The sequence below is a fragment of the Lactuca sativa genome, chromosome 8, assembly GCF_002870075.4.
Source record: "Lactuca sativa cultivar Salinas chromosome 8, Lsat_Salinas_v11, whole genome shotgun sequence".
NCBI classification, from domain to species: Eukaryota; Viridiplantae; Streptophyta; class Magnoliopsida; order Asterales; family Asteraceae; genus Lactuca; species Lactuca sativa.
The window spans coordinates 298864649-299008827 of NC_056630.2; the positions used below are offsets into that span (position 1 = coordinate 298864649).

Here is a 144179-nt window from a genome sequence, read left to right on the forward strand (position 1 = left end):
AGTGCATATATGTGTGATTATATGTTCATTAGGATCGTAGTGTGTGTACAAGTCCTCACTTGACACCTAACAATCATACACCGTCCAGTTCATCCGAACCACCATCTACAGGTGAGTTCATACCCCTAATCAATGTTTAAATGATTTTAAATGCTTTAATGGGGGAAGGGAATAAAAGTAGAAAACAACATGTTATTAAATTATCTATATGTATTTTATAACTGTGTTTTCTTTCAACAGATTTCACATACTACAAAATGTGATGCATGAAATGGTTTTCTATCTTTAAAATACTTTGTTATCAAATGTATTACTTTTGAAATGTTTATCAAAATGACATCAAGTCACTCTTAATTATTGCTAAAAACTCCTAGATATCTTGCAAAACCATTACCTTCACCTTCTTGAACAACCAATTACCTTTCAGTTAATTATCATAGGGATAGTTAGAAGAAACAAATCATCATTCCTATTACAAGGAATCACACAAGAGTCAGTTCATTCATGAGTCTATACCAGTACATTACCTGATACATGAGTACATTTACATATGATTACATGATACATGAGTACGTTTACATATGCTTACATGATACATGAATACGCTTACATGAACACATTACATGAGTACCTTTACGTAGATACATTTACCTGTGAATATGAACAAGAATACTTGTATCTCGAATTGCGAGGATGATTTTTTAGTACCTTCTATGTAAATCTTCCTGCCTATCCCTAGTACCTCGGGATATCTAGACAGGACCTTATCCCTAGTACCTCGGGATATCTAGACGGGACCTTATCCCTAGTACCTTGGGATATATGGACGGGACTAACCATTCCAGAACCGAGCTGTTAGCACCAGTGGGTGATGAACATCTACGGATGTCTAAGGTTATCACTTATATTCGATAGATTGATATCGGAACTAACCATTCCTCCATCCTGCTGTTGCAACAGAGGATGACATGAAAATCTTCGGATGATCATTAGGTTAAAACTTATATTAGGAGTTGGCTATGGGACCAACCCTTCCTCCAACCTGTTGCTGCTACGGAGGACAATTAGACCATCTTCGGAGGCTCATTAGTGTGACGCCCCGGGTTTTCTCAGTACGTTTGGTTATTTTAATTTAATTATCCTTGTAACCTTGGGTTAATCTATTTAACCAATGTCTGATTTCTTATGTTATTGGACTCTTTTGATCATCTTGTAAACTCCTTTTTGAAGTCCATGGGCTATGGGCCTATTTGCAATGTCCATCTAGTTAGTAGTACTTAATGTGTAAATTGAATCATTTGGAACACACACAAGGAAAACACTCTAAACCCTCCCTCTCTCTCAAAAATCGTCCCTCTCTCTCTCTTTGGGATCAAGAGCAGCCAAGGGGCTGTTTGGTACTTAATTCTTGTTCATTTCCAGCCTTGATTCGTATTGGTATGAACCTCCTTATCCTTTCTTACAACTTGATTCATAACCTTGTTCTAGTTTTATGATTTCATCTTCACCTCTTCTCCTTCTTATTTTATTTGTAATTGTATGTTATACATCATCTCAAGATCCTATCTTCACCCCATATATGGTGGATGATGGATCTAGGGGATTACATGTGGCAAAAGATCATGGAAACCCTAAAAGGGAGAATGATGATTTTATGTGCTTATGTTTATTTTCATGTTGATTTGATTATTATTACATCCTTGAGGCTAAATGAAATCCTAATGATCCCTAACCCTTTTTAGTACCACCATTATCATGGGGACTGAATTGGGATGATGAACACATCTTAAAATGTGTTTCAAAAGGAGAAGGATGGATAAGCCAAAAAGGAATCACGGGTGGCTACGATTCTGTTTTCCATCAGATCTGTAGTCATTTTGTAAAAATCATATCTGGAGCACTAGAACTCAAACGGACCCCAAACCAGTTCCAAAAGTTCACAAATTGAGTTGGCTAACTTTCTTAAGAAGGCCAACCTCACTGATAAGGGCTTTATCTATGTGAAAGAATGGAATCTTTGCTGTTAGGTCTGATCCGGGTCTGTTCTGATATGTCATTTTGTTTTCATCATTTCTAAGGCTTGGAAAAGGATCCAGAGTGATTCCTAGTTTCTATATGTTCCTTATATTATAAATTTAAGATCTGGAGAATATGGGGTGTTATTTCCAATTATAAATTGGTTAGAATGGATCCACACTCCAGGTCAGTGGGCAGTCACCAGCTTTTGCTAGTGCTGTGATTGTCCACAATGTGAATTTTCTATCTGGAGTTTGAGAGATACTTTTCATTCAATTCCAACTCTGAGACTTTCACTTGTATGTCCTTTACTTCTCTTAATTTTCTTTTGGACGAATTCTACTCACAAGTTGGGTAGAATTGGCCAACATCACTTGACTGTATTGTTGGAGACAGAAGTGATACACCATTTTGTAAAATTCATATTTAATTCATCTTTTGGAGTTGGAATGAGTTCTTTATAGTTATGGAATCCTGAGCAATCATAGTTTCCTATAAAATTTAGTTAAAGCTATGTTTTTGTTTTATATTTTGGAGTAAATCCGTTTTGAACAGCAGGTCTGTTTTAGAGACCTTACTGTGATTACTCTTTTCTCAACTCATAGCTTCATTACTTCTCGTTTCTAACCTTTAGTCCTTCTTAGGCGAGGTTTTGAAGTTTGCTCAAGCTTGGTAGCATTATTTGATTGTTAGCCATCCTTAATACTCACTCAAGGTGAGTTCTCTCACACCGTTGTATTAATGATTGTGTTTGCTAGTTAGCTCGTGTGTGATTATTTGAATTTATTATAAAAGCATGCTTTATAAGTATTGTTTTAATTCGTACATGTGCACTATATGTAACTAATTATGGATATGGGGACACCACCAAAGGATACGGATTTACCGGTGCGGTGGGTAGGTAAGATCACCAACGTAATACTCTTCGTGAGGTGCGGTGATTAGGGCCAAATGATACGGGATCTTCCCGGTGCGGTTCAAACCTACAAGTCCTTCTCGTAATATAGACATTGATTCGTTCTTTGTCTTTATCATTATAATTGGAAAATGGATTAGGGCTAGTAAATATGAATGTTAGTACAATGTCAGTGTTTGAATTCACTAAGCTTCATGCTTACGTTTTTCCCTTATAACTTTTCAGGTGTTAAGATTAAAGAGGCTAAGGCTTGACATAGAGCATCGGGACATCGCTACTAGTTATTTTGTTGGGACCTTATTATTATTATTACTTCCGCAATTATTTTATATGGTTATTAAGTTGATGGATTATGTGATGACTATTTCAGTTGTTTTAATTTAATTTAAGATGGGTTTTAAAAGTTCAAAATTTTTGCAAAAAAAAAAAAAAAAAAAAAAAAATTTGGGTGTCACAAGTTGGTATCAGAGCCACAGTTTGAGGGAACTAGGCATTCTTGTGGATGTTCTAGACTCAAATTTGAGGCTCTATAATAGTTTATTCTCTTTTTAAAAGATTTTTCAAATTTTCTGAAGACTAGTAGTGAAAGATGTCGCGGTGTGCCAGTCGGCCAGCCAAGTAAGCCTTATTTCTTATGTTAAATGTTTATGTTAAATTGTTGACTATGAATTGGATTCTACTAGTCTTAAAATGCTAGATTACACACTTATTTAATGTTAACATGTGAGAGAGATGTAAAATTAACGGCTAGAGCGAGCTGGAAATTTTGAAACTAGACGCGATTGCGAAATTGGAACTTGTGTGGAAGATAGTAGAAGGGCCCCTACGATTTGAAACATCGGTGCCGGTTTCGGGTCGGGGCAAGGTTGAGAAATTTTCGGCAAGCTGAGTGTTTCGTCTTCCTAGAAATATCTAGGCTGAATTATTTCTAAATATTTTCCTCCTTCTACGGATACCGATGGCTCCGCCTGCTCGCCTTAATCAGCTCCAAATGGAGCAAGTTAGGAATATTGTCGCTGAGGAATTCAATAACGCTTTCAATGAATTAATCCCGGGCGTGACCAATGACATAATTAACCAGGTCAAAGCTCTTCTGGATGAGCGCCTCGCAACTATTCCCGGGGGAGCGTTATCGGCTCCGCCCGTTCGGGATTCGGCATACTACTTCGAGAAGTTCAACAAGTGTAGCCCTCCTCTTTGGAATGGTGAATCCGACCCAGTTGCTGCTAAGCATTGGGTGTCAGATGTTGAGGGCGCCTTCATGACTGTTGGGTGTCCGGACCAGTACAAAGTTGTGATCGCCATGAATCAGCTGCGAAAAAGGGGAAAGACATGGTGGAACACCATCACCGCTCTATTAAATGAGGAAGAAGTGAGGGCCATGTCTTGGGCCCAATTTGTGGAGAGGTTCGAGGCACAATATGTGCCCAAGGTGGAGTAGCAGCGGATGCAGCAAGAGTTCATGGCCTTACAGCAAACTACCGAGTCTGTTAGCGACTTGAACGCCAAGTTCTTGGAGATGCTATCTTTTTGTCCCTCATTTGCTGGGAACGAGGCCTGGTTGGTCAGCCAATACACTACCATTCTACGTACCGAGATTCGAGAATTCGTTAGCATGCAGGAGTTCCCGACTTTATCCGCGATCATGGATGCAGCGAGGAGGAGGGAAATCGAGTTGCAGACCCAGACCAAGAGGAAGGCCAGTGACACCTCCTCCAAGACATCCGGAGATGCCCAGAAAAAGCAAAAGCAGGGTGGTAAGTCAAGGTATGAGTACAGGCCGTCTTCAAGTCAGGGCGAGAAAAATCCGTTGATATGCTACAACTGTAAAAAGCCAGGGCATCATTGGAAGAATTGTAGGGCTCCCCCTGTGAGTGCAGGTCCTCAGATTACTTCTGCTGCTCCCGTCTACTATCACTGCAACGAGACGGGACACAAGAAGCCCGAATGTCCAAAGTTGAAGGCTGGTAAAGGAAGCGGGGGTACAAATCCTGCAATTGCATCGTCTTCTAAGGGACCCACTATGGTGACACGAGGTCGTGCTCACCAGATGACTGCGGATGAGCCGGTGATTACCGCGACAGTGGCAGGTAAATTTCTTTTTTTTTTTCTCTCCTGCCATTATTTAATAAATGGTAATTAGAATTGTTTACATGATTGTATGTGGTAAATCAGGCACTTATTTGCTAGATTCCGAGCCTGCTGTTGTTATGTTTGATAGCGGTGCTACCCATTCTTTTGTATCTCGCACGTTTATTAATCGTCTGGGGTGTAGTATCGGAAAATTAGCACGCCCAATGGTTGTCGAAGTTGCCGACAACCGCACTATTTATGTCACCGATGTCTATCGGGGTTGCACTCTCGAGTTTTCTGGAGTTGAATTCCCTATTGATCTTATCCCTATTGCGATGCGAGAGCTCTGCGTTATCGTAGGCATGGATTGGCTTGATGCGTTTGATGCGGAGATCCACTGTCGTAAGAAGCAAGTTCGTGTTCGAAACCCTAGAGGTGGAGAACTTATTATTCAGGGGGACATTCCCCGCCTGGCTATGGCTTCTTGCTCTTCTGCTATAGCACTAGACGACGTTCCTATCGTTTCCGACTTCAGCGATGTCTTTCCGGAGGAACTCCCTGGCTTGCCACCTGTTCGGCAAGTGGAGTTTCGCATTGATTTGGTGCCAGGTGCGACTCCGGTAGCGAAATCTCCTTACCGCTTGGCACCACCTGAAATGAAAGAGCTCCAAGATCAACTTCAAGATCTAAATGATAAAGGGTTTATACGGCCAAGCTGCTCGCCTTGGGGTGCTCTTATTCTCTTTGTGAAGAAGAATGATGGATCCCAGCGAATGTATATTGATTATAGGGAGCTAAACAAGCGCACGATAAAGAATAGGTACCCGTTGCCACATATTGACGATCTTTTCGATCAGCTTCAGGGAGCATCTTGGTTTTCCAAGATTGATTTACGTTCCGGTTACCATCAGATGCGTGTTCGTGAAGAAGACATTGAGAAAACAGCATTTCATACTCAATATGGGCACTTTGAATTCGTGGTGATGGCTTTTGGGCTCACCAATGCACCCGCAGCGTTCATGGATCTCATGAACCGGGTGTGTAGCCTGATGCTTGACCGTTCGGTCATAGTGTTCATAGATGATATCTTAGTCTATTCTAAGAGCAAAGAGGAGCATCAGCAACACCTTCGGGAGATTCTGGAAACTCTGGCAAGAGAAAGGCTTTATGCTAAATTTTCAAAATGTGAATTTTGGTTGGAAGAAGTTCAGTTCTTGGGGCATGTGGTAAACAAACAAGGTATCAAGGTCGATCAAGCCAAGGTTGATGTGGTTAACCAACGGAAGATTCCGAAAACACCTTCTGAAATTCGCAGTTTCTTGGGTTTAGCCGGTTATTACCGGAGGTTCATTGAAAATTTCTCTAAAATCGCCTTACCACTCACCCGATTGACCAAGAAATCAATGAAATTCGTTTGGGGCCCGGAGCAGCAACTGGCGTTTGATGAGTTAAGGAAGCGATTGTGTGAAGCTCCGATTTTGGCCTTACCTGATGGGGTTGAGGATATGGTGGTTTACTGTGATGCATCGCTTCAAGGTCTTGGTGCCGTGTTAATGCAACGAGATAGGGTGATAGCCTATGCCTCCCGACAGCTGAAACCCCATGAACGAAACTACCCCACTCATGATTTGGAGCTTGGGGCTGTTGTTTTCGCTCTTAAGATTTGGAGACACTATCTCTATGGAGTGAAGTTTATCATATACACTGACCATAAGAGTCTAAAATATTTGTTCGAGCAGCGGGATTTGAATATGAGGCAGATCCGATGGTTAGATGTGGTAAAAGATTATGATTGTGAAATTCACTACCACCCCGGTAAAGCTAATGTGGTAGCTGATGCTCTTAGTCGTAAACAATCTGCCGAACCAATTCGAGCTAAGTGTCTCTGGATCACGATGGTGTCGTCTTTGTTAGATCTAATCCGGGACGCCCAAAAGACGGCAATACTGGAGGAAAACATCAGGCGTGAGAAGATTCGGAAAGAGTTGCCTAAGATGGAACGAGACGGGCGTGGTTTGCTGACTCGCTACGGTAGGATTTGGGTTCCATATACCGGGGGAAATCGGAAAACCCTAATGGATGAGTCTCATAAGTCAAAATTTTCTATCCATCCTCGTGCTACTAAAATGTATCGGGACCTTCATGAGGCTTACTGGTGGCATGGAATGAAGAATGATGTGGCTCGATTTCTGGAAGAATGTATAACCTGTCGAAAGGTCAAGGCGAAACACCAGAAACCGCATGGGAAGTTGCAACCATTGGAGATTCCTGAATGGAAATGGGAGCACCTAACCATGGACTTCATTACAAAACTTCCTAGAACTGCCCGAGGATCAGATACGATATGGGTGATTGTTGATCGTTTGACTAAGAGTGCTCATTTTCTGGCTATAAAGGAGAGCTCATCGGCGGAGAAATTAGCCGATATCTTTGTTCGGGAGATTGTCTCATTACATGGGGTGCCCGTTTCTATCATCTCCGATCGAGACACCCGATTTACCTCTCGGTTCTGGAGGAAGTTTCAAGAGGAATTGGGCACACGATTACATTTTAGTACCGCATTCCATCCGCAGACAGACGGGCAGAGTGAGCGGACGATTCATACCTTGGAGGACATGCTTAGGGCGTGTGCGATTGATTTTGGGGGTAGTTGGGATGACCATCTACATCTAGCTGAGTTTTCTTATAACAACAGCTATCACTCGAGCATTAAAATGCCTCCGTATGAAGCCTTGTACGGGAGGAAGTGCAGGACGCCCGTTTGTTGGGGCGAGGTTGGGCAGAGGGTACTTGGGAGTACTGATATCGTGCTACAGACTACGGAGAAAATCCAAGTGATTCAGGATCATTTGGTCACAGCGAGCAGTCGTCAGAAAAGTTATGCTGACAAAAGACGCTCCAATCTTGAGTTCCAGGTGGGAGATTATGTGTTGCTTAAAGTCACCCCCTGGAAAGGTGTGATTCGATTTCGGAAGCGGGGAAAGCTCGGACCCCGATTCATTGGACCCTACAAGGTCATAGCTCGTGTGGGGAAGGTGGCTTACCGTTTAGAGCTTCCTGACGAGCTTAGTCTAATTCATAATACGTTCCATGTGTCTCAGTTATGAAAATGCGTTGTTGATGAGACCGCTGTGATACCACTGGATGACATACAAATTGACGAGCGTCTCAATTATGTTGGGAAACCAATCGCTATTTTAGAACGAAAGACGAAAGCTCTCCGCAACAAGACTATAAACCTGGTTAAGGTGCAATGGCAACATAAGAAGGGTTCGGAATGGACTTGGGAAGCGGAATGCGAGATGCAGACTCATTATCCGGATCTGTTTCTAGGTGTTGACTTCGAGGACGAAGTCCGTTCTTAGTGGGGGAGAGTTGTAACGCCCCGGGTTTTCTCGGTACGTTTGGTTATTTTAATTTAATTATCCTTGTAACCTTGGGTTAATTTATTTAACCAATGTCTGATTTCTTATGTTATTGGACTCTTTTGATCATCTTGTAAACTCCTTTTTGAAGTCCATGGGCTATGGGCCTATTTGCAATGTCCATCTAGTTAATAGTACTTAATGTGTAAATTGAATCATTTGGAACACACACAAGGAAAACACTCTAAACCCTCCCTCTCTCTCAAAAATCGTCCCTCTCTCTCTCTTTGGGATCAAGAGCAGCCAAGGGGCTGTTTGGTGCTTAATTCTTGTTCATTTCCAGCCTTGATTCGTATTGGTATGAACCTCCTTATCCTTTCTTACAACTTGATTCATAACCTTGTTCTAGTTTTATGATTTCATCTTCACCTCTTCTCCTTCTTATTTTATTTGTAATTGTATGTTATACATCATCTCAAGATCCTATCTTCACCCCATATATGGTGGATGATGGATCTAGGGGATTACATGTGGCAAAAGATCATGGAAACCCTAAAAGGGAGAATGATGATTTTATGTGCTTATGTTTATTTTCATGTTGATTTGATTATTATTACATCCTTGAGGCTAAATGAAATCCTAATGATCCCTAACCCTTTTTAGTACCACCATTATCATGGGGACTGAATTGGGATGATGAACACATCTTAAAATGTGTTTCAAAAGGAGAAGGATGGATAAGCCAAAAAGGAATCACGGGTGGCTACGATTCTGTTTTCCATCAGATCTGTAGTCATTTTGTAAAAATCATATCTGGAGCTCTAGAACTCAAACGGACCCCAAACCAGTTCCAAAAGTTCACAAATTGAGTTGGCTAACTTTCTTAAGAAGGCCAACCTCACTGATAAGGGCTTTATCTATGTGAAAGAATGGAATCTTTGCTGTTAGGTCTGATCCGGGTCTGTTATGATATGTCATTTTGTTTTCATCATTTCTAAGGCTTGGAAAAGGATCCAGAGTGATTCCTAGTTTCTATATGTTCCTTATATTATGAATTTAAGATCTGGAGAATATGGGGTGTTATTTCCAATTATAAATTGGTTAGAATGGATCCACACTCCAGGTCAGTGGGTAGTCACCAGCTTTTGCTAGTGCTGTGATTATCCACAATGTGAATTTTATATCTGGAGTTTGAGAGATGCTTTTCATTCAATTCCAACTATGAGACTTTCACTTGTATGTCCTTTACTTCTCTTAATTTTCTTTTGGACGAATTCTCTAGAGATTATCGATATAGCGATTGATCAAGAGTACAATATCTTTGCAGTAATCGTTCTTGTAATCTTCCAATCCTTTACAGTTGATGTTCTTAATCGAGCTCTTCTAAGGATTTTATTTAATCAATCGTGTCGAATGATTAAATAAAATCCTTAGAAGAGCTCGATTAAGAACATCAAGTGTAAAGGATTGGAAGATTACAAGAACGATTACTGCAAAGATATTGTACTCTTGATCAATCGCTATATCGATAATCTCTAGAATCTTAACCTAATATGCATGCAAGCATTTAACTTATATACAATACATAAAAGGCTCTCGGTTGGACAGGCCCAAACTGGAGAATAAAAGGCTAATCTAATGAGCCCAAAAGACGCAACATCTAATAGAACTTCAGCCCAACAATCTCCCCCTTTGCGTCAATTTGGAGCGAGACCTTCACTTCCTACTTGGGCCGGCGGCTGAAGCTGGTACCTTCTTCTTCACGGTACTAAACAGACACTTATATGGAAAGGATGGTCTGTCTAAACCGGATGTACCAATTGATCATATCATTGAAGTACTTGATATCATCAGCCGAATTGTCTTTACACTGTTTGATGATGAATAAGATGTGCTCCAAGCAAGTTGTAGTGTAAAGATGTTTGTCAGCTAAAGCGAAGAGACATTTCTGTCCTTCGGCTCTAGTGAACATCACAGAGTTTCGCCTCGAATCTATCTTGCCCATTTGCATTTGATTCAGATCACTGGCCGACCCCACAGGCTTGACTTTCGGTTTCTTCTTAAAAACTGTGGCAACCTCCTGATCCATTAGGGCCACCTCCATGATATAGCATGCCAGCATCCTTTTGACATGGTCTAAGATGGGACCATATTCGGCTTCGTTTGTCAGCAGGATATTGTACAAGACTATCCAATCATGAGGGTTCAGATTGGGCAGATCCGCCAGAGAGATCATGTGAGCAGTTCTTGCAGATCCTCGGATAAGCTTGAACTTGACGTTTGTGAATCTCCCCACGGCAAAAGGCTTCATCACCCGAACATTGACAATCTTCTAGGCGCTCCATGTAAGGTATTGAGGGCGAGCGGCCTCCAGGTAGAAGTCAACGAGCTCCCTGTCAAGCTCATCGTTCGGATGCGGGACTTCAAAGATGTTGGAGAAGGCGTGGAAGATGAACGCCTTTCGAGTCATAGGCATATCGAACTGCAAATCGATGGTGTTGTTGCAGTCGAACGATATCACCGGCTCGAGCCATAGTATGCTTGGAGTCTCTATGGCCTCTTTTATCAAACGATCCCTGGTTCAGGCAGGGAAGAGCAACTTTCGGCTCTCAAGGAGATCGTAGGCTTCTTTTTGCTTTCGTTCGGCTTCCTCAGCCTCACGCGCCACACGACTGGCATCACCTTCAGCATTGCGACTGTTCTTTCTTTTTAACATGTCCGCAATAGTCTCCTTGTCTTCATCTTCATCTTCATCTCCATCCTCTGCTATGTGTTTTCCCTTGTTCTTCACACCCGAACCCGAGGCATGACCAGTTGGGGGTGGTTCGGTTGTGTGAGTAGCTTTGGAGGACGGAGGTGGTTTCGATCCTTTCTTCTCATCTCCCCCTTGTTTCGGAATAGACACGAAACTCGGAAGGCCTTCAATTTTGCTTAAGAGGTCCATGGCCGGGGAGAGCTTTTCAGCGAGGGTGCGCCTCACCGAATGATTAAGGATGGGGTCGTGTGCTTCCAGGATGTTAGATAGAGCTGCGTGGACATCCGAAACACACGTCTTTATGACTTCCCTCTCGGATCGAAGAGCTTCCAATTGTTCTTGAGAGTTGGAAAGCTGCGTGCTCTTGACCTTTAGGCAGTTGTTTTACTCGCCAGAACGTCCATCAGAGAGTTCTCTGCCGCAAGATCCTCTTGTAGTTTTGCCAGACGGGCATCGATGGAGGCACGGAGTGCCGAGTTGTCGTCGCTGATATTTTGTCGGAGGGTAGCGAACGAAGTCAACTCCGTCGAGACGAACTTGGCCAATTGCTGAACAATCGGTTCCAGAGTTGTCTTTGTGGCATTTGCGCTTTCTTGCAGAGACTTTAGCAGGGCAGAAGCGTCGGAGAATAGTTTATCGACTTTTTCGGTCGCAGCCACACAGGCTCGGGTGGAGGCGTCTATCGCAGCAGTTGCTGAGTCCACTGAGTCATGCTGAGCCCTGGAGAAGGCGTCAACGATCTTCTGAAGGGCAGCTTCAGATAAGGATGACTGCTGGTTGGAAGAGGAGGCGAGAAGTTGATCAACCTTCTCGTTAAGCTCGCGGAGATGCTACTTTGTCACTGGAGCATCATCCTCCTCATCACTCTGAACTTGAAACGGACTATAGTAGACCGAATCAAAGTTCATGTGATCACCACCAAGGTATTGATCATCGCCATCGGAGGCGTCTTCTGGAGATTGAGGTGGTGGTGAAGCTAGGGGTGTTGTGGGTTTGGTTGGTTCAGGTTGAGTGGGTGGGGGGTTAGTTTCGGGTGGTGGTGTTGTATGGGTTTCGGTTTGTGGAGGTTCGGTTACGGGAGGGGTTTCGGTTACAGGTGGTGTTTCGGTTGATGTGGTGAATATGGGTGGGGGTATAGGGAATGAGGTTGGTGGTATAGTAGGGTTTATGGTGGGAATGGAAATAGGTATTGTGGGTGGAGGGGAAGGAACTGGGGATTGGTGAAGTTCCATCTCCGGGGTTGGGGACCGAGGGGGTGTGTTGCCTCGTTGTGGAGATTCGTCTCCCTGTGAGCCCTCAGAGTCCGAACTCCCACCTTCGGATTCACTTGAAGAGGAGGGTATGAGGAACTTTCGTTTCGGTTGGGTCTTCCTCCTTTTCGGTTGTGGGGATGAAGCAGGTTTCTGTTGTTTACGCTTCTTTGGAGAAGGTCCCTTTGGAGCTTTGGACACTTGCTTTCCCTTGTCACCCTTTTTGCCCCTGGCCACCGGTTTGTCGGCATCATGAATTGATCGCAGCATGTCCGGTGTCAGTTCCCTCGGACCAGTTTGGCGAAACTCCTTGATCGTTCTGATCAATCTGCTATGTGCTGGCACATCAGCATACATCGACTCCGGGATAGAGCCAATGAAGGAGAATTTCGATGCATCGGATACGATGATCTTCTTGGTATGAAAGGTACCAATAGAAGACATCGGTGCACCGTCGGCTGTGGGAACGTTAAACTTGTCCATAGCCCATCTGGTGATCAAGATCCAGAACCGGGCCAGCGATACCTCGGAGTGTCGGGAAGAGGAAGAGAGGCTCTGAATCAGTTGTTGCCAAAGGACAAATCCATAGTCCAGATTGATCTTGTTGTACACCCCATACATAATTGACAGGAAAAGACGACTGGCCCCGTCCGATCCTGAGCTCCTTTCTGACAGTCCCTTGAAGAGAACTGTAAATAACCCATTCCACTAGGGCGGTAGGCAGGACTTCTTGAACCTTGCGACGGAGGTAAGAACTTCCGTGTAGCCCATGTTGTAGAACATGTTGTAGAGCATACCAACCGGAATCGTCTCCGGGTGAACACGCGATGGGTCAGTAGCAAACCCAAGTATGGTGCAGAAGCGGGGACGAGAAATCGACGTCTTGTGTTCCGCCACTTCGAAAAATACCCTGTCGACGGCCTTGTCGTAGTAAGCCGTTGCGTAGACCTGAGATAAGGCCACCATTGGCACCGTTTCAATCCGTGACAGTGCAGGAGCAAGCTGGGAGTATTTGAGACACTCGATGACCGGCGACATATAGGAATCATACGCCAGTGGGTTAAGATCAATCACGAGGCATTGCTGAGGACGGATTGGAAGAATCTGAGAAGTAGCATGGACGGAAGAGGATTCAGCCATTGTTGCAGGTTTGGAGAAGTAGATAACCGGGAGAGAGTTTGGAAGTATTTTTGCTTTGGAAATTATGGGGCAGTAAAGAGGTAAAAGGTGGTGTTGATGGGTTTTTATAGTAGATGATAGGAGAGAGAAAAATCGTTTCAAATCTCTTATGGAAATACGAAACGGGTTTTTTGGAGTGACTGATTGGTGACAGTTGGGATGTGCGATGATCACATAGGAGAGAGAGTGTCAGATTCCTAGGATCACGCCGCCTAGTAAGCGCCGGTTCAGAGAAAGAAATCGTTTCCATTTCCACACGCGCCTGTAACTTCAGAGATATGACGCTTCGACATTGTACACGCGTCCTCAAGTGTCAGAAAAAGCGCGGCCGTTTCAAATTCACGCGCCCTCCTTTTTACCGTCGTTTGAATTTCTATCCTTTTAACTCCCGCCGAGTCAGCAACTTTTTGTCTTATCCCCTTTTAAACGGCTGTTTCCAATTAATGATCCACGTGGCTAATTTTTTACCACAACTTCATTTGTAACCATCCAGTAAATATCCAGCCTGTAAAATAATTAGTAACGGAATTTTTGAAAATCTAGGATTTTCGTGCAAAGAGTGTAAAAGAAAAAGAAATAATGCAACTCTTTTTAGGATAATCTGTGATGTCCATAAGGACACGAAACTGATGATCCCGGGCACGAATCTCCTCCTTCAAGGTCAAGAAAGACCTCAAAGTGTTAATGTGGAATCCCGTTGAATTACGATCAAACATTTATTAAGAAATGTTGAAAGGCTTCTTTTAATAAGGCAAATTAAGGGTGGTTTCGCTTTGATTCAACAGTTCAATTCTTGATATAAGAACGAACGTGAACAAAGTACTTGTGAGACCAGTGTAGTCTGTTGAACAAGTAGGGTTGAGTTGATTTTGTAGTGGCTTGGATTAATATGAAATCTCAGATAAAAATTTAAAACTGGATCCCTTGGGAAGAAATGTCATGGTGTGTGACAATTTCATTGGAACCACGCAAAAAGAAAAGAAATTGAGATTTCATGAAGGTACATTCGTCAATTCATTGGTGAAAACTTGATCAAGTTAATTGGTCACCGTCAATTCGTTGGTGTTGAATTTTGGGTTTCACTCAGCTCGTAGTGACACAAAGCTAAGATCATAAACACAGATGTTGTGTAACCATAAACCTCAGTGGTAGTTTCTGAGAGTCTCAAGGGTTACAGTGATGAAACGAATGTTATGGAGAAGTGTAATGGGGATGGTGAAAGAAGACATAGTACCTCTACTGTGAACAAAAGGACCAAGCAGGAGACTCTGAACTCATGTGAGAAAAGAGTGAGGTAGCTCACGATTAGAATAAATGAGTTAGCCTTATTGGGAAGACAAGGTTTGTGTATACCAGGTCATGAAGGCTATTATTCAAAATCTTATGAGGCTTGGGACACATACAGCAGCATGCTTCTAGGGACACTTAAGTAAGGCATCGAATATATTCCCATAAACAAATGAGCACACAATAAAAACATTTTTGGATTTTTGATATTATTAGAAAAAAAAATTGAAAAACCGAACCCGAACGTTCGTTTGGTTTCGGTTGGAAAAAGTTGAAAAACCGAACCCGAACCTTCGGTTGGTTTCGGTTCAGGAAAATTTTGAAAAACCGAACCTGAACCTTCGGTTGGTTTCGGTTCTTGAAAATTTTGAAAAACCGAACCCGAACCTTCTGGAGGTTTCGGTTTTGGAAATTTTTTAAGAAACCAAGGAGTTTAGATATGCAATATAAAAAAGCTTTTTACATAAAGAAAAACAAATTTTGCACAAGAAATATACAACACATAAAAACTACCTTTGAAGTAATGAACGAGTGAAATGGTTGAACCGAACCCGAACGTTCGGTTGGATTCGCTTCTTACGTTTGAGATTGAGAGGTAGTGTGAGGTACTGACTCTGATTCCATCATTCCTAGCCCTTGCAATATTTTATTGAACGATGCTTCTGGAAGAGCTTTGGTAAAGACGTCAGCCAGTTGATCAGTGGTTCTTACGAAGTGAACTTCGACATTTCCATCTTCCACATGATCTTTGATGAAGTGATACCTCAATGCTATGTGTTTGGTTTTAGAGTGTTGCACTGGGTTATGACAGATCCTAATTGCACTTTCAGAGTCACAATATAGTGGGATCTTCTTCATATTGAGTCCATAGTCTCGAAGTTGACTCTGGATCCAAATCACTTGTGATGTGCAGGATGCAGCGGCAATGTATTCCGCTTCAGCAGTAGACAGCGACACACATGTTTGTTTCTTGGATTGCCAGCTGACCAACTTCCCATCAAGAAATTGACAGCCACCAGTTGTGCTTTTGCGGTCGAGTCCACATCCTCCAAGGTCAGCATCAGAATAGGCTTGAACGAAGAAGCCTGAATTGGATGGATACCATAGACCTAAGGAGGCGGTTCGCTTGAGATAGCGTAGGATGTTCTTCACTGCCAGCATGTGAGGTTCGTGTGGGTTAGCCTGAAATCGAGCACAATAACACACAGAAAACATGATATCAGGCCTGCTAGCAGTTAGATACATCAGTGAGCCTATCATTTGACGATAGAGTGTGATGTCGACAGCCGGTTTATCTAGTGAAGGGGTAAGTTTGGTGCCGAATGCCATTGGGACTTTGACTTTTGAGTATCCCATCATGCCAAACTTTGCTAGGAGAGTCTTCGTGTAAGCTTCCTGATTGATAAAGATGCCTTCGGGTCCCTGTCTTATATTTAAACCAAGGAAAAAATTAATAGGACCCATTGAGCTCATTTCAAACTTAGTCTCCATCAACTTTCTGAATTCAGCTGTTAAGCTGGGATTCGTAGAGCCAAAGATGATGTCACCGACATAAATTTGAACTAACATAAGGTGGTTACCTTCCTTTTTGCGAAAGAAGGTTGGGTCAACCGAACCTTGTTTGAATTTGGACATCTTTAAAAATTTTGTAAGCGTTTCATACCAGGCTCTCGGAGCTTGTTTGAGGCCGTACACAGCTTTATCCAGAATATAGCAATGATTTGGATACTTTTCGTTCACGAACCCAGGAGGTTGCTCCACATACACAGTTTCTTCAAGTTCTCCATTGAGAAATGCACACTTGACGTCCATTTGGAAAACCTCAAAGTTTTTGTGAGCAGCATAGGCCAGAAATATTCTAACCGATTCTAGCCTAGCTACTGGAGCGAACGTCTCTTCGTAATCTATCCCTTCCTCCTGACAGTATCCCTTGACAACCAGACGAGCCTTGTTCCTTATGACATTACCTTCCTTGTCCATTTTGTTTCTAAAGACCCATTTGAGACCAACAACTGAAGCATCCGGAGGAGTTGGAATGAGGCGCCAGACTTTGTTCCTTTCGAACTCGTTCAGTTCGTCTTGCATTGCTTGAACCCAATCAGAGTGATCGAGGGCAGTGTTCACTGTCTTCGGTTCAACTTTCGATACAAATGAGTTAAACATACAAAACTCAACCTTTGAGAATAAGGATGTCTGTTTTGCCTTCAGTTGAGATCGGGTCAGAACCTTTTCAGATACATCACCAACCACTTGAGAGATAGGATGATCTCTGGTCCATTTTGTAAGAGGAGGGTAATTCGGATCGAAGGTTGGATCTAGTTCAGCGTTGATCAACTCTTCTGGCTCAGATTGACTATCAAAATCAAGCATCATATCATCATGCTCCCCCTCAATTGAGGAGTCTTGAGAAACATGAGGTTCAGGGGTTTGTTGCGGTGCTGGACTTTCAGGCATTGAAGCACCTTCGTTTGGAGGGGCACCTTCGGTTGGAGAGGTACCTTCGGTTGGTGAAGGACCTTCGGGTGAAGTGGTAGAGCTTTGCTCCCCCTCGACATGAGAACTTGGCTCCCCCTAGACTGAAGCATTGATGGTTGGAGAGTCATCAGTGGGCGATTCTCCTTCATGCATTCTTCTTGCAGCATCTTCGACAATCTGCTTCATATGATCTATTTTGTTGTCAGCTGCACCTGCTTTGGAGAGAGAAGCTTTTTCCGGTTCGTCAAATAGTTCCAGAAATTTCTCGTACAAATTGGCGATTGAGACTGTGACTTGGCCAGTTTGAGGAAATATTTCCCCGGCAGTGTCATCTATGGCCTGTAGCTTCTTGACGTAGTTATCGTCGAAGGTCACATAGTATGTCTCTTCAATCCTTCTTGAACGTTTGTTTAGGACCCTGTACGCCTTAGATGTGAGTGAGTAACCCAGAAAGATTCCCTCGTCGGCTTTGACATCAAACTTGTTGCGGTGTTCTTTAGAGTTAAAGATGAAACACCTTGAGCCAAACACATGGAAAAATTTCACGTTGGGCTTCCTGTTGTTTAATATCTCATATGGTGTGAGCGTGAATCGCTTGTTGAGATAGGACCTGTTTTGTGTATAACAAGCAGCAGAAATAGCGTCAGCCCAAAAATAAAGAGGTAAGGAAGCGAAACTTAACATAGTTCGGGCAGCTTCACACAGAGATCGGTTTCGTCTTTCGACTATCCCGTTCTGCTGTGGTGTGTAGGGAGCTGAGAAATTATGGCTAATTCCCTTTTCTGCAAGAAACTCTTCAAACTCCCTGTTCTTGAATTCGAGACCATTGTCGCTCCTGATGTTGCGAACGACCTTCTTGAGCTGGACTTCAATTTGCTTGATAAACACTTTCAGCTTTTGAGTCGCTTCAGATTTGAGCTTTAGAAAGAACACCCATGTAAATCGAGAGAAGTCATCAACGATAACAAGAATGTACTTGCTACCAGTGATGCTTTCAATAGATGAAGGACCACACAAATCGATATGAAGCAAATCGAGTGGTTCAACAACTTTTGTGTTAATTACGGATGGGTGACTTTGACGACTCTGCTTTCCCATTTCGCATGCAGCACACAAATGCTCTCTGTCAAACTTGAGCAATGGAAGACCCCTAACATGACCTCCAGTGACAAGTCGGTTGATATCTTTGAAATTGAGATAAGAGAGTCTTCGGTGCCACAACCAGCTTTCGTCGGATTGAGCTTTTGATAGCAGACATATGGCTGGGTTTCCTTTGATGGGTTTCATGTTCAGAGGAAACATTTCACCCTTTCGCTCTGACTTCAGAATCACTTTCTTTGTCTTTTTCTCTATGATTTCAGAACCTTCATCATCGAATGAAACTTTGAGACCTGTACCTCCAACAAGCTGAGATACACTGATGAGGTTGTGTTGAAGTCCTTCCACATAGGCCACCTTCCTTATGGTAAAATCACCATTCGTTATCATCCCATATCCCTTTATGGTGCCGAAAGAGTTATTTCCAAACTTAACGTTGCCACCATTTGCAAGAGATCTGTATTCCCTGAGCTCCTCTTTCCTCCCTATCATGTGACACGAGCAGCCACTGTCGATGTACCATTCTTCGTCAAACTGCTCGTCACTTATAACCTGCAAAAATTAAGCAGATTTAGGAACCCAAAGTTTCTTGGGTCCATGTGAGATTTTCATGGGAACGGGAATAGTAAGAGAGATGTCAACTAGATATGTTCTTTTAATTAGAGTTGTTTCATCTTTCTTTTTAATGGTGTAGACTTTTATTTTGTTAAGATTGGGTTTGTTCGCTTTGAACTCAGGTTTGGATTCATTGACCTTTTGCTTTCCCTTCTGTTCAGCTGAAGAATGAGGTTTTTGAGGGCAAGCGGGATTAGTTTTGAAACTAGATGGAGATGAATGAGTGGAAGTAGAAGAACAAGAAGAATTAGAACGAGAGGATTTGGATTTGGATGGAGATGTCTTCCTTGCTGATGACTCTAGGTGACCCTTTTGCTTTTGATCGTTGGTGGGGTTAACCTTTGAGTCTTGTTCCTTTTGTATTTCGGAGTCGAACCTCTGTGTTCGGTTGGAGTTGTTCTTGGAACCGAACCTTCGGTTTCGGTTGAAATCCTTTTCAGAACCGAACCTTGACTTTCGGTTGGTGTTTTCTTGCGAACCGAACCTTAACTTTCGGTTGGTATCTTCTTGCGAACCGAACCTTGGCTTTCGGTTGTTGTTTTCATACTTTAGATTCTTGTCTTTGTGTGAATAGTATGCATTCTGTGATTGCCAGAATTGTTTCCTTTCAGAAAGGTTTTTTCTGTATCTTAGGTTCCTTTCTATCTTTTTATCCGTCATCTGCTTAGGTTGATGATGAACGTTCGCTTTCGTTTTTGATGTCACCTTGGCTGGTTCCTTTTGAACTTCAGGAGTTTTTCTTTGAGCCGAGGGAGCAGAGGGAATATCTGAAGAAGATTCAGTTTGCCCTGAGGAAGTGGAAGGAGTATCTGATGAAGTTTCGCTTCGAGCTGTAGGTGTTGAAGGAATGTCTCCTTTTGCTAAACGATCATCCTCTTGAGGAATTTCTTTCGTACCACTTGTACTTGGTTCACTGAAATTATCAGGCTTGTTCAAGGGTTCAGGTATGTATCTCCCTTTTCTCATCCAAGAGGTTCTTTCAGATAGTCCGACGGTTTTGTTTCCATTATCAATAGGAGCTTCCCAGAAATACTCATCACAGCCATCAGCATTGTCTTCGTTAACAATAGCTGTGAGTTCAGCTGTTTGATGTTCGGTTACTCCAGTCACCTTGTATACTTGATTTGGAGTGGTCTTGACCTTTTGATACACAACAACTTTTTCTACTAATTTCGGGGACTTTTGTTGGGACAATCTAGCGAATTCCACAGAGTTTTCAGAAATAAGATTTTTGTGGTTTTCAGTTTCGCTTTTAACAAATTCTGAGCAGTCAACCGTATCCTCTACAGAAATTTCACTCATGTTTTCGTCCTCGTTAAGCTCAGATGCATTTTCAACATCGATTTTATTTTCTGAGCTTACTTTGGCGTTTAGAGAGTCAAACTTTTGTACGGTTTCGGTTCTCAGTTTAAGTCTGTCATTTTCATCCAAAAGATTTTTGAGCATGACCTTGTGGTCTTTGGATTAAATGAAGGACTCAATTTTGTCCAGTCCAATTTTATAAGATGGGTTGACATCATCAGACGATATCACGCTCTCACAATTGTAAGCTTCGGCATCGATTTCATCCTCCTTAAATTCTAGGAAGGGCAAAATCATACGATGGATCTTTTGGTCTATCTCACAGTCCAAGTGAAGTTGAGTAATATTGGAATATAAACGTTTAGCTATTAAACAAAAAACATTTCATTGTTTTAACAATTTCAAATTGTCTCTCTGCAAATAAATGTCTTCGTCTTTAACTTTAACTAATTCCGAAACTTTTAACTCAATCCACATACGCCGCTCCTCACTCTTCGACGCCACCCTGCTTAATTGATCAGTCAGGTTAGAATTGGTGACTCGAGTTTGAGTTAAGCTACTATCTAAATGAGAAATTCTTGTGTTAACGTTTTTTAGTTCTTTCTCGTAAGAGGATGGTGGTACTTTAGATGAAATAAAAGCAGATTGTACCTTCTTTATCAGTTCATCGAGTTCATTGAACTGCTGGCTGAGTGGTTTGGCCGTAAAGCACATATCCTCCTGCACCTTCGGTCCATTGCTTCCTCCATCGGTGTTGTATCCCCTCATTTGAGACACTTCAGTCACCATGAAGCATTTTCCACCACTGCTTTCCTCCTTAGCCACATATGCCTTTCCATGAGTAGGCTTCCTCACTTCTTCGTCTTCTGAGTCAGTAGACCAAACTTCAGTGCTACCAAACTCATCGTCATTAACCGAACACTGCACAATAAGAGCATTAATAGAAGGGTTAGCGGTAGACTTTTTCTTTCTCAACTCATCCAATCTCTTCTGCAGCACGGCTTCCTCATCCTTTCCATCGTCCTTTTCAGCCATCTTCTTAAGAACACAGTCCTTAGCATAGTGGTTCTTGCCACCACAGTAGAAGCAGCTTACTCTGGAATCGCCATCTGCCTTCGGTTCCTTCTTGGGCTCCTCAGCCTTCGGTTCATTGTTCGCCTTTTCAGAGCTGTAACTCCCCTGCCAGTTTCGGTTTTTGTTGTTGGGGAATCTCTTCTTTATGAACCTCTTAGGATTGGATACCATCATGGCATAATCCTCAGTTGTGAGGTCATATTCTTCCAAGTTGAGCTCTTCATCCTCCATCATGGCTTTACTTTTGGATAGGAGGGCCAACGAACCAAGACTGGAGACAACATTCTTCTCTTGAACCACAATCTTCTCTTGGGACTTTAGAATACCCACCAGTTTCGCCAAAGAATATGATTTAAACTGTTCATGGGCTTTGACTGTGGAAACAACTGCTCGCCATTCAGATCGCAGTCCGTTCAAGAAAGTAACCTTTTGTTCGATGAGCTTCCTTTCAATGTCGTGTTTGATCATCTTGCTGAGAAGATGATTGAAGCGATCAAACGTCTGGGTCACAGTTTCTTCGGCCCCTTGCCTGAATTCACCAAATTCAGATAGAAGCAAGGTTTGGATGGAATGTTCAAGATCTTCGTCTGTGGAATACAGTTCGCGAAGTCTATCCCACACTTCCTTCGCCGTAGTGCATGAGCTGACCAGCCTGAATGTGTCGGACTGAAGGGCGAATCTGATCAACCTTAGCGCCTTAATATTGCACTGAAATTTATCTTTTCATCTTGTGCAATATTAGTCACGTCCTTAAGCAGATCGTTATACTCTTTTTGCGTCTTAATGATTCTGGATGTAGCAGAATGAGAAAACGGTCCATTGATGATGGCTTCCCATATGAGAAAACCATTGTCCTCCGATCCAATTACATAATCTTCGAAATGATGCGCCCATACTTCATAGTCATGGGTGTATAAGATTGGAATCTTTGTTGTCGAACCGATGCTGTTGGAAATATTAATAGGGTTTGATTGCGTCGCGTCCATTATGATCGTAATAACCTATTCAAAGATCAGACTTGTAATAAAGCAGATTAGGGCAAAACAATAAATACTAAGATACGTCAATTAAGATGACGAATCAATAAATATCGATGATTGCGGAAAACCCTAATGGAAATCTTTTTCACAGAAAAGATGTGTATCGATTACACAGCCTCCTGCTCTGATACCAATTGATGGGATTAAAACAACTTTTAATCTATGAAGATCGATTAGATCTTGAATAAGTATATGAATATGAAACAGCAAGAACACAATATTAAAAACAAAGCAGAACGCAATATTAAGAACAAAACAGCTTGAATCAATCATGTCGAATGATTAAATAAAATCCTTAGAAGAGCTCGATTAAGAACATCAACTGTAAAGGATTGGAAGATTACAAGAACGATTACTGCAAAGATATTGTACTCTTGATCAATCGCTATATCGATAATCTCTAGAATCTTAACCTAATATGCATGCAAGCATTTAACTTATATACAATACATAAAAGGCTCTCGGTTGGACAGGCCCAAACCGGAGAATAAAAGGCTAATCTAACGAGCCCAAAAGACGCAACATCTAATAGAACTTCAGCCCAACAAATTCTACTCACAAGTTGGGTAGAATTGGCCAACATCACTTGACTGTATTGTTGGAGACAGAAGTGATACACCATTTTGTAAAATTCATATTTAATTCATCTTTTGGAGTTAGAATGAGTTCTTTATAGTTATGGAATCCTGAGCAATCATAGTTTCCTATAAAATTTAGTTAAAGCTATGTTTCTGTTTTAGATTTTGGAGTAAATCCGTTTTGAACAGCAGGTCTGTTTTAGAGACCTTGCTGTGATTACTCTTTTCTCAACTCATAGCTTCATTACTTCTCGTTTCTAACCTTTAGTCCTTCTTAGGCGAGGTTTTGAAGTTTGCTCAAGCTTGGTAGCATTATTTGATTGTTAGCCATCCTTAATACTCACTCAAGGTGAGTTCTCTCACACCATTGTATTAATGATTGTGTTTGCTAGTTAGCTCGTGTGTGATTATTTGAATTTATTATAAAAGCATGCTTTATAAGTATTGTTTTAATTCGTACATGTGCACTGTATGTAACTAATTATGGATATGGGGACACCACCAAAGGATACGGATTTACCGGTGCGGTGGGTAGGTAAGATCACCAACGTAATACTCTTCGTGAGGTGCGGTGATTAGGGCCAAATGATACGGGATCTTCCCGGTGTGGTTCAAACCTACAAGTCCTTCTCGTAATATAGACATTGATTCGTTCTTTGTCTTTATCATTATAATTGGAAAATGGATTAGGGCTAGTAAATATGAATGTTAGTACAATGTCAGTGTTTGAATTCACTAAGCTTCATGCTTACGTTTTTCCCTTATAACTTTTCAGGTGTTAAGATTAAAGAGGCTAAGGCTTGACATGGAGCATCGGGACATCGCTACTAGTTATTTTGTTGGGACCTTATTATTATTATTACTTCCGCACTTATTTTATATGGTTATTAAGTTGATGGATTATGTTATGACTATTTCAGTTGTTTTAATTTAATTTAAGATGGGTTTTAAAAGTTCAAAATTTTTGCAAAAAAAAAAAAAAAAAAAAAAATTGGGTGTCACAATTAGGTTATATATGTCGTGTTAGCCCTAGTACCTCGGGATGACATTTACATACGTCATGCTAGCCCTACTACCTCGGGATAACACTTACTTTAGTATATTTTCCTATTTACTTTATTTTGTGATATATTCAGATAAACGATGAGTTAGACTAATTACTGTTCGTAGTAGTCGAAAAGAAGGAAAAACTATCATTTTACTTACAAAACATTCGGGTCTTGGTAGAAGACTGCACTATCATAACAAAACATTCGGGTCTTGGTAGAAGACTACATTATCATAATAAAACATTCGGGTCTTGGTAGAAGACTCCATTATCATAAAAAAAACATTCAGGTCTTGGTAGAAGACTACATTGTCATAACAAAACATTCGGGTCTTGGTAGAAGACTACATCTCAAACTACTAGAAAATAAGGGATTTTCTAGGGCTTTTCATACTTACATCAACATTTTCATTTAAAGGTTTACATGACTTTTAAAACAGCTTTTAGTAAGCAAGACAATGACACTTAAATACTTATGAATTCACCAGATTTAAAGCCGATACTCTCTTTCAAAATAACTTGTATTCTCAGGTCATCAGTAGACAGGTACGGTGGCCAGGTTTTGAGAAGACGGAGCAGACAAGTCTCGTCTTTTATTTTGATCGTATATTTTTGGTGTCTTATTACAATGAAAGAACAAACATGTATTAAAACTTTACTTATAATAAAATGGATGATGTTCTTGCTTGTTTACTATTTTACACTGTTGTGATACTGTACATGACATCCTCCACTCCGGAACGTTTCCGCCATTCTTGGTTTAGCGGTGTGACGGATTGGTATCAGAGCATTGTTTATAGTGAATATAGTATGTCAACCCATAAAAGATATACTAACTATAAATATATCGGGATTAAAACACTCTGTCTAAGATTTATACTCTTAAATAATAAAATATTTAAGTAAGTATGCGTGCCTGCATTCATACTAAAATCAGTGTCACAATGAAAAGAACAAAAGTATTACTATTGTTGAATATCACAATTATGCCTGGGGATATATGGTCAGTCTTGGGAATCGCATAGCCTGATCAACTATGCTGGTCCGAGGAGTGATTAGCATATGCTCAAGAATGGTTGTGATATGGCAACAAGTCTAAAAACTTACCAACACAACCATAAAGAAATACCATAAGGGTATTTGGTCTTACTATAATTATATTAGTCAGTTCGTCTATTTAACTATTTCTTATATCCCTTTTCTCATGTAGATTTTAATGGCTGGATTTCACCATGGCAATCCGTACTTCCCGAACCAAGGAAATGTTGGTTGGCTAGAGGCAGAACCAGAAGATGATCACCCAATCCCTTTGGATGATCACCATGCTGAGGGTTTTTCCGATAGTTCTGACTCGGAGCCTGAAGTCAACAACCTACCCCCAGCTGCTCAAAACCAAAACCTGAACCCCCGTCCTGTGTTTCAAGGACCCACACCTCTGTGGGCCACTAACTTGACTAGATGGAGTCAGGAACAAGGTCAGCCCATTCCCTACAATGGGGATCGAAGTTTCTACAACCTCACTGAAGGAGGTTCTGTTGACACGGTCCTACCCATCATGGTTCACAGAATTTCCAGAAACACGATATTGGGTCAAGCAACTATTGACCGGGTCATGGAGATTGAAGCCAACTCTGGCGTTAACACTGTCCACATTCGCCAACTGGAGTCTTCTCATGAAAGGACTTTGGTCCGCAATGCAAATCTGTAGAGGGAACTTGCTGAAACTCAAGCTGAAGTTAGGGAACTTCGAGCTCAGCAAGTGAGAGCTGACAGGCATATGAGGGACATGGAATGTCTACTGTCGGGATCAAGAACTCATGCTAGCAGTTCTCGTCGCCGATAGAATCTCGATGACTCATCTTTTGGATATAACCTAGTTTATGTAAAACTTTGGTCTAATTTCCTGTCTTTATAAATCTTAGACCTATTAGGACTTGATCTAGTCTTAATTCTGTCAAAATTTTCCATCTTGGTTGATGTAAGGCCTACTCCTAGGCCAATTTTCCCGAACTTATTACATCTGTAATTCTAGTATTATTGACAGATATCTGATCATATGGAAATTATTATCCAAATACTATTATCTTCATTTAGTCATACTATTCCTTCTGTTTTGGGCTATGGGGAGTTAGTCCATGAGACACATTCATTAATCATTTATTCTTATCCATGTCGTCATCTTTTAAACGTATAGTTAGAGATGCCGCCACGCAGAAATACAAGGCGTAACGAAACAACGAAGCACCGATACCACCACCTCCACCACCACCTGAACCTCTTCAACCACCGAATCCTTTTGATGCCAATATGTTCCAGGCAACTTTCACAGCAGCAGTTGCAGCTGCTGTGTCAGCAATCAACGCTCCTGCCCCTAGTGGATCAGGAACAGGTGCACCTCCCTCGAACCACGGCGAAAGCCATGGACACCCTCGGGGATGCACCTACAAGGACGTCATGAACGCCAAACCCCACAGCTTCAATGGAACTGGGGATGTTATGGTGTTGACACAACGGATTGAAAAGATGGAATCCGTCTTTGAAATCTGTGCTTGCCAGGAAGGCAACAAGGTCAAGTTTGTAGCTTGTACCTTCTCTGACAGAGCACTAACATGGTGGAACGCCCATGTTAACTATCTGACTTTGGTGGTGGCGTATTCCATCAGCTAGGAAAAGTTAAAGGACATGCTGATGAAAGAGTATTGTCCTCGAGGTGAAGTACAGAAACTCGAGCAGGAATTCTGGGGTCTTCAAATGGTTGGATCCGACATCACGACCTACACAAACAAGTTCTGTGATCTGGCAAACTTATGTCCTGATATGGTTGCTCTTGAGAGCAAAAAGATAGAGAGATACATCTGGGGACTGTTGCCCCAGATCCAGTCAAGTGTGATCGCTTCCAGGTCTATTACCTCCGATAGCGCCAAGGAACTGGCACAATCTCTCATCGATCACTGGAAACCTCATAACCCAACAATCCCTACACCCATACCAAAAAAGTCCAACCCCGACCACAACAGGAAGGGGTGGAATAAGAGGAAAAGAGGGGCTTCTCAAGGATCCTTCAAGAAACAACAACTTGTGGCGATCAATGCTGCCACAGTGACTCCCATTGTCCCTGCGAACCCCTTACCAGCAAAAACTTATGCTGGAACTCTTCCGAAGTGCAACAAATGCAACTTCCACCACCACGGACCTTGCAAGGAGATGCAGTGCTCTAACTGTAACAGGAAGGGGCATACAGCCCGTTACTGCAAGGCTCCAACAACTCAGGCCGCCCAGGTTCCTAACGCCGGTATGGGCCAAGCTTGCTATAGTTGTGGCGAAGTAGGCCACTACAAGAGGAACTGCCCTAAGGCGGGGATGGCTGGAGGAGTAGGAAGAGTGATGGCCCTAGGCCACGAGGAAGTGGTAGCTGATCCTACGATAGTTACTGGTATGTTTCTCCTCGATAACTCATATGCTTGCATACTATTCGATAGTGGAGCAGAGAAAAGTTTCATAAGTCACAAATTTGCACACCTGCTTAAACAATAACCATGTGCATTAGATAGTTCATTCACGATAGAAATGGCTAACGGGAAAACAGAGAGTACTAATTGCATATATGTAGGTTGTACTTTAACTTTAGATGGCCATACTTTCAAGATAGATCTCATGCCAGTCCCAATTAAATGTTTCGACGTTATCATCGGCATGGATTGGCTAAGTCTTCTTCGCACCGACATCATGTGCTTTCAAAAAGTAGTTCGTCTTAACCTTCCTAACAACGAAACCTTAGTTCTCTATGGAGACAAACCTAGTACGAGCCTTCGCATCATTTCGTGCATTCAAGCCCAGAAGTGCTTGCGGAAGGAGTACCATGCATTCCTCGCACACGTCGTTGATACAAGTCAAGAAACAAAAAATATTCAGGACATCTCAGAAGTACGCAACTTTCCCGACATCTTCCCAGAAGAACTTCCCGGTTTACCACCGCAACGCCAAGTCGAGTTCAGAATCGACTTAGTGCCAGGAGCTACCCCAGTAGCCAAATCTCCTTATCGTCTGCCATCGGCCGAGACGCAGGAACTTTCCAGTCAACTTAATGAACTTCTCAAGAAGGGATTCATTCGACCAAGCTTCTCACCATGGGGAGCACCGGTCTTGATCGTCAAGAAGAAAGATGGATCGTTTCGCATGTGCATCGACTATAGAGAACTCGACAAACTTACCATTAAAAATCGTTACCCTTTGCCCCGCATTGACGATTTATATGATCAACTTCAAGGAGCCAACTACTTCTCGAAGATAGATCTACGATCCAGATATCACCAACTACAAGTATTAGAGGAGGATGTTCCCAAGACAGCCTTTCGAAGTCGTTATGGGAACTACGAGTTTGTGGTGATGCCGTTCGGATTAACAAACGCGCCTGCAGTATTCATGGATCTGATGAATATGGTGTGTCGTCCTTACTTGGACCAGTTCATCATCGTCTTCATTGATGACATACTTATCTACTCTCGAAGTAAGGAGGAACATAGCCAAGATCTCCGTAAAATCTTAGAAACATTGCGGTCGGAGAAGCTCTACGCGAAGTTCTCCAAGTGCGAATTTTGGATTCGGCGAGTCGAATTTTTGGGCCATGTTTTTAGCAAAGAGGGAATACACGTGGACCCTTCCAAAATTAAGGTCATCGAGAACTGGTCAGCACCGAAGACACCTACAGAAATTCGCCAATTTCTAGGTCTAGCTGGCTACTATCGCAGGTTCATTCAGAACTTCTCCCGCATAGCAAAACCTCTTACAACCCTGACCCAGAAGGGCGTAGCCTTTGACTGGGAAGAGAAACAAGAAATAGCGTTCCAAACGCTTAAACGAGCCTTGTGCACCGCACCAATACTGTCCCTCTCCGAAGGGATAGAAGACTTCGTGGTCTATTGCGATGCATCAAATCAAGGGCTCGAATGTGTTCTGATGCAGCGAGGTAAAGTCATAGCCTATGCCTGAAGACAGCTGAAGACACATGAGGTTAACTATACCACCCATGATCTTGAATTAGGAGCAGTCGTATTTGCTCTGAAGATCTGGAGACACTACCTGTATGGTACAAAAAGCACGATCTTTACAGACCATAAGAGTCTACAACACATTTTCGACCAGAAGGAGCTCAACATGAGACAACGACGGTGGGTAGAGCTACTCAGTGATTACGAGTGCGAAATTCGTTATCATCCGGGTAAAGCCAATGTAGTAGCCGACGCCCTGAGTCGGAAAGAATATACTGGTCATAGAGTCAAATCTTTGACTCTAACTATCCATTCACACTTGTCCACGCCAATTAAGGAGGGTCAGCTTGATGCTTTGAAACCTGAAAACATGGCTGGTGAATCCCTTAGAGGGATGGATAAGAACTTAGAAGTCAAGGGTGGCGGAGCCTTATACCTCATGGATCGGATCTGGACACCGAAACACGGTGGCTTCAGAGACTTAGTCATGACGGAAGCTCATATCACTCGTTATTCCGTCCACCCGGGTTCAGATAAGATGTATCTGGATCTTAAAAAGTTATACTTGTGGCCTAACATGAAAGCAGATATTGCTACCTTCGTGAGTAAATTCCTTACTTGCGCAAAGGTCAAGGTCGAATACCAGAAACCCTCCGGTCTCCTACAGCAACCGGAGATACCAGAATGGAAGTGGGAGCGGATCACTATGGACTTCATAACCAAGTTGACCAAGACGAAGGGTGGACTTGATTCCATATGGGTCATCATTGATAGACTGACCAAGTCTGTACACTTCCTACCGATCAAAGAAACAGACAAGATGGAGAAACTTACCAGAACTTTCATTAGGGAGATTTTAAGGTTGCACGGTGTTCCTTTATCTATCATCTCAGACAGAGATAGTAGATTCACTTCGAGGTTCTGGTAGTCATTACAAAGTTCCCTAGGAACTAGGCTGGATATGAGTACAGCCTACCATCCACAGACCGACGGGCAAAGTGAGTGAACTATCCAAACCTTAGAAGATATGTTGTATGCCTGTGTGATTGACTTTGGAAAAGCTTGGGATACTCATTTACCCCTCGTTGAATTTTCCTACGACAACAGTTATCACACGAGCATAAAGGCAGCTCCATTTGAGGCCCTCTATGGCCGAAAGTGCGGATCCCGTTTGTGCTGGGCTGAGGTGGGTGATACCCAGTTAGCTAAGGGACGAGTTCCCGAGAGCACTCTCACGGGTCCGGAGATCATTCGGGAAACGACAGAGAAGATCGTTCAAATTTGTGAACGATTGAAAGCCTCTAGAGACCGACAGAAAAGCTATGCTGACAAGCGAAGGAAACCGTTGGAATTCTAGGTGGGCGACCGAGTCCTACTGAAGGTCTCACCCTGTAAGGGCTTGATACGCTTTGGAAAGCATGGGAAGCTCAATCCAAGATACATAGGGCCTTTCGACATTCTCGCGAGAATCGGCCCTGTAGCTTACAATCTCAATCTACCACACGAACGCAGTAACGTACATCCTACCTTCCACGTCTCGAACTTGAAAAAGTGTCTGTCCGACAAGACTTTTGTTATTCCACTCGACGAGATCGAGATCAACGAGAGCGTCAACTTTGTGGAGGAACCAGTAGAGATCACGGACCGAGAGGTCAAGCAAACAAAGCAGAGCCGTATCCCGATAGTGAAAGTTCGCTGGAACACAAAGCATGGACCTGAATTCACTTGGGAACAAGAGGATCAGATGAAACATAAATACCCTCACCTTTTCGCTTAGTTATTTATAACTTCTTAATTGCTTAAATTCTAATTTCGGGACAAAATTCCTTCTAACGGGGGGATGATGTGACAACCCGAAATTGCCATTCTGTACAAACTATATCACTTCAATAGAAGTTATAGCAGTCACAGTTAATTTTCAGACTTTTTCGTATAAGTTTGAGTAATTCAGGGTTTACACTTTAGGAGATATCAGGAGAGTGGATGCACTAGGGTTTAGTGCAACACTGTTATTCCAACACTCTGATATATTAGAAATCATTTCTGGAATAAAAATATTTTCTGCCAAAAATATCTCAAGACTATAAATAGAATTCTAAACCTAATTCATTCATTATTCGCATTTCCAACTAGAGAAAAGCCATTTTCTCTCTCACGGATCTTCGGGGTTTTATCCCAAATCGTGAGTACCTCTCTCTAGTAGTGTTATATAGCTTAAAATGTGTTCATAACATAGATTACATAGCTAAATCACTAGATTTAGGAGTTTACTCCCCAAGGTGTTCTTGGGCGGTAAACTCCCAAAACAATGCCTAGACCTTCCCTTGCGTTATGCTACTACCTTACACTCATATATATATATATATATATATATATATATATATATATATATATATATATATATATATATATGTGTGTGTGTGTGTGTGTGTGTGTTAGGGACATGAAAACAACCAAGAAACACAAAAACATGGGTGTTCACGGCCCAAGATGATCTTGGACCGTGAACTCCAATAACTTGGATCAAAGGGTGCTTTTAAGGCACCTAAAGACTTAGACAATTACTAGGAATTGTTCCCACTTAAATCAAGGACTGAAACACATCAAAAACCCATCTTTTTGGGAGATTATGGCCCTAATAAGCTCTTGGGCCGTAAACATGAAAGAAGGGCACCAAAGTGTGCCTAATGCATTCATATGCTTTAGGTAAAAGTCTAGAACCTATCCTACATATGCAAGAGACTTGAAAGCAACAAAAACACCATTCCAAGGGAGTTTACGGTCGTAAACTCCAAAGGAAATGGCCTTGGGGCCGTAAACTCCTCTAAGGAGTGTTTCTATGCCTTAAACCCATCCAAGAATTAACCCACAAAGTTGGAATGCTTCTAGGGATCATTTGACACCTCAAAACAAGCAAGGACATTAAGTCTTGGAGTTTACGGCCGTAAACTCAAGAGTTTACGGCCGTAAACTCAAGAGTTTACAACCTTAAACTCCATGTGTGAGGATACATGGAGAGTAAACTCATATATGGGGTCCTTTGGAACCCTAAACCCAAGTACCTTGTCCCACAATAGCTTAGATGCAATCCTTAGGGCTTAAAACACTTATATAAAGTGTTTATTATGTTCTAGGATGTCTTTACATTATCAATTAGTAATTTAAGACTAATTGAGTGCATATATCTGTGATTATATGTTCATTAGGATCGTAGTGTGTGTACAAGTCCTCACTTGACACCTAACAATACTACACCGTCCAGTTCATCCGAACCAGCATCTACAGGTGAGTTCATACCCTAATCAATGTTTAAATGATTTTAAATGCTTTAATGGGGGAAGGGAATAAAAGTAGAAAACAACATGTTATTAAATTATCTATATGTATTTTATAACTGTGTTTTCATTCAACAGATTTCACATACTACAAAATGTGATGCATGAAATGGTTTTCTATCTTTAAAATACTTTGTTATCAAATGTATTACTTTTGAAACGTTTATCAAAATGACATCAAGTCACTCTTAATTATTGCTCAAAACTCCTAGATATCTTGCAAAACCATTACCTTCACCTTCTTAAACAACCAATTACCTTTCAGTTAATTATCATAGGGATAGTTAGAAGAAACAAATCATCATTCCTATTACAAGGAATCACACAAGAGTCAGTTCATTCATGAGTCTATACCAGTACATTACCTGATACATGAGTACATTTACATATGATTACATGATACATGAGTACGTTTACATATGCTTACATGATACATGAATACGCTTACATGAACACATTACATGAGTACCTTTACGTAGATACATTTAGCTGTGAATATAAACATGAATACTTGTATCTCGAATTGCGAGGATGATTTTTTAGTACCTTCTATGTAAATCTTCCTGCCTATCCCTAGTACCTCGGGATATCTAGACAGGACCTTATCCCTAGTACCTCGGGATATCTAGACGGGACCTTATCCCTAGTACCTTGGGATATATGGACGAGACTAACCATTCCAGAACCGAGCTGTTAGCACCAGTGGGTGATGAACATCTACGGATGTCTAAGGTTATCACTTATAATCGATAGATTGATATCGGAACTAACCATTCCTCCATCCTACGGTTGCAACAGAGGATGAGATGAAAATCTACGGATGATCATTAGGTTACAACTTATATTTGGAGTTAGCTACAGGACCAACCCTTCCTCCAACATGTTGCTGCTACGGAGGACAATTGGACCATCTTCGGAGGTTCATTAGGTTATATATGTCGTGTTAGCCCTAGTACCTCGGGATCACATTTACATACGTCATGCTAGCCCTACTACCTCGGGATAACACTTACTTTAGTATATTTTCCTATTTACTTTATTTTGTGATATATTCAGATAAACAATGAGTTAGACTAATTACTGTTCGTAGTAGTTGAAAAGAAGGAAAAACTATCATTTTACTTACAAAACATTCGGGTCTTGGTAGAAGACTGCATTATCATAACAAAACATTCGGGTCTTGGTAGAAGACTACATTGTCATAACATAACATTCGGGTCTTGGTAGAAGACTACATCTCAAACTACTAGAAAATAAAGGATTTTCTAGGGCTTTTCATACTTACATCAACATTTTCATTTAAAGGTTTACATGACTTTTAAAACAGCTTTTAGTAAGCAAGACAATGACACTTAAATACTTATGAATTCACCAGCTTTAAAGCTGATACTCTCTTTCAAAATAACTTGTATTCTCAGGTCATCGGTAGACAGGTACGGTGGCCAAGTTTTGAGAAGACGGAGCAGACAAGTCTCGTCTTTTATATTGATCGTATATTTTTGGTGTCTTATTACAATGAAAGAACACACATGTATTAAAACTTTACTTATAATGAAATTGATGACGTTGTTGCGTGTTTACTATTTTACACTGTTGTGATACTGTATATGACGTCCTCCACCCCGGAATGTTTCCGCCGTTCTTGGTTTTGGGGTGTCACAGAATCTACTACTGGCGATGGTCATCCTTCAGGTGAACTCTCAGTTCAGCCAGTTGATGTTCTACATCAAGTAGGTGTCTTTCGTACACCCTCTGGCGTACTCGGAGTTCTATGACTTCGGCTCATGACTCATCCAGTGCTTGTAGCAGGGTTTGATGGTTTCTCTTAAATCTCTCACGAGCATCTTCTAGACGAATGGTGCGGAGGATATGCATTCTCGCATCGACGACAACTTCAGTGATCTGATGTAGGGCTGTCCTGCCCTGAATCTCATTTCGGGCCACTCTGCGGACCAAGATTGGCAAGGTCCTGTCTGTTGAGCCCCCATTGCTCAGGTCGTAAAAGCATCGGTCACCATTAAATGGCATGGGCTGAACTTGTCCTTGGCTCCATGTTTCCAAGCATTCCACCCACTCAGGCATCGGGCCATGAAAAGTCGGACGAGGGTTAGGAATTGGAACGGGAGCTGACTGGGGTAGGTTCTCAACCTCGGGTTTGGAGTTAGCATCGTCCGAAAGGTCTTCATCATGGTGATCATTCAAAGGGATAGGATGATCATTCTCTGGTTCTTCTTCAAACCATCCAACAATGACCTAATTCGGGAGGTATTGGTTGCCGTGGGGATGGAGTCCAGCCATGTTACTTATGCGAGAATTGGGGTAAGAAAATAATTATTAGACGAACTATCTAGATAATTATTTAGAAAATCTTCATCAGTTACATCGCTATTTTTGAAGTGCATACCAGTTATATGTAATCGAAATAGGATAGGCCTTCGAATAAGTGATCTTAACTCCATATTCACACAGAATAGGGGTGAAGTAAAATTTTCACAGATTCTAAGTCTATAACATCCTAATTACATATATCCTTAGTGTATCCACTTAGCAACTATGAACTTAGTAATGAAGATCCCGTTTTAGTTCTCAAGTATAACGTACTTATAGTAACACCAAATACTCCTATAGTATTTTAAGTTTAATGTTATGTTCTACTTTTCTAATTGTAGTAGAGTTGGTAAGATTTTAGCATTGTTGCAACCACACAACTGCACATGCTAGTCAACCCTCGGATAATATAGGTGATCAGGATATATGTTCCCAATTTTGACCATATGTCTCTAAGCCCATTTGTGTTGCCCAACAATCGTAATTCTTTTGTACTGTCCTAGTGACACTGATTTTAGTATGAATGCAGGCACGTATACTTTATTAAATATTTTATTATTTGAAGTATAAACTCTTGGTCAGAGTATTTTTTATCCCATTGTATTTATAGTTAGTACATCTTTTATGGGTTGATATACTTAATTCACTATAAACAATGCTCTGATACCAATCTGTCCCAACCCAAAACCAAGAACGGCAGAAACGTTCTGGGGCGAAGGACGTCATGTACAGTATCACAACAATGAAAAGTAGTAAACAAGCAACAACATCATCCATTGCATTAATAATATAATTATTATACAAGTGTGTTCTGTCAAATTTTGATAAACACTAAAGCATAAATCAAAATGAAAGATGAGTCTTGAACGAGCTCCATCTTCCCTAAACCTTGCATTGGTACCTGTCTATGATGACCTGAGGATATAAGTAATTTTGAAAGCGAGTATCAGTTTTGAAGCTGGTGAGATCATAAGTATTTTAGTGTCTTAATTTGTATGTAAGAATTTGTGTATATGAATTGTAAGTATTGAAAATGTATATGAACTGTAAGTGTAAAAATGTTTGTAAAACAACTGTAAACGTTTGAAAAACCCTAGAAATCCCTATGATACCTACTATTATATAAAGGGTGTCTTCTACCAAGACATAACTGTTCTCGAAATAGTCTTCTACCAAGACTTAACTGTTCTAAATGTTCTTTTCTTGTAAAAGTGTGTAATTTTCCCAAGTGTAACTATCATTAACAAAAATATAGCTTTTACATTTAATGTTTAAGTGAAATGATCACTAAATATATGAAAAGGGGAAATTAATGTAGTACTGTAGTGTTGTATTATAGGAACTACTGTTGTACTAACTACCTTAAACCAGATTTATATTAAGGTATCATGTGATTAATTGCACCATACTATTGACTTGTAACAACGACATATGTCTAGTCGTAAAAAGAAATGACGTTTGGCACCTGCAGACCTACAGGTCCGGCTGTAGCTAGCAGCAAGGTGTAGGATAGTCAATCCAGTATAGATCTATACGCAAACTCATGCTCTCCCTCCAAGAGACTCAGGCTACAACTCGGGCCATGACATTTAAGGCATGCTCCGATACAGTGGATCACAATTTTGTTAACGTATTAACGTATGTGTGCTCATTTAAGTGTAATCATGTAAAAGTATATGAACGTATGCCTTTGCTACCCAAAGGTTTTGAACTGACTAAAAGGAAACTATTATGTCCATATATGTATACATGATATATAACTAATGTTTAAACGACCTTCAGACGGTACCCGATATCCTATCAGACCACATCCAAATCGAGGAAAAGGAAACAAGGTGGATAGCCTTCCTAAGTCTTTTAAACATTACTTATATAACTATACATATATAGGCATGCTTATAACAGAATCTCTATGTAAACGTAATCATGTAATTGTATAGTAATGTACTGTGTGTACTAGCTGTAATGTATGTTCTCTCTATCTACCAAGTATTGACTCATGAATGAACTGACTCATTGTATGATATTGTGTTCTAGTAATAGTTCTAGTATCTTCCTAAACTACCCATATGGTAGCTTACTAGTAATATAACTTATACGTATGAACATGGATGTATACCCTTGCTACCCAAGGGCATTGGATGAACTGGAAAGACCTTTTATGACTATATATGTACACATGATATATAACTAATATTTAAACGACCTTCGGACGGGTACCCGATATCCTATCAGACCACATCCAAATCGAGGAAAAGGAAACAAGGTGGATAGCCTTCCTAAGTCTTTTAAACATTACTTATATAAATATACATATAGAGGCATGCAATTTATAATATAAAAGCATCAAATAAGTTTTGTAAAATCTTTGAATATAATTATTATCTATGAAAAGATCGACTTGATGTCAATCTATAAAACAGTTTGAAGGCATGGGTTTGATAAAATAATTTAGTATAAAGAAACATTTGTGTGAAACACAATTCTAAATAAGTTTGAGATAAAACATACAGAGTAAAATGTATAGTGTAATAAGGAGTTTTAAACATATAAAGTGTTTATGAAAATCATTTGAAGGAAACTGTTTGGTAAAACGGCTAATGAGTAGTAAATCATTTGAATGCTGCTTATTAATCACATGTGATTGATATAATAAGTAGCATCATTCTACTTGTATCCCCCCCCCCATAAAATATTTAAAAACAGTTTAAAACATTGATTAAGGGGTATGAACTCACCTTTTGTGGGTGATACGGATGAACTGAAGAGTTAGGATGGCTAGGTGTCAAGTGAAGTCTTGAACACACTCTATGATCCTAGTTAACATATAATATCACATATATGTAACAAATTAGACTATAAACAACTAATAAACAAGTTAAGACACCCTAGGACATGCTAAACACCTTTATCAAGTGTTATTAGCCTCTAGGATTGTATCTAAGTTGTTGTGGGACAAGGCTAAAGGGGTTTTAGGGTTCCAAAAGACCTTATGTATGTGTTTACTCTTCATTAAACTCCATACAACGAGTTTATGGTCGTAAACCCTTGTGTTTACAGCCGTGAACTCCTAGACTTAGTGTCATTTTGTGTTTTGAAGTCCTAATTGATTTTGGTGTCCTAAACATGCAATGGTGGCTTCTAGTTTGAGTTCCAAGGCTTTGAGGGACATTGGGACACTTTTGGCCCTTAAAATGGAGTTTACTCTCCAAGTGTTCTTGGGCGGTAAAATCCCAAATCTTGGGGTTTTGGTTCGATTTTGATGTTATAAAACACAATCTAAGCTATATAATATAACTAGATCAAAGTACTCACAATTTGGGATAAAAACCTGAAGACCCGTGAGAGAGAATATATACGCTTTTCTCTATCTGGAAATGTAACTAATGAATTTTTTTTGTTTAGATTTCTATATATAGTCCTGGGATTTTTGGCAGAAAATATTTTTATTCCCGGAATGATCTCTAATATCCTAGAGTATTGGAATAACAATGTTGCACAAAACCCTAGTGCATCCACTCTCCTGATATCTCCTTAAGTGTAAATCCTGAAAAACTGTAAAACTTATACCCGAAGTCTGGAATTTCACTGCAACTGCTATACTTCTATTGTCTTGATATGGTTTGTTCAGAAAGGAAATTTCGGGTTGTCACAATAGGGCCTTAGAATTCGTCCAAGGATAAGGCTTCTAGGATTATCTTATGGTTTTCTTGGTGTGCAAGCAACTAGATAAGGATAAGGACTAAAACCCTAATCTATACCCTATATAAAGACCCCTTAGGCCTTAGGAAATCGGCCACTTGATCCCTAGAAGGCTTAGAGCCGATTTCGTGCCTCTCCCCTCTCTCTTTCTTGCCTCTCCATTTGCTTGTGGTGTTTGTGATCCATTAGAGGTAATACACTTGTGGTACTTGCTTTCAAGACTAAGAGATTGAAGATTTGTGTTGTTATTGCAATATAACAACAAGAGGTATGTAATCACTTCTACTACATAGATTTCGAAATACCTAGGTGTATGCTAGGGTTCTTCTTGTGTTCATAAAGTTGTGTATCTAATAGAGAAGACATAGATCCAAATCTAGAGTTGCATGCACACATAGGATTGTTTGTGTCAAACCCATTAGAACCGGTCTTGCAACCAGTTGTGGACAGTTGTGATGGGTTTTGAGCATTCTAAAACTCCTATGGTGTACATGCAACCCTAGAAACCTTGGATCTATGTTTGACTAAGATACATGCAAATAATTATTTTTCCAAGGTTCTTATCCTATCTAGCATGGCATGGGGAACTTGAATCAAATAAAGCTAGTAGAATTACTTACCTTGTACTTGTAGTTGATAGCTTGGAGTTTTAGAGCCTAGCACCAATAGTGTGGATGCCTCAAATGGAAATCACAAATCATCACAAACTTGGAACTTTGAGAGAATAGTAATCACCTTTCTTGAAATCGGCCCTCTTACTTTACTCACCACAACTAGTGTGATTTCAAGAACCAAAGCCTCCTTTATATAGTGTGGTGGGTTAGGGTTACATCCATGTAAACCCTAATACCCATGTCTTTTCATTTCCATAAGATCCATGGGTTAAAGCTCCATGGAGTATCCATGGACTTTCCATGCAAGCCTAGCCCATTCCAAATAAGCATTAGCCCACACTATATAAATACAAGAGCCCATATTTAATTAGTCATACTTTTGATGTCTAAATTAATTCTACATTAATTATAGATCAATACAAATTAAATAATATGATTTTATATTAATATATTAGAACTTATAATATATTAATAAATCATAACTTATACTATTCTCAAAAGATTATCCATAATTGTTCGGGTGAAGTGCAACCTAAATGGACCATGCCGGGTCGGGTCAAGTACATACCAAATATAGTTATGGACTTAGACACTATATCCAACAAGTTAGTCCTCATGTGACCAACCTGATAGCAATGATAACAAATCCTCATGTCCTGAACCTGGGCCAACTGGCGACAATCCATCGCATAGTGCCCTTCCTTCCCGCACTTGCGACACGTTGCGCCGGACTTACAAACTCCGGTATGACCCTTCTGTTGGATTTTGAGCATTCTAACACTCCTAAGTGTACATGCAACCCTAAATACCTTAGATCTATGTTTTCTCTATTATACATGCAAATATGAACTTTCCAAGGTATTACGCTATCTAGCATACAATACTTGATACTTGGGTAACCAAATGGATAGAATACATACCTTTGTTTGATGTAGCTTGTCTTCATGAAGCTTTAGTGCCTAGTACCCCAATTGTGACACCTCAAATGGTTCACACAACACCAAATGCACATGGAATGACTTGTGAGAAATGGAACAATCCTTGAAATCATCTAGCCCTCATATTCACACATTAGTGTATGATTTCTTGAGCCATGGGATTCTTTTATATGGTGGCTATTAGGGTTACACCATGTAACTCATAACTTTACCCATTCCTTATGCTCCATGGATTTTAACCTCCATGGAGTATCCATAGGTCACCCCATGGACTTAGTCCAACATAAGGAATCTTGGATCACAAGCCCACATATATAAGAATGAATGATTTACACAATCAACCCATATATTTAATTAGTCTCCTTTTGATCACTTAATTAATTCCAAATTAATTTTTGATCAATACTAATTAAATAACCTTAGTAATATATTAGAACTTGTAATATATTAACTAACCTTAAGTGTTATTTCTCTCATTATAGTCTATCCAAATGCATGATTCCATGCAACCCAAATGGACTATGTCGGGTCGGGTCAAGTCTTACCAATTATAGTTATGGACTTAGACATTAATCCAACAGTCTCCCACTTGGATAAGTCTAAAACTATTATTGCGTATGACTTCAAGAACCGAATGGCAATCGCAGCTCTCAAAAGCTTATGTCGAACTCTAACCTTGTGGATGAACTCTGACCTTTGTCAATGACTTGTCTATTAGATAAGGGATCATATATTCCTCCATTCTAGATATCATATGGACTGAGACATGGATTAAAATCATTCTCTCTGTCCATTTTTTGTTTCCTGATTTCAAATTCATGATGACTGATTGATTGAACAAATCAAATCAGTCCTGGCTTGGCCAAGCACTCACATGTATCATCATTAAATCATCAAGGGGCTTACAGATATCGCTTTTATCCTGAAGGTAAAAGGACTGGATAAACTTTGACTCATATGGCTTGTTCTACTACTTGTTGAATCATACACAAAGGCACATTTTATAACATCGAGTTACCAATGCATTTTCGTGCAATCAATGTACAACCAACTCATAGTAACAAGTCATATCACTAGGTTTGAAGAATATAAGATATTATCGTCTCATGATCACTCTTGATAAAATCCATGAAGTGATTCAAATGAGCGCGGGTTGAATCCAATACTCAGGACTTATGAGCACTTATGAGTGTTGTAGCACAACTTTGTCCACCAACTTGGACCTCTACAAGCCAACCCATGATCGTCTTGATTCATATCTACTTCAAACATATGACCGACTGTGGATGGTTTGAATAACTTAGTCATTCCGGAACCTATGAAACACAAGAATAATTGAATCTAATATGGTATCAAAACCTATGAACATAAATAAAACACCTTTTATTTATCACCATATGATTACACATTATTCGATGCATATTGTTTCAACTATCTACTTTATTCTTGAATTAAAACAATAGTTGTCCCATGCTCCGAGCATGTACACTATGTTTTTCTAAACAATAGCTTTTCCGTACACCAAGTATGCACACTATGTTTGTCTATGATCCTTACTTTGTGAAATAAATCAATTGACCAAACTTTCAATGATTCTAATTTCACACTCCCGAATTCTTTTGGCAAATGTAGGAATTCCAAATTCATGCCATTTTACCGAAATATGTTAGATTCTAAACTTATATGCAATGATTCTCTTGTAATGATTATGCACAAAGTCACAAAGACTTGACAACAAACATTACAGAGCATTCCAAAGGAGATCAACTCCTTGCAAACATCCTTCTTGCATTAATTTTCCTAATCTTACACAGATTTATTGAACAACTTCCACCTATGGGATCATTTCCATATTCCCCTTTTGACTATCTGTCACAACTAGGAATTTTTACACCTTGTAAACCAAAAATGTGAAAGCATGTATGATGCTTATTCAATAACAACAAAACTTCCATCAAACACTTTATACAAGCAGTACAACTAATCAACGAAGATTTGAAAACCCTAGAAATCCCAGTTTAAGTTCATTTTGGACTAGCATTTTCCTATTGGCCCTATTGGACCAAAAAGTTTCCAATTTGATTATTTTGGGCTTAGAACTCTTAAATAGGCTCTAATTGGACCCATATACATGAAACTTAATATTTTGGGCCTTATAAGCCTAAAATGAACTGGTTTATCTTTAATGGGCATTATTGGGCCATAACAAATCTAATTTGCCCTAATGGATCATAAAAATCATCCCTTGATTTATCTTGGGCCAAAAATCACCTAATTTGGCCATAAGATGGACTTAAGAACAAAAAAGCCCAATTTTCCTTTCTCCTTTCTCCTCCTCTCGGCCCAAACCACAACATGGGAGGAAGAGTTGACTTTAGGATTGCCACCTCCTTATTATATCTTGGTTCTCCATGCAATATCCCATGTTTCCAAGTAACCATCTCATCAACACTCTCTCTTCTCCTCTCTCTTTTTCTCTCTCGGCCAAAGACACACACCCATAGACACATTTCATCCAATTTTTGAAACAAACTCTCTTAAGAATATCCTCACTCTTCTTCATCAAATTTTCGAGATTTAGGAGCTTTTCAAGGAGATTATTCCCCAAAAATCATTATCTAAGGTAAGTTGATGCTTAAATCTATGATCTAACTACTTAATTTCATCAAAAAACCTCCTAATCTATTCAAACTCGTGATCTTGCATCTTAGAATACTTCTAAGCCAAAGATCCTACAAGAAGCTTACTAGGCCGAGATTTAAATCAAACTTCTTCCATTTTACTTCTAAACCGAATCTACAAACTCAAGGTGAGTTCATACCCCTCTTTTTCGGTTTTTTACAAGTTTTATGGTGGAGAATACAAGAAAAATGTGTAGATCTATGTGTATGTGTATGCTATGTATGATTTTATGCATGTATGTGTGATTTTATGTGTTTTTTCGGAAAATATGTAACCAAAAGGGGAATCTCGAGATCTATGATATAAGAAGGAAATCAAACATAATCCAAGTTATATTACACTAAAAAAGTCAAAATATTAATCTCTAAGATTATTATAAAAACATTACAACATAAAACTCATTTTTGGGCTTAAATTTTCAAATAAACAAAAGTTGGGTGAAAAGTTGCTATTCATGGTTTTCTTGAGGGTCAAAAGATTCAAAACAGTTAAAATAAATATTTTTGTGGCAATAATGCTTTTCAAAGGACTTGAAATGTAAATAATAGCTCAATGGGCCAATTTTTGGGCTTTTCGGCCCATTAAGCCCAAGGTTGCGAAAAATCTGATTTTCAAAGGGCTAAAATGAAAATTTTTCTGAAACCAGGGGATAAAAAGGTTAAACAACCTCATTTTAGGGGTTAAAATGTTTTTCTTTACCAAAAAGGATCAAAAATGTAAAGTTTTTGGATTTTGGGTCAAAATTGTAAAAGTTGCAAAATGTTTGAACTTCAGCCGAAAAATACTTTTCTTGAAGGGCTGAAACTGATAAAAGTAAATTTAGAGCTTAAACCATCACTTAAACAAAGTCTATGGGTCAAAAATAACAAGAAAATGATTTTTAGGGCCTAAAATGTCTTTTTATATATATAAGGGGCTAAAATTGTCATTTTTATCAAAGCAGGGCTGAAATGGCCAAACCAATATTTTAAGTCAATTATTTTATTATTAAGATATTTTGGTCGAAAATACCAAACTACAATTTAAGACAAATGACAAGATGAATATGCATAAATTTCCAAATATCGTTATAAATGACCAACCGGTCTCGTAACGATACAAATTTAACAATTGATCAATTAAACATTCCGACAACTATACTATACCTAAAAAAAGTAAACATTAAACTCTTTGGGCTTGAATGTTTCCAAACATGCTTATTGGGCCTTTGTGACCCATTAACATGATTTTTGGGCCCAATGGATAATTATGAACGTTATTGGGCCTTCTATGACCCAATTTCATATTTAAGGGGCCCTAAATAGCTTTTAAGTGTCATTAGGCCTTAGTGTCCCATTAGCATTGCTAGTAAGGTCCAAGTAATCAAATACGAAATGGACCAACGTGTCCTTCGTATACCCAACAGCCTAAAATAACTCACAAAAGTAGCAGGCTTTGTATTCCTCTTCTCCTTGTTTGCTAAGCCTATGCGTAATCAAAGTAAATAAATACAATTCGATAATCAATTGTAATCAAAGTCAACTGGGATGTAGTGAGTAATAAGGGGTGGCACCAACGTGTTCCGATCGTAGTCTGTAGTTATAATCAAAGTCTCCTGGAGGGAGAGCGAGAGTTTGTGTATAGATCTATACGGGGGTGACTCCCCCACACGTTAGCTTTTCGCTACAGTTAGAATCGGCCAGTCTAGGGTGACAAAATTTTAAGATCAATTTCGGCGTTCACCACAGTGCCAAGACAGACGAACTAGTCATTATCATGCATGGTTATAACGACTCACATAAATAAATCCAATGTAAACCATGTAAACAAGGTAATTCAAAGTCATTCACGTGATGAGTAACCATTCAAACCGTTATATAATATGTTTTATTTTGGAAAACATCGGGTTTTCCAGGAAAGTTCAACATTTTCACTTGTAAGTTATTACAAAGTTTTTTTTCAGTTATACATGTTTTTAAATCATCATGCATATATATTTAAGGATCTTCACACATTTTTATAAACAATGGTCTTTTCAGAAAATATCGGATTTTCTAGGTTGTTTTCATTCAAACTACACAAAACATTTTCATACCAAACATGCTTATGAACTCACCAACATTCCATATGTTGACTCGTTTTCAAAATAACGTGTATTCTCAGGTAACAGTTAAACTGAGGAATAAGTACCAAGTATGTTAGTGTGTTTCGCTTTTGAAAACTATCAAACAATTTATGTATGGATTTGTAACGTTAAAACAATGTACTTGATGTGAACAATGTCAGTTGTAATATATTAATGCATGGTGATGTTTATGTTATGATTCATGTATATTCATTGTGATGATTTTCAACTTAAGTCACACGAGCCCTCAGACGTTTCCGTCGTCTGGTTCGGGGGTGTGACACTATCACTTCAGAACAAGAGTTGCCTCTTTTCAGAATATGTCAATATGGTCCTTCCAACAATTAACACTATACTTACAACTGTCCCTGAGCAACCAATCTTTGGTAAACCTTAGATTGTCCTCGACAATTGCTTAATCGTTTTAGTCATATCCAGTTCTAGACCTTTTCCCTTCTTAATGCCCCAAGCATTTGGAAAATATTAGAAAGGATGAATATAACACATGTAATCGATCCTATATCCGAAGCATATGGGACACAATTCATGATGTCTCACATAAAGACTAAACCAGTCTTTTGCTATAATATTTCCATTTCTATATGCCAAGTTCTCATAATTCAGATTATGAAAAGGGATGCCGAAATCATAATCGAGTTTTAGAACGCAAATAATGAACCCATATATAGAATTTCCTTATGTTGATCCATTCCAACAAGAAATTCATATATATATTCTTGACTAAATTTGATTAAAATCTCAATCTAAGCTTTTAGAATTGAAATGAAGTATAATTTCATCTCCCTTAATTATAGCAAATCAACTTTTTCAACCTCTGCAACCTCACGAATGGAAACTTTTGTTTTCCATAATCAACATTGCTAACTTGCAATACTTATCATAATTATCATGCTCCCACTACCATGATGATTATTAGCATAACACTTATGCTCCCACTAGCTTTGACATGTACTTGGAAATCAGCTGGACCTCTAGAAATCAATACTTTATTGACTTTCTTAGCAAAGTTCAGATTTCTGATACTAGATTGCTTTGATAAAGTTTTATCAATATCATACACCATATCTTAGATAGCTCACAGGTGTGTCTAAAAAATTTCAATAACCATGAAAAGGGATGTCGTAATCATAGTCTTAATTGTTTAGACCTTTTCCACTTCTCACAAGTCCAGGTTAGTGTGCCGGTTAACCACACACGCTCCACTAATGACTTTGAGAATGCAAATATCACAATTGCTATCTAGCTAAAATCAACTTAGTGAAAGTGTTTCCTCACCATCATTCTCATGAATCGGAGAGAAACCTTATGACACTTAGATTTAATGGTGTATGTGCTCCTATCCATGTGAATTGTCCAAACCATAGTAACAAGACAAGGATAATGACAAATCCAAACTCATATGGACTGAACTCAATCTTAATTTCTTGCCATCTAGCAGCTCAAGGGCCTGCTATTGCTTCCAGGTTGTTATGTAACCAATTGAGAACTCTAAGAACTCATATGCAAAGACAACTTTAATTGGAATGAGCACATAATATGTCAACACAATAGGTTATAAACCTCAAGTCGTGTGCTAGTGATAAACTTACATGTTTTTATTCTTGATTATCCTTTCAGGATCTTTAAGACTCCTACTATCCTCTTGACACATAAGACTCACTTGCCAAATATTCAAGAGATAGTTTGGATTCTTTATCAAGACAAACACTTTACACAATTGGCCTTAGTTGGTCTTTGTTTTATCCAAAACATCACAACTTACCAATCTCAAGTTACAATCTTGGAGTATGACTCTAAGAAATGTTTTGGAATGAAATATGACTCATCTTCTTGATTTAACCACTTCAACAATTCATAGCTCCTCTTCCTAGCTATCAGAATGCACTTAGAGGATGAATTGTGATAAGGTCTCTTAATCATTAAGATGATCATATGACATGATACTAAAGTACTCTCCCATCTTTTCAGATTTAAGAAAAAATTTTCCTTCTGCCTAACTTGATTCCTCTTATTCGCTCTGCCATATATTGGAACCTTTTCCAATATCTCAGAATTACACTTAAGCTTGTAAGTATAACCATATTTACTGAGCTTTAGTAAATTATGACGAATAGTCTTATCGATCTTTTGTGGTGGACTTGACCCGTTCACAAGAATATGTACTCAATCCCTTAGTCCTGGCATCCATATCGTATGGCCTCATATGGCCGATAGTCTCAGGCGCTATCGGTGCCCCCTGCCCGCCCTCTAATGATCCTGATCCAGATCCAGACACGAATCTCCATGTAACCACCATGCTAAAAGCATGCCGAAAAACATCAGATATTCCTCATAACAATCCGGGAACTAACTCCCAACCAAAAACCCAAGAGGTTGTGATTTCCTTGCTATACGTGTGGGTCCTGTGCTTTCAGTAGTACGGGTCCATACTACCTTCCACAGTTACCTATATTTGTCTCAAGTATCACCACAACACCCTAACAATATACAAAACATAACAAGTGCTCAATCCTCACTCCTAGTGGAATACTAAATATCACATATTTGGCCTCCGGGCCTCTCACTACCCACCCATCCATGAAACTTCCACCAACTCTGCAACACTAGTGTATGCTAGTCATACATAAAGTTGGACCCTATAGGCTTTCAAATATCCAATCCTACCCTAAGCTCCCAATCAGACAATAACATAACATAAGGCCAAATCAAACATTCGCAGGCTATAAGATCTTAATTATGTATAACCGTGATGCATACACAAGTAACTACGGTAATGATGCCAATTTCATATAAGGAAAACCCTAGGCTAGCAGGCATCATATAATCAGGTAATTCATATCATGTGATTCCTGAAGTTTCGTAGCCTAGTACTAGCATTCTATTCTAACATATCACATAATCAAATAACTGAATGGTATTTTTGGGGTCTACTTACTGGCTCTGGCTGATCGTACACTTGCATCCTCCTTTACTTATTTTGAAAACCATTTTAGAAATCATTTTGAAAATCTTTCCTTGATTTGAGAATGGATTCACATGAATTTTCCTCCAATTCACTCAAACCAAGGCTCTGATACCAACTTGTAACACCCATAAAATTCATGCCAAATTTAAACTTTCAAAAACATTTAAAATACCAATAGTTCTTACAAAAAGGTTTCCAAAACAGTTTCATATCAGAGTTCCTAGAAATCATAATCATAAATCAAGGAAATTTTACGGTCACGCCTTCGCCTTCCCGCGGTCATCCGTTGAACCTGAAACAATAATCGATAAATGTAAGGTTGAAGGCTTAGTGAGTTACCCCCAAAATACCAACCTCATACAACCATAAACGTATCATATAACAAACATAGAACAACCATGCATCTCGAGTCTACAGAGTGACTGGTCCGCCCACACTGGGCCTTTAGTCCACCTGGTCCACTCTCTGAGTCTACAATATGAATGGACCGCCCGCACCGGGCCTTTCGTCTATCTGGCCCACTCTCCGAGCCTCGGCACGTCTGGACCACCCTCGCGGGCCTTCAACCTATCTGGACCGATTACCAGTCCTTCAGCCTAACAATGTACCCTCCCGGGATTGCAGTCTATCTGGTCTGCCCTGGTATGTTGGCCTACAACACAAAGCAGGACTCGCCTCAACCGAACCCCCATACCAATCAATCATGTGCACATAAACAGATAATCACATAACAGTCCATATAAAAACAAATCGATCTAACAGATCATATAGTATAATAACATCCTAACCAGTATACCAACCTAAACCAGGTCACTAAACATAGCATCATCCTACATACCAGGATTCCGACCCAAACCAGGTCACTAAACATACTACCGTCCTAACTACCAGAACACAGATCTAAAATATCAATAAACATATCAAGCAATATAAGTATACAATCCGAGAAAGGGTCGGCCTTGGTGCCTTAGACCCTGTTGATGTAGTGAGGATAACTCACCTCGAAATGCCAATCTAAACCGAAGAAGCAGATTCCCGAACCACCGACTCACCGACAATCCTGTAATATGCAAAATAGCGAATAAGAATTCAATAAATAGGAATATAAATTTTTAACCAAGAATTCCTTATACTAATAGCCCAAATTTCCTTCCCTCTAATTCGGGCCAAGTCCCAATACCAAACCCATGATGCATAAGTCCATATAACAAGGCCCATCATTGGCCTAATTTTCCAAATTAGGTCCAACAACCTAATTGGGCCTAAATCAAAGATCCATTACCATGACTTGGTCCAATACACCATATGCATAGTGTCCAGCCAAGGCCTAAGTCCATCTACCCCATAAACAACCCAAAATCAAAAACCCCACAGAGGACATATGATGGGCGTACTCCTCAGGTACGCGGGGCGTACCTCGACTCATGTTGACTGGAAAATGGGGTTGTTGACCCTGTACGCTGGACGTACAGCTTCCTACGCGAGGCGTACACGAACTGAACAAAAACCCTCATAAGTGCTTAATGGCTTAAGCACTTAAGCCCAAACTTTAGATCTATCGACCAAATATGCCTAGGACTCATAAAGTCTCGAACTTTATCACTTTGGACGTCCATAAAGCTCTTAATCTAAGGACTTAATCCATTATGACCTTCCTAATACATGCATGGGACATCTTAAGCCATTGTGACCTCATTTTTAACACTCAAAACCCCTAGAAGAGTCTGAAAGGACGGCTCATCTCGTCCAAATCATGACATGCACCATTTTGGGACTTTTGGGACAAGAATTCTTCTATAAAGCTAAAATGATTAGATCTATCTCATACAAGTGTGAAGTTCCAAGCTTTTTACCTTCTAGAGCTTCTAAGGTACAACACAACTTCAGATCTACAAGCCAAACTTCTTCTCCGACTCCTTGATGCAATGACTCCACATTCAAGAGCTCAAAATGCACTCTAAATCACACTCACACACAAAACTAGGGTTTGGGGACGCTTCTAGAAGATGGAGGCTTAGAGTGATGAGAGGGAATAGACCATAAGGATGTTTATATAGCCCCCAACTACAATCATTAAGGTTTCCATCTTTTATGAGTACACCCAGCGTACACAAGATTACGCCCAACGTAATAGGGCGTGCCCTAGTACGCGCAGCGTACTCCTCCTAGTCCCAAATTTACAGTCTAGACCTTAGGTTCTTCATGACTTTACCCTTCCAATCCCAGGGACTACAAATGGAAAAACATGGGATGTTACACAAAGATTCGACCTCAATGACTCTTCTTCCAAATAAAACGTGTTCAACATCCCAATCAATTTTCCAAATCATTGTATGTTCAACTTATTGCAAATTTCACTTTCGTTCCTAACTATTCCAATGGAAATTCAACCTGGAACAATACTTGCATGAGAACGAAGCTAGCTAATCAAAATCAAATTTAATTATGTGTAAAAGTTCATTCGATCCCAATTTACATTCGAATTCCAAAAATGATTTCGATTATGACTTCTCAAAAACTCATTTGACTTTCAACTTACTCCAAATTGATCACCTAAATTCACCTTTGAAATCAATTACTTCAATTAAACTCAACATATAAGAACAAATCGAATTTTATAATTCAATTTCGACTAGTTTGGCTCCATGACTTCAACACCTTTCGAGTTTGAATCAACACCATTAGATATCGACTTTAAAAATCAGATTGATTCCCAAATAAATTTCGATTTTGACTTGAACAACCTCAAAAAAATGATTTTGACTTTTCCTTGTGTTTGACTTTTCGATTCCAGATGTTAAATCAATTTTATATTCAACAAAATCGAATCCAAAATAATTTACCAACTGAACTCGAACATAAATTCAATTTAGAAATCCAACAAAATACGATTCAAACATAAGATACAGACATTCAAAGTCAAACAAAATCTGTTAAACTCCAAACAACTACTCTTTTGAATCAGTCAACGAATAGAAATCGAATCCCAACAATCTCAAAATTCTTTCGATTCATCAGGAACTCATTCGATTTTGACTTTTGACTTGGTTGAATCAAAATCTGAAATAAGAGAATGTGAGATAACGATACTAAAAGAATGAACAATAAACTGATATTCAAGTTGGGCTCAATCGAGATTTGGAATCAATGAACAATAAATTCCGTTGTTTTTGACGATCTCATTTCCGTTTGAAACACATGAATGAACCATTGAAGATTTTTGTTCTTTGGTTGGAACAAGAAAATATCCAATTTGAACATTGTACCACCCACGATGCGTGTTGTACAACTTGTTCTTCGTGTTCTTCAGTGATCTAATACCATCTTCATAAGAACCATCAACACTTTTGGGTTTTGATTTCAAATTCATTGGAAGATTTGGTTTGATTCACGTATTTCGGCTTCACAACAACGTTTGATGGTTTTTGTGAATAATCCCGCTTGTTTTTACGTTTGATCTTTTTCTTGTTTTTCTTTTTCATATTCTTGGATCTTGAAGATTAGAATTTATGAACAAACCCACTTTCCACAACTTCAACTTGAAAATTTTGTATCATATCTTTTAGTGTTTGATTTTATGAATTTACTGGATTGATGGTTTTCTATAAGGAATCATTCCTTCAAAAGAATCACAAGAACACAAAATATCATCGGTGTGAACTCCAATTTAGCAAAAAAAAAAAAAAAAAAAAAAAAACTCTTTCATCTTCATGAGAATCAACTTGAATCTTCTTGTCATGAACTTCAAGAACATCAACAATATCACATTGAATTCCATAGTCTTGAACTTCAACATTCATAAGAGCATGAAGATGACTTGGGTTTTCAATAGGATAAATGTATTTCTTATTAAATAAATCTCTTTCTTCTCCTTCCTTTTGATTTTGACTCCAAGATACCATGTTCAAGGAGATTTCAACCTAGCATCCAATCTTCGAATGTGGTTGAAAAATCAATCTTCCATTATAATCCTTGAAACATCCATAATAAACCATAGTATCCCATGAAATCAAACCACCTTTCAACAATAATCCATAGAAGTAATTTTTGTTGACTTTATTTTTTGACATCTTCAATGATCACAACCCAGGAACCATAACATAAGTACACCATCTTTGATCAACCGATAAGATCTTGAGTTTTTCTAAAGAAAAAAAGTGATTCCGAATAGGTTTTCTAGAGATAAACAAAAAATCACTTGAATTCTAGTGAAGAAAATCGAATTATGAATATAATCAATGAATAATTCGATTTCTAGAATCCAAAAACTCTCGAAAACACGTCGATCAAAACACAATGAAGAATCACCAAATCAAGAATGTCATTATGGATCAATTCTTGATGAAATCAAGAGCACCCGCTCTAATACCAATTGTAGTGATGTTGATCATCATGATGAATGCGGAATATGAAATGATTTAGGAATCATATAAGAATCATGAACATGAAGAACACAAGAGTAAATAAATCTCGTTTAAGCTCTCATTACTTTTTAGAAAGAGTACAAATGGGTTTGTAATAATTCTCTCTCTAAACTTATCTCTCATAAATGTTCATTCTTTTGAAAAAATGAGTGTCACTCACTTTCTTATAAAGGAAAGACAATTCATTATCTTCAAACAAAGGAGTAAGCACACACATGACATCCAAGGGTGACTTTGCACTGTAACGATGATACTCAAGTTGATTTTTGGATGTTCATATGTATGCAATCTTATATGATTACTTCTTATATGCTACGTATTAATATGAATGTACACCGAGTTTTTTGTGTAAAAATGGGTGTATTTTATGCTACTTTGTTAGGTGTTATAATGCCAAATAGAGGGGGTGGATGAGTAATTATATATTCATTTCTCTATGGCATCTATTTTGGTAAATAATTGCCAAATAAGGAGTTTTGTTATGTAAATGAGGGGCTTCTCCAAGGTAATCATTCATCCCTTTTTTTATCATTTTGTAAGGCATTGATGGACCTTTTCTAAAGGCGATCTTGAAATGAATTTTCAAGAGAGAGAAACTTAGTGGTGACATAATGATGGTTTCTCATTTATTTGATGTGGATAAAATCATATTTTTAGGGTATTGATCTGAAGAAATTCTAGATGTGTCATTAGAATTGTGATTGTTCCTACTTAGCTTCCGATCTAAACACCAACTTGTAAAAAGTAGCTAATAAGAGTAAGGGTAGCTTACAAGAAACTAGAAAATGTTGCAGCAAATATTGTTTGTTCTGTATTTTGTTTTCCTTTCACGCAGCGCGGTGTACATGTGCGATTAAATATGTTTCATAGTCATGAGTGGAAAGTAGTTAATGATAAGTTCCAAGAAAAAATTTCATGTAGAAAGTGAACACTTTATCCATGGGTGATTATATTACTCTACTAAACATGATTTTGGAAAGCATGTGTATGTATTTTATAGGTTCGAAAGATGGTTATAAATGTTAATGAGGTCCCTATAAATAGATTCTTCATTGGTGGAGAGCTTGGAGACAATAAATTACCTTGAGTTCAATGAAAGAAGGTTATGGATAAAAAAGAAAAATGTGGTTATGGATAGGAAGTATTCATGTTTATTATAGGTCTTTTTTGGATTGAATTTGCACTCTTTTGATGAGCCTAAAGGTTTTTGGGTCCATGTCATTGAATCTATAAAGAGGGGATGGTAAATTGGGTCCAATTTGGTCATTGTCAAGCAAATGCTTATTGGAAGACTATTTTGAAATTAAATATGCATCTTCGAAATAAATTAATCGGCCTTGATTCTTTGTGTGTATGTATTGGAGATGGATGACTTATAAGTTTTTTGGAGTACACTTGGAAATACGATGTCTATTTGAAGGTCACATTTATCGACCCATCTGAAATGAGCATGGTTAATTATAGACCACCCTAAGATATATAACCTAATTAGCTTTGCAGACACCTGAGGGGGTTAACTTTGACTAATGGACTAACTTGAAAGAATTCTTGCAATCAGTTAAACTTTCTAACCATAATGATTGTTGGAAGTGAGAGATAGAAGCTTCAGGACCTACATAATTTTTTTCCAAATCAAAGCTTATTCATCAAGCTAAATTCATGGTTAGAGATAATCCTACTCATTGGAATAACTTTTTTAAAGTAAAAATGAATGTTTGAGCTCTTAGATGGTAACTTAAAAAAATGTCAACTAGCATCGATTTTAATAAGCTCAAAATTGAAGTAGATTCCTTGTCATTACTAACTTGTGATTTGCACTTGTGGACAATCGACCAAGTGCCCATCTATATAAATCAAAGAAATGTTTGTGCGATGTTCATTTCGAGACTTTATATGAGTTGTTTAGACCTATCGAAATTTTCTTATTCTAAAAAAAAATAGAACAAGACAAGCAATTTTTTTGATAAATTTGTTACAAAATCTTTCTTCTAGTTTTTTCATAAGAGCACTAACATCAGAATTAACTAGGTTGGCCGACTTCACAAATCGATTATTCTTATTGCTTCTTTGTAATGTTTTCTATTCTATAGGGTATTAATAGAGGTAACAATATTACTATTGTTCCAACAGAAAAAGTATTTGGCAGCCACACTTTCGTGTCTTAAAAATTCTTCCAACAGTTTGAGCATTCTAACGATTTGTTTTAGAAAAGTACTACTTAATTGTCAAAATCACTATTGCGCGTCAATTTTAAGACACTAAAAAATCTTAAGTACATATTTATCTTAAATAACTTTGTTTTCTGTATGTCATATGAAATGGAAAGTAACTTTAGTGGATTATCCCAAGATTGGATTTCGTGCAACACATAGACAAGGTCCAAATATTAATCACTTGGATTCTGGGCAACTTAAAGCATCCATTATGGTCTTCACGATCACCATCGTCTTCCACCTCCACGTCACCACCACAACTTTTCCTCAACCTAGCCGAGACGGTGCTCAACAACCACTTCCTCATGGTCCGCAAGAGAGAAGAAGACGGTAAGAGAGAAGAAGACGGTAAAAAGAGATAGTTGATTGGTCATCCTCATCCCCAACATGAACTGTCACGACCACAAGTCACGACTAGACACCGAGATGGTGTGCACGATCATGGTTCGTGGCCAACTAGACCACAGAGGCCTTCGTCCCGGATATACCGGACGGCCTTAAATGATTTACATGTTCCATTAAAGATTCAAGAAAACATATTATTTATCATCAAAGCGATAATGTTTTGATGCCAATAATCAAACGTTAGGTAAATCTTTTACATCAAATAAAAGTAATATATTAATATTTACCTTTAATATTATTATTAAAGTTTAATTATATGATGTATAAGTCGTTGGAGAATTTATAATTAAAAGTATAAAGGTTCAAAAACAAGAAGGTTTTAATCATTTATGACAAAAGTAGGGTGATGGAAGAACATTTAGAGATATTTCATGGTCACGGGCATTTGTCTCTACTCACTAAAAATGGTGGTTTTTATCTGCCTCTTTATTTATTTTTATAATCAATGTGTCTGACCTATATATATATATATATATATATATATATATATATATATATATATATATATATATATATATATATATATATATATATATATATATATATATATATATATATATAATGTGAAGTTCAATAAAAAACCATAATTAACCAAGCAACTAAGGAACCAATCGTGAGCGTCAGAAATCATAACGATCAACGGCCAAGGAAATACATATACACTTTTACACCAGATCATATAAAAAAAATCCATCATTTACAAAACCCACCACTTTTTTTATCGAAAAAAATAACGAATATACCGTTGTTCACGATTTTTCGTCCTCTTTCCATAGAGATCCATAATGATATATAAAAAACAACCTTTTTTTTTGGAAAAAAACCCACTTCATTTTCTTTGATGAAAAAAGTTAAGGTCTACTTTTTTTATAGAAAAAAAATTAATAAACATATCAAAACTCATATTTTTTAACTTTTTAAACATAAATTCATAATCAAATTATAAAAATATATAAAAAAAAAAAAAACATATTTCAGTTTAGATTGACATTGTGAATCTGTTCAGATTCATATTGTAAACCTATTCAGATTCACATTATGAACCTCCTCAGATTCATAGTGTGCATAATAATAAGTCAGATTTACAGTGTTAATCTGAACTGATCGGAGCATTTTCACATTGTGAATGTTAAAATTTGAAATATTTACAGTTTAGATTCATAGTATGAATCTACACTGATCGACGTTTTTTTTTTAACCTTCTCAGATTCACAGTGTGTATAATAGTAATTCAGATTCACAAACTGTTCGAGAGTTTTCATATTGTGAATATTAAAAATTGAAATATTTACAGTTTAGATTCACAGTGTGAATCTGCACTGCTCGAGTTTTTTTTTTTAATCAGTGTTGATTATGTTAATAGAGTACAAAAAAATAATATTTTTGGTATAATTAGGTTTTTTTTAATAAAAATAAACTTAAATATTGAAAAAACTAAAAGAATTAAGTGGGTTTTTTTCTAAAAAAAAGTTCGTTTTTTATATATTATCATGGATCTCAATGGAAAACTGATGAAAAATCGTGAACAACGGTATATTCAGTTTTTTTTTCGATAAAAAACTTGGTCTAAAAAAAATATAAAAAGAAAAAAAAGGAAGTGAATTTTGTTATAATCAACTACATGTGCGTACATTATAAAAATTACAACCCTTACTTTTGCCGTTGATCGCTTTAAATTCCGACGTTTTGGATTGGTTCCTTGATTAATAATAGTTCTTTATTGAACTTTTCCATATATATATATATATATATATATATATATATATATATATATATATATATATATATATATATATATATATATATATATATATATATATATACTAGTTTATAACCCATGAGAACTATGGTTAGAAAATTAATTAAAATTTAATAATAAAAACGTAAAATTTTTAATCAATTATTTTAAATAAATTATTAATTCAGAGATATTTTTAGTTATATAAAATTATAAGCAGTGATTTAAATAAGTACGTGACTTTATAATCTGTATTATTTTTTTATTCTAATGTTATCTAATTTAATGTAATTAAAGTGAAAATTTTAAAATTTAAAATTTGAAATGCAGAATTAATAGGTTGCCATATGAATCACATTAATTATGAAGCTTAATAGTATGACACATAACAAAAGAAGAATAAACCTATTCTTTTATTAAAATAGTGATATATATATATATATATATATATATATATATATATATATATATATATATATATATATATATATATATATATATATGTAGATTTAGGTTCATTTGGCACCATGTTAATTTTGTAATACCATGAGACGCAATTTAAAAATAATCTGAAAATGCAAAATAAAAGGAAAATCTGAATATTCTTTTTTTAATTATTATTTTCATCATTTTTTACCTAAAAAAATAAAAAATAAATAAATAAATTACCGATTGTTTTTTTGAAATATACGTGAAATTTTATAATAGAATATTACACGGTAAAGATTCCAATATAATTTTTAGAATGTTAGAATATTCTAGTGTTCTACTATATTTGTCAGATATGTAAAATATTTTAATATTCTAGTAGAATATTTGAATATTCTACTAAAATATTTCACAAATATTTCAAAAAAACCAGATGAGTGACTACGATTGCGTTTTCCCGTCTCACAAAATATAGTGGTCTCACATGAACCGAACCCTATATATATATATATATATATATATATATATATATATATATATATATATATGTATATATATATATATAGAGAGAGAGAGAGAGTTAGGTTGATATATAATCCATATCTATTGTGTGAATATATAACCAATTTTAGACCAATCAATAAATAATGTATTATATTAATCCAATTATTAATTAGTTAATTAACCAAAATTATAAACCTATATTTATGGAATCAAACCTCGTATCCTTCTTTCTCTTTATATGTCCCCTTCTTCTCGATAGTCCTCACCGACCCTTTTCTATCTGAATTGCTCGTCGATCTTCCTAAAAAAATACAACACCACCATCCAGAATCCATGGTTGTCGCTGCCAGTTACAAAGTCAAGAAATCGAACGATATTGGAACTAGGGTTTTGTGTGATGATAAGTGAAATAATTGACTGCGATATGTTTTTTTCTTGCTTATCAAAACTGATTCTTGGTTATGATTTAAGGTTATTTGATAATGGATGAATTCTTAATATCTATAAAGATATTACTTTTTATTATTTTTGGTTGTTGCGATCTGAGTAATGAGTAGGCAATCATATAGCAAAAGGAAAATGAAACAGAGGTAAAAACATGGAAGTACTTTTTCTATCGATTTCTTTCGGGAGAGTTCTTTTTTTTTCTAAAAAAGAGAAGTCGATTATTCCCTCTTGTTGTCCATTCATTTCGAATATGTTTTTTTTCTTTCGATGTAAGAAACTTCAAGTTTTGGTTTTCTGTAGTTCTACATTTCATGGTTTCATTTTCTTGATGAAATTTTCTTCTTTTGTTCACTTAATTGTCAATGTTATCACTCCATTTGATTGTTACTTTAAATCTATAATGATGTTCACCTTTTGACACCACTTTTAGTTTGTTGGATTACATTCATCTTTGTATCTAATCCTATAAATGAAAATTTTAAAGTAATTTGTATCTTGTATTTTTCAGTTTTCTTTAGTTCATAGTGTATTCTTGTTCACTGCAAGTTGGTTCAAGATCGTTATTACTAATAGGTTCTGTATAAAGTTGTTTATCACTTTTATTTATTTTAAGTAATACATTTCTGGATTTCAACTTCAAAAACAATAAAAAGGTATGTGGAAAAGGAATTCACTAAATCCATGGAAACTTTATTTGAAATGTTATCAGTAAAAGGGAAGAAGATTAAAAGTGGTCGAATGAATTAGATTTGGACTAAAATTCTACCACATAATCATATTCTCTATGACTAAATGTGATTGTTAGCCATGTTCTTTAACAATAATATATGAATTCTAAAAGAATTGCTATAATTTTCAATTGCAATTTCCAATAAATAGATACAAAAAGGAAGAAGTAAAAAACATGATAACTCTTTGGAGCAATCAAGCAGTTGGTGTGCGCAACAAAAAATTAAAAAGAACATGTGAGAAAAAAGAAAAAACTAGTGAAAAAAAAACATAGTAATAAAAGAAAGGGAACCAGTTGGGCACTTGCTTTTGATGGTGACGACAATCAGAAATAGAGAATTGATGATGGTAGTAAGTTCTTCTGAATTTTGCTCCTTCATTTGGCGTTCTCTTCCTTTTGATGGTGATGACAATCAGAAACAGCTGGAGTGAGGCGGTGGAGATGATCGATTCGAAGAGGGTTCTATGAGCCAACCTCTATTTCTCTCTATTTTAATAACTTGATGAAATGTATATTGTGGAAGAATCATGAAGCATAGCAGATGGAGACAATCGATTGCATGAATAATAATTGGTGATGTTGAAGGCGAGAAGGATTTACTCTTACGAAGGAGATTATAGGAGGTGGTGGAGGCCGATGATTCTAGAGAAATTGTGGAGAGACAGTGCTATAAGTTTTTTTTTAAAACATATGATTCCTAACAATATATTACACATCTTAGTCGTCTTCAATCATCAGACAATTTACACGTTATTGCTCCATTATATTAGATAAGTGACAAAAATACAAGGACCGAACATGTACAACTTCAAATTCAAGCCAACTTAAAAAGGTTACTATTCATAAGTAGATTGTTATTTTTTACGTTGAATAGTTGTATATTGTACATTAAGCAACTATTTTATTAATTGGAATTTTGTTTTTTCAAACCATTTCATGAAAGGAGTTTATGCTAGATAAAGTTTACACTCACAAAACATTTGATGCTACTCATTTATATATATATATATATATATATATATATATATATATATATATATATATATACACTAGGCATTCTTGAAGGTCGTGCTAAGCACGGCCCATGAAAGTTGATTTGATTATTTCCTTCATGATTGTCTAAATCTTTGAAAAAATATAAGTACATTGCTATTATAGGTAAGGAATTCCAAGTACAATACTATTATTAGTTAAGAAACAAGTATGGTACGTTGCTAATATGGGTAAAGACATGAAATTATATTGTCGTGTTATATCATCTTACTCTTACTTTTTTCTATTATAACATTATACTTAAAAAATGAAAGTACATTGCTATTATGGGTTAAAAAAGAAAACGACATGCTGTGGTTTCAGACTTTTTCCATTTAGCAAAGTGGGACGCCTCATTTTCTGTCTATCGTGTAATTTTGATTTCGTCTTTTTGTTTATGACAAATGGCAGCAGTTCCTCCTTCCATGTGTCTATTGCCTCATCCTCATGATTTGGTTCACTTGGAAGGAGAGGTGCTACTGAGCTTGCAACTTCTACTTATGCAAATTAATAATCAGAGTTATAGGCCACGAAGATGATAAAAAAAAGGTGGGACAAAAAATTTGCAATTTTTGTCCCATTGACAGGAATGGGTACCAACCCTATGATTAATCACAATTCAATAACTACTCAGGGACTACACTTTATCACTAAAATGAGAATAAATAAGACCCATTTCGAGCTGTTGCTTCAAGACTGCCTAGATTCATTCTCAGATGATGTTGGATAAGATCAACTTAGTCGCCTAAAATTCCATTTCCCATGAAAATCACAACAATAAGCTATGCAAAATTTGCATAAAGTAGAAGCATAAATAATGCTATTTCTAGCATTAAGCCTCTCAAGCAACTATTTAGAGTTGCAAAATTGCAGACTACATCAATTGTTCCTTGAGGATCATGTGTGAATGACACAACTGAACTTACACATCGTTTGAAACAAGAAAAAAAACCAAATAAATTCTCAGATTCTGTTTGGGTATCAGTAATAGAGTGCATGTTAACAGGTGTATGGTGGCTTAAATTCAATAAAGGGTCATTCATTGTCAGGAGATACATGGTCTGATGGTCATTGAAGAGGGTCCCTCTTAGTGTGACATGGTGGTTGGACATGGTCTGGATGAACAAGGTTGTGAGTGAAACCTTTTTGAAGAAAAATGCATTTAAGCCGTACAATAATTAATGGTTTTTAATGCCACTTATAAACATATAAATACGAAAAACTCATTTGCTATTGCAAAATAGTTTCCTTTTTCCTATAAGAAAAGGGTCATGATGATTTTGAAAGTTAGCCACTACCCACAGATACATACCAATGCCTTCCATAATAAGGCATAACTCAATTTTGCAGTTCCATATCCCTATAAACTGTGGAATAGACCGTCAGTTGTACATTTTATTATCAGTGAAACAAATAAAATGTAATATTGACAGATTATCAGTTAAATAGAAAAAATATGTTGGCAGCCCAATGGACAATAAGCTATGATAAGATCTATGCGTGCACTCCAAACACAGAATGCTAAGATGAATAAGTGAAACTCCTCATGATGTATGCACACTAATTGAGATTTTCTTCCAAAATTAGAAATTACTTGTGAATTCTAAACAAAAACTGCAAATCAATTTGTTGTATCTACTTGGAAATAGCGAACATTTGTGATTCGATTAGCTACAATACACTTTTGTTCAATTAGCCTGTTGTAATGGGGAGTCTGTTAGGGCTGCTTAGAAGTCGTATGAAAAGAGGTGTCAGTCTCATAGTTCATGATATCAATACCAGTGATCCATTATACACCATCATAATGGATGGGTAAACAGGCTAGCCTTCTTATGTCTCTACCAATTTGATGTTACTTCGATTTTAAGGGCTGCAATTAAAATTTCAAATCAAAATATATAATTTTGAATATTTATTGAAATGCAATAAAGTCACTGAAAGATAAACCTTACCTTCTTCATCTGGGTAAAGAATTATCTCATGAACATTTATTTATGAATAAACTACTTTGCCTCACAAAGTATCTATACACAGTAAATAAAAAATACATCCAATTAACAAAACCCATATCAAATTATCTCATGAACGGTTATTTATGAATAAACTACTTTGCCATCTGGGTAAAGAATCAACAATGCAGAAAGATAGTAAAATCCTTACATCTTCAAGCCCTGATCATTGGTTGTTCTATGTAGAATGTATAACATGATTATACAAACAACTCCCATTGGTGGTTTTATTTTGAATCTGCAAAGTACCTTAGTCCCTGCATGTATTGCACGTTTGCATGATTATACAAGACTTGCCTGACATTTAACCATGAAATGTCTATTTGCCCACACTACCCTAACACAAAACACCAACACCCACACAACCCCACAAAATAGATAGAAAATGCAATTAGGGCTAAGAAACAAATGAATTAGGGCTAGAATATTCAGAATGAAGGGAAGAGAGAGAGTCAAATACCTTATACACTTTAAATTACCAACTGTAAGAAAACAATACGATGAATGCAATAGAGAGGCGCTTGGTGAAGGAGCAGAGATGAGTCTGATGCAGGAATTGGGGTGTCGCTTAATGAATAGAGAAGAATATGGTATAGGGAAGGCTTTAGGGAACCAGGGAAGAGGAAATTGACAAATAATTGATTGCGGTTGTCCCGTAATATGCTTCACCTTCAACATGACATATGATTTGCTCTAACCTTTCATATACACGTAGAGTTTAATGAGTTTTGTAGAAGAGAGAATATAGGTGTTCTGATGCATGATGGAAGCGGTGGGATACATGTTTTGAATCGACACCACCTATAAAGTGATAAAGAGAGCGGTGTGATGGTTAGTTTTTCTGTGAAGGATTTAGTCGAACGTTTTCTTGAATAAGAATTCGGAGTTGTGGTTAATGAAGAACGAGGATCGGTTGATGAATTGAGAAGGGTGGACGATGCGAGGAGGGGAAAAGTGTTTGATTATAGAATTCCAGAAAGTAAAGTGGATACGGAACAACGCGAATCATATGAAATGATGGTTATGTCTATGGCGTCGTTCAAGAGTAAGGCGACGTGTCCTGAAAAGAAACGACTTATATTGATATCGAAGGCACGACAATAAAAGGGATTTTATATATAACAATGATATATATATATATATATATATATATATATATATATATATATATATATATATATATATTACAATACGTAAAAATAAAAAGATGCTTTGGACCTGATTTTGAAAAAGTAACTACAAATAAGGATCATAAATATCATTCAGTCTTGCAATTTAAAAAAATAAAAATAATCTTAAAAAGTACGTTGATAATACTTGCCTATAGTTGTAATATGGTTGATTGCTCAATGTACAACACCTTTTATAAAAAATCATATGAAAGTACATTGATGTACTAAAAACAAATGGAAGTACAATGTTATAACAAAATTTTTTTTTAAGGTAAATTGGTATTACTTGCATTCTAGCCTAAAAAAGATAAACAAACCTTGGAAAAGTGCAATGGTATTACTCAATATTTTTCATAAATTTCAAAACAAAGTTCATAAATAAAATATAACATGGTTAAAATTAGCATTTAAAAGGATTTAAAGGCAATATGTTATTACTATTAGTTTAAGGAACAAAAATTGTGATGAAAACTTTGAATAAGGAGCATAACTACAGGTTCCTTTTTTAGGATGTGAACCATAAAAACATTATAAACACAATCCACTTTCTTGATTTACAGTTTGAGCTTCTCGCTTCCTTCTGATGTGTTATTCAATTCGGTATCGATAATAATCAGCTTTGACTTAAAAAATTCAAAATTAAGTGTCAAATTTTTTATTTCATATTCTATTTTGTTATTTCTCTTATCCTATAGAGAATTCTTCAATTTTGAATTTAGTTCATCATTTTCCTCACATATATAATGATAATCGAAACTAAAAAACAATAAAAAAAACATGTTTGTTTTTCCAAATACTCATATTTATTAATTATTCTTGTCGAAATAAATGTTTATGGGATTTTAACAACAACTGAAATTATTTTTAAAAGGGTACTCAAGGAAATAAGTAGTTGGTTAGGAAAAATACATAGTGCTAACAATTTGCATTCAGAGGTTCAGACCGTCAGAGAGGCAAAATCCTCGCATCTCAGCCATGTGGTAACGACCCTAAGCCCCTGAAAAAAATTGGGTACAATTTTCAAAGTATTACATACTAATAAGAAAATATTAAAAGTAGAATGCTAAAATTCGATAGATTCTTTAAAGTAAAAATATAAGAAACTATTGAACATAAAATGCTATAATTTCATAAAATTTTGAAAGTATATTGTATTAGTAAGAAAAATAGTGAAAGTATAATGTTCTTATTGGGTAAATATTAAAAACTACAATGCCTTATGATAAATGGAACTACAACTCTGCAATTTACAGAAATTAAAATAGCATTCTATAATACACAAGCAAAATGAAAGTACATTGCTATTTCCTGCAATTAGTCGTGTATATTGCATAAAGCAAGTAAGTAGTACAACAAGGAGAAAAAACTGTTGGATCAGTGTCTAAGTCTATAAGTATTTTGGTATGTACTTGACCCGATGGTGCATGGTCCTTTTGGGTTGCCTTCACCAAAGCAACTTGATAGGATGAATTTTGGAGAGAAAGGATTAAATATGATTGATTAATATATTTTGAGAATAATATATTAACGGAGAAATCATATTTTTTAATTAATATTAGTCAATAATTAATTGGTAATTAGTTTTGTGACTAAAAGAGATTAATTAAACTTAAGAGACTGAAATTGTAATTATAAGATAATTGTAATTTGGGCTATGGATTGCCTTATATTAAGGAGTGGACGAATTCTACGGGGAAGCCCATAAGAAACTGTCCAAGGCCTTAAGGAAAGGGATCCATGGGTTGCTTAGGGCTTAAGCATCCAAATTAGGGTTTCCTTGTTAGATAACCCTAATAGCCTAACTATATATACATCCCTTATGACCCAAAAACGTGGGTAAGACTTCTCTAGGTTTTGTAGACGGTTTTGGGCAGCCTCCATCCTCTCTCCTCCTCATCCTCTTTCTCTTGGTGTTTGTGAACCATTAGAGGAGTGACATTTGTGATTCTAAGCTTTCTAAAGTCAATACAAGGAGGAATTGGATTGTTATTGCTACATAACAATCAAGGTATGATCTAAACCCTAATTATATGTTATATTGATTGTCATATTCTAGATCTAGGGTTTATAGTATTGGATAGCTTGCATGTACAATAAAGAAACCTAGATCCAAGCATTAGGGTTTATATGAGCACATAGGATGTTCTTAGGACCAAAAACCCATTAGTGGTATCAGAGACTAGTTGGTTTCTATTGTATTGATGCCTTGTATGTTGCAAAAATTCGTTTTTTGTGGTTCTGCTTACTGAACTCGCCGAGTCTCTAGATGAACTCGCCGAGTCCATGCCTGACTCGACGAGTCGGCTGGTCAGAATGAGGGAAAACCGGGATTTCTTGTTGTTTTTGCTTGAGGATACTTGCCTTATCATATTAGATCAATATAAATCCGATTTTTTCATATATATGAGTATATTCTTGATCTAATTGAATATATTTATAAATTAATAAAATATTTGTTTCCTTATGTGATAATTGATTAATTATTTTGATTAAATTGGTAAATTGTTTTGCAAGAAATCATTAAATAAATCAAATATGGATAATTATATGATTAAATGTTAATTTAGATTATTTGTTATTTGATCCTTATGTTATGAAAAGTTTCATATTTTTCCCCTGTAGGTTTTATAGTTTAAATTTGAACTCAAAAGTTTTAGTTTTGAAATTTAAATAGTTGAATCCCTAATGTTTTGAAATGGTTCAAAACTTGCCCTCAAGTTTTGGAATTTAAATTTTGATTAATAGTTTAATTTTGATGAATATTTAAATTCTAAACCCTAATGTTTTGAAAAATGTTTCAAAACTTGCCCTCAAGTTTTGGAATTTAAAAGTTGATTAAAAGTTTGATTAGGAATGTTAAATTCTAAAACCCTAGTATTGTTTTGAAAAGGTTCAAATCACACTCTTATGGTTTTATTAATTAATTAATGTGTATAATTAAAAGAGATTTAGTAAATCTATAAAGTCTTGGTATACAATTTAATTAAATTAAAAGTATAATTATTAAATTAGACCACCTAGTATTTTAAAAGTATAAAATACACCCTATACTATATATATATATATATATATATATATATATATATATATAACATTAAAAGTCTAACATTATATATATGTATGAGTAAAGTCAGTCTTACCGTTAGTAGGCCTCATTCACGAAGCTGGTCTATAAGGGGTGTTTAAGGAAATTGCCTATAAAAGGGCGATTGAATGGGTATCCACTCTTACCCACTTCACTCTTGACTAGTGGAGGGTCGTTAGCCAAACGGGTAGGATGGGACAAAACCTTCCATTATAAGTATAATGAAGTATAAAAGTAACTAAATGTTTTCATAAAATTCCCAATCTTAGTTACTTAGGAAAAAGTGAATTGATGCAATTCCATGAAATTACACTTTGTGCCTTTGCAAAGACGTTAGTGGAGCGTGTGTGGTTTACCGGCACACTAAATGGTTCTAAGAAAAGGTAGCAAAGGGTGACTCAATGTTTGTCATAGTTCGGTGGAGCATGTGTGGTTTACCGGCACATTGAATAGGTGACTGTAACATGTGGGGGCACCATGTAGTTTGCATGGTTATTCACACCCGCTTTGTGATCCTCGGCATCCCAGTCACAAACAAGAGGGGCATATCGAGATTTAAACATGCCATTGAAATGTTCAATGAATCTCTTAGGATCTAGGAGTTTTCATAGATTTAAAACCTAAATTTCTTTTTCGTTTTTTTTCATGGTGGAAATTAGTGAATCGTCATTCACTTACCTTTAAATGTTCTACAATTTGGGTTACGGCATCCCTCTCCCGAGTTGTAGAATATTGTGTTGGGTCCTAGCCTTAGTATGTCATTTGGGTGATTTACTAAGGACTCAATCAATCAACTAACTTGAATTCGTTTTCTCCCGTTTTGTAGATGTCAACGTTCGACAACTATGGTCTTCCCAAATCCCATGGAACAAACATTCCACATGAAGATAGTATTCCACGATTCGATCGAGGAACAAGAAATCATGCTTAACTTCCTCCACCTCCTCCAATTGTTCTCCCAAACCCACAAGATCGAAGAATTGAAAGGTTTAATATCACTAAAGCCCTATTGGAAATGAAACATGAAGATGGTAAACCCGTGTGTGCCCACGTTCTAGGAATGAAATCACACATTGATAGGTGGATAATGTTGGGTGTGTCATTCCCGGATGAGTTGGCTGTGAATTGGGTTTTGCAGTCACTTCCTGAATCATATAATGAGTTCAAAAGAAAGTATTATATGATGGATCATGACGACAACCTCATTGACCTAACTTACATGCTCATTGCTGCTGAATCAGAAATGATTTGGCGAAGCAATGGAGCGTATTTGTTGGGAAAGTCAACCGACCATGCTTTCGAGGATGTTCTAGGAGAACCGACTTGCGTTTGCTGCCAAAAGAAAGGGCGTTGGATACAAGTCTGCCCAGGTAGCCTGAAGAGCCCAGAAGATGGGAGAGTCAAAGAGTATGGTTGTGCTTCAGTTAAAATCCACTATCTAACTTTGTTAAGTTCCTATTCATTGATTCTTAATACATGATGTGATAAGATTGCATTTGAATGTTTTGCAGGATCGGTGAAAAGAAAGGAAGCTTGGTGAAAGAGCAAGATGAATCTAATCACACGAAATGGATCTTGATCGCATGGACTTGAAGATTAGATTATGAGCTTAGATAGTTATGATAGAGTTGTTAGAAATTTTCTTTTGAAATACATAGTTTTTGTCACACCCCAAAAACAAGAACGGCGGAAACGTTCTGGGGCGGAGGACGTCATGTAAAGTATCACAACATAGTAAATATAAACAAGCAAACAACATCATCCATTGCATTAAATATATAAATTTTAATACAACCGTGTTCTGTACAGTTTTAGACACCAAAAATATAATGTAAATCAAAATAATAAAATGAGTCTTGGATGCGCTCCATCTTCTCAAAAGCTGGCCTCGGTACCTGTCTACTGATGACCTGAGAATACAAGTTATTTTGAAAGAGTTTATCAGCATTAAGCTGGTGAGTTCATAAGTATTTTAGTGTCGGTGTTTGTTATCAAAACGTTTGAACATGTCTCAAGTGTAAGTTTGTAAAATGTATGTAAATGTTTGTAAGTGTTTGTAAAAGTTTGAATCTCTCAGAAAAACCTATATTTTCTATTAAAGTAGCCTTCTACCAAGGCTTAACTCTTATGTATGCTCGTTTGTTGTAAAAGTGTGTAATTTCCCAAGTGTAACTATCATTTAACAAAATATAGTTTGTACATTAATGTTTAAGTGAAATAATCACTAAATATATGTAATGGGTAAATTATTGTAGTACTGTAGTGTTCTATTATAGGAACTACTGTTGTACTAACTACCTTAAACCGGATTTATATTAAGGTATCATGTGACTAATTGCACCATACTATCGACTGGTAACAACGACATACAAATGGTCGTAATAACGGAATGACGTTTGGCACCCGCAGACCTGCAGGTCCGGTTGTAGCTAGCAGCAAGGTGTAAGATAGTCAATCTACTATAGATCTATAGCAAACTCACGCTCTCCCTTCAAGAGATTCTGTCTACAACTCGGGCCATGGCATTTAATTCATGCTCCGATTCATATCACAATAATGAATGTATTCTTGTATATGTAATGTAATGAACTGTTCTAGTATAGTTGTATATGTTCTTCCTCTAGTATGGTTGTATATGTTATCTATCTAGTATAGTTGTATATGTTCTCCCTCTAGTATAGTTGTATAAGTTCTCTTTCTAGTATAGTTGTATATGTTCTCTTTCTAGTATAGTTGTATATGTACTTGTAGTAATAAGTATTGACTCATGAATGAACTGACTCATTGATCTAGAAATTGTAGTAGTATGATCCTGTGTTACCCCGATGGTAACTTACTAATGATGTACCGATACGCATGAATAAAGGAGTATTTTTATGTCTATATATGTACATTTGGTATATAATTAATATTGAAACGACCTTCGGAGGGCTACCCGAAATCCCACCAGACCACATCCAAATCGAGAAAAAGGAAATAGGGCGGATGGCCTTCCTAAGCCCTTTAAACATTGCTTATATATCTATACATATATGGGCATGCAATTTATAAGAAGTATAACAAAGTTTAAATAAAAGTATTTGATAAGTAAAAGAGTTTGTAAAACAGTTTGAAGTAAAACAGTTTGATGTAAAACAGTTTGATAAACAGTTTGAACAGTAATAAAATCATTGGTTTTCTAGTTATTAATCACATGTGATTGATGTAATAACTACAAGTATTTAACTTGTATCCCCCCATAAAGTATTTAAAACATTTAAAAGTATTTCAAAGGTTAATTAAAGGGGTATGAACTCACTTGCGGTGAATGGATTGGATTGAAGTGTCGGATACTGTGCTAGGTGGCAAACGGAGACTTGTTCACACGCACGAGCCTAGTTATCATATAATGAGCATATATATAACTAATTAGCCAAATAATAACTAATAAATTTAGTTGGGACACTCAGGAACATGTAAACACTTTGTATAAGTGTTATAAGTCCTAATGGTTCCATCTAAGTTGTTATGGGACAAGGCTAAAGGGGTTTAATCTACCAAAGGGCCTTATATAAGTGTTTACTCCTCAATAAACCCCACACAAGGAGTTTACGGTCGTTAACCCTTGAGTTTACGGCCGTGAACTCCAATCTTGGTGGTAATTGATGTTTTGAAGTGCTATTTGATTTCTAGAATAAGCCTTGCTTGGTTGTTTAATCCTTTGGGTAGTTTAGGGCATAGAAATACTCCTTTGAGGAGTTTACGGCCCCAAGGCCAAATCCCTTAGAGTTTACGGCCATAAACTCTCATGGGATGGGTGTTTTTATTCTTTCAAGTCCCAAGCACAAGTAGGATAATTTCTAGTCATTTGTTTAAGGTTAATGAGGACCCTAGGCACACTTTGGTGCCCTTATTTGGTGTTTACGGCCTGAGAGTATTTACTTGGCCGTAAACTCCCTTTAAGAGGTGATTTTGATGTTTTCAAGTCCACAAATTAGCTAGAAGTAAATGAGGGTTAATGTCTAAAGCCTTAGGAGTGTTTAGGACACTTTTTGACCCTTGAATTTGGAGTTCACGGTCCAAGAAGTTCTTGGGCCGTGAACACCCTAAGCTAGGTGTTTTTGATTGTTTTCTAGTCTCAAATATACATACATATAATCCTTAGCTAGTTACTTAACAAGGAAATGGGACTAGATAGCCTTTAAGCCTCATTTTGGAGTTTACTCCCCAAGAACGTTCTTGGGCGGTAAACTCCCGAATCTCACATATTTGACATTTAATCTATGTTATTAAGCATAAAACAAGTATTATAAAACAACCAGAGAAGTGTACTCACGATTTGGGATGAAAACCCGAAGATCCGTGAGAGAGAAAATGGCTTTTCTCTAGTTGGAAATGTGAATAATGAATGAATTTAGTTCAGAAATCTATTTATAGTCCTGAAATATTTTTGGCAGAAAATATTTTTATTCCGAAATTGGACTCTAACATTATGAAGTTTTGAAATACTCAAGTTTCACAAACCCATGAGCATCCACTCTCTTGATATCTCCTTAAACATAAACCCTAATGTACACAAACTTACTCGGAAAAGTCTAAAATTCATTGAAACTAGTCTAGCTTCTATTGAATAGATGATCTTTGTACAAAAATGGAAATTTCGGGTTGTCACAGTTTTCAATGGATTTTGCATTGTAAGGACAAATGTTTTCCGCTGCTTTTATAAATAAAATAAATTTATTTGTTTAATTCCTTGCAATGAAATCGTTATGAAAATTGATGTTTGCATATTTCTACCAAGAATGGATATGATTCTTATTTATGTTAATTATGTAAATGTCGAGAATTTACCAAATAGGGAGAGTTTCTCATCGCCCAATGTTCAATTGGACAGAAACTTGGAATCATGCAACTTGGTTGCACGATGAATGAGAAATTTCATATTTGGAAATTAGACTAATTCATTGACAAAGTGTCAAGTAAAGGACTGGGAGATCAAGTACACAAAGTTGTGTGTTGATAAAAGTCCACCATAAGAGTAACAAAGATATTCGTCATGGTTTACTAAAGGCTTAGTAAATATGATTACACTTATAAGATTAAGTGTAATTGTGAATTGATTGAAAAGGTTTAAATCAATAGCAGAACGAATAAGAAGAATGAAGTAGGCAGAAAGATAAAAGTTTCTCCATTATAAGAAGAAGGGAGAGTACCTTTTATGATAGGTCTTAATGATTAAGAACCATATCTCAATTGATCCTCTAAGTGAGTCTTAGCACAATTGTATGTTTAAGAAGAGGAATCAAGGATTGAAGAAATGGTTAAATCAAGAAGTCAATCATACTTCGTTCCAAAATCAAGTCTTAAAAGTTAAGATTGTGACATTGAGTGAAAAGTATTAAGAAGGTTTGTAACATTCATCAAATGTGGAAAGTTGTGATGTCTTGGATAAGACAAAGACCAACTAGAACCAATTTATGAAGTGTTTTTGATAAAAGCTACACTAGCTCTTGAATATTTGTTTGTTAAGAAATGCTTATTAATAAGAGAATCATATATGTCAAGGAGTCAGTGGGAGTCTATTCAGTAGAAGTGCGTTGGGTAGGTTGTGACAACCCGAAATTTCCATTTGTACGAACATTATCTATTCAATAGAAGCTAGTGCAGTTTCAGTGATTTTCATACTTTTCTGAACCAGTTTGTATACATTAGGGTTAATGTTTAAGGAGATATCAGGAGAGTGGATGCTCCTGGTTTTGTGAAATTTGAGCATTTCAAGTTTCATCATGTTACAGTCCCATATTAGGAATAAAAATATTTTCTGCCAAAATATTCCAGGACTATAAATAGTTGTCTGAATTAAATTAATTCATTATTCACAATTCCAAATAGAGAAAAGCCATATTCTCTCTGACGTATCTTCGGGTTTTCATCCCAGATTGTGAGTCTACTTTACTAAATGTGTTTCAATACTTGTTAGATGCTTTATAACATCAATTACATGTTTAGATTACAAGATCCGAGAGTTTACCGCCCAAGAACGTTCTTGGGGAGTAAACTCCAAAATGGAGCTTTAACGCTACCTAGACCCATTCTCTTTTTAAGCAAATTATTAAGGACCTTGTGTATGATCTTAAGAGACTAGAAAGCATCCAAAATCAACAAGTAATAGGAGTTTACGGCCAAGGACTTCTCTTGGGCCGTAAACCCCTTTTCAAGGGCATTTAGTGCCCTAAACCACCCCTAATGCTTAAGGACTTTAACCCTCAAATGCTTGTACCTATTTTGGACATCAAAACACTTTAAAATCATAAGTTTATAGGAGTTTACGGCGAAGAACCTCTCTTGGGCCATAAACCCCTTTTCCAAGGGCTAAATGCACCACAAACACCCCTAAGGCTTTAAGACAATTACCATTGAACACCTAGGACTTGAATGGGGAGTAAAAGACATCAAGAACATCCCTTAAAGGGAGTTTACGGCCAAGGAACACCTCTTGGGCCGTAAACTCCAAGTAAAGGCACAAATGTGTGCCTCTTGTCCCCTTTAGCCTTAGATAAAATCATGGAAGTTATCCTTGATGTGCAAGTGCCTCAAATGAATTAAAAGCCATCACCCCATAGGAGTTTACGGCCGTAAACTCTAGGGTATATGGACAATAGGCTGTAAACTCCCCTATGGAGCATTCTAGGGCCTTAAATTACTTCATGTGTTATTCCAACAAAGCTAGGAGTGTTCTAGGATCAAGATAACACTTTAAAACACCCAAAACCACCATGTGAGGAGTTCACGGCCATAAACCCATGAGTTTACGGCCATAAACTCCAAAGGGTGGGGTTTGTTGGGTGGTGAACTCTTATGCAAGGCCATTTGATGTTTCAAACCCTTTTGCCTTGTCCCGTAGCAACATAGATACAACCATTAGGACCTTAAACACTTATAAAAAGTGTTTACATGTTCCTAAGTGTTTTAACTTATTTATTAAGTTATTATTTGTCTAATTAGTCATATATATGCTTATTATATGATAACTAGGCTCGTGCGTGTAAACAAGTCTCCGTTTGCCACCTAGCACGGTATCTGACACTGCAATTCGTACAACTCACCGCAAGTGAGTTCATACCCCTTGAATCAACCTTTGAAATGATTTTAAATGTTTTAAATACTTTATGGGGGGGGTAATACAAGTTAAATACTTATAGTTATTGCTTCAATCACATGTGATTGCATTTAATCACATGTGATTAATAACTAGGAAAACAACGATTTTTACCACTGTTCAAACTGTTTATCAAACTGCTTTACTTTGAAATGTTTTACAAACTCTTTTACTATCCAAACTTATTTATAGACTGTGATTCAAACAAATGCTTCTTATACTTAAACTGTTTTATTAACTTATGCCTTCTAATTGTTTTAAAGATTGACATCAAGTCGATCTTTTCTTGAAATAGTATTTATGCTTCAAATGTTTTATGAAAACTTATTTTATGCTTTTATATATTCAATTGCATGCCCATATATGTATAGATGTATAAATAATGTTTAAAGGGCTTAGGAAGGCCATCCGCCCTATTTCCTTTTTCTCGATTTGGATGTGGTCTGGTGGGATTTCGGGTGACCATCCGAAGGTCGTTTCAATATTACTTATATATCATATATACATATATAGACATAAAAGTACTTCCATATTCATACTTTCAGTACATCAATAGTTAGTTACCATCGGGGTAACACAGGAACATATACAGCTATACTAGAAACAAGTACATATACAACTATACTAGAAACAAGTACATATACAGCTATACCATAACCATGTACATATATAGTTATACTAGAAACATGAACATATACAACTATACTAGAAACATGTACATATACATTTGTACTAGAAACAGGACATATACAACTATACTAAAACAAAAAACATTACATATACATGAATACGTTAACAATTGTGATCCACTGTGTCGGAGCATGCCTTAAATGTCATGGCCCGAGTTGTAGCCATAATTCTCTTGGAGGGAAAGCGTGAGTTTGCGTATAGATCTATACTGGATTGACTATCCTACACCTTGCTGCTAGCTACAGCCGGACTTGCAGGTCTGCGGGTGCCAAACGTCATTTCTTTATTACGACCATTCATTATGTCGTTGTTACCAGTCGATAGCATGGTGCAATTTATCACATTATACCTTAATATAAATCCGGTTTAAGGTAGTAGTTAGTACAACAGTAGTTCTTATTATACAAAACTACAGTACTACAATGATTTACCCATTACATATTTTAGTGATAACCTCACTTAAGCATTAATGTACATACTATATTTTATTAAATGGTAGTTACACTTGGGAAATTACATACTTTTACAACGAACGAGTATACAAAACATCTAAGCCTTGGTAGAAGGTTACTTTAATAGAAAATATAGGTTTTTCTGAGAGATTCAAACTTTTACAAACACTTTCAAACACTTACATACATTTTTCAGCTTATACTTGTGACAGGTTCAAACGTTTTGACAACAAACATTGACACTAAAATACTTATGAACTCACCAGCTTAATGCTGATAAACTCTTTCCAAATAACTTGTATTCTCAGGTCATCAGTAGACAGGTACCGAGGCCAGCTTTTGAGAAGATGGAGTGCATTCAAGACTCATCTCATATTGTTTTGTTTTACATTATTCTGGTGTCTATAACTGTATAGAACACGCTTGTATTGAAATTATATATTTAATGCAATGAATGATGTTGTTTGCTTATTTACATTTACTGTGTTGTGATACTATACACGACGTCCTCCGCCCCAGAACGTTTCCGCCGTTCTTGGTTTTGGGGTGTGACAGATTGGTATCAGAGCATTGTTTATAGTGAATCAAGTTTATCAACCCATAAAAGATATACTAAACTATAAACCCAAAAAAAGGGATTAAAACACTCTGACCAAGAGTCTATACTTTAAATATTAAAATATTTAATTAAGTATACTAGTCTGCATGCATACTAAAATCAGTGTCACAATGACAAGAACAAAAGTATTATGATTGTTAAATATCACAAGTGAGCTCGGGGATGTATGGTCAGTCCTAGGAATGGCATAGCCTGATCAACTATGCTGGTCCTAGGAGTGATTAGCATATGCCCTAGAATGGTTGTGATATGTTAACAAGTCTAAAAACTTACCAACAATACCACAAGAAGATCAGTAGAACTTAAACTTAAAATACAATAGGTGTATTGTTGTACTACTAGTTACACGTATACCATATCCTTATACCTCTCTTCTCGCGTAGATCTAAATGGCTGGATTCCATCATGGCGACCCGTACTTTCCAAATGATCACCTCGCAGAAGGCTTTTCTGATGGATCCGACTCCGAGCCTGAAGTCAACAACCTACCGCTTGTAGGTCAAGCCCCGAACAACAACCCTCGACCAGCTTTTCCAGGTCCTACTCCCATGTGGGCAAACGACTTGAATCGTTGGAGTGATGAGCAGGGTCAACCCTTACCATACTTTGGGGACCGAACCTTTTACAACATCAGCGATGGTGGCTCAGCTGACAGAGCTCTACCGGTAATCATCCGCAGAATAGCTCGTAATGTCGAGCAAGGTCGAGCAGCCATCGACCGGGTCATGGAGATTGATGCCAATTCAGGTGTCAATACAGTCCACATCCGCCGTCTTGAAGAAGACATGGAACGGACCCGGAGAACCAAAGAAACTCTGCAACAAAAGCTGGCTGCCTCCCGTGCTGAAGTCTTGGAACTTCGAGCTCGTCAGAGAGCTCAGGATCGACACCTTCAAGAGGTGTTTCGCCAAGTGTCCAATCTCAGGGCTCGCCCGAGGAATTCCCATCGCCATTAGATGATGTGTAGTACATATCTGTCTTTTGATTTAGGGATAGCCTTGAACTTATGTGCTCTAAGTAGCACTTGTCTGTAAAATATTCCTAACTTTCAGTACTCTAATTAGGAATCTAAGAACTGTCAAACTTCTCCTTTTGGTATGATGTAAGACCTGCTGATAGGTCGATTTTACTTGAACATATTACATCAGTAATACCCGTACTATTGAAATCTATCTAATCTGTGGAAAAAAAATCTGTACACTTGTGTATTCCCACTATTATTTCTTATTGTGATTTCAAACACTCATTCAACTGTTGGGCTATGGTTAGTTAGTCCATGCGTCACTCTCACGTTGCTTACAAATTGATTCTTACCATCTTTCTCATCTTTATAAACTTATAGCTGAAAGATGCCTCCTCACAAGACTCCCAGGAATAGGAATAATCCTGCACCTCCACCGCCTCCACCGCCTCCGGTCATCGATACTGCAGCCCTGAATGCTGCCGTAGCTGCAGCAGTGGCAACTGCCATGGCTCAGTATCACTCATCAGATGCCAACAGAGGTGGAACCCCTGTGGAATCTATACCGATCAAAATCCCTGTGCGCTCGAGAGAGTGCTCCTACAAGGATTTCACAAACTGCAAGCCAAAGCCTTTCTATGGCACCGGCGGAGTCATTGCCCTCTCGCAATGGTTCGAGAAGACTGAATCAGTCTTCGAAATCTGTTCATGCCCTGCTACGTGCAAAGTGAAATATGCCGCATGCACCTTTGAGGGTAAAGCCCTAACGTGGTGGAACGGCCACGTCAAAGCCCTAACTCTCGTCGTGGCTAACGACATGGGCTGGGAAACGATGAAGGACCTCATGACTGAGGAATACTGCCCGAGGGGCGAAATCTAGAAGTTAGAACATGAACTCTGGAATCTGACCATGAAGGGCACCAATGTGATCGCTTACACTGCCCGATTTAGCGAACTGGTGGCCCTATGCCCCAATATGGTTCCCACTGAAGGGAAAAAGATCGAACGGTACGTATGGGGGCTAATGCCTCCATACCAGGGGAATGTCTTAGCATCGAACACCGCTACCTTCGACAGTGCCAAGCGTTTGGCACAAAGACTCATTGACCATGGAGTCAAGACCCCAGTAGTGAGCGACTTCCCCGACATTTTCCCAGAAGAACTACCCGGGTTACCTCCGCAACGACAAGTCGAGTTCAGAATCGACTTAGTCCCAGGAGCTACCCCAGTAGCCAAGTCGCCCTACCGTTTAGCACCAGGCGAGATGCAGGAACTCTCTGGTCAACTTAACGAACTGCTCAGCAAGGGCTTTATAAGACCAAGTTTCTCACCTTGGGGAGCACCGGTCTTGTTCGTTAAGAAGAAAGACGGATCATTCCGTATGTGTATTGACTACAGAGAACTCAACAAATTGACGATCAAAAATCGTTACCCTCTGCCACGCATAGATGATCTATTCGACCAACTGCAAGGGGCGAACTATTTTTCTAAGATTGATCTGAGATCCGGATATCACCAGTTACGAGTGCTAGAGGAGGATGTGCCGAAGACAGCCTTCCGAACTCGTTACAGACACTACGAGTTCATGGTGATGCCATTCGGATTGACCAATGCGCCCGCAGTCTTCATGGATCTGATGAATAGAGTATGCCGACCTTACTTAGATCAGTTCGTCACCGTTTTCATTGACGACATCCTGATCTACTCCCGAAGTAAGAAAGAGCATGGTGATCATCTGCGACAAGTTCTAGAGACATTACGAAAAGAGAAACTTTATGCGAAGTTCTCGAAATGTGAATTTTGGATCCGAAGAGTCGAATTCTTAGGACACGTGGTAAGCGAAGAAGGAATCCACATGGACCCATCCATAATAAAAGCCATTGAGAACTGGTCAGCGCCAAAGACGCCTACAGAAATTCGTCAATTTCTAGGTCTCGCTGGCTACTACCGCTGGTTCATTCAGAACTTCTCCCGAATAGTGAAACCTCTTACGACCCTGACCCAGAAAGGCATGGCCTTTGACTGGGAAGAGAAACAAGAAAGAGTGTTCCAAACGCTCAAACGAGCCTTGTGCACCACACCAATACTATCCCTTCCTGAAGGAATAGAAGACTTCGTAGTCTATTGCGACACATCAAATCAAGGACTCGGATGTGTTCTGATGCAGCGAGGCAAGGTCATCGCCTACGCCTCGAGACAGTTGAAGACACACGAGGTTAACTACACGACCCACGATCTTGAACTAGGAGTAGTAGTGTTTGCTCTGAAGATCTGGAGACATTACCTGTATGGAACGAAGAGCACTATCTTTACCGACCACAGGAGTTTGCAACATATTTTCGATCAGAAGGAGCTCAACATGAGACAACGACGGTGGGTCGAGCTACTCAGTGATTACGAATGTGATATTCGTTATCATCCGGGTAAGGCCAACGTAGTAGCAGACGCCCTAAGTCGGAAGGAATATTCTGGTCGCAAAGTCAAGTCATTATCAATAACCATCCATTCACACCTGACTAAGCAAATTCAGGCGGCTCAACTTGAGGCCATGAAACCTGAAAATGTGTCGAGTGAATCCCTTAGAGGAATGGACAAGAATTTAGAAGCCAAGGGTGACGGAACTTTATATTTCATGAACCGGATCTGCACACCGAAACACGGTGGTTTCCGAGATTTGGTCATGATCGAGGCGCACAACACTCGGTATTCCGTCCACCCAGGTTCAGATAAGATGTATCTGGATCTTAAAAAGCTATACTGGTGGCCTAATATGAAAGCAGAGATTGCTACCTTCGTAAGTAAATGCCTTACTTGCGCAAAGGTTAAGGTCGAGCACCAGAAGCCCTCTGGTTTATTACAACAACCAGAGATCTCGGAATGGAAGTGGGAGCGGATCACTATGGATTTCATAACCAAGTTGCCCAAGACGACGGGTGGACTTGACACCATATGGGTCATCGTTGATAGATTGACCAAGTCTGCACACTTCCTTCCTATCAAAGAAACTGACAAGATGGAGAAACTTACGAGAACATACATTAGGGAAATTGTACGGTTGCATGGTGTACCTATGTCCATTATCTCCGATAGAGATAGTAGGTTCACCTCAAGATTTTGGCAATCACTACAACGTTCCCTAGGAACAAGGCTGGGCATGAGCACAGCCTACTATCCACAGACCGACGGACAGAGTGTGAGGACCATCCAAACACTGGAAGATATGTTGTGAGCCTGTGTGATTGATTTTGGGAAGGCATGGGATACTCATTTACCCCTTGTCGAATTTTCCTATAATAACAGTTATCACACGAGCATCAAGGCTGCTCCATTTGAAGCTCTCTACGGCCAGAAGTGCAGATCCCCTTTGTGCTGGGCTGAGGTGGGTGAAACCCAATTAGCATGAGGGCAAGCTTCCGAAAGTACTCTCACTGGTCCGTAAATCATTCGGGAAACGACAGAGAAAATCGTTCAGATCGGTGAACGATTGAAAGCCTCTAGAGACCGACAGAAGAGCTACGCCGATAAACGAAGAAAACCTTTGGAATTTCAGGTGGGAGTCCGAGTCCTTCTCAAAGTCTCACCCTGGAAAGGCTTGATACGCTTCGGCAAGCGTGGGAAGCTTAATCCGAGGTACATAGGGCCTTTCGAGATTCTTGCCAGAGTCGGCCCCGTAGCTTACAAACTCGACCTACCCGACACACTTCGTAACGCACATTCTACCTTCCACGTATCTAACTTGAAAAAGTGCCTGTCCGACGAGACTCTTGTGATCCCACTCGACGAGATCGAGATCAACGAGAGCCTCAACTTCGTGGAAGAACCTGTAGAGGTCATGGACTGTGAGGTCAAGCAGACGAAACGAAGCCGTATCCCTATCGTGAAGGTTCGCTGGAACGCCAAGCGAGGACCGGAATTCACTTGGGAACGCGAAGATCAGATGAAGTTGAAATATCCTCATCTTTTCGCTTAATTATTTGTAACTCTTATTTGCTTAAATTCTAATTTCGGGACGAAATTCCCTCTAACAGGGGGATGATGTGACAACTCGAAATTTCCATTTGTACGAACATTATCTATTCAATAGAAGCTAGTGCAGTTTCAGTGATTTTCATACTTTTCTGAACCAGTTTGTATACATTAGGGTTAATGTTTAAGGAGATATCAGGAGAGTGGATGCTCCTGGTTTTGTGAAATTTGAGCATTTCAAGTTTCATCATGTTACAGTCCCATATCAGGAATAAAAATATTTTCTGCCAAAATATTCCAGGACTATAAATAGTTGTCTGAATTAAATTAATTCATTATTCACAATTCCAAATAGAGAAAAGCCATATTCTCTCTGACGGATCTTCGGGTTTTCATCCCAGATTGTGAGTCTACTTTACTAAATGTGTTTCAATACTTGTTAGATGCTTTATAACATCAATTACATGTTTAGATTACAAGATCCGAGAGTTTACCGCCCAAGAACGTTCTTGGGGAGTAAACTCCAAAATGGAGCTTTAAGGCTACCTAGATCCATTCTCTTGTTAAGCAACTTATTAAGGACCTTGTGTATGATCTTAAGAGACTAGAAAGCATCCAAAATCAACAAGTAATAGGAGTTTACGGCCAAGGACTTCTCTTGGGCCGTAAACCCCTTTTCAAGGGCATTTAGTGCCCTAAACCACCCCTAATGCTTAAGGACTTTAACCCTCAAATGCTTGTACCTATTTTGGACATCAAAACAATTCAAAATCATAATTTTATAGGAGTTTATGGCCAAGAACCTCTCTTGGGCCGCAAACCCCTTTTCCAAGGGCTAAATGCACCACAAACACCCCTAAGGCTTTAAGACAATTACCATTGAACACCTAGGACTTGAATGGGGAGTAAAAGACATCAAGAACATCCCTTAAAGGGAGTTTACGACCAAGGAACACCTCTTGGGCCGTAAACTCCAAGTGAAGGCACAAATGTGTGCCTCTTGTCCCCTTTAGCCTTAGATAAAATCATGGAAGCTATCCTTGATGTGCAAGTGCCTCAAATGAATTAAAAGCCATCACCCCATAGGAGTTTACGGCCGTAAACTCTAGGGTATATGGACTATAGGCCGTAAACTCCCCTATGGAGCATTCTAGGGCCTTAAACTACTTCATGTGTTATTCCAACAAAGCTAGGAGTGTTCTAGGATCAAGATAACACTTTAAAACACCCAAAACCACCATGTGAGGAGTTCACGGACATAAACCCATGAGTTTACGGCCGTAAACTCCAAAGGGTGGGGTTTGTTGGGCGGTGAACTCTTATGCAAGGCCATTTGATGTTTCAAACCCTTTTGCCTTGTCCTGTAGCAACATAGATACAACCATTAGGACCTTAAACACTTATAAAAAGTGTTTACATGTTCCTAAGTGTTTTAACTTATTTATTAAGTTATTATTTGTCTAATTAGTTATATATATGCTTATTATATGATAACTAGGCTCGTGTGTGTAAACAAGTCTCCGTTTGCCACCTAGCACGGTATCTGACACTGCAATTCGTACAACTCACCGCAAGTGAGTTCATACCCCTTGAATCAACCTTTGAAATGATTTTAAATGTTTTAAATACTTTATGGGGGGGGGAATACAAGTCAAATACTTATAGTTATTGCTTCAATCACATGTGATTGCATTTAATCACATGTGATTAATAACTAGGAAAACAACGATATTTACCACTGTTCAAACTGTTTATCAAACTGCTTTACTTTGAAATGTTTTACAAACTCTTTTACTATCCAAACTTATTTATAGACTGTGATTCAAACAAATGCTTCTTATACTTAAACTGTTTTATTAACTTATGCCTTCTAATTGTTTTAAAGATTGACATCAAGTCGATCTTTTCTTGAAATAATATTTATGTATAGATGTATAAATAATGCTTAAAGGGCTTAGGAAGGCCATCCGCCCTATTTCCTTTTTCTCGATTTGGATGTGGTCTGGTGGGATTTCGGGTGACCATCCGAAGGTCGTTTCAATATTACTTATATATCATATATACATATATAGACATAAAAGTACTTCCATATTCATACTTTCAGTACATCAATAGTTAGTTACCATCGGGGTAACACAGGAACATATACAACTATACTAGAAACAAGTACATATACAGCTATACTAGAAACAAGTACATATACAGCTATACCAGAACCATGTACATATATAGTTATACTAGAAACATGAGCATATACAACTATACTAGAAACATGTACATATACATTTGTACTAGAAACAGGACATATACAACTATACTAAAACAAAAAACATTACATATACATGAATACGTTAACAATTGTGATCCACTGTGTCGGAGCATGCCTTAAATGTCATGGCCCGATTTGTAGCCATAATTCTCTTGGAGGGAGAGCATGAGTTTGCGTATAGATCTATACTGGATTGACTATCCTACACCTTGCTGCTAGCTACAGTCGGACTTGCAGGTCTGCGGGTGCCAACCGCATTTCTTTATTACGACCATTCATTATGTCGTTGTTACCAGTCGATAGCATGGTGCAATTTATCACATTATACCTTAATATAAATCCGGTTTAAGGTAGTAGTTAGTACAACAGTAGTTCTTATTATACAAAACTACAGTACTACAATGATTTACCCATTACATATTTTAGTGATAACCTCACTTAAGCATTAATGTACATACTATATTTTATTAAATGATAGTTACACTTGGGAAATTACATACTTTTACAACGAACGAGTATACAAAACATCTAAGCCTTGGTAGAAGGTTACTTTAATAGAAAATATAGGTTTTTCTGAGAGATTCAAACTTTTACAAACACTTTCAAACACTTACATACATTTTTCAGCTTATACTTGCGACAGGTTCAAACGTTTTGACAACAAACATTGACACTAAAATACTTATGAACTCACCAGCTTAATGCTGATAAACTTTTTCAAAATAACTTGTATTCTCAGGTCATCAGTAGACAGGTACCGAGGCCAACTTTTGAGAAGATGGAGTGCATTCAAGACTCATCTCATATTGTTTTGTTTTACATTATTTTGGTGTCTATAACTGTACAGAACACGCTTGTATTGAAATTATATATTTAATGCAATGGATGATGTTGTTTGCTTATTTACATTTACTGTGTTGTGATACTATACATGACGTCCTCCGCCCCAGAATGTTTCCGCCGTTCTTGGTTTTGGGGTGTGACATAGGTCAAGTTTGTAAGCTACGGGGCCGACTCTTGCAAGAATTTCAAAAAGTCCTATGTAGCTTCGATTAAGCTTCCCTTGCTTCCCGAAGCGTATCAAGCCCTTCCAGGGAGAGACTTTGAGAAGGACTCGGTCTCCCACCTGAAATTCCAAAGGTTTTCTGCGCTTATCAGCGTACCTCTTCCGTCGGTCTCTAGAGGCTTTCAATCGTTCACGAATCTGAACGATTTTCTCTATCGTTTCCCGAATGATCTCCGGATCGGTGAGAGTACTGTCGGAAGCTTGGCCCCTGGCTAATTGGGTATCACCCACCTCAGCCCAGCACAGAGGGGGTCTGCACTTTCGGCCGTAGAGGGCTTCAAATGGAGCAGCCTTGATGCTCGTGTGATAACTGTTATTATAGGAAAACTCGACAAGGGGTAAATAAGTATCCCATGCCTTTCCAAAGTCAATCACACAGGCTCTCAACATATCTTCCAGTGTTTGGATGGTCCTCTCACTCTGTCCGTCGGTCTGTGGATGGTAGGCTGTGCTCATGTCTAGCCTTGTTCCTAGGGAGTGTTGTAGTGATTGCCAGAATCTGGAGGTGAACCTACTATCTCTATCGGAGATAATGGATATAGGTACACCATGCAGCCGTATGATTTCCCTAATGTATGTTCTCGTAAGTTTCTCCATCTTGTCAGTTTCTTTGATAGGCAGGAAGTGTGCAGACTTGGTCAATCTATCGACGATGACCCATATGGTATCAAGTCCACCCGTTGTCTTGGGCAACTTGGTTATGAAATCCATAGTGATCCGCTCCCACTTCCATTCTGGAATCTCTGGTTATTGCAGTAAACCGGAGGGCTTCTGGTACTCGACCTTAACATTTGCGCAAGTAAGGCATTTAATTACGAAGGTAGCAATCTCTGCTTTCATATTAGGCCACCAGTATACCTTTTTAAGATCCAAATACATCTTATCTGAACCTAGGTGGACGGAATACCGAGTGTTGTGCACCTCGGTCATGAGCATGTCTCGGAAACCACCATGTGTCGGTGTCCAGATCCGGTTCATGAAAAATAAGGCTCCGTCACCCTTGGCTTCTAAATTCTTGTCCATTCCCCTAAGGGATTCACTCGTCACATTTTCAGGTTTCATGGCTTCCAGTTAGGCCGCCTGAATTTGCTTAGACAAGTGTCAATGGATGGTTATTGACAATGACTTGACTCTGCGACCAGAATATTCCTTCCGACTTAGGGCGTCTGCTACTACGTTGGCTTTACCCGGATGATAACGAATATCGCATTCGTAGTCACTGAGTAACTCGACCCACCGTCGTTGTCTCATGTTGAGCTTCTTCTGATCGAAAATGTGTTGTAAACTCTTGTCGTCGGTAAAGATAGTGCTTTTCGTTCCGTACAAGTAATGTCTCCAGATCTTCAGAACAAACACCACGGCTCCTAGTTCAAGATCGTGGGTCGTGTAGTTAACTTCGTGTGTCTTCAACTGTCTCGAGGCATAGGCGGTGACCTTACCTCGCTGCATCAGAATACACCCGAGCCCTTGATTCGATGCATCACAATAGACCACGAAGTTTTCTATTCCTTCGGGAAGGGATAGTATTGGTGCGGTGCACAAGGCTCGCTTGAGCGTTTGGAACGCTCTCTCCTGTCTCTCTTCCCAGTCAAAGGCCACGCCTCTCTGGGTCGGGGTTGTCAGAGGTTTCGCTATTCGGGAAAGTTCTGTATGAACCTGCGGTAGTAGCCAGCGAGGCCTAGAAATTGAAGAATTTCTGTAGGCGTCTTCGGTGCTGACCAGTTCTCAATGGCTTTAATTTTGGATGGGTCCACGTGGATTCCGTCTTCGCTTACCACGTGCCCAAAGAATTCGACTTTTCGGATCCAAAATTCACCTTTCGAGAACTTCGCATAGAGTTTTTCCGTTCTTAAAGTCCCTAGAACTTGTCGCAGGTGATCGCCATGCTCTTCCTTACTTCGGGAGTATATCAGGATGTCGTCAATGAAAACGATGACGAACTGATCCAAGTAAGGTCGGCATACTCTATTCATCAGATCCATGAAAACTGCGGGTGCATTGGTCAATCCGAATGGCATCACCACGAACTCGTAGTGTCCGTAACGAGTTCGGAAGGCTGTCCTTGGCACATCCTCCTCTAGTACTCGTAATTGGTGATATCCGGATCTCAGATCAATTTTGGAAAAATAGTTCGCCCCTTGCAGTTGGTCAAATAGATCGTCTATGCGAGGCAGAGGGTAATGATTTTTGACCGTCAGTTTGTTGAGTTCTCTGTAGTCGATACACATACGGAATGATCCGTCTTTCTTCTTAACGAACAAGACCAGTGCTCCCCAAGGTGAGAAACTTGGTCTTATAAAGCCCTTGCTGAGCAGTTCGTTAAGTTGACCAGAGAGTTCCTGCATCTCAGCTGGTGCTAAACGGTAGGGCGACTTGGCTACTGGGGTAGCTCCTGGGACTAAGTCGATTCTGAACTCGACCTGTCGTTGCAGAGGTAATCCAGGTAGCTCTTCTGGGAAAATGTCGGGGAAGTCGCTCACTACTGGGATGTTCTTTAGTTCTTTCGTTTCGAGGCTCGTATCGACGACGTGAGCAAGGAATGCATGGTATTCTTTACGCAGATACTTATGTGCTTGAATACTTGATATTATACGAAGACTCGCACCGGGTTTGTCGCCGTAGACTATAAGAGTTTCGTTAGGCGGGAGGTTTAGACAGACTGCTTTCTCGAAGCACATGATGTCGATGCGATGAAGATTTAACCAATCCATGCTGATGATAACGTCGAAGCTGTTAATTGAGACCGACATAAGGTCGATTGGGAATGAATGGTTATCTAGAGTTAGGGTACAACCTAAGTATATGCTATTCGTACTTTCAGTTTTTCCATTAGCCATTTCTACTGTGAATTGTTCTTTGAGTACGTATGGTGGTTGTTTAAGCATGCGAGCAAATTTATGATTCACGAAGCTTCGCTCCGCTCCACTATCAAACAGAATGCATGCATAGGAGTTATCGAGGAGGAACGTACCAGTCACCACTTCCGGGTCAGCAACTGCTTCCCCGTCGCCTATAGCTAGTACCCTCCCTGCTCCACCATCATTCTTTGCTTTGGGGCTCTTATATTGGCATGCTTCGTCACATCCATAGCAGGTCGGGCTCGCGCCAGAGTCGGGGACTTGGGTGATCGGCCTCGCCGGGGATTTACAGAAACGGACGATGTGTCCTTTCCTGTTGCAGTTAGAGCACTGCATTTCACGGCAGGGGCCGTTGTGGTGGAAGTTGCATTTGTTGCACTTAGGCAAACTCCCAGCATACTGCCTCACCGGAGCAGTATCAGCAACAAGGGTTATCGCGGCATGTATAGCCACAACTTGCTACGTTTTAGCAACTCGTTGTTTCTTCTTGTCTTCCCAGAACTTCCGCTTAGTGTCAGCGGGTTTGGAGGGTTCCAGGATGGTTAGGGTGGTTGTTGTTGCAGAGGTTTTGACTGCATGATCAATGAGTCACTTTGCTACGTTTTAGCAACTCGTCGTTTCTTCTTGTCTTCCCAGAACTTCCGCTTAGTGTCAGCGGGTTTGGAGGGTTCCAGGATGGTTAGGGTGGTTGTTGTTGCAGAGGTTTTGACTGCATGATCAATGAGTCGCTGTGCCAGTCATTTGGCACTGTCGAAGGTAGCGGGGTTTGATGATAGGACATTCCCCTGGTACGAAGGCACTAGCCCCCATACGTACCTTTCGATCTTTTTCCCTTCAGTGGGAACCATATTGGGGCAGAGGGCCACCAACTCGCTGAATCTGGTTGTATAAGCAACCACGTTGGTACCCTTCATGGTCAGGCTCCAAAGCTCCTGCTCCAATTTCTGGACTTCGCCCCTTGGGCAGTATTCCTCAATCATGAGGTCTTTCATCGTTTCCCAGCCCATGTCGTTGGCTACGACGAGGGTTAGAGCTTAACGTGGCCGTTCCACCACGTCAGGGCCTTTCCTTCAAAGGTGCATGCGGCATATTTGACTTTGCTCGCAGCAGGGCATGAACAGATTTCGAAGACTTATGCAGTCTTTTCGAACCATTGCGAGAGGGCAATGACTCCGCCGGTGCCATGGAAGGACTTCAGCTTGTAGTTGGTGTAATCCTTGTAGGAGCACTCTCTCGAGCGCACAGGGGTTTCAACCGGAATGGAGTTAACAGGGGTCCCACCTCTGCTGGTGTCAGTAGAGTGATACTGAGCCATGGCAGTTGCCACTGCTGTGGCTACGGCAGCATTCAGGGCTGCAATATCGATGACCGGAGGCGGAGGAGGTGGTGGAGGTGCAGGGTTATTCCGGGGAGATTTGGGAGGAGGCATCTTTCAGCTATAAGTTTATAAAGATAAGAAAAAGTGGTAAGAATCAATTTTAAGCAAGGTGAGAGTGACACATGGACTAACTAACCATAGTCCAACAATTGAATGAATGTTTGAGATCACAACAAAGAATATTAGTAGGAAAACACAAGTGTACAGATTTTTCCCACAGATTAGATAGACGTCAATAATACTGGTATTACTGATGTAATAAGTTCAGGGAAAATCGACCTAACAGTAGGTCTTACATCATACCATACGGAAAAGTTTCACAGTTCTTAGATTCCTGATTAGAGTACTGAAAGTTAGGAATATTTACAGACAAGTGCTACTTAGAGCACAGATGTTAAAGGCTATTCCTTAATCAAAAGACAGAGATGTACTAGACATCATCTAACGACGATGGGAATTCCTCGGGCGAGTCCTGAGGTCTGACACTTGACAAAACACCTCTTGAAGGTGTCACTCCTGAGCCTTCTGGCGGGCTCGAAGTTCCAAGACTTCAGCTCGGGAGGCAGCTAGCTGTTGCTGCAGGGTTTCATTGGTTCTCCGGGTCCATTCCATGTCTTCTTCAAGACGGCGGATGCGGACTGTGTTGACACCAGAGTTGGCATCAATCTCCATGACCCGGTCGATGGCTGCTCGACCTTGCTCAACATTACGAGCTATTCTGCGGATAATGACGGGCAGAGCTGGGTCAGCAGAACCACCTTCACTGACGTTGTAAAAGCCTCGTTCCCCAAAGTAAGGTAAGGGTTGACCCTGTTCATCACTCCAGCGATTCAAGTTGGTTGCCCACAAGGGTGTAGGACCTGGAAAAGCTGGTCGGGGGTTGTTGTTCGGGGCTTGACCTGCTAGCGGTAGGTTGTTGACTTTAGGCTCGGAGTCGGATCCATCAGAAAAGCCTTCTGCGAGGTGGTCATTCAAAGGGATTGGATGCTCATCTTCGGGCTCTTCTTCGATCCACCCTGCATTGCCTTCATTTAGAAAGTACGGGTCGCCGTGATGGAATCCAGCCATTTAAATCTACGCGAGAAAAGAGGTATAAGAATATAGTATATATGTAGCTAGTAGTACAAAATACACCTATAGTATTTTATGTTTAGGTTCTATTGATCTTCTTGTGGTATTGTTGGTAAGTTTTTAGACTTGTTAACATATCACAACCATTCTAGGGCACATGCTAATCACTCCTCGTACCAGCATAGTTGATCAGGCTATGCCATTCCTAGGACTGACCATACATCCCCGAGCTCACTTGTGATATTTAACAATCGTAATACTTATGTTCTTGTCATTGTGACACCGATTTTAGTATGAACGCAGACTAGTATACTTAATTAAATATTTTAATATTTAAAGTATACACTCTTGGTCAGAGTGTTTTAATCCCTAATGGGTTTATAGTTTAGTATATCTTTTATGGGTTGATATACTTGATTCACTATAAACAATGCTCCGATACCAATCTGTCACACCCCAAAACCAAGAACGGCGGAAACGTTCTGGGGCGGAGGACGTCATGTAAAGTATCACAACACAGTAAATGTAAACAAGAAAACAACATCATCCATTGCATTAAATATATAAATTTTAATACAAGCATGTTCTGTACAGTTTTAGACACCAAAAATATAATGTAAATCAAAATAATAAGATGAGTCTTGGATGCGCTCCATCTTCTGAAAAGCTGGCCTCGGTACCTGTCTACTGATGACCTGAGAATACAAGTTATTTTGAAAGAGTTTATCAGCATTAAGCTGGTGAGTTCATAAGTATTTTAGTGTCGGTGTTTGTTATCAAAACGTTGAACATGTCTCAAGTGTAAGTTTGTAAAATGTATGTAAATGTTTGTAAGTGTTTGTAAAAGTTTGAATCTCTCAGAAAAACCTATATTTTCTATTAAAGTAGCCTTCTACCAAGGCTTAACTGTTATGTATACTCGTTTGTTGTAAAAGTGTGTAATTTCCCAAGTGTAACTATCATTTAACAAAATATAGTTTGTACATTAATGTTTAAGTGAAATAATCACTAAATATATGTAATGGGTAAATTATCGTAGTACTGTAGTGTTGTATTATAGGAACTACTGATGTACTAACTACCTTGAACCGGATTTATATTAAGGTATCATGTGACTAATTGCACCATACTATCGACTGGTAACAACGACATACGAATGATCGTAATAACGGAATGACATTTGGCACCCGCAGACCTGCAGGTCCGGCTGTAGCTAGCAGCAAGGTGTAGGATAGTCAATCCAGTATAGATCTATACGCAAACTCACGCTCTCCCTTCAAGAGATTCTGGCTAAAACTCGGGCCATGGAATTTAAGTCATGCTCCGATTCATATCACAATAATGAACGTATTCTTGTATATGTAATGTAATGAACTGTTCTAGTATAGTTGTATATGTTCTTCCTCTAGTATGGTTGTATATGTTCTCTGTCTAGTATAGTTGTATATGTTCTCTCTCTAGTATAGCTGTATAAGTTCTCTTTCTAGTATAGTTGTATATGTTCTCTTTCTAGTATAGCTGTATATGTACTTGTAGTAATAAGTATTGACTCATGAATGAACTGACTCATTGATGTAGAAATTGTAGTAGTATGATCCCGTGTTACCCCGATGGTAACTTACTAATGATGTACTGATACGCATGAATAAAGGATTACTTTTATGTCTATATATGTACATTTGATATATAATTAATATTGAAATGACCTTCGGAGGGCTACCCAAAATCCCACCAGACCACATCCAAATCGAGAAAAAGGAAATAGGGCGGATGGCCTTCCTAAGCCCTTTAAACATTGCTTATATATCTATACATATATGGGAATGCAATTTATAAGAAGTATAACAAAGTTTAAATAAAAGCATTTGATAAGTAAAAGAGTTTGTAAAACAGTTTGAAGTAAAATAGTTTGATGTAAAACAGTTTGATAAACAGTTTGAACAGTAATAAAATCATTGGTTTTCTAGTTATTAATCACATGTGATTGATGTAATAACTATAAGTATTTAACTTGTAACCCCCCATAAAGTATTTAAAACATTTAAAAGTATTTCAAAGGTTAATTAAAGGGGTATGAACGCACTTGCGGTGAGTGGATTGGATTGAAGTGTCGGATACTGTGCTAGGTGGAAAACGGAGAGCTGTTCACTCGCACGAGCCTAGTTATCATATAATGAGCATATATATAACTAATTAGCCAAATAATAACTAATAAATTTAGTTGGGACACTCAGGAACATGTAAACACTTTGTATAAGTGTTATAGGTCCTAATGGTTGCATCTAAGTTGTTATGGGACAAGGCTAAAGGGGTTTAATGTACCAAAGGGCCTTAAATAAGTGTTTACTCCTCAATAAACCCCACACAAGGAGTTTACGGTCGTAAACCCTTGAGTTTACGGCCGTGAACTCCAATCTTGGTGGTAATTGATGTTTTGAAGTGCTATTTGATTTCTAGAATAAGCCTTGCTTGGTTGTTTAATCCTTTGGGTGGTTTAGGGCATAGAAATACTCCTTTGAGGAGTTTACGGCCCCAAGGCCAAATCCCTTAGAGTTTACGGCCATAAACTCTCATGGGATGGGTGTTTTTATTCTTTCAAGTCCCAAGCACAAGTAGGATAATTTCTAGTCATTTGTTTAAGGTTAATGAGGACCCTAGGCACACTTTGGTGCCCTTATTTGGTGTTTACGGCCTGAGAGTATTTACTTGGCCGTAAACTCCCTTTAAGAGGTGATTTTGATGTTTTCAAGTCCACAAATTAGCTAGAAGTAAATGAGGGTTAATGTCTAAAGCCTTAGGAGTGTTTAGGACACTTTTTGACCCTTGAATTTGGAGTTCACGGTCCAAGAAGTTCTTGGGCCGTGAACACCCTAAGCTAGGTGTTTTTGATTGTTTTCTAGTCTCAAATATACATACATATAATCCTTAGCTAGTTACTTAACAAGGAAATGGGACTAGATAGCCTTTAAGCCTCATTTTGGAGTTTACTCCCCAAGAACGTTCTTGGGCGGTAAACTCCCGAATCTCACATATTTGACATTTAATCTATGTTATTAAGCATAAAACAAGTATTATAAAACAACCAGAGAAGTGTACTCACGATTTGGGATGAAAACCCGAAGATCCGTGAGAGAGAAAATGGCTTTTCTCTAGTTGGAAATGTGAATAATGAATGAATTTAGTTCAGAAATCTATTTATAGTCCTGAAATATTTTTGGCAGAAAATATTTTTATTCCGGAATTGGACTCTAACATTATGAAGTTTTGAAATACTCAAGTTTCACAAACCCATGAGCATCCACTCTCTTGATATCTCCTTAAACATAAACCATAATGTACACAAACTTACTCGGAAAAGTCTGAAATTCATTGAAACTAGTCTAGCTTCTATTGAATAGATGATCTTTGTACAAAAATGGAAATTTCGGGTTGTCACAGTTTTCAATGGATTTTGCATTGTAAGGACAAATGTTTTCCGCTGCTTTTATAAATAAAATAAATTTATTTGTTTAATTCCTTGCAATGAAATCGTTATGAAAATTGATGTTTGCATATTTCTACCAAGAATGGATATGATTCTTATTTATTTTAATTATGTAAATGTCGAGAATTTACCAAATAGGGAGAGTTTCTCATCGCCCAATGTTCAATTGGACAGAAACTTGGAATCATGCAACTTGGTTGCACGATGAATGAGAAATTTCATATTTGGAAATTAGACTAATTCATTGACAAAGTGTCAAGTAAAGGACTGGGAGATCAAGTACACAAAGTTGTGTGTTGATAAAAGTCCACCATAAGAGTAACAAAGATATTCGTCATGGTTTACTAAAGGCTTAGTAAATATGATTACACTTATAAGATTAAGTGTAATTGTGAATTGATTGAAAAGGTTTAAATCAATAGCAGAACGAATAAGAAGAATGAAGTAGGCAGAAAGATAAAAGTTTCTCCATTATAAGAAGAAGGGAGAGTACCTTTTATGATAGGTCTTAATGATTAAGAACCATATCTCAATTGATCCTCTAAGTGAGTCTTAGCACAATTGTATGTTTAAGAAGAGGAATCAAGGATTGAAGAAATGGTTAAATCAAGAAGTCAATCATACTTCGTTCCAAAATCAAGTCTTAAAAGTTAAGATTGTGACATTGAGTGAAAAGTATTAAGAAGGTTTGTAACATTCATCAAATGTGGAAAGTTGTGATGTCTTGGATAAGACAAAGACCAACTAGAACCAATTTATGAAGTGTTTTTGATAAAAGCTACACTAACTCTTGAATATTTGTTTGTTAAGAAATGGTTATTAATAAGAGAATCATATATGTCAAGGAGTCAGTGGGAGTCTTAATGGTCTTGAAAGGATTCAAGAACAAATCAAATGAACCTTATTGATCATCACTAGCACACGAGTTAAGGTTTACAACCTATCGTGTTGACATTATTTTGTTTATGTGCTGTTCCAATTGAGTTAATTATGCATGTGAGTCCTATGAGTTCTCATTTAAATGTATAAAAGACGAGGACCTTGATCAATGAAAAGTACATTGATAGGAAAAGGTGAGCTGCTTAACTATTTGGAAGACATGGTGGGCAGCTGTGCTACCATAAGGCAAGAAATCAATATTAAGAAAGTTCGATCCATATGAGTTTGAATTTGTCGTAAACCTTGGTTTTAACAAATTCACATGGATAGGAACACATACACCGTTTAAATCTAAGTGTCATAAGATTTCCTCCTTCATGAAAATGATTGTGAGGAAATGCTTTCACTAAGAAATATTTTAAGAAGATAGTGATTGTAAATTTGCATTCTCGAATTCGATTATGGTTACGGTATCCCTTTCCATGATTTGAATTGTGAGGTTTGGCAATTAGTCTTAATTGTTTAGACACACATATGAACTATCTAAGGCAAAGGTGTATAAGTTCAAAAAGCCTTGATAAAAGGTTATCAAAGCATTAAGTATTAGAAACATGGACTTATGAAATTCAATTGGTATTGTTTTTCTGAAAGTTAAGATGTTTATGAATACATGTCGAAGCTAGTGGGAGCATAACTGTTATGTTTATAATAATCATCATGATAGTGGGAGCATAAATGTTATGATTGTATAATTATTAAGGCACGTATTGCAAGTTGGAAATATTAATTATAGAAAACAAGAGTTATACCTTGCAAAGTCGTAAGGGTTGTAAAGTTGTTTTACTATAATTAAGGGAGAGAATATTAAGCTTCATTTCAAATCTAAAGGCTTAGGTTGAGAAATGTTAATAAATTTAGTCAAAGGTACATAGTGTGTTCTTAAAATTTCGATTATGATTACGGCATTTCTCTTCACAATTCGAATTTTGAGAACATAGCAAATAAAACATTATGGCAAAAGATTGATAAAGTATCAAATCTTTATGTAAGACATTATGCATCATGTCCCATACGCTTCGGGTATAGGATCAATTGCAAATGCTATAATATTTAACCATTCTAAAATCTTCCAAATGTCTAGCACATGTAGAGGGAAAAAGGACATGAATCGGTTTTGACTAAGATAATTAAACAACTATCAAAGGACAATCCAAAGTTCACCGATGATTGGTCGCTTATGAGTAGTTGGAAGTATAGTATTGGAAAATATGGAAATGTTTCCATATTGGATGGATCATATCGACATTATTATGAATAGATAAGATTCTATTAAGAATGAGTTGTCATATGGAAAATATGGAAACATGTCCATATTGGGAATTAAATATTGAAAACCTATGACTAGATTAGAAACTTTTATGTAAAAGGATGTTCAAAGGAAAGTACTTTGAGTGAGAGACATCATATCTAAGGAATTGTACTGTAACAATATCCGATAGAGGACTTTGTAATATAATTGGCAATAGTCTTTGTGACTTTGGTGCAGTGATATTATGAAAGGATCATTGCATAAAATGTTAGAATCTAGCATATTCTATAAGTGGCAAGAATTTGATATTCTTTCACTTATGAAAAAAGGATTTGGAGTTGTGAAATGAGTATGATTGGAAATGTGTTCAATGTGATCTATTTCACAAAGTAAGAACCATAGGTAAACATTGTGTGCATGCTAGGAGGACGGGACAAGTGTTGTAATTCAAGTAAGAAGTTGATTAACCGAAACGATAAATAATGAGTAATCGATATGGTGATAAATAAAAAGTGTTTTATTTATGCTCAAAGGGTTGAGGCCATATGATTAGTATTATTCTTGTGTTTCACTTTACATGTTTTGACTTCCTGAATAATTTAATTGGTTAAGAACAGTCAAATTATTCGAACGGCCCACAGTCGTTCATATGTTGGAAGTAGGTATGAATGAAGACTATCATGAATTGGTGTGTGGAATGTCTAAAAGAGTATTAGACATAAGCAAATGTTTGCTGCAATGTTCATCAGTGCTTATGAATATGATTTGAGCATTGGATTAGACCCACGCTCACTTGGATCACTCCATAGATTATGTCACGAGTGATTGGTGAGACGATAACATCTTATATTCTTGAAACCGAGATGTGTGAGTTGTATCTTGCAAATCGGTTGCACATTGATAATATGTAAACGCACTAGTAACTTGGTGTCATAAAACTTATTGTTGTGTTTGATTCGGTGAGTGAGTGCAAGCGAGCATTGAATCAAAGTTTATCCGTTCCTTTTATCCAAATTAGGATAAAAGCGATATCTTTGGGCCCCTCGATGAGTTAGTGATAACAAATGTAAATGCTCGGCCGGGCTAGGGCTAATTTGATTTGTTCAATTAGTCAGTCGTCATAAATCGGAAATCGAGAAATAGTACAAACAGAATGATTAGAAATCATGTCTGATACGATATCTAGAATGGAGGAATATATGATCCCTTATCTAAAGGACACGCGTATCTGATAGGATCAGAGTTGATAGCGGCTTTGGAAAAATACGATTGCAGATCAGGATCTGAAGTCATACGCATAATAGTTATTAGACTTATCCAAGTGGGAGACTGTTGGATTAGTGTCTAAGTCCATAACTATTTTGGTATGTACTTGACCCGATGGTGCATGGTCCTTTTGGGTTGCCTTCACCAAAGCAACTTGATAGGATGAATTATGGAGAGAAAGGATTAAATTTGATTTATTAATATATTATGAGAATAATATATTAAAGGAGAAACCACATTGTTTAATTAATATTAGTCAATAATTATTTTTGTGACTAAAAGAGATTAATTAAACTTAAGGGACTAGAATTGTAATTATAAGATAATTGTAATTTGGGCTATGGATTGCCTTATATTAAGGAGTGGACGAATTCTATGGGGAAGCCCATAAGAAATTGTCCATGGCCTTAAGGAAAGGGATCCATGGGTTGCTTAGGGCTTAAGCATCCAAATTAGGGTTTCCTTGTTAGATAACCCTAATAGCCTAACTATATATACATCCCTTATGACCCAAAAACGTGGGTAAGACTTCTCTAGGTTTTGTAGACGGTTTTGGGCAGCCTCCATCCTTTCTCCTCCTCATCCTCTTGCTCTTGGTGTTTGTGAACCATTAGAGGAGTGACATTTGTGACTCTAAGCTTTCTAAAGTCAATCCAAGGAGGACTTGGATTGTTATTGCTACATAACAATCAAGGTATGATCTAAACCTTAATTATATGTTATATTGATTGTCATATTCTAGATCTAGGGTTTATAGTCTTGGATAACTTGCATGTACAATAGAAAAACCTAGATCCGAGCATTAGGGTTTGTATGAGAACATAGAATGTTCTTAGGACCAAAAACCCATCAAAAACAACCTATAGATATGGAAGGCTTGAAGGCATACACATCTACAAGAAATGAAAACACATTAGTACGTACCTAAAAATAATATATATATATATATATATATATATATATATATATATATATATATATATATATATATAAGATTATAATCATAATCAACAAATACAAATAGAAATATATAATAAAAACCAGGTTAATTAATGTAGGGGTAGATAGGGTTAGGTATTTCAATCACACATCTATCTTAACTAATCTCGCAGAAGCTTTTTATTGATAACAATTGCGTGCAACACGAGCTCAAGTTCTTGATTGTCCTTCTCAACAAAGTAAATAATTAGGTACATACACCACATATAAGAAATTCATTTTATTTGTACTAATTAGAAAATTGTTTCAAAAGAGACTTGTAGGATAAATGTGAGATCCAAAATATAAAGGGGGATAATACGTGTCTAGCCGACGTAAGACTATAACAAAAAGAATGAAACATGGCATAGGCATACATACAAAATAAGGTTTATGCAATTTTTTCTCTACTGGCTTCCGTGTCCGTAAAAATCTTGTATTCATAATAATGTTCTCTTCATCCAGGAGATCCAACATTCACCTGACCAAATTGAGTTTAAACTCTAGTTACTCATGGTAGGATACAACATGCAAATAAGGAGACTTTAGGAGAACAATCGATTCTGTTTCCAAAGTGAGATTATTTTCAAAAAAAAAAAAACAAAAATATCCGATATCTCACAAGTGTAATATTTTAGTTTCTCCTTAAATTCTCTCATATTCTTTACAAGCTGAAAAATAAACAGAAAAAGGTAATGTAGCTTTAATATATGATTTAGAAATATGCAAAATAGATAAATAAAACAATGTATGACAAAAAAGCATGGTTGGACATCGAGATTAGGTGATTTTCTGATCTTTGGTGAATGAAAAATCATATCCAAAAGATGGCCCTTTGGATTATCACACCGTCTCCACTTCCATGAAAATTCTCTGCAACAAAGACACAACTAAAAAGAAATCAAAGGGAGTATCTTTTCTATTTCAAGATGATTAGCCTAATAGAAATTTATATAGACTGTCATATTACATGTTTAAACAATTAAATAAGGAGAAAAGTAGAAAATTACAAAGTGAGCTAGGAGTGATTTCAAGATCATTGAACCCATTTCTGACTTGCTTAATCTTAATCCAGATGAGTCGTCAAATCTACTTTCCAACATACAAACCTAAAATTAATATTCTAAATCAAAATAGACATTACCAACAGAACTGAAAGTGAAATCCAAAAACAATGTAGTGCTACTTATCATAACCCATATCATAAATTGTGGATAAAATAGATTAACTAACAGTGACAATATCAAATTTAAAATTAAAAAAAAAAAAAAAAAAAAAGAAAAGAAAACTTCAAAAAGACAAAGCTCAGAGCTCGTAATAGGAATAAACGAAATTAGAGTTCAAGGCCTATACCTGGACCGATTCCAGACTAATCAGATAAACAACAAATAATAGAGTTGTAACTTGGAGTTCAAATTTACCTTTTAGGAACATACGAGTAAGTATCTCCCCTTTTTCATTCACCCATGAAGAAGGAATAAATCCTTGAGAAGTAAGGAAATGATTAAATTGAATCCAACCATATATAAAACAAACCTAATCAAAATCAATGAAGATATTCGGAGTGGTGAGAAGGGGAAGTGGTGGTAATTGAAAGAATAAAGAAAAATTGCATAAACCTTATCAAACTCTACCTTCTGATTAAAATCCTATAAAAATAAATTAACAACAAAGTTATGAAATTATAAAGGACCTTAAATACATCGTAAAGATGGAGTCGGCATGAAAATGAAGTCAAGAGGGTGACACAACCACAATGAAGCGGAGGTGGCGGTAAATCGCACTCCAAGAGTGGCAAACAACTTTGGGGGTAACGCCACCGCCAACAAGTAAAAAATCACGGCGAAGTCTTCAACCTCATCGTGCGGTACCTAAAGCAAGCAGGTAACCTGCTTTCATCGGCATCCAAACGACACATTTTGGGAGCCCCAGTGTCACGACAGGTTGTTGTAGAGTTGGGGGAGTTTAAGCAGCCAAGCATGTAGCTTAATTCCAAATGAGAGAGGTGTCATTAACCAAGGCAAGAATCTAACTTACAACCATATGACGAAGGTGTGACGAGTGGTCAGTGGGGAAGCTACTACGTAGATAGCTTAATCTTGCAGAAGAGGGTCTCATATATATATATATATATATATATATATATATATATATATATATATATATATATATATATATATGAAGAAAAGACACAATCTTATAATTGGTCCTTGTGGTTTAAAAAATGTCACTTATGAGAACTTATTGGGAATGAAGTGACACCACTGGCCTAAATGGTTTTAATTCATTACGCGATTGGTCCCTGACCCAATCATTGTCACTTTTGTGCCATTAGTGCAAGGGTATTTTCATGTTTTCATTTTGCCGTAACCCTAATCCTTCATTATGGATGATATACGTATGGTATTTATAGTTATTTGCAACGATCATCTTCTAGCTACCCAAAAACCTTTCACATTCATCATTGTATTTTCCAACATAAAGATTATCTTCCATTTCGATTAAAGAAGATAACGGTGTTAACGTTATTGTCGGTTCATTCCAGACACATGCAGGCATCAAACTATGATTTGGAAAAGTTATACTAGAAGTGACTAAGGTGATCTTACATTAAGTCGATTTGAAATAACGCCAAAATATTTTAAATGTTGTTTGTTTTTCTTTGTTTCAGATTGAATAAGCAACTATTTCACATTGAAAATCCATCACAGTGGGATATACGCCAAAATCCCTAGGAAAAACTATGTAGATTGTACAATAGATGTTGGGTTTTGGTATAATACAACATGCTATGGTGCACATACAACCCTAAATGCCTTGGATCTATGTTTTCACTAATTCTACATGCAAATGGTTTCCAAGGCATTAAACCTATAACTAGCATGCATTTGACATAAACCATATAATATACTAGTTAGGGAAACATACCTTTTATGTGGATTCAAGTGTTGATGTATTTGGCCTTAAGAGATTAGCACCAATAGTATGAAATGCCTCAAATGTAATCACAACACACCTAGGACAAACGTAGCTCTTGAGAAAAAATTGCATGCACCAAAACACCTCCATATTTCTCTAAGAAAAGAAGTTGTGATTTTGGCTATGGAGTAGCCTAATTATATGTAGGATTCCAAGGGTCATGGGTATAACCCATAATCCATACCCATGGGTTTTATGATCCATGGTTCATGTGGCCCAACTCTTTATGTATCCATACATAAACTTGGTCCAACATGGGTCATAAGCCCAACACATATAAATATAACTAATTATCATAATTAGTCCCCATAGATTTAATTAGTCTCTTTTGATCAGTAAATTAATTCCAAATTAATTCTTGATCGATACTAATTAAAACATATGATTTCATATTAATATATTATAACTTATAATATATTAATAAACCATAAGTAACCTTCTCTCAAAAGTCCATCCTAACAAATTGTCTTGATGATATGCAACCCGAATGAACCATGCTACTCTCAGGTCAAGTACATACCAATAATAGTTATGGGCTTAGACATCTAATACAACAATAGACTATGTTGACTTCGTAGATATTGACATTTTCTCCGTCCATGATTTGGATACAATGGTTCAAAAAATAGGGTACGTAGATGGGAAAACTTTATATTATCCTTTTCTTATTCTAGAAGTATAGTCGGACTTTGGTCTCTTACCTATAACAAATGACGGGGATGTTTATCTATTATAAACCTATCTGAAAAAAAAATAACCAACTAAGTATTTACATAAAGCGTGGACATACAAGGGTTAAAAGTTATTTTTTTTATCACCAACAAAAGGTTGTTATTAAGGATTTGGTTAACGATGTGTCCGATGAACTAGATAGGAACCAAAATAAGGGAAAGATGTTGGAACTTCTTGTAAAAAACTAGGCTACTCCCAGTCCATTGTGCCATATAGACAATCTGGAAGACCTTCCCAAGTGTTACAGGGTAATGATGACCCAGACATAGACGAGGAACCAACCATCGATGATGAAGATATAATAAGCATTGAACATGATAGTGAGGATAGCGAATATGATAGTGATGAAACTAGATTTGATAGTGAGCATGATGAAAAAAAGAGTGTTTGATGAGGAACCTTTGGTAGATGATGTGGAGGTGAACATGATCAACTTTTGTACTATAGTTGACGAAGACATTAACTTGGGGCATCCTGTTCAGACAAATAATAATAAAGAGGTACATGAAGACATTCAAGATGAACCTTTAAAAGTTTTATATAATGATGTGTTTCATTCAGTTGCTAGTGAATAAGAACCTCGACAAAAATTACTAAAATACATTTTAAAACCAGTTTCTTGTTCATCTGGTGAGGTTCTCACAAAAGCCTTTAAGATTGGTTAAACTTTAAAGGAAAACAAAAAGCTTAGAGAAGTTATTGCCAACTACTCTATAAAAGAAAGGATGGATCTGCATTATGTAAAGAATGACAAGAAAAAACGTAGGGTAAAGTGTAGGGGTGTTGTCCCTAAATTGACTAGTGGCAGTAATAAAAGCATGGGCAATTTAGTACTTTCCAAGGAAAAAACTTGTCCATGGGTTCTTTTTGTTTCTAGGTCAGTTGAAAAACAAGTTTGGGCTACTAAAAAATATGAAGATTGTCATTCTTATTTGCAACAAGGACAATGAGGGATTGCTCATATCAGTTTGTAGCTAACAACATATTGCATATTTGAAAGTACCCCCAAAATCCCTGCACATGCCTTACAGGAGGACATGATACAAAGGTATTCATTTTCAATATCAAAGATGAAGGTATTGTGGGCTAATGGTATAGCAAAAAAATTGTTGTTGGTGATTATGAAATGTAATATGGTCTTTTGAGAGACTATGCCATGTAATTGTAGTCTAGGAATCCAAGAACAACTGTCAAGATAGATGTCTAACCTGAACCCACCTTGTGTTCTGAAACAAGGATCTCCAAATGCATATATATATATATATATATATATATATATATATATATATATATATATATATATATATATATATATATATATATATATATATGTCCATTGATGTTGCGTTTTTGAAGGGTCCCTTTCCTGGACAAATCGTAGTGCAGTTGGGCTTGACCCGAACAATAGAATTTACCCGATTGCGTATTCCATTATAGAAGTTGAATGTACTAACTCTTGAACATGGTTTTTGGGACTTTTAGGTGATGACTTGGATTTAAATTCTTCATCAAACTTCACCTTCATTTTAGATCGACAAAAGATACCCTCTAACTTCAACAAACTTCACTTTATTATTTTCATTTAGAATTATGTTTAATTACTATGTTATGTTGATTATACTCACATAGAATCTTTCCTACCATAGGCAAGATTTTTCCAGTAGCTAAGAAAAGGTTCTTTTTAATACATGTGCTTGACAAGATGAAATTTCAAAACAAGCCAGATGAATTGAGGGAAACTGTATGGATGTATGGAAAATCATATCGCATACCATGGTTTGGTAAGGCTTGGAGAATATAAAATAACTTAACCCACAAGCTCAAGAATGGTTAACTAAATTCTTGCTAAAAGTTGGGCATGATCCCATTTATTTCGTAAGTATGATATTGCTTTCATTAACATATTTCATAACTGATTTTCATCAATTCAATGTTTGTTTATATACATAGGAAGGGAAATCAATAGTAGTTTGAAAATAAACTTGTTTGAGGTATTTAAGTCCAATTTAGATGAGGCTAAGGATAAGCCTATAATCACTTGTTTGGAATTTATTAGAGAATAGTAAATGTTCATAAAGTGCTAGACAAATACAAAGGTTTTGTACTCCAACTGCGACAACAAACTTACAAAAAATAAGACGGATGCAAATTAGATAAGGGTTCTATTTACTAGATCTGATAAGTATCAAGTAACTGGTATATGGATGGAGCAGTATATTATGAACATTAACGAGAGGATTTGCACTTGTAGGAGTTGGAACATTATAGGTATTCCATACACGCATGTTATTGTTGTAACTGGTATATGGATGGAGCAGTATATTATGAACATTAACGAGAGGATTTGCACTTGTAGGAGTTGGAACATTATAGGTATTCCATACACGCATGTTATTGTTGTAATGTATGATAAGATGTAGAGTGGGTCAGAATATGGAGATCATGTGGCTTGGGTGAACAAATGTTGCTGGCTTAGTACATGGAATGCTATGTAACAATACACACTTGATCCAATAAATGGAATGAGCATGTGGCCTAGATTTAATTATCAAAAATCCTTCTCCCATCCAAACATCACAAACAAGTTTGTTGACATACCTATTTTTCATAATTTTATTTGAATATATTTCCTTAAATTGTTCATATGTACCATTACAAATGTGTTTATAGGAGCACATACTCGTTCCATTTATTGGAGCAAGTGTGTATTGTTACATAGCATTCCATGTAAAATAGGTATATCAAATAAACACATTTTTAATCGTACATATGAACACTTATCTAAATATCCTTCTCCCACCAAAACATCACACACAAGTTTGTTGAGATACCTATTTTTGCATAATTTTATCTGAATATATTCCCTTAAATTGTTCATATGTACCATTACAAATGTGTTTATACGTTGACAGGCAAAAGGAAAAAATGGAAGAGGAAAGCTGTTGAGCTAAGTCAGTTTACCAGTTTAAGCATGAAATACTTGACAGTCACTTGTAGCAAATACCACAACAAAGTGTTGGATTAAGGTGTCTAAGCCAATAACTAAATTTGTATATTCTTGAATTATAAGCAAAGTCCTTTTTAGTTTGCTCTCATAACTTGCAACTAAATATAATGACTTTTAGATAAAGAGGCTGAGTAGAATGACTTTTGGGTTTCCCTCATAACTAGGAATTGAATAGAATAACTTATGAGTTGCCTTCATATCTAGCAACTGAGTATATGGACTAAAGGTGACAATGTTCAAAATTTGAACATTGAAGGATTCCAGAACCTACCCATAGATGGGACAATTTTAGGAGACGTCCTAGTGTTTACTCTCCCCTTTCTCTAGGTCTTATAGTTGCTAGGGTTTTTAGTACAAGCCATTAAAGGCATCCACACATTTAGTACTTTCTTTCCAAGGAACTCAAAGGAGATTTTGTTTGATTAATTGATACCTTAATCAAAGGCATGTAACTCTAAACCATTCTTATAGTTTCGATTATACTAGGTTTTCCTAGGGTTTCTTGACATTCATAGTTAGTTGCCATCAATAGAGAAAACATGGATCCTTTCTAGGTTACCTATCAAATTAAGGGTTTAAGAATTTTACCGCCACATGAAATTTTTATAACCTAGAAAAATCATCAATGGTATCATAGCCTTAATTTTCTATTTGATTGTTCACTAAAATGAACTGATCAAAATTATGGTTGATGGAAATTAAATACTAAAGGCTCAAAATTTCGATAATGGCTAGAGTTCTTGAAACCCTAGCATCTACCCTTATTTTCAACAATATGGAAGGCTCCTTAAGGTTTCTATTTTCCTTATTTACAATTATCAATGCCTTAAAATTTGGATAGTTAAAACTTGGTAACCCTTACCCATTTTTTGAAAATTAGAAGGCTAAGGGATTATGATTAAATTTAAAATATTTAATTACATTTTTTTAATTGGTAAATAATTATTTCATCCACATTATTTAAATTTATTAATTAATTGTTTAATTGATAAATAATATGATTTAAATTTATTTAATTGTTTAATTAAGATAAAAGATTAAATCATCATTTAGTTTAAACTATTTAATTTTTAATTGTTTAATTTCAAAATTAATTTTAAACCCTAGTATTTTGAAAGGTTTTAAAATACATCTTATACTATATCTGATTAAAAGATTAATATATTATATGTATAAGATAAATCAGTTAAATCGCTAGTGCACCTCATTCACGAAGTCATACTCTAAGGGGAGGGGGTATAAGGAAGCGGCCTATAAAATGACCATTGAATGAGAGTCCTCTCTCACAGACTGCTCCCTTGTATGGTGAAGGGTCGTTAGTCGAGCATAATTGATAGGACATAATGTACTAAAGGTATGATTCTATTAAAGTACTAGAACCTTTTTAATAAAGTCCCACTCTAGTTACTTTAGGAAAAAAATGTGAAGTGTATGCTACTCCATGAAGATGCACATCACTCTTTATATTGGTTAGTGGAGCGGGCATGGTTAAACAACACATTAATATAGGACTATAAAGTTAAGTGATGCACAAATTGAAAATTATCATTGTTGATGAAGTGTGTGTGGTTTATCGGCACATTAGTTTGAGAGGCTAAATGAAAACGAGGTTGTGAAGAGGGTTTGCATGGTTATTTACATCTTATTTGTGATCCTCGGCATCTCATTCAGAAATTTGAAGAGCATAATTTGAGATTAAACATGTCATTGATAAGATTCAATGAATCTAAAACGATTCAGGAGTTTCATACTAGATTGAAATTGGTAAATTTGTATTACCTACCTTGATAAATTCGCAATTAGATTACGACATCCCTCTTCTTTAATGTGAAATATATTTTTGGATCCTAGCATTGAATATCTATTTTGGGTTAAAATACTAAAGATTCATATCACTAACTAAAAACTATTTCTCCTTATATAGATGTCTGGAAACGGTGATCTCAATACTACTCAATATGCCCCCTCCAACTCAAACATCCATTTACTCTTGATTTTGTCAAAAGAGAAGCTCAATGGTCCAAACTAAATGGACAATATGAGGAATTGAAGATTGTAGTTGCTAAGAAATCGAGATTGAATAACAAGATCAGAGTAAAGTATGATTGATGAACACAAGAAGTAAATATAGTATGTTTCGCTCCAATTAGTTTTCAACAAGTACATAGAGAATAGACAAGGTTACACCAATGAGCAAAAGCGAAGTTCTTATCTACTCTAGTACACTTCACTATTAATAGGGAAGATGAAAGCAAAAAAAAAAAATACAAGGGACTAAATACTCTAGACTTCGAACACTAAAATGACCTAGTAATAAGATTACAAACTAACGAAGATATCAACAAGATTTGACACCTCACAACTAAATTCGACCTCTACAAAGATGACTCTCTTATACAAGGGCAAATAATATGTCCTCAAAAAACCTCTTGTTGAAATCGATCGTTCGACCGCTACTCTTGAGGAAATTACCTCGTACAACAAACACTCTGATGATGCCATAAAGGTCGCTTGCATCATGGTGGCCACTATGGCACCTGAGTGGGCGAAGTTCTATGAAGAATATTAGCCATATGAGATGGCTCTCAACCTTGTTTTAAAGTTCCAAAAGAAGGAGAGACAAGAGCACTTGGAAGTGGTCATGTCTCTTATGACATGCAAGCTCAAGGAAAGAGAATATGTTTTCCTTCACATACAAAAGAGGCAAACGTACATGGATAAAATAGCTGATGGGTTTTGGTATACTACAACATCCGATGGTGAACATACAACCCTAAATACCTTGGATCTATGTTTTTGCTAATTAGACATGAAAATGGTTTCCAAGGCATTAAACCTATAACTAGCATGCAATTGAGATAAACAGTACAAGATACTAGTTAGGATAACAAACCTCTTCGTTGTAGCTTGATTCCATGAAGCTTAAGAGCGTATTTCCACAAGTGTGACACCTCAAATGGTTCACACACCACCAACAACTTGGAATAACTTGAGAGAAAAGTCCTTATGCTCAAAATCGGCTACCCTCTCATATTAATCCTTAGGGCAGATTTCTTGAGCTATGGTGTCTTTATATATTGTGGATATTAGGGTTACACCATCTAGCTCTTGTCTTTACATATTCTTCATGCTCCATGGGTTAAAATCTCCATGGAGTATCCATTGGTTAAAACCTCCATGGAGTATCCATGGGTTACTCGATGGGTTTAGCCCAACATGACGAACTATGGATCATAAGCCCACATATATAAGAATTAATGATTTACACAATCAATCCCTATATATTTAATTAGTGTCTTTTTATCACAAAATTAATTCCAAATTAATTCTTGATTAATACTAATTAGATAATGTTATTTCATATTAATATATTACAACTTATAATATATTAATAAATCATAAATATCCTTTTCTCACAAAATTCTATCCAAATTGTTTCGATGTCATGCAACCAAAATGGACCATGCCAAGTCGATTCAAGTACATAACAATTATAGTTGTGGACTTAGACACTAATCCAACATTCTCCCACTTGGATATATAAGTCTACAACTATTATTGCAAGTATGACTCCAAAACCCGACTAGCAATCGTAGCTCTTGAAAGTCGTTGTCGAACTCTGAACAAATCAATGACGCGTCCATTAAATAAGTGATCATATATTCCTCCATTCTAAATATCATATGGACTCTGACATGGATTATAATCATTCGCTCTGTCCATCTGTTGTTTCCCGATTTCCGATTTATGACGACCGACTAATTGAACAAATCAAATCAGTCCAGGCCCAACCGAGCACTTACGTTTGTCATCACTAAATCATCGAGGGGCCCATAGATATCGCTTTTATCCCTCCAAGAGTAAAAGGAATGGATAAAATTTGACTCATATGCTTGTTCTACTACTTGTTGAAACATACATAAAGGCACATTTTATAACATCGAGTCACCAATGCATTTTCGTACTATCAATGTATAACCAACTCATAGTCAACAACTCACATCTCTAGGTTTGAAGAATATAAGATATTATCGTCTCATGATCACTCGTGATAAAATCCATGAAGTGAGTCAAATGAGCATGTGTTTAATCCAATACTCGAATCTCATTCGAGGAGCACTCATGAATGTTGCTGCAACTTTTGCTATGTCAAAACACTTTAGACATCTACAAACCCAATTCATGACAATCTTGCCTTAATACCTACTTCCAACGTATTATCGATTGTGGATGGTTTGAATAACTCAGTCATTCGGGAAGAATGACCTAGTTATTCTGGAAGTCAAAACATGCAAAGTGAAACACAAGAATAATCGAATCCAATATGGTCCCAGAGCTTATGAATATAAATAAAACACCTTTTATTTATCACCATATTGATTAAACATTATTCATTGTATAATGTTTCGATTTATCAACCTAATACTTGAATTAAAACAATAGTCATGCCATGCTCCAAGCATGCACACTATGTTTGTCCAAACAATAGATATGACATACTCCAAGTATGCACACTATATTTTTCTATGATCCTTACTTTGTGAAATAGACCAATTGAACATAATTTCAATGATGCTCATTTCACAATCCAAATCCTCATGGTAAGTGTAAGAATTCCAAATTCCTACCATTTACCGAAATTTGTTAGATTCTAAACTTGTATGCATTGATCCTCTTGTAATGACTATGCAAAAAATTCACAAACACTCGGCAACAAACATTATAAAGTATTCCAATGGAGAGCAATTCCACGGAAACGATGTCTCAAATTCAAAGTACATTCCTTTGAACATCCTTCTTGCATTAAGTTTTCTAATCTTACAAATATTTAAAGAATAACTTCCACCTATTGAAACATTTCCACATTCTGTTTTGAATATCACTTCTGAACAAGAGTTGACTCCTTTCAGAATATGTCAATATGGTCCTTTTGAAATTGACACTATACTTCCAACTGTCCATGAGCAACCAATCTTTGGTAAACCTCAGATTTCCCTCGACAATTGCTTAATCATTTTAGTCATATCGTATTCTAGACCTTTTCCCCTAAAATTGCCCTAGGCATTTCAAAAATTTAAAAAGGATAAATATTATAGCACATGTAATCGATCCTATATCCGAAGCATATGGGACATGATTCATGATGTATCACATAAAGATTTGATCCTAGACCAGTCTTTTGCTATAATTTTATTATTTGCCATGTTTTCATAATTGGATTATGAAGAGGGATGCCATACGTAATCATAATCGAATTTTGAGAATGCAATATATACAAAATTTCCTTATGTTGAACCATTCCAACATAAAATTTCATATATATATATATATATATATGTGTGTGTGTGTGTGTGTGTGTGTGTATATATATATATATATATATATATATATATATCCTTGACTAAAGATGATTAAAATCTCAATCTAAGCTTTTAGAATTGAAATGATTTATATTTTCCTCTCCCTTAATTATAGAAAACAACTTTTCCAAATTGAAACTTCTGTTTTCTATAATTAACATTTCTAACTTGCCACACCTAACATAATAATCATGCTCCCACTAACATGATAATTATTAGCATAACACTTATGCTCCCACTAGCTTTGACATGTATCCAGAAATCATCTGGACTTCTAGAAATCAATACTTTATTGACTTTCTTACCAAAGTTCAGATTTCTGATATGAGATGCTTTGATAAAACTTTATCAAAATCATACACCATTCCTTAGATAGCTCACATGTGTGTCTAAACAATTTGTAGAACTATGAAAAGGGACGACGTAATCATAGTCTTAAATTTTTAGACCTTTGCCATTTCTCACAAGTCCATGTTAGTGTGTTGGTTACCCACACACGCTCCACTAACGACTGTAAGAATGCAAACATCATAATTGCTATCTACTTAAAATCTACTTAGTGAAAAAGTTTCCTCACCATCATTTTCATGAGTCGAAGAGAAAACATATGACACTTAGATTTCTACGGTGTATGTGTTCCAATCCAGGTAGATTTGTCATAACCATAATTACAAGACAATGTCAGTGACAAACCCATTCTATATGGACTGAGCTAGTTTAATCTTAACTTCTTGCCACCTGGTAACACAAGGGCCTACCATTGCTTCCATGTAGTTATGAATGCAATAGAGAACTCATAGAACTCATATGCATAGTCAAATTTAACTGGAATGGGCACAAAATAGTAATATGTCAACACGATAGGTTACAAAGCTCTTGACATATAAGACTCCCACTGTCCTCTTGACATATAAGACTCTCTTGTCAAGACCTCTAAAACTCCCGCTGTCCTTTTGACATATAAGACTCTCTTGTTGAGAACCATTCCTTGACAAAACAAATATTCAAGAGTTATTGCGGATACGTATCAAGATAAACACTTCACACAATTGGTCTTAGTTGATCTTTATTTTATCCAAAACATCACAACCTACCAATTTCAAGTGCACAAGAGTGATAAAACATTTTATTCTACATTTGAAAAATGTTTTAAACCTTTATTTATGTCACTTAAGGTTACAATCTTGGAGCATCACTCTAAGAATTGTTTTGGAATGAAGTATGATTTATCTTCTTGATTCAACCATTTCAACAATTCATGACTCCTCTTCTTAGTTACACAAATGCACTAAGATGTCCATAGAGGATTAATTGTGATATGGTTTCATAACCACTAAGATAATCGTTAACAACATACTCAAGTACTCTCCCATCTTTTCAGATTTGAGAAACTTTTATCTTTCTGCCTAATCTGATTCTTCTCATTCGTCCTGTCATACATTAAATCTTTTCCAACGTTTCAAAATTATACTTAAACTTGTAAGTATAACCATATTTACTAAAAATTTTAGTAAATCATGACAAATAGCCTTATCATTCTTTGTGGTGAACCTGACCAACGCACACTTAAGTGTACCCAATCTCATAATCCTTCACTTCACTCACATATACATGTGATCAAGGAATTACTCTTAATTTCCCAAAGATGAAAATTCTCGTTCATCATACAATACATGTTGCATGATTCCAAGTTTCTATCTAACTGAAACTTGGGTGATGAGAATATTTCCTTATTTGGTAAATTATGACACTACCACAAACGAAAGAATCAAATCCATTTTCCAAAATTGTTATCAATGGAATCATATAAACAACAATTTTTCGCAAATGCCATTGTAAGGAATTTTAAAATAAATAAAATTAATTTTTTTTTCTTTTATTTTAATAACTTGCGGAAAACTTATCCTTAAAATGCAAATGCATATGAAAACTTTTTGTTATCTATTCCTAAGAAAAATATCATAACTCTTAAGCAACAACTCAAAATTCTTATCACCGAACCATGCGACTGAAATACATCTTCACGATCAAAATCAACATATTCTTCCATTAAGCTTCCTCTTTTCTTTGATTCTTAAAACATCAACACGCGACGTAGTCACATCATGTAATAAGAATCTCTAAATAGGAACTTAACAAAGTCAGATAGTGGATTTTACTCGAAGTAGAGTCAAACTTTTGACTTTACCATCCTCATGATATTTTAGGTAAATAGGGCAGCTTCACAACCATTGTCGCTTCGTTTGGCAATACAAACATATGGACCCTTCAGGAATGGTACATGGGACTATCTCAGACTTAGCCTTTCTCTTTACCATTTGGTCAACCGAGTTGGCTATGGTCGATTCCTTTCCATTGGGAAGAGAAAGCTTTTCTGGATTTCCAATGTTACCATTTTCAATGTCCATGGAACTTTAGGAAGTCGATCTTCCAATCAAATTTGATTTACAGGTGCTCCAAAACATTGTTGATTCAGTAGAATCAAGCCAATAGGTAAGATCATTAAGGGTCATGTCATAGTCTGTTACATAGTAGTCCTTAAAGAACTCACTATCTCACTTACAAAATGATAGAAGAACCTAGTCAACAACCAACTTCCTCAAGACTTTGACACCCAACTCTCCCGGCTTTTCAATATGTGACTTCATCTCCAAGATGTGAGCACACATAGACTTTTCTTGCCAATTGGACTTGAGTGACCTTGAACTATTCAAGAACTTGTGGGATGGGGAGAATAATTGGAGGAGGTGGAGAAATTAAAGTATGATTTCCATGATCCAACCACAGGACATCATCTTCAATGGGAAAGCTTGTTCCAAGAGAATTGGGAAGATCATAGTTGTTTGAACCAGTCATCTACAACGGCAGATATTCAAGTTAGTTGATTTAAGTCCTATATATAACACCCAATATGAAAAATTTAATGGTAGGACCGAATACAATATTTTATAACTTGGAAGAGGGATGCCGTAATCCAATCTATAAAATATTTGAAGGTAGGCGAATGATGATTCACCAATTTCCACCATGAAAAACGAAATAAATATTAGGTTTCAATCTCGATTGTGCCCTCTCAAGTTTTGTGATTGGGATGCCGAGGATCACAAAAAAAGGTGTGAATAACCATGCAAATATACTTGGTACTCTTAATTTTTATCACCTAATCGATGTGCTGGTTAACCACACGCGCTCCACCGATCTATGATAAACATTAAGTCACCCTTTTCCATCCTTGTTAAATCCAAGTTAGTGTGCCGGTTAACCACACACGCTCCACTAACGAAGTAAGCAAGGTGCAAAGTGTTATTTCATGGGTTAGCACCAAATTAAGATTTTCGTAAGTATCTATGATTGGGAATTTATATGTGTTTAGTTACTTAGTATTTATCATTATACTTTTAATGAAGGGAGAATTAGAGTCATGTCAAACCCGTTCGGATAATAACCCTGCACCAGTCAAGGAGGTGGTGGGTGAGATTGGACACCCATTAAACTGCCATTTTATAGGCAGTAACCTTATACCCTCCTTATAGACCGACTTCGTGAATGAGGCCTAATAACGGTAAGACTGACTTTGTTCTTATACGTACATGCATACATACACACACACACACACACATATATATATATATATATATATATATATATATATATACACACAAACACACACACACACACACACATATATATATATATATATATATATATATATATTAGACCTTTAATATTATAATAGTATAAGGGTTCAATTTTAACTTTTAAAATTCTAAGGATTCAACTTGGAATTAAAGTATTCATGGGGGGGAAACTTTACCACTTCCAAAAATTGAGGGCAAGTTTTGAACAATTCAAAGAACTGTTCAATTCGATAACTTATGAGTTTAAAGTAGTTTTAATGGAAAACTTCTTCAAGTTCCATAGCTTGAGGACAAGTTATGGAAGACTTTAAAAAATGAGACTCTTCATTTTTTATAACTTATGGAAATTTTATCAATTTTAAAAATCATAAATGTGACTTTTCATATAACTTGAGGACAAGTTACAAAAACACATTTTATGAACAACTTTTAGATTAATTTGGATCAAATATAAATTATCACATAACTTTTCTATTAATCTAAACTAACTCATAAGAACAAGATAATTCAAATCATCAATCTTCATGAAATTAATATGAACACATAAACTATTACAAATCTTGAAATTATGATAATTATCTTAGAAGTTGGATTAGCATGAACATTACCACATCAAAAACAAGTTTATAAGTTCAAAAACAACTTAAGGTAATGTTCCTAGTCCAATTCCAGCAAAAAAAACTCAAAAATATGTTATCAGGGGGTCCAACTCGCCGAGTGCATGAACAAATTCGACGAGTTGGATGAGTTTGTTCATGGACTCGTGGAGTCCATTAATGGACTCATTGAGTCCCCTGTCCAGACAACACAAAACTTTGTTTTTCAGCCTTTTGCATCAACTATAATTGAAAACAAGCATTGGGTCTGATACCACTAATGGGTTTTGGTGTACTACAACATCTTATGGTGCACATACAACCCTAAATACCTTGGATCTATGTTTTTACTAATTATGCATGCAAATGGTTTCCAAGGCATTAGACCTAAAACTATTATGCAATTGAGATAAATAATACAAGATACTAGTTAGGATAACATACCTCTTTGTTGTTACTTGATTCCATGGAGCTTAAGAGCCTAATGCCCCAAGTGTGACACCTAAAATGGTTCACACAACACCAACAACAACTTGGAATAACTTGAGAGAGAAGTCCTTATGCTCAAAATCGGCTAGCCCTCTCATATGAATCCTTAGAGAAAAGTCCTTATGCTCCATGCGTTAAAACCTCCATAGAGTATCCATGGGTTACTCCATGGGTTTAGCCCAACATATATAAGAATGAATGATTTACACAATCAGTCCCCATGTATTTAATTTGTGTGCTTTTATCACAAGATTAATTTCAAATTAATTCTTGATCAATACTAATGAAATAATATGATTTCATATTAATATATTAGAACTTATAATATATTAATAAATCATGAATATCTTTTTCTCACAAAAGTGTATCCAAATCGCTTCGATGCCATGCAACCCAAATGGACCATGCTAAGCCGGGTCAAGTACATACCAATTATAGTTATGGACTTAGACACTAATCCAACAATATAAAGGCTCCATATGTTGTTTGATGAGGAGTTGGCCATTGACATGGTCCTTAACTCCTTGCCTCCTAGTTATGATTAGTTCGTTCTGACTTATAATTTGAGTAACATGGAGACGACATTGACCTAACTCCATAACTTGTTGCAGTATGTTGAGTCGGTAATGAAGAAAAGTCATACCCATTTTGCAAAATGTGCTCCTATCCTGGATATTGGATCTAGCAAACGGATAAAGAGGAAGGATCCTTCCCAATCCAGCAGGAAATGGAAGGCCCTTGTTCGAGGGTCTAACAATGGGTCCAAGTCGAAGCCCAACTTTGACGTCCCTACAATCAGTGATCCAAAAGAGGACACTTGCTTCCATTGTGGTGCAAAGGGTCATTAGAGAATAAGCTTCCCTAAATAGTTGAAGGGCTTGAAGGATGGTAAATTTAGGGTGTCCTCTTCAGGTATTTACACTATTCATGTTAATAAAACATAAATTTCTTATTCTTGGGTCCTTGACACAGGATGTGGTTTCAATATTTGTTCTGATTTGCATGGACTAAGACAAAGTGAGGAATTAGAGCATGGAAGACTAAACTTAATTATGGGGAATAGGCGATCTTCACGTGTTACCAAGATTGGTACTTACAAATCTGTGATCGATAGTGGTGGTAGGGTTAATTTGATTAATTGTTGTTATTCATTAGATATGATGTGAAAAATTATTTCATTCCATGCATTGTTCAAACAAGGCTTTATCTTTTCATTTGTTAATGATTTGGATTTATTTCTGCTTTTCATAATGGTGTTTTGTTATTTAAAGCATTACCTGGTAATGGTGTGTATGAAGCTGTGACTTGTTTTGAAAATCTAGGCAATAGTGTGTTCCATATTGATCTGTCCAATGGTGTGCACAAGCCATGTTTGTGGCATTGTCGTCTTAGGCATGTAAACAAGAAATGCATCGCCCAACTCCAAAAGGATTGAGTGCTGGAATCATTTGATCTTAGGAAAGATGATGAATGGGAATCTTGTCTCTTGGGCAAGATGAGAAAATCACCTTTCACTAGATGATGTGAAACAGGTGAAGGATTATTGGACCTAATCCATACAGATGTATTTGGACATTTAGATCCACCACGAATGATACTAATCGATATTATGTGATATTTACAGATGATTATAGCAAATATGGTTATATCTACGTAATCAAACATAAATTTAAAACTTTTGAAAGGTTTGAAGAGTTAAGCATGAAATTGAGAATCAATTAGGCAGGAAGATAACGATGCTTAGATCTTACATAGGTGGTGAATATCTTAGTACCGATTTCCACGATTATCTTAAGGAATGTGGAAACGTTTCACAAATGACTCCTCCAAGAACACCACGACTTAATTGTGTGGCTGAGAGGCATAATCGAACCTTACTACATATGGTTCGTTCCACGATGAGTGGAACTTCTCTTCCTATTCATTTCTAGCGGTATGCCTTAAAGGAAGTCGCCCATATCGTGAATCTTGTTCCAAAAAAGAAGGTTGCCAAAACACCTCATGAGATGTGGACAGGGAAGGCTCCCTCGCTCTTACATATCAAGGTCTGGGTTGTGAAGCACTCATAAGACGAGAGATGCATGACAAACATGAACCCAGAGCCGAGAAGTGTTATTTCATTAATACCCACAAAAGACCTTTTGATATCTATGCTATAGACCTAGTTAGAACGTGGTCTTCGTAGCTCGAAGATGAGTCTTTCGCTATAGAGGTCTCATATTCAAAGAGGATATTGGGAGTGCCATTGTTCTTTAACAAATTCAAGAGTCATCCAATGAAGGAACCTCAGACAACACTAGCATTCAACATGAGGAAGAACTTCCAGTTGAGCCAATTCATAACTCATTACCGCTTTGTCGTTCCAATAGGGTTAGCATGCCTCTTATGTTCTATGGTCTCCATATTACGTTTGATAGTGATTGAACTATGGTAAATTTGCAAGATCTAGCTAACTACAATGAAGAAATGGCATGCCCAGAGGCTGCTAAATGGAAGGAGGAAATCGACAGTGAGATTCATTGCGTGTATGATAACCATGTGTGGAAGTTGGTTGATCATGTACATGGTCAAACGATAGTTAGATGAAAATAGATATTTGAAGAAGACCGACATAGAAGGGAAGGTACATACCTATAAAGAAGTTTAGTTGTTAAGGGCTTTACTCAAACCTAATGGATTGACTATGATGAGAACATCTCACCAGTAGCTAACATAAAGTCTATCTGGATTATGCTTCCTATAGATGCATTTCATGATTAGGAAATTTGGCAAATGGATGTCAAAATTGCTTTCCTTAATGGGATGTTATCTGCGGACGTCTACATGAGTTAGCTAGAGGCTTTTGTACATGCCAAGTTTCCTGATAGAGTGTGTAGGCTTGTTACTTCCATATAGATTGAAATAAGCATTTTGCAGTTGGAATCTTTGCTTCCATGAAAAAGTCAACGATTTTGTTTTTTTACAAGTTAAGATGTGTCCTATGTATATATCAAAGCTAGTGGAATATAGTGAATTTTCTATTCTTTTATGTAGATTAAATAAACCTTATAGGAAGCGACATTCCAACTTATCAAGAGGTTAAGTCTTGTCATGGAAAGTATTTCTCCATTAAGGATTTAAGGGAAGCGTCCTATATTGTGGGTATAAGGATTCATCGGGATTGAAAGAATCATCTTATTTGTCTTAACTAGAGTATGTATTTAGATAAAATACTCAAGCGTTTCAGTATGGAGAAATCAAAGAAAGGGGAATTTCTCATTCATAGTACTATCATGTTGATTAAGACTCATAGTCCAAGTGCTGATGAAGAGATAACTGGCATGAGTCGAGTTCCATATGCTTCAGCTGTAGGATCAACCATGTATGTAATGACATCTACTCGCCCATATATGTATTATGCTTTGAGCATGGTTATTCGATTTCAGGGAAATCATGGGAGATCCCATTAGATTATGGTGAAGAATATTCTTACGTAACGACGTATATCGAAGGACATGTTCCTAGTTCTTGGCATCAGTGATACATAAAGAGTGATTAGCTACAGTGAAGCCAACTCTCAAACACACCGAGATAACTTTTTTTCGTAGTCTGGCTAGGTATTCCTATTGAATGGATGAGTGGTTACTTGGAAGAGCTCCAAGCAAGAAACTATGATTGATGCCACATGTGAGTCAGAGTACATTTCGTTGAGTGACGCGTCTAGGGAATCTAGTTGGCTTAACAACTTTATAAGAGATCTTGGAGTTCTTCCAACTATTCAGGAACCCACAGAACTCTTCTATAATAATGAATGTGTGGTTTCTTTGATAAAAGAACCATAGGATCATGGTAGATCCAAGCATATCGATGGAAAGTACCGTTATGTTCGACATCGAGTAAATTAAGGACACCTTCTAGTGAATCTACTATCATCTGACGATAATGTTGTAGATCCTTTACAAAGGCTTTGAGCAAAATAAAACACTGAAGGTTTTTATCAATCGGATACACTTCAAGTATGAATAACAAATGTAAAATTAATCTAAGCAAAATAATAAACAGAAAGTAAATAACACAGAAGTTCCCCAAATTGTTCTTTCACCAAGAAAGAGTTGTGTCTTCACAATGAAGATGGGTTTGTCAAAAAGACAATTGAGGTGAAAACAGTGTGAATAATTAACAGTTGAACACATCAACAAGAACTGGTTTAAGCTTAGATATGATAGAGTAAGTTGCAAATTAGAATCAAAGATTGACCATTAATTCATAATGGTACCATGTCATACCTAAAACTAGGAGGTCAGGGATATGAACTATTGGGTTTTTATTCAAAAATTCAATTTCACAAGTGGTAAAAATTATAGCGAAAGCTTTAAAAATGTTGATTAAAACTAAAACTATTTTACCCACCAAGGATCATTTTGCAAGAGTTATAAATAATAAAATAACCATAGATGGGAAGGCATAACAACCTTTGAAGACTTTGATCCTTATGGGAGGTTGGAAGTTGATGAAGTGTGACATGAAACTATAAAACAAGAGTTCTTTAGAAATATCCACCAAGCAAGAGTAGAACCATTAAAATATGTAAGTATACACTTGTGATTTGTTATTAATAATCCTTACACTTCTAGAAAAATAGCCTTTGATGACACGCAATGCCCGTCATAAAGCACTCAGACGACGCGCAAATGCGTGTCACGGAAGGCCATGACATAACGAGAGACGACACACTTTGTGTGTCGTCTATTTACGACGCACATTTACGATGCACATTTATGACACGCATATCAAGGATGGCCCTGTCATAAAGGAAGAAGACACGCATTTGCATGTTGTAACCTTACGCCGCGCGTGTTTATGACACGGAATGCATATCAAGGAAGCCCCTGTTATAAAGGAAGACGACACACATTTTTGCGTGTCATAATTTTAAATGTTTTTAAAATTATATATTTTTGATAGATTTACTAATTTTCAAATTAAATAAAACATTAAAAGTCTCATAATACAAAATAAATTACCATAAACAATAAAGATAATTCATTGCACTAATATGTCAAATACAAATAATCATTCCAATAGTAAGTAAATGTAACATATTGCTACTATTGCATGATATTTATTATAGAAAACAAAACATGTAAAACGTTAAAAGAAACCCATCACTAAATTTCCCTTCGACAATCTCCTTTGACAATTTCCTTTCTAAGAGAATAATCTGAATGCAGGAAGTTTGAGAGGCTGCAGGGCATGGAAGGAGGTTGCTAGAGCTGTCAGAACCTGCACATGGAAATCGGTAAAAATAAGAAGCTTGAAATTGAAGGACCTATAGTCGATTTGAAAAATATCCTAAATGAAATTTGTTTAGTGATGTCCACCATTGTTACCATAAACATGAGAAAAATTACTACAAATTTCAGAGTTTGCAGTCAAGTTGCTGAATTGGCATACAAAAGGTACCAATAATAAAATAACTTGACTCATATGTTGTGAAGTATATGCAACAGGACCTCCACCATAAATTAATATTTCAGTTCCTTTAACCTAAAACCATAAAATTGTGATGATTGATGATAATATCAGAGTCTAAAGACACTTCAGAGTCTAAAGACAGAACCTAAGTAAAAAAAAGTCCTGGAGTTTTCACTTTCTTAATAATTTTGAGTCCGGTATATGAATGATGAAATCCCTATTTCACATCAATAATAAACTTCAGATTCAAACAAGACAACTCATTTGTTATATATAATGACAATCAAACTATATCAAACACAAACAAATTAACCACTACACATGTTAAATGAAAAAAGTAAAGCATATGGCAGTAAGAAATTTAAAAAAAATAGAAAAACCTACCCGAGATTGAGAACGAAAGGTTAGGTTCTGCTTCTTAGGTATGAGTATAATGAATGAGCGGAGAGACATATATGATTTTGGTTATCCCAATGTTATACATGCTGGGATTCAGACTCGTTGCAGGAAAAACCTCTCGAACGGCTTCAATGTCTCCTGAAGTGTTTCCATTTTACAATGTTCTTATGTTACAATGTCATAAGATCCCTCCTTATGTAATGAATAAACAAATATATTGCTCTTTCTTGCATTTAGACCTTATTTCATTTTTAATGAAAAAAGAAAAAAGGATCTTTACGAGTCAAACAACCAAGAGTAACAGTATAGATAAATTAATAAAAAAGGGTTTTAGGGTTCATATTCTGACAATGAGAAAGATATAAAATTCTAGAATAAGTAAGTTTCTAAATTCATGAAAAAAAATACTTGTTGTCTTTTTGCAAGCTGCCATCTGACAACACGGTGGATAATATTCTTCTGAATGGGAAGATCAAAAACATCACATTCCAACACCATCAGTCCTTTGTCTTCATTCTGAAAGTTTGTAACTACGATCACAAGTTCCTGTAATTGACCTGTGTCAAAGTCTTCATTCAGAAGTTAACTAAAATTGAACAATATTATAAATGTTTTAATTGTGTAAACTTACCAACAACTACTTTTGTCACACCAGGAAGATCAATGAGGGTCAATTTCCCAAATATAAATGATCAGAAATTCAGATATAATAGATTGATTAGTAAACTTACAACTATAAATGGTGTAATTTCCCCTCAACATTCTTGAATCTTCAAGGGGTAAATCAGTAAATATATAGTTGGCTTTTGGAATATAATAATGAGAGAAAATAGAATTTGGCAACTTCCTTGGATCTCAATCATTCTGGTAATATTAGGGATATTTCTACAAACTTATTTCTTCTAAAACAATAGCAGACATCAAAGCAATTAGACGAATTCGGTGAAACTCACGACCAATGGAATCCACAGCAGCAGATCTAATTGACACACACCATAATAAACATAATTTCACAAAATCCTATTCATAAAGAAAAACTTATAATATATAAAATATTAGAAGATCACCTGTCAATATCAGTGTCAAAGATGATCCCTAAATCGACTTTGTTATCAAGCACAGCTTGAGTAAGTGCCTTCATTGCTGCCTTATCCTTGGGGTTAGGGATATGATTAGGAAATAACCCTGAAAATTGTTCAAATTTACTAAAGTTGGTTAAATACAAAAACATGCTTAAATTAGTTTTGATTCTATTTCTTTATTACCATCTGGTTCTAGGAAGTGATTGCCAATAGTAATAGCACCTAAATTATCCAACACATTTCCCTGAAAAACAAATAAGATTTGAAAAGTAATCTTCATATATATATATATATATATATATATATATATATATATATATATATATATATATATATATATATATATATGTATATATATGTATGTATATATCTTTATACCTTAATAAGCATTTAGCCAAAAATGCTGAATTTTAAGAGATACAATCCTCAATGCATCATATACATCAACTTTATGCATTCCAGAAAAATAAGATCCATTGAAAAAGTGATAAGTTTTTGAATGAGTCAAATGATAAGATTTGGAATGAGTCAATGTTTTGATCAAGTGATAAGATTTTGAATGAGTCAAAGTGATAAGATTTTGAATGAGTCAAAGTTTATGCATTCTAGAAAAATAAGATCCATTGAAAAAGTGTTAAGATTTTGAATGAGTCAAAGCGATAAGATTTTGAATGAGTCAAAGTTTTGATCAAGTGATAAGATTTTAAATGAGTCAAAGTTATAAGATTTTTAATGAGTCAAAGTTTTGACCAGGTGATAAGATTTTGAATGAGTCAAAGTGATAAAATTTTGAATGCGTCAAAGTTTTGACCAAGTGTTTCTTATATCGAACTGAATAGGTCAAACAAACTCCCCATTATATCACATTATTCTCAGTTAATTATAGCCACCCTTTCGTTCCCTTCATCCGATTTTCAATTTAAAATAAACATTGTTGCTTGAATTTATAAAAACAAAAAATATTCTCTCTACAAACATTGTTTTCAACATTACTCTTGACATGAGTTTCTTCAAAACTCTATCCCTTCACTTATAATCTTTTTTCCCAACTCAAGTTTTGTTTTTGTTGCTTAAAATCTCTATGGTTTTTTTAGTTGCGGGTTATGGAGGTGGTGCTTAACACCATCGTCAAGCTCTACACACATACATATTTCTCTCATCTTTCTATCCACAAACCCTAATTAAAGCCATTATCACCATCTTCATCGCTAACACAAACACTACCACCACTCTCCTCCTTCTATTCTGTAATCAACACCTTCAACACCACACACCAACATCTTGATTTTCTTGGTTACATATTTTTCTAATCTATGTTTTATTTGGATTTCCAGGCCTCCGATGAAGTCTACACCACCATTACCGCCATCACCACCCTTAATTTGTTCCAGTCACAACCATCCAGGTATGGTTTCAGATAAACTTCCAACACCTTCATTCCTTCTATTTTCTTCACCAGGATGGGGTTAATTCTTCGCTATTTCTTCGAAGTTTAAAGTAATTCTAGAAGAGATAAACTTCAAAATCGTTCATCTCTATCTCGTCTCTCTTTGGATTGATCAATTCATGTTCGTGTTCTATTTTTATTATTTCTTTTTTCATTTTTAGGTTATATCTGGTTTGGTTTTATAGAGAGAGATAACGATGATCAAGCATAACTCAAGTTTATGATGTTTCCATGAGAAAATATTAATTTACTCTAGCTATCCGGAGATGTGTTGGTAACTCATAACTCAAACCTTGATCATTTCTTATCTTTTTTCTATAATTTCTTTTAAATCATCCTCTGTTTAGAAAATTTGGCTGGGATGAATGAACAATGGTTTAAAGGATTTTGCAGGAGAACGATAACTTTCATATATGTGTTTTTTCTTTTTTCTAAGGGTTTTTGCTTTTTAGTAAAATCTATGCTCCACATCTGGTACTTTGAGAAAAGATTTGAAGAATGTATGTTGGTAAGCATTTGGATTCAGATTGCCATCTAGGCAGGCATGAAAATATTTCTAAAACTCTCATTGAAGTAATTTCAGGAGTCAGATGGTATTTTGATGAGTGTCCAGCCTTGATGTTACGACATACTTTGTAAAATTTACTAAGTTATAGCATTTATTTTCAATTTTTATCTTACTTTAGCATTGTAATTTGATAAATGTATCCAAATTTTGCAGGATGTAGGATAGAATGATAGATGTTGAGAGCATGTCTAAGATTTCTTGCAAAACAATGCCAATTTCAACCCTATAACTAATATGCACGGTGGAAATACCACAACTCCTAGAATGCCTAATCTCTCTTTGACCCGAAATAATATTTTTTCTAATTTTTGCAGGTTATTTGACATCCAGATGTCTATTACCTTTTCATTAACTCAGTTGAATGTTTTTCGTTTCAATTTTTCTTCTTTTGATTCTAAAACAAGTTTTTTCTTCCAGTATTGGATTCTTAATCACAACTGACCATGCATTATTCTTTCATTTGTTATTGCTAAAATTAATCAACATACTTCCCAAATGTTCCATATGTGTGATTAAAGCATCCAATATTGACATGTATTGCTAGTGACAGGAAAAGACCTCGACAATAGACAATATAAGGGTATTTGATCCTTCCTGATCTGGCAACCTGGCTTTGTTCTTAGCCTATTGCTAAATTAACCCGACCCCACATCTCATTTACACTTTATGGTCTGTAAAAGTTCCAGTTTGGAATACTGGTTGTGTGGTAGTTTTGTTCTCTTTAAATATTCTATGTACAATCATTTATTTGCACATTTCCATGAGACATATCACTAAAAGTTTATTGAAATTGGTATTAATTTATGTTTTTGTATGCACGTATGAGTTTTGAGGAGTGTAGAATGAGTGGTGGCATGAACCGGTTTATAAGGAACAATTGAGTTGAAGGTAAAATTGTAAAACTATATAGGGTAAAGTGTGTTTTAAAATCACTTGATTTTTAGTTGGGGAAAAAGTATGATTTTTAAGCATTATATTGAAGATATGGTACATTTAGTTGAGGAAGTACCAATTGTAGCATTGTAATTTCGCTGGTTTGTATATTTTGACATATTACCTTCTTTTTTTTAACAAATAAAAAGGGTTAATTACAGGATATAGCAATGTATATTTGTTTGTATATATTTTTTAGCACCGTGCTTTTTGTTTCTTCCTATTATAGAGTTGTACTTCAAAATCTCATCCAAATTATAGTAAATTGTCCCAAATCCAATATTGGAGTTTGTGTTATCCGGTCTCTCTATATAAGTCTAATATATGTATGTATGATAACCAATTTTCAGATTGACCTATGTATAATTGACTGTAAATTGAAAAGTTTTATGAAAATCAGCAACAAATTGATCGTTGGGTGTCATACCTATTAGTTGATAGAAGAAAAATTATAAAATTTTGAATACATTGTATATCTTTCTTTTAGCTACATGTATTACAATTACAGGAGCAATTGAAAACATACAAAAGCTTAGACTATTTGCATCATAATGTACTACTCTTTTATCTGGTTAATAATATTATACATAAAACTATCAAATATGACTTAATTACTTGTATGTCCTTTATGTGTTTTTTTTTCTACCAAATACGAGCTGTAATGATACCTTATCATATAGAATAGTAATTCAACCCTTATTTACTAAAATGGTCCTTGCTGCAACTAGAGATGCAAATTTATCGGTTTTGGTTTTTCTTTTTCAAAACCGATTTGATTTTCTAACATGTTTTTTCTAGATTGGTTTTGGTTTTTGGGTTTTTTTTTGAAGTGAAACTGATTTAAGAACCGGTTTTTTCGATTAAAAAATGCTTCAGTTTGGTTATAGTATAAAAACTGTTTATATATATATATATATATATATATATATATATATATATATATATATATATATATATATATATATATATATATATATATATATATATATATATTCAAACCTATTATAGTGGTTTGATTATATACTAAGATGTTTTGGAAAAACCTGTTCTCAAAAACCGTTTTGGATTTTTTTTGTTGATTAAAAAAATGGTTTGAATGTACACTTCTAGCTTAACAAGGCTACATTCTTGAAATAACCTTGGGCACTCATATTATAACAAGGTTTGGACAGTCTGTGTCATATTTGCTAACATTTTATGGTATAAATTTTCATTTGTTTATAATACCACTATATAAAACATTTAGCTTTTTGACAACACAGAATAATTATTTTGACATAAAATTCACTTTCTTTCTAATTTGACGAAAATTGAATATTTAACTGGACCATTTTTAGACTAATTTGACAACAAAAAATTACTAGATGGACAGTTTGACAACAAAAGTTACCACTTTTCCAATTTAATAGTAGGAAACACTTAAAATGATTTTTTGAAGGAAAAAAAATAGTCGATGTCTTCAACGAAGAGGGCGTGGTGGTTTCAATAGTTAAACCAAATCATAGTGGTTTTTGTGGACTTGACCTTAGATTTTTTCGAAAAGTCACTTTAACGAAGTTTCCATTTTTCATTCCCACATGATTATGTCTTCATTCATTATTTTGTTGATTTCTTCTCCACACAATTAGAGTTTTTATTTTTATCAAATTGATTAACAAAAAATCAATAATTAAAAATACATATATAAAAGATTGCCTCGGTTCGGTTCTTCAATCCTAAAGGAAACAAGAAAATGGTTTGGTAGCCAACACATGAGTACATTCATATGTTTTTCGGATAAGCGCCTCCATTACGTATGTTGCAATTCTGTTAATCATTTGTCTTGTTACTGTATTGCATGGGTATCACAATATTGCATATAAATTCTTCACATAATCCTCCACGCAAACTGTAATCACTGAAACAAAAATATTGTCCGAAATAAAACTAATAGCTTCGACAGATTAGATTGCATAGATTACATGTGTAAGGTAAATGGGTGTAGAAACTATTTTTTGAAAAACTATTTATACCCGTCGCTTGATGCGGGTAAACAGCTAGTATATATATATATATATATATATATATATATATATATATATATATATATATATATATATATAAAGTTAACCTCATGTTTTATACATCATTCTTAAAAGATAACTTACACAAGGCTAAATAAGTAAATATACAACCTCCTCCCTGAACCTAAAGCTTGAGCATGCTTTCTCTCAAACAAGACAGCATAGGATAAAGGCTATATAACACCTTTTAGATCTTACAAAAGCCTGCATTGAAATGATGAACATCACATCATATAAAAGAAGCAATGTGAATGTTAAAGAACCAAAGATTACTACATTCTATTAACATATCAAAAAGTGGTAGCAAATTTGGTTTACACTACGCTACACGTTTCTTTTCTTTGTGTATTAAGCTTGTATTAGTATACTATCACAGTCGCACTATATATGGTGAAATGCACTCCTCTAGTTTGGATTACTAGTGAAATACCTTTAACCTTTCTGCAAGGGTAGGGTAATAGTTGCATACATCATATATAAGCTTCTCAAGCAACATGTCATGTCTAGAGCCTTCCTAAGAAATCATACCAACCCCTCTAACTCTAAGTAAGATTAGGATATACTCACAATGAAAATTAAGTTAAACAATACGAAATATTATTGTAGAAATTTAGGTTTCATCAGTATTCTTCTATTCCATCTTATCATTCTCATACTTCACTCATGAGAACCATTATTCTCTAAATCATCTCTGATAGAGTTACTATTAGAGCGACTTATGGCTACTTTGTGTGGTCAATAGTGATTTCTAAGAGAGTATTAGATGAAGTCATAAGCATGCATTTCAAGGCTTCTAATATTACCCAACTATACTTCACAAGTTGGCAGATAGGTTGAGTTGAGTAGCAGAGCTCCTGCTCCTCACATGGGTGACTGATTCTGGCATATAGAATGCATTTCAAGGCTTCCTGATATTGTTATGGAATGAGGAAAGTGAAAGGAAGATGATATTGATTTCTGCAGACATCCATCACCCAGTGCTCTTCTTCAACAGCTGCAGATGAAGGAGGAAAAGTTAGAAACAAAAGCATCTATGAGGCGGAAGGACTCTGAGACTTTCCCATTGAAAAATAGTTTGATTTCTTAACATATCATTAGTACGCTTTGATTTAAGGCTCTCTTTTAGTTGATTGCCAATGGTGTTAATGAATCGGCATATTGCTTCTACGTTTTCCTCCTCTGGACAAATTTTATTGTCTGCTCCTAAAAGCTTCTTTCATGTCAAATCCACCATAATAAGAAAATAGTGAAAGAAAGTACAAAATTATAAATGAAAGAAATGGAAGTAGATGAAAAATGAAACCTTGACAATGTGATGCATGATCTTTTCGGTGACCATTTCTGCTTCAAAAGCTCACCAATAAGTTTGATGTTTCCATGTGTGTGAAGTTTAATCATTCGTTCTTTGTCTCTGCATTCAGAATCTTGTTCAGGGGCATTCATTTGTCTTATTTCTGACATCAGTTTGTCAGCACCTTCAAATGCCTCTTGAAAATTATTTAACAAAAGACATTTGAATGTAATCTCCTTTCTATCAGGTTCATTACAGTTCATTTTTTATATGAAGACTACTTAAATAAAATACTCCCATTCTATTTTCTCTGCCTCATGGTTCCCATTGCTTTTAAGTTAGTTGACTATTTGTAACAAAACCACTTCTCCTTTCTTTTTGTTTCTTAATTATCTTTGGTCTTTCCTTATATCAAGAAAATATCACATAATCTAAATTGTTCTTGTTTAGCTGAAGAAATTTTAGTTAATACTAATAGATACTTATGATTGATTACTATATAATATACATATGAGGGAGGATATATGTTTACACTTGCTACAAGTACATAATTTGGGAATTGAATCATACTCTTTGATACGCTCTAACTAAAACAAGTTTCTGATTCATGATACAAATCATAATCTTGGCTAAAAGGAGCATCTGTATGAATATCATTTTATAGATTTTTTTTGGAAAACTAGTTGCAAGTAGGAAAGAAGGAAGCATTACTTCAGTTGTTTCATAGGGTGTAAAAATGATCCTTAAGTTTATTGATGTTTTAAGTAAATATAAGTTGACTGAGTCTAGGGGGTAATTGTGTCTATTAACCATATATGGTAGTAAAAGTTAGAATGGGATGAAATAAGGTAGTTGAGAGCTTACCCTGACCTCTGAAATTGGGGTTGTCATTTGTTGTTCGGCTTTTTTTTTCTTCAAGTCAACACAACACAGATTGAAATGTTCACTGCTGACAGCTTCAAGATGCTTACTCAAATGAAAGAAGCAACCTGGTACTTCTGCAGCCCATATGAACTTGGGGGTCATCGAAATGCTCACAAAAGAGAGAGAGAGAGAGAGAGAGAGAGAGAGAGAGAGATGCAGCCAAACCTGAATAATTTAATTAAACATCATTATTCTATGGATTTACCTACTAGAAATGTAGATCATATTCTCCACCAGTCAAAATGTATTTCCCATCCGCACTGATTAATTAAATTAAGTCAAGATTTTTTTTCACTTGATAAAAGATTATGTAAGAATGACTTTGGTAATTTTATTACCTCCAGGCCCAACTGCCCCAGCTGCCCGTTCTGCCCTTCCCTTTGCATCAATAGCTGCCCGCTCACGTGCCTCAGCTTGTGCTCTTTGAACAGAAGCCCTTTCAGACTTCAAACGAGCTTCAGCAGCTGCCCTTTCCTTTTGCATGTTCTCTTTCCCTTACTCCCTTTGCGTGCCTGAATTTAGCTTCGGCTCTGTCCATGGCAAAAGTCTCAAACTCATCTAATGGAGATGCTTAGAATGGGTTATAGCTTTGAGAGTATTTACCAGAATACCTTCATTCGGATTTTTAAGTATGCCTTGGTATTGGAGGGGAGGTCTTGAAGGTGGTAGTGCTTTGGTAGCTTGTGTGAATAGAGGTATCTCTGATACGGTAAGCCTTATATCATCGGATGGTTGTTCTTGTTCATGTTCTTGAGAACTTGTCTCAGTATATGAAGGTGGAGAACCAGTTTGATCAACAGACCGATGAAATTTTTTAGAGACAGGTGGCATGTCAAAGACAGTTTCTTGAGAATCTTGAAAATCTTCTATAGGTGCCTTCTCTGATTGGGTCTCCGGAAATATAAAAGAAGATTTGTTTGTTGGGTCTCTACGGGTTGAACTTCTTAGTCCTTCTTTATAAGGGCTCTGATCTTTTTCCTTATTATTTATCTCAGTTGGGAATGCAGGTGCAGGCTTACCAAATCCATGAAGGGGGTCAATTTAACCAAAATCAAACACACCCCTACTTACTCCAGCATTAGTGCTCCCGGATTTATTCATCTAGTGAACTGTTTCCCTTAGATCGATACAAACACTTGGAGGTGATATGATAGGTGTTGATGCAGATTCTAGAACCACAAATGGATCATCCATTGCTATAGATGTTTCCTTTGTGTTGCCAGTTGATGTTGGCACTGACTCTAAATTTGACCTGTGAGAAACGTATGATATTTTGCATGTGACTTTTCATCTCATTCTATGTTCACCAACTGAACACATTTAAAAGTGAGATTGGCATTCTTCTCGTAGTGAAAATTCAGAAGCATAAGGGAACAGAAACAAGAAAGCAAGAGCTTCTGCATCTACTTATGCGCTCATTATAATCCTGGATTGCAGCAGGAAATTGTAGAAAGAAAATACCTGAGAAGTAAAATGTGGCATATTTAGCTTTAAAAACACCAAAAGTAGTTAAATCCTTGAACAGCTACGCATTCCCCTGACTTATTGGAGTTTGCATATCACTAGACTCCTTTATCATTAATTATATTACCATGCAATTCTTCTAGTGATATCAGTTGTGTAATGTGTAGGATAGCAGTTTGTTCCAGGAACATAAAAGGAAGCAATTATGATTCCACTTAACTTATGACTAATCATTTTTGCGTTTCTATAGTGAATGCACAAACTCTTACAAATGCATTTTCTTATTAACAAATATAAGTTTTCACTTTCGATGGTTGATCCATATGAAAACCTAGCTATGATTCTAAATACTAAATAAAGTTATACATTTTCAAAACCAAGAGCATATAAATTCCATAAATCAGTGAATCAAACAGCTAAAACGCAGTTAAATCATACCATAGTACCTGCTACTAGATGGAGAACCGCCGCTTCCAAAGCCAGGAAGAAAATCATCAAAACCTCTTGAACTCTTACTAGCTGTGACAACCCGAAATTTCCAGTCTGAACAAACCATATCAAGACAATAGAGCTTAGAACAGTTTCAGTGAAATTCCAGACTTCGGGTATAAGTTTGGCAGTTTTTCAGGATTTACACTTAAGGAGATATCAGGAGAGTGGTTGTACTAGGGTTTTGTGCAACACTGTTATTCCAACACTCGGTTATATTAGAAATCATTTCGGGAATAAAAATATTTTCTGCCAAAAATATCTCAGGACTATAAATAGATTTCTGAACCAAATAATTCATTAGTTACATTTCCAATTAGAGAAAAGCCAAATTCTCTCTCACGGATCTTCGGGTTTTTATCCCAAAACGTGAGTACTTCAATCTAGTTGTATTATATAGCTTAGATTGTGCTTAATAACATCAAAATCACGACAGAACAACAAGATCTGTGAGTTTACTCCCCAAGAACATCTTGGAGAGTAAACTCCTTTTCGAAAGCCAAATGAGGCCTAGTCCTCCCTTAAGCCATGAAACTAGTTTGGACTAGTACACTAACTAGTTTAGGGATAGAAAACAAACTCAAAACAACAAGATTTGAGAGTTTACTCCCCAAGAACATCTTGGAGAGTAAACACCTCTTGGAGAGTAAACTCCATTTGGAGAGTAAACTCCTATATGTGGCTTAAATGCTACCTAGTCTTTTCCCCGTGTTAGGTAACGAACTTAGGCTTGTATATAAGTGTGTTTGAGACTAGAAAACAAACAAAACCCAAAGATTCGGGTGTTTACCGCCCAAAAACACTTGGGGAGTAAACTCCATTTTAAGGGCTAAAGGTGTCCCAAAGTCCCTCAAAGCCTCGGATCTCAAACTAGAAGCCTACATTACATGTTTAGACCACCAAATCAATTAATATTCTTGGTAGAAAGAGAGTTCACGGCCTAAAAGGTTCTAGGGTCGTGAACTCCAATAAATGGTGCCAAATGGTGCCATAATTCCTCCTAAAGCCTTGAACAATTGCCTAGAACCTATACCACATGAGCAAGACACTTAAAAGCATCAAAAACACCCATACTTAAGAGTTTACGGCTGCAAACTCTAAGGGAAATGGACTTAGGGCCGTAAACTCCTAAATGGAGTGTTCCTAGACCTTAAACCCTTCCAAGAATTTAACCACCAAGTTGGAATAATTCTAGGAATCATTTGGAACTTCAAAACACACCAAACACCCATGGTTGGGAGTTTACGGCCGTAAACTCAAGATTTTATAACCGTAAACTCCATGTGTGATGGTATATGAGGAGTAAACTCATATATGGGGTCCTTTGGAACCCTAAACACAAGTTCCTTGTCCCACAATAGCTTAGATGCAACCCTAAGGGCTTAAACACTTATATAAAGTGTTTATTTTGTCTAGGATGTCTTAACATTATTAATTAGTGATTTGAGACTAATTGAGTGCATATATGTGTGAATATATGTTCATTAGGATCGTAGTGTGTGTACAAGTCCTCACTTGACACCTAGCAATCCTACGCCGTCCAGTTCATCCGAACTACCAACAACAGGTGAGTGCATACCCCTTAATCAATGTTTTAAATGATTTTAAATGCTTTAATGGGGGGAATACAAGTAGAAAACAGTGTGTTATTAAATCAATCTTATGTATTTTAAAACTGTGTTTTCACTCAGTAGATTTCACATATTTCAAAAGGTGTCACATGAAATGTTTTTCTATCTTAAAATACTTTGATAACAAAAGTATTAGTTTTGAAATGTTTAATGACATCAAGTCACTCTTAATTATTGTTCAAAACTCCTAGATATCTTGCAAAACCATTATTTTACCTTCTTGAATCAAACTATACTTATGCGCATATGTTCATTTATATGTTAGAGATTATAGTTTTCACCCTTCATTTAGTTTCCAATACTCTTGGGTAGCAAGGGTGCATAAATCTACTTGAACAACCAATTACTTTCCAATTAATTATCATAGGGATAGTTAGAAGAAACAAACATTTATTTCTATTACAAAGAATCACACAAGAGTCAGTTCATTCATGAGTCTATGCCAATACCTTACATGATACATGAGTATACTTACTTACAATTACATGATACATGAATATGTTTACATATACTTACCTGTTACATGAACACACTTACATGAATACCATACAGGAAGACTGTTACTTAGGTGCATTATCCTGTATTTACTTACCTGGATACTTGTACTTAGAACTACGAGGATGATTTAGTAGTATTTACTGTGTAAATTATCTTTCCTATCCCAGTTCAATGGGATAATTCGGCGGGACTTACCATTCCGAATCCCACTAATTAGCACCAGTGGTCGATGAACGTCTACGGATGTCTAAGGTTGTCACTTATTTAGTAGTCAGTGACGGGACTAACCATCCCTCTGTCCACTGTTGCAACAGTGGATGAGATGTGAATCTTCGGAGGATCATTAGGTTAGCGATCTGTATTAAGAGATCGATATCGGGACTAACCCTCCCTCCACTTTGCTGCCGCTACAGAGGATGAGGGTACACTCTTCGGATGTCCATAGGGTCTATCTTTCGCTTCGGCGATGTCGTGTTTGTCCTGGTAACCCAAGACAATAACACTTACATGATTATATTTTTCCTATTTACTTTATTTTGTGATACTTTCACATAAACGAGGAGTTAGACTAAGTACTGTAGTACTAGTCAATAGCAAGGAAAAGCTATCATATTACTTACAAAACATTCGGGTCTTGGTAGAAGACTACCTAGTCATTACAAAACATTCGAGTCTTGGTAGAAGACTACTTAGTCATAACAAAACATTCGGGTCTTGGTAGAAGGCTACATAGTCATAACAGAGCATTAGGGTCTTGGTAGAAGACTATCATATCATTTTCCTATTTTAATTTATTTTGTGAGATATTCACATAAACGATGAGTTAGACTAAGTACTCTTAGTACTAGTTGATAGAAAGGAAAAAACTATCATTTTACTTACAAAACGTTTAGGTCTTGGTAGAAGACTACCATATCATTTTCCTATTTTACTTTATTTTGTGATATATTTATACAGACGATGAGTTAGACTAAGTACTCTTAGTACTAGTCGATAGAAAGGAAAAACTATCATTTTACTTACAAAACGTTTAGGTCTTGGTAGAAGACTATCATATCATTTTCCTATTTTACTTTATTTTGTGATATATTCACATAAACGATGAGTTAGACTAAGTACTCTTAGACTAGTCAATAGAAAGGAAAACCTGTCATTTTACTGGTTATAAGAAAACATTCGTGTCTTGGTAGAAGACCACATTTCATACTTATATCAATTGTTCTATGTAAGGATTTATTCGACATTCTTAACAGCATTTTAAAACAGGACAATAACACCTAAATACTTATGAATTCACCAGCTTTATAGCTGATACTCGCTTTCAAAATAACTTGTATTCTCAGGTCATCAGTTAGATAGGTACGATGTCCAGGCCTTGAGAAGATGGAGCACAGTCAAGACTCGCCATATTTTGATTATTCATTTTTATTGTTGTACATTATGAAAGAAGACACATGTATTAAAATATTACCTTTTAATGCAATGGATAATGTTATTGCTTGTTTATTATATTACACTGTTGTGATACTGTACATGACGTCCTCCACCCCTGAACGTTTCCGTCGTTCGTGGTTTTGGGGTGTGACAGATTGGTATCAAAGCATTGTTTATAGTGAATATAATATATCAACCCATGAAAGATATAGTAACTATAAATACATCAGGATTAAAACACTCTGTCTCAGAGTTATACTTTTAAATAATAAAATATTTAAGTAAGTATATGTGCCTGCATTCATACTAAAATCAGTGTCACAATGACAAGAACAAAAGTATTACCATTGTTGAATATCACAAGTAAGCCTGGGGATATATGGTAAGTCTTGGGAATGACATAGCCTGATCAAATATGCCGTTCCGAGGAGTGATTAGCAGTTGCCCAAGAATGGTTGTGAGATGGCAACAAGTCTAAAAACTTACCAACATCACCACAATAAGAACATTATAACAGAACCTAAGTCTAAAATACCATAGGGGTGTTTTGTGTTACTATAAGTACTTTATACTTGAGAACTAAAATGCAATCTTCATTCCTAAGTTGATAATTGCTAAGTGGATACGCTAAAGTTATATGTAACTAGGATGTTATAGACTTAGAATCGGTGAAATTTTTGCTTTACCTTTATTCCTTGTGAATGTGGAGTTAAGGTCACTTATTCGAAGGCCTATCCTGTGTTGATTACATATAACTGGTATGCAATTTACAAATAGAGATGGAACTAATGAAGATTTCCTAAATAATTATCTAGATAGTTCGTCTAATAATTATTTTCTTACCCCAAATTCTCGCGTAGATAACATGGCTGGATTCCATCCCCACGAAAACCTGTTCCTTCCGAACGCGGTTATTGCTGGATGGTTTGGAGAAGAACCAGATAATGATCATCCAATCCCTCTGAATGATCACCATGCTGAAGACCTTTCAGACGATGCCATCTCCGAACCCGAGGTTGAGAACCTACCTCAGGCAGCTCCCTTTCCGATTCCTAACCCTCGTCCGACTTTTCATGGCCCGACGCCTGAGTGGGTGGAATGTTTAGAAACATGGAGCCAAGGACAAGATCAGCCCATGCCATTTAATGGTGACCAAAGCTTCTATGACCTGAGCAATGGGGTCTCAGCAGACAGAATCATGCTAATTCTGATCCGAAGAGTTGCCCGAAACGAAATTCAGGGCAGGACAACTCTACAACGTTTCGCAGAAGTCGATACAAATGGAGGAATGCATATGCTTCGCACCAGTCGCCTTGAACATGCTCGTGAGAGGTCTAAGAGAGACCATGAAACGCTGCTGCAAGCACTGGCTAAATCACGAGCCGAAGTCATGGAACTTCGGGTACGCCAGAGAGTGTACGAAAGACACCTACTTGATGTGGAACGCCAAATGGCTGAAATGCGAGTTCACCAGAATGATGACCGTCGCCAGTAGTAGATGCGTTACGTTATATTCCTTGTTAGAAAGGAATCGTGTTCCTTTCTATGCCCGATGTGGCATTTTCTATGAAACTATCTTGTACTGTAAGTACTTTAGTTAGGTCTTTTTACTGTCAGGAACCATCTTCTTTGGTTATGATGTAAGACCTTTTACAAGGTCATTTTCCCGAACCTGTACGTCATGAATATCAAAGATATTGACAGTCAACTAACTTCTATGTCGTTCTTTATTCGAATACTCTTATCATACATTCATTAGAGTCTATTTGAAACATGCTCTAGTCAAGTCATTGGACTATAGCAATTTGACTCCGGAGACATCTCCGAGTCTCTTCTAATGGTTGGATCACGTTATTCGCCAACCATTGATACCTCGGCTAGAACAACAAACATCTTGAGACCATTGCATGAAGTTACTTCCGATCTTTGCTAGGACTGCATCATAGGGATGTAAGTCGAACTTTCCTGAACATACTTCCATTCCATACTAGGACTGCATCATAGGGATGTAGGTCGAACTTTAGAGAACATACTTCTATTCTTTTCATGAGCGATCGAACTACGTCTAGGTTCAACCATTTTCGCTCACAAATTCGTTTCCTTCTGTGTAACATAATCATGTCATCCAAGAAAGATGATCAGCCCATCAACCAAACACCAACTCTTCAGATTGATGCAGCTACCTTTCAAGCTGCAGTCTCGGCTGTCGTGTCAGCCATTCTGAACCATCTGAACGCTAACAACGCAAGTGTTAGCGGGATTGTTAACAACTATTCCCATCCAAGTAACAATCCAATACCCCAGCAAGCAACAAACTACCACGATACCCCGAGTCCTAAGACCAAGAGTATCGAATGAAAGTCTTGGACTAACTCTAAGGACAAATCGCTTCGAGGGGCAAATAAGAAACAATCACCGGTAATGACCTTCACAGCCACGACATCAGCACCTCTGACTACCATCCCTTCGGGCATCCTAATGGTCCCTAAACCGGCCAAGCCTTATGCTGGAAATCTCCCAAAATGCATTAAATGCAGTTTTCACCACCATGGACTTTGTAGGGAGATGCAATGCTCACACTGCAACGGGAAGGGGCATACAGCCCGTTACTGCAAGACTCCAATAGCTCAGGACGCTCCAGTACCAAACACCAGTGTGAACCAGGCTTGCTACGGTTGTGGCAAAGTAGGTCACTACAAAAGGAACTACCCAGGGGCAGAAATTGCTGGCACAGACGAAAGTCTACAACCAACCACCTCCACAGGAGAGTCTACTCCGGACCCACGTTAATATAATTTAGGCGTTTCATTGTAACAGACTTATGAACCATCCCAAAACTAGTGCAACCAGAGTCTTATCTTTTGCGGGATCCCGTCCGTTTAGGGATGCTCGTGCCGTGTATACTTGTCTTTTGTAGTATACCTTGTTCGCAACAATAGTCTTGTAGTAAATCCTAACTTCAGTAACTCTGTTAATGGTTGCACTGTTGCGTTTTGTCTGTAATGCCTTATCTTCAAATATAATGTCTTTAGTTTCCATATGTATCCGACTTTATCATACGACTCGAGTAAATTTGATCCTCGCAATACCAGCTTCATAAGTACATCTCTTTCTCAGAAATCGTCTTTTAGCAAAGCCTTTATATCAGAAGACCGAAGTACTCATACAAGGAGTACCTTATAGTTCTTTTCCTTTCCAAAGGAATACCCACAGTATTTACTCGTGCAGTACATCAAGTTCAATTCCAGGATTCATATGGTTGATCTATCACTGAAGAATGTATACATGAGAGTGATATATAATCAATGTTCTACAGGCTTAGAATTGATGATTCCACTTTAACTTATTTTCCCTCGATGGGATGTGAGATTAAGGAAGAATTAGTTATTCGACTACCTTTTCAGTCTTAATTATATACGACTCGTATACACAAGATTGTGATCATTGAATCACGTATGAATTCTAATATGAACTTTAGGACGGAGACTGTCCAGGAGTACGAGTAATTGCATTGGCATAGGAACAAACTTAGAACCCAGTATGACTCTTATAACTAGATCGCCTTACAGTCTAAACACCTACAGAAGATACAAGAACAGCCCGGAAAACCCAGCAAACTACTCAACAGTAGAATTAGAAGACCAGGCTTCTTACCCTTGAGAGCTTCGGTCTTATTCTTACCAGAAGTCGACGGAGTGCATTTTATGTACCTCGACGACCGGAGACTTCATTAAGATTTCCTTTAAAAATCGTTGTCTCTGCCTCGCATAGACGAATTGATTGGGCAAACACAGGGAAATAATTTCTTCAGAAATGGACCTGAGATCCGAATATCACCAGTTCGAGTGTTAGGGAAGGATGTCCTAAAGACTACCCTCCAAACTCGATGCGGACACTTCGAGTCTGTAGTGATACCCCCCGGATAGGACCAATACGCCCATAGTATTTATGAGCTAAATGAGTAGAGTACGCCTTTCTTACTAGGATTAGTTCGTCATTTCTCCATATAATGACTACTTGTCTACCCTTGTAGTAAGAAAGAACCCATAGAAACCTTACCCTCGGAGATACTTCCCGCAAAGTTCTCTAAACAAGAGTTTTGGAATTTAGAGTCAAATTTCCTGAGACACACTTTAAGTGTTGTGGAAATTCTTAAGTACTCTGTCAAATTATTCAAAACCGTTGGGAATATGTCGGCACCATAGTCACCGACGGAAAATTCGCCAAATTCTAGGTCTTACAAACCTACTATCATAGTCCATTCGGAACTCCCCAAAAACTTCAGGAACCCTTTCGACTTTGACCCAGAAAGGGATGGCCCTTGACTGGGAAGTAAGCGAGAGAAAGAACATTTGGAATTCCAAGTGAGAGACCAAATTCTTTAGGAAACCTCACTCTGGGAACGGCTTAATACGCTTCGTAAAGCGTGGAAAGTTAAAATCCAATATAGTTAGGACCTCTGAGATTCTTACCAGAATCGGCCATGCGTTTCACAAACTACTCCTACTCCGCGAATTTAGTAATGTACATTTTCCCCTTCGCGTCTCGAACTTGAAACAGTATCCTTCCATTAGGACTTTCGTAATCCCTCTCGACGAGATCGAGATTTACGAGATCCTTGCCTTCGTATTAGAACCGTAGTGACCCTCGACCGGCTGGCCAAGTGGACGAAGCAACGCGGTCGCCCATTAGTGAAGGTTCGTTGGAATACCAACTGAGAACCCGATTTCACTTGGGAGCGCAAGAGCAAATCGATTAGGAAGTTTTCACCTAACGACTCGATCATTTATACCTACTTCCTTATCTAAATTCTAATTTCGGGACGAAATTCCTTCTAGTGGGGGGATGATGTGACAACCCGAAATTTCCAGTCTGAACAAACCATATCAAGACAATAGAGCTTAGAACAGTTTCAGTGAAATTCCAGACTTCGGGTATAAGTTTGGCAGTTTTTCAGGATTTACACTTAAGGAGATATCAGGAGAGTGGTTGTACTAGGGTTTTGTGCAACACTGTTATTCCAACACTCGGTTATATTAGAAATCATTTCGGGAATAAAAATATTTTCTGCCAAAAATATCTCAGGACTATAAATAGATTTCTGAACCAAATAATTCATTAGTTACATTTCCAATTAGAGAAAAGCCAAATTCTCTCTCACGGATCTTCGGGTTTTTATCCCAAAACGTGAGTACTTCAATCTAGTTGTATTATATAGCTTAGATTGTGCTTAATAACATCAAAATCACGACAGAACAACAAGATCTGTGAGTTTACTCCCCAAGAACATCTTGGAGAGTAAACTCCTTTTCGAAAGCCAAATGAGGCCTAGTCCTCCCTTAAGCCATGAAACTAGTATGGACTAGTACACTAACTAGTTTAGGGACAGAAAACAAACTCAAAACAACAAGATTTGAGAGTTTACTCCCCAAGAACATCTTGGAGAGTAAACACCTCTTGGAGAGTAAACTCCATTTGGAGAGTAAACTCCTATATGTGGCTTAAATGCTACCTAGTCTTTTCCCCGTGTTAGGTAACGAACTTAGGCTTGTATATAAGTGTGTTTGAGACTAGAAAACAAACAAAACCCAAAGATTCGGGTGTTTACCGCCCAAGAACACTTGGGGAGTAAACTCCATTTTAAGGGCTAAAGGTGTCCCAAAGTCCCTCAAAGCCTCGGATCTCAAACTAGAAGCCTACATTACATGTTTAGACCACCAAATCAATTAATATTCTTGGTAGAAAGAGAATTCACGGCCTAAAAGGTTCTAGGGTCGTGAACTCCAATAAATGGTGCCAAATGGTGCCATAATTCCTCCTAAAGCCTTGAACAATTGCCTAGAACCTATACCACATGAGCAAGACACTTAAAAGCATCAAAAACACCCATACTTAAGAGTTTACGGCTGCAAACTCTAAGGGAAATGGACTTAGGGCCGTAAACTCCTAAATGGAGTGTTCCTAGACCTTAAACCCTTCCAAGAATTTAACCACCAAGTTGGAATAATTCTAGGAATCATTTGGAACTTCAAAACACACCAAACACCCATGGTTGGGAGTTTACGGCCGTAAACTCAAGATTTTATAACCGTAAACTCCATGTGTGATGGTATATGAGGAGTAAACTCATATATGGGGTCCTTTGGAACCCTAAACACAAGTTCCTTGTCCCACAATAGCTTAGATGCAACCCTAAGGGCTTAAAACACTTATATAAAGTGTTTATTTTGTCTAGGATGTCTTAACATTATTAATTAGTGATTTGAGACTAATTGAGTGCATATATGTGTGAATATATGTTCATTAGGATCGTAGTGTGTGTACAAGTCCTCACTTGACACCTAGCAATCCTACGCCGTCCAGTTCATCCGAACTACCAACAACAGGTGAGTGCATACCCCTTAATCAATGTTTTAAATGATTTTAAATGATTTAATGGGGGGAATACAAGTAGAAAACAGTATGTTATTAAATCAATCTTATGTATTTTAAAACTGTGTTTTCACTCAGTAGATTTCACATATTTCAAAAGGTGTCACATGAAATGTTTTTCTATCTTAAAATACTTTGATAACAAAAGTATTAGTTTTGAAATGTTTAATGACATCAAGTCACTCTTAATTATTGTTCAAAACTCCTAGATATCTTGCAAAACCATTATTTTACCTTCTTGAATCAAACTATACTTATGCGCATATGTTCATTTATATGTTAGAGATTGTAGTTTTCACCCTTCATTTAGTTTCCAATACTCTTGGGTAGCAAGGGTGCATAAATCTACTTGAACAACCAATTACTTTCCAATTAATTATCATAGGGATAGTTAGAAGAAACAAACATTTATTTCTATTACAAAGAATCACACAAGAATCAGTTCATTCATGAGTCTATGCCAATACCTTACATGATACATGAGTACACTTACTTACGATTACATGATACATGAATATGTTTACATATACTTACCTGTTACATGAACACACTTACATGAATACCATACAGGAAGACTGTTACTTAGGTGCATTATCCTGTATTTACTTACCTGGATACTTGTACTTAGAACTACGAGGATGATTTATTAGTATTTACTGTGTAAATTATCTTTCCTATCCCAGTTCAATGGGATAATTCGGCAGGACTTACCATTCCGTATCCCACTGATTAGCACCAGTGGTCGATGAACGTCTACGGATGTCTAAGGTTGTTACTTATTTAGTAGTTAGTGACGGGACTAACCATCCCTCTGTCCACTGTTGCAACAGTGGATGAGATGTGAATCTTCGGAGGATCATTAGGTTAGCGATCTGTATTAAGAGATCGATATCGGGACTAACCCTCCCTCCACACTGCTGCCGCTACAGAGGATGAGGGTACACTCTTCGGATGTCCATAGGGTCTATCTTTCGCTTCGGCGATGTCGTGTTTGTCCTGGTAACCCAAGACAATAACACTTACATGATTATATTTTTCCTATTTACTTTATTTTGTGATACTTTCACATAAACGAGGAGTTAGACTAAGTACTCTAGTACTAGTCAATAGCAAGGAAAAGCTATCATATTACTTACAAAACATTCGGGTCTTGGTAGAAGACTACCTAGTCATTACAAAACATTTGGGTCTTGGTAGAAGACTACTTAGTCATAACAAAACATTCGGGTCTTGGTAGAAGGCTACATAGTCATAACAGAGCATTAGGGTCTTGGTAGAAGACTATCATATCATTTTCCTATTTTAATTTATTTTGTGAGATATTCACATAAACGATGAGTTAGACTAAGTACTCTTAGTACTAGTTGATAGAAAGGAAAAAACTATCATTTTACTTACAAAACGTTTAGGTCTTGGTAGAAGACTACCATATCATTTTCCTATTTTACTTTATTTTGTGATATATTTATACAGACGATGAGTTAGACTAAGTACTCTTAGTACTAGTCGATAGAAAGGAAAAACTATCATTTTACTTACAAAACGTTTAGGTCTTGGTAGAAGACTATCATATCATTTTCCTATTTTACTTTATTTTGTGATATATTCACATAAACGATGAGTTAGACTAAGTACTCTTAGACTAGTCAATAGAAAGGAAAACCTGTCATTTTACTGGTTATAAGAAAACATTCGTGTCTTGGTAGAAGACCACATTTCATACTTATATCAATTGTTCTATGTAAGGATTTATTCGACATTCTTAACAGCATTGCAAAACAGGACAATAACACCTAAATACTTATGAATTCACCAGCTTTATAGCTGATACTCGCTTTCAAAATAACTTGTATTCTCAGCTCATCAGTTAGATAGGTACGATATCCAGGCCTTGAGAAGATGGAGCACAGTCAAGACTCGCCATATTTTGATTATTCATTTTTATTGTTGTACATTATGAAAGAACACACATATATTGAAACATTACCTTTTAATGCAATGGATGATGTTGTTGCTTGTTTATTATATTACACTGTTGTGATACTGTACATGACGTCCTCCACCCCTGAACGTTTCCGTCGTTCGTGGTTTTGAGGTGTGACAGATTGATATCAGAGCATTGTTTATAGTGAATATAATATATCAACCCATGAAAGATATAGTAACTATAAATACATCAGGATTAAAACACTCTGTCTCAGATCTCAAACTAGAAGCCTACATTACATGTTTAGACCACCAAATCAATTAATATTCTTGGTACAAAGAGAGTTCACGGCCCAAAAGGTTCTAGGGTCGTGAACTCCAATAAATGGTGCCAAATGGTGCCATAATTCCTCCTAAAGCCTTGAACAATTGCCTAGAACCTGTACCACATAAGCAAGAGACTTGAAAGCATCAAAAACACCCATACTTAAGAGTTTACGGCCGCAAACTCTAAGGGAAATGGCCTTAGGGCCGTAAACTCCTAAATGGAGTGTTTCTAGACCTTAAACCCTTCCAAGAATTTAACCACCAAGTTGGAATAATTCTAGGAATCATTTGGAACTTCAAAACACATCAAACACCCATGGTTGGGAGTTTACGGCCGTAAACTCAAGATTTTACAACCGTAAACTCCATGTGTGATGGTATATGAGGAGTAAACTCATATATGGGGTCCTTTGGAACCCTAAACACAAGTGCCTTGTCCCACAGTAGCTTAGATGCAACCCTAAGGGCTTAAAACACTTATATAAAGTGTTTATTTTGTCTAGGATGTCTTAACATTTTTAATTAGTGATTTGAGACTAATTGAGTGCATATATGTGTGAATATATGTTCATTAGGATCGTAGTGTGTGTACAAGTCCTCACTTGACACCTAGCAATCCTACGCCGTCCAGTTCATACGAACTACCAACAACAGGTGAGTTCATACCCCTTAATCAATGTTTTAAATGATTTTAAATGCTTTAATGGGGGGAATACAAGTAGAAAATAGTATGTTATTAAATCAATCTTATGTATTTTAAAACTGTGTTTTCACTCAGTAGATTTCACATATTTCAAAAGGTGTCACATGAAATGTTTTTCTATCTTAAAATACTTTGATAACAAAAGTATTAGTTTTGAAATGTTTAATGACATCAAGTCACTCTTAATTATTGTTCAAAACTCCTAGATATCTTGCAAAACCATTATTTTACCTTCTTGAATCAAACTATACTTATGCGCATATGTTCATTTATATGTTAGAGATTATAGTTTTCACCCTTCATTTAGTTTCCAATACTCTTGGGTAGCAAGGGTGCATAAATCTACTTGAACAACCAATTACTTTCCAATTAATTATCATAGGGATAGTTAGAAGAAACAAACATTTATTTCTATTACAAAGAATCACACAAGAGTCAGTTCATTCATGAGTCTATGCCAATACCTTACATGATACATGAGTACACTTACTTACGATTACATGATACATGAATATGTTTACATATACTTACCTGTTACATGAACACACTTACATGAATACCATACAGGAAGACTGTTACTTAGGTGCATTATCTTGTATTTACTTACCTGGATACTTGTACTTAGAACTACGAGGATGATTTATTAGTATTTACTGTGTAAATTATCTTTCCTATCCCAGTTCAATGGGATAATTCGGCGGGACTTACCATTCCGAATCCCACTAATTAGCACCAGTGGTCGATGAACGTCTACGGATGTCTAAGGTTGTCACTTATTTAGTAGTCAGTGACGGGACTAACCATCCCTCTGTCCACTGTTGCAACAGTGGATGAGATGTGAATCTTCGGAGGATCATTAGGTTAGCGATCTGTATTAAGAGATCGATATTGGGACTAACCCTCCCTCCACACTGCTGCCGCTACAGAGGATGAGGGTACACTCTTCGGATGTCCATAGGGTCTATCTTTCGCTTCGGCGATGTCGTGTTTGTCCTGGTAACCCAAGACAATAACACTTACATGATTATATTTTTCCTGTTTACTTTATTTTGTGATACTTTCACATAAACGAGGAGTTAGACTAAGTACTCTAGTACTAGTCAATAGAAAGGAAAAGCTATCATATTACTTACAAAACATTCGGGTCTTGGTAGAAGACTACCTAGTCATTACAAAACATTCGGGTCTTGGTAAAAGACTACGTAGTCATAACAAAACATTCGGGTCTTGGTAGAAGAGTACTTAGTCATAACAAAACATTCGGGTCTTGGTAGAAGGCTACAAAGTCATAACAGAACATTAGGGTCTTGGTAGAAGACTATCATATCATTTTCCTATTTTACTTTATTTTGTGAGATATTCACATAAACGATGAGTTAGACTAAGTACTCTTAGTACTAGTCGATAGAAAGGAGAAAACTATCATTTTACTTACAAAACGTTTAGGTCTTGGTAGAAGACTACCATATCATTTTCCTATTTTACTTTATTTTGTGATATATTCACATAGACGATGAGTTAGACTAAGTACTCTTAGTACTAGTCGATAGAAAGGAAAAACTATCATTTTACTTACAAAACGTTTAGGTCTTGGTAGAAGACTATCATATCATTTTCCTATTTTACTTTATTTTGTAAATCCAAACCAAAATCCCATTTCTAGAATAATAAAAGTCTTATGGCTTAAGTGTGACCACTCATACTTAGCTTAAAAGGAAAGAATCTATTAATGGGCTCAACTAAATTTAATATGTGTGAATTTCGAGAATATTATATCTCCATATTTGACTTTTACTGTAGGTATAGTTAAATATCTTGGAGAATATGATTGGTGTGCTTTTGTGACATAGTGTCCCTTAGCTTGATTTAGTCAACTCTCGAAGTCACAAAGATTTCTATGTGATCCTTGAAAGGTAGAAATCAACATAGTTTTTCAATGAAATCATTCATCCAATCATATTTGACTTTAACTTTAAAAGGTATGTACTCTTAT

General features: G+C 36.9%; 1 protein-coding gene across 1 annotated transcript; it reads left to right on the top strand.

Annotated features, from left to right (window-relative positions):
* The first annotated feature begins 4394 nt into the window (after nucleotides 1–4394).
* Nucleotides 4395–116641, top strand: LOC128128012 (uncharacterized). The gene is made up of 3 exons (XM_052766769.1): nucleotides 4395–5022; nucleotides 5108–5365; nucleotides 116547–116641. Exons 1-3 carry the CDS (start codon nucleotides 4395–4397, stop codon nucleotides 116639–116641), a joined length of 981 nt encoding a protein of 326 aa, XP_052622729.1.
* Nucleotides 116642–144179: the final 27538 nt, after the last annotated feature.

What these genes read in the sequence shown, in the direction of transcription:
- LOC128128012 (XM_052766769.1), top strand. Translation starts at nt 4,395, where the DNA reads ATGGCCTTACAGCAAACTACCGAGTCTGTTAGCGACTTGAACGCCAAG. An exon ending in GATTACCGCGACAGTGGCAG is followed by an intron (nt 5,023 to 5,107) that starts GTAAATTTCTTT and finishes GTGGTAAATCAG; the next exon opens with GCACTTATTTGCTAGATTCC. An exon ending in AGAGCTCTGCGTTATCGTAG is followed by an intron (nt 5,366 to 116,546) that starts GCATGGATTGGC and finishes ATTCGATTTCAG; the next exon opens with GGAAATCATGGGAGATCCCA.